At 34.6% G+C, this 144,179-nt stretch overlaps 1 protein-coding gene across 1 annotated transcript; it reads left to right on the top strand.

Annotated features, from left to right (window-relative positions):
- The first annotated feature begins 33,097 nt into the window (after positions 1-33,097).
- PCDH17 (protocadherin 17) lies at positions 33,098-131,520 on the top strand. Its single transcript, XM_006190086.3, is given in 5 exon segments — positions 33,098-35,735; positions 35,737-38,142; positions 68,142-68,200; positions 68,334-68,506; positions 126,780-131,520. Coding segments are annotated over 5 exon segments (3,492 nt in total). The 5' UTR covers positions 33,098-35,564; the 3' UTR covers positions 127,463-131,520.
- The last annotated feature ends 12,659 nt before the right edge of the window (positions 131,521-144,179 follow it).

The raw sequence follows: 144,179 nt of genomic DNA, 5'->3' as shown, positions 1-144,179 counted from the left end.
AATTAAAATTAAATGAAAAAGCAAACCAAAGAAAACTTTTACTGCTCATATAGGGTTGGGGTACCTCATGAGGAATTTATTATATTATTATGGTATATGTGAAGCTCTTTGTCTAAAGCAAGCTTAATTTTTTCCTTTTTGACAGGATCGTAGACTTCACGATTTTTAACTTGATTTTCTTAGATGCAAGAACAATGGGATATCTACATAAGACTCTCTTTACATTATAGTGAAACATAAAATACCAAACACACACACATCACTTTAGAGTCATAGTTATTAAATTTCATTTTTGGAAAAGGATCTAGTTGAGAGCTCTGTTAAAATAATATTGCAGCTATAGTTTGCAGGGAAATTCTAATTCTCGATATAAATGGTTATATGGGGTGGGGGGAGGATATAGCTCAGTGACAGAGTGCATGACCCACTGTAGCTTGTTTGTTGCTGAAATCTCAAGATGCTGTGTCACTACTGTTCTTGTAAAGCGAATGTAACAATTCACAGCAAAACTTCTCTGCTGATTTTGCATCATTATGTCTGTGGAATGGCTAGTATAAACACCATGTAAGCCTTCCAGTATTTTAGGAGACAAAGTATTAATCAACCACCGGGGGAGCTTACCCCATATCAGACCCCCTGAGGATTCTGAAAGTATTTTCAGCAGAGCAATTCCAATGCCTCTAGCAATCAAAAGGTTTTGGTATGTTAAACTCAACTGCAATTTTCATTGAATGCAGGAGAGGATTCTCTGGAATGTTTAATGTAGCAACATGTAGCTGCTAAAAGGTGTGGATTCTGTTGCTTATTCCTACATTTATTTTACCTGCCAGAATCCTACTTCTGTCCTAGGGTTTTATAGCCATGAAATGTGAAGAGCGTCTGTTTTTTGGCAGTTAAGCAGACTGCATATTTACAAAGAGAAGTGAAAACAAAAGACAACCAAAAGATGTCACAAGTTCTCAAATTATTTTGTGGTAAATCGGCCTTGAACTTGGTCTAAAGTTAAGTGACTCTGAACATTAGATTCATTTTCCTTCTATGCAACTCTTCTAATTAACAAATGCCTTAATTGAAATAATAGCAGAAAATTGTGTTTGTACAGAAGGATATGAAGTAATTTTATTATGCTTGTATTTTCTGTAAATCCTGCATTCAACTCTGCAGTTACAGCTAAGTTATTAATGTTCACAGGTCATTTTTCAATTATAAGATACATAAACAAAATTTGCAGCATTGTGTTTATATGAGATATTGCAGATCCAGGTAGTCTGACTAGTTCTAAGGAAAAGAAATGGGTTAGGGCAAGTAGCCAAACCATATTCATCTATGGAAAATGTCTCAAATTATTCTCTTTTAATTTTTATGTAATTTATTTTACCTCTTCTAGACCACACAGAATTTCCCCGTTTCTTGAATCTCCTATCCCTTTTCCATTCTAAATCCAATGCCCCTTATTTCCATGTGTCCTCAATTGTATCTCTTAATAGAAATTTTAATATTGCAGTTATCCTTAAATGCATTCAATATCGTTCCTGTTGTTTTTAAGATATTACTAAATTAAACTCTCTCTCTTCTTACCAAACAGCTTTTTTGGAGATTTGTCTCTGCCCGTTTGGCAGATTGGTTAGAATGCTGCTGCTTTTAGACTAATTTTTCTAAGGGTTACCAAACTTTACTATAATTGCTGACACAAACATAATATATGTATTTGTTAATAAACATATCAATATATTTTATAATTTTTTATGCCCTTAGAGATATTATTTTGCCCTCAGACACAGCTGCTGCTGATGCAAAATCTCATGTCATTATTTTTGTCTTATTGTAGATAACCTTGCTTTTGTCTCTGGATACTTTAAAAATTTTTTCAACCTCCTTAGTGTTCTGAAATTTGACCTGGGTATATTTAAGAGTGAGTCGTCAAAACTTTTCTACTGCTTCTATTCAGTGGAGACTTTCAAGATAAAGACCCTTATATATATATATTTTTTTCCAGTCAGAAAAATGTTTTGTATTGTTGTTCTAATTAAGTCAGTATTAGAGCTAATTGATTTCTTCTCATTTTTTTTAACTCCACATTTTTTCCTTTTGTATTTTTAAACTCTATCATTTTATCTCTAAACATTTGGATAGTCTCTTAACTTTGTCTTCAAGATTATTGAAGCCCAGTTAGTAGGTATATGGTTTTGGACCACCTGGATTCAAAATGTGGCTCCCAGTATTATGACATTACTAGCTGTGAAGTATTAGGCTAGTCAGCCTCTCTTTGTCTCAGTTTCTTCATTTGCGAACTGAAGACTATAATAGTATGAAATTAATAGAGTTGTTGTGAGAATTAGACTACTTAAGAATATAACAAGTTTACAGAACAGTATCTCGCCAATTATAACCACTATGTAAGTAAATATTAACTATTTACTTTATCAAGAAGTTGTTTTTCAGCCTTGCTAATGTATTATTCAGTTTATTCATTAATTTCTCCTATTTCAAGAATCAAGCATATTTTTCTTCGCTCTCTTTTCTCTCTTGTTACAGCTAGGTCTGGTTTTCAATGCGTATTTTAGACTAACGTCATCTTTCTGTGGAAATGTATTAGAAAATAGTAATATGATTTTTATGTTTAATGTTTTCTTTCTGAATTTGGTATCAACCTCATCTTTGTTTATGTCCTGTTATTCTATATATGTATGTTCATCTTTATGTCTTGTTTCATTTCTATAAAAAAAGACCATGTCATCTAATACAGGGTGTTAATAATGCATCTCATTTTCAGTTCTCTAGGTCTGTTTCTATAAGAGATCACTTCCTAGTAAGGAAAGCTGGGGGGAACCTTGTAGGGTCTCTGAACATAGCACAACTGCCAAAGTACTGAAGACTTTACTCTTTGACCACGATACTGCGGTAAATTTAATAAAACGAGGCAAAGATTGTCTTGCATGTTTTCAAAACTTTTCTTCTCAGAAGCTATGATTTCTTTCTCTCAGAGTCCGACATCCACATTTGTAGCTACCTGTGGCCTGTCACTTAATTTAGAGAGTGGATTTCAGTGATAAATCTGGCCATGACAGTTGCTGCCTGTGCTTTGTTTGTAGGGCAAGGGGATTGGAGAAGTCTAGCTCAAGCCAGCTCAGATATATTAATTAAAGTTCTACAATAAATTACATAGACAACTTCTTCCCCGCATCTTCTGCTCTTTGGATTTATAGACCCTGAACTTGGAGCTTGTCTGAGATTGCTTGGGGAGGAAACTTTATCTTTGGTGTTTGCAGGTACTGGTTGCTTTCCTGTTTTATCTTCCTGAATCCAAACCTTATTTATTTATTTATTTATTTATTTAATTTATTTATTTATTTCCAATGTATCCCTTCCCACCTTCTCCCCTCTTCCCTCCATTCTGGCAACCATAAGCTTATTTTCTATGTCTGTGATTCTGCTTCTGTTTTGTAAATAAATTCATTTGTCTTTTCCTTTTTTTTTTTTTTTTTAGATTTCATATATAAGTGATATCACATTGTATTTTTCTTTCTCTTTCTGACTTACTTCACTTAAAATGACAGTTAATTTTTTTCTGTATTCAGGGAACTTTCTGATCAAATTCTGTATATGTTTTTCTAGCATGTTATGGTTGCATAATTTTATTCTTTTAATATAAGAACTCGTTATCTAAGGATAATCAGTTTCAGGGGGAAAAAAAGCCACCCAAAGTAAATCCACTTAAGGCAAATACCAAAATTTTATGTGAAAAGAGGATAAAATAGGATTTGGGACATTAGCTTAAAAATAAAAAATATGTATATACATATATCTTGTCAAAATCCTTTGTAAGTTTTTCTTCATCAGTGGTTATTATTTTCATGCTGACATATTTTGTATTATTTTGCATTTGATTCTAGCCATTGTAGTCCTCCAATCTCACCTCCATCACTTTCATGAAGTTCTGCAACTTTCTTTGAAATTTCAAGTTTTATTGTGAAAAATATACACCGTATTTATATTGTATTGTGGGATGTTTGAAATATAGGATTGTGAAGGAGAAAACAGTTGAGCAATTTTGATGTGATAGACCAAAGAGCATCTGATATTAAGTGGGAAGCTATATCTGTGGTCATATTGTACCTGGTCCTTTTGTAAAGACAACTTTAATTTCCACATGCAGCCTCATGGGGACTCCATCAATGAAGATTCTGAGAAGAACACTTGTATACATATTCCATCATTTCAGTAGACTGAAAGGGCTTTTAAAAATTTTGTTGTCCATTTTATTTTAAATTTTGAATTTTTTGATGAGCTTTTACTCTTTTCTATATGATAAACTCTGTTTTCTGGATTCCATAAATCAATGATACCAAAGAGATACTAGCTAAGTGGCTAATCACATTTAAGTCTTATTGATTATTTTTCTTAACATCCATTTTCTAATACTATTTCAAATTAAACAAGTAGTAAGTATTTAATGTAAGAATTCAGAGATAAACTTTTAAGACAGTGGTTCCTAATTTTACAGCATTAATAAGCAACGTTCACTCTATATAATTTCTATCTATTACATATACACATATTCTTTATGCTTATTTAATATAAACCACCCTCACTGGCAGGAATAGACACACTAAGATGCTGTTTTATTGGAAAGAATCCTGGACATTCCCTTACCATAAACTCTTTTTAATAGAAAAATGCCTGAATGATTCTTGCTTTCCTACCCATTATGAGACTTTTAAATTTTTGTCTACTAACAATTAACAAAAGGTCCAAACTCTTACTGGTCTGTTACTTCCTGTGTGCTGGTTTCTTGGGCATTGTCAGAAGATCTGGGACAAAACTGCACACCATCTATTTGGTCAAAATATTTTTAGCTTTTCCTTGATTGAAATACATCTTGTTACTATCTATAGGTATTCTCTGTTTACATATTTGTAAGACTGCAGTAAGGATCTTGGTCTAGCTACTCTAGTTTCATAACCTACTTTCACACAGAGGGATTTGTTCTATATATTGGTCCTTCTATAGTATAAGCCCATAGTCAAGGGGTAACAAAAATTGTTCTTCCATGGTGTGAAACATAGTAAAATTTCCAAGATATTTACAATATGTGTGAAACTTGGTAAATATTCTTTGTTAGTCTTGAAACCTGCCCTTTTAATAAAATATGTGCAAATGACTTAAACTAAATACTTTGATCATGTTAACAGTTTCAGTGATTATTGCCAGACTGACTACAGCAAAAACAATTTTTATAAGTTTGGATCTTCATCAGTTTATTTAATATCATTCTGAAGTAATTCCAACCTATGAGAAGCATATATGAATATGGAGTATAAATGTTAAGTCTCCTCATTTTCCATAAACTTCCAATTTGATTATGTTCATCCTTTCAGTAGAGAAGAAACAACTGAAGTAATAGTCTTATTCATTAACTAGGATGAGAGAATGATTGATTGATTGCTTAATATTTAAACTGTTCTTCCATGTGCATTGAATTAAGTCCTCTGTTGATAGGGTAACTGTCATGCATAATGCTTAGACAGCTTAAATAACGAATAATAGCCATTTCATTAAAAGAACTGCAGTATCATCATTGTTATTTGTTATTCATACAAATTATGCTAATGATTACCATGTCATATTTTAGAAGCTTAAATGAAATCCCTTAAAATTAAGCAATAATTTTAGGACAATAAACCAGGATATCCTGCCTGCAAATAGATGTTATGTGAGCCATGATTTTAGGAAATGGCCTTTAGTGATGACTATATATCTAATTTCTTTTTGTATCCTGGAGATTATATATATGTGTCAAATATTTATAAAATAAATTTATTTATGCATCCTGAATATATTTATATTTATTTGATGCCATTTTTTATGATGATTCATAAATGATAAGGTTTGCATACTTTATTGTTTCTTAATTTACAGGCTTAATTATTAGGCACAATAAGTACTAAACATTTCGTCATCGGTCCACTGTTAACTCAGCTATACTAGGTGATGTTTAGACCTGGCATCTGGACTAACTGAAGCCAATTGAAGAAATTGCACAGCTCTTGTATTCATTGTGTACTAAGATAACTGAAGAACCATATTCCACTATTTCCAGAAGTTCACCTAATTTTCTGTCAGAGGGAACATAACACTGTTATAGGCACCCTTAGAAAGGGCAGACTAACTTATTTCATTTGTTATTGAGGAAATGCTAGTTGCAAAACATTGTGCTAGACACCATGGGTATATTCATTTATAAATTACATAAGTAACTAAAGTTATAAGTAAATTACCATAAATAAAGTTTTAAATAAATTACTATAACAGTCTAAGAAAGGAGGAATCACATTAGATTGTAAGGAATCAAGAAAGGATTCACAAGGATGTGGGCTTTTTAAGGAGGCCTTGAAGGATACTAAGGGATGAACTTATGGGATATGAATGCAAAGGATTGATGTAATTTACACAGGTACAGATGAGATGCTAAAGGTATTCTTGATAAAAAGAAAGTATTTATTGAAACGTAGGCATGCTTAAGGGATGAAAACTAGTTCAGAGTCAGAAATGCATGTAAGCACAGTATGTATTATCCAATCACTACTTTATTTCACCATCTGATTCTTTATTACTATTACCTCTAAAGAAGCAAAATTCCCCCTGAGAAGCAAAACCGAAGAAGATGGGCCTTCCTCAATTCTATGACTACAGTTCTCTATGGGGTGTGTGTGTGTGTGTGTGCACACACAGGAAAAAGCCTCTTTTATGATGCCAACCCTAAGTGTAAGCCCCACATCCTTGAAATAACTAAATGAATATGCAATATTCCAGTAAGGCTTCCAAGGTCATGGTCAATAGTAATGTGATATAGCTATTTATCAACTCCTCTCATTAATTTTCCAAAAAGAAAATAAATAAAGCATATAAATAGAGGAGGAGTAGTACCTACTTGTCAAGTACTTTCTAGAAACTTCCACAAGTATCTGCTGAATAGAGTGAGTAAGGGACATGACTGAAGGGTAGAATCCTTGCCCAAGCCATTCTGTCACGACTACACCTGGAATAGGACCTGGTCTGGCCAAGTAAGGGAGGAGCCTTGGGACCCTACTATTATTCCTATTCCTGATAAAGTAGTGACAAAGTTAAGCATTGGGTTATTCAGAGACTATTAGTATGCTTAAATTTTGAGGCTTTGTTATTTCTGTAGGGTCCCCAAATTTGGTCACATCAAAGAGATTTCAAGTGTCCTCTATATTTGCCCTTGGCATGCAGTCATATCCAGGAAGGACAATGACAAAGCATGGTGGGTGAAGGGAGAAAGCTTTACCTGCTATAATTAACCATTGGCATTTAGTCACTAATCACTTCCTGAAGATCACTGGATTTTCAAATCGGTCTTGATATGAATGGCTTGCTCTGAAAGATCTGAGACAAATATGTTTGAATCAAAATCGTGTGCTACTTTGATAAAAATTAATCCCTTGCTGAGCTGATGTTTATATTACACTAGGGAGAAGAGCTCCATTGAAGAATTTATAATCCTTTGTAAAATTAGTAAATATATTTCACCAGTAACAAAGAGAAAATATTGTTCATTCTGTATTCAAATCCTAACTTAGCCAGATGCTAGTTATTAACCAAAAATTTATCATTTTACACCAGTTATTTTTTATTTCAGCTAAACCCCATCAACTGTGTGAAATTTGGCTTCCTTCTTCATGGGTTGAGTAGCAAGAATTGCCATTTACAATAGTGTTCATTTTAATATTCAAATTTTACAGATGAAGAATCCAAGTAAATCCACAAAGAGGTTAAGTAACTTCTTCAGGATCAATATAGGTAGGAAGAGTGGACCAGATGCTGACCGAGGCAGTATCTCTGGGGTCCACACTCAGACCACTATGCTCAGAGGAGAAATCAGCAAAGGAAAGTGGGAAGGCACAACATCACTGTGGACAGTCATTTGGAATGTTTAAAATTTATGTCACCAAACTGTATTTATGGATAGAACAATAAACACCAATTAGTCTGTTATTAGCATAGTAAGTTTGTGGAAGCAATTTTGAAGGAAAAAATTAATATATGTAACATGGTTCTGTATCACTAAATACAAACATTAGACATTATCCAATCATACAACAGAAAGAAGATCATGGGGCAAATATTTGGAAGATAATGTTTCTCTCCTTATTCCTTAGTGACAACCTCCTTAGTTAGGTTGGAAGAGACTAGAAAAAGTCCTGTGGACCACGGTTCTGTATACCCCTTTTTTAGATAACTATTCTGTGACAACCATCTAAATAGTGGTTCTTCCCATTAGATGAGTCACCATCTTCTGAGCAACGTGTTTCAATGTCTGTCATTGTAAAGGCAGCCAAGAAGTTCTTAAATTATAGCTTATTGTGCACATTTTCAGATAATTAACGTTCAGAACATTATGATTTAACTAATTATTTCTGAAAATAGCACTTTTTAATGTATAACATAATCCTGTACTTTCTTGAAGTCACAGAACACTATAAAATCATATTGCTGACTCTTTTGAGTAGTTTTGAGAACCGTTTGAAAAGAAAAAGACCTGGGATTCAAAGCAAAATAATATTTTATATGGGATTTTTTGATCCACTATTATTCTTGTTCTTGGTCCTACTATTCTTAGATGTCATGACCTTTTATTTCCTATTCACCACATGCATTGTATTGAATATAATATATTATGACTTAATTTGAATTCATTAAACCATACAATTAACTGCATATATTAATATTTTGCCTGACTTTTTTCCCAAAATGATTCTCAGAGATTTACACATTAAAAGCAAATGAAATGTCCTTGAGAAAGGTTCAGAAACTGGGCCTTAGTAAATATTATAAAAACAATAATTTCTTCATCAGTATGGGGAACCACTTTCAAAAAGCCTGAAGAATATGAATTAAATGTTCTCTGGGAGAAACGGAGAAGGTTAAAATTCATCATTTTAACTGATAGGCTTTCTACAGGAAAATAAGCAATGCAAAGAATACCAAATACAGTTTTAATTTTATTGTCTTCTCAAATATGTTTTCTAAGGGGATAATACTTTTATTATTTCAATTGTAAACAAGCTTCTTATGATAACTATTGATTGTATATTTAATTGTCCTTAATGAGATATATTTCCTAGTTTAAAAAACATTAAAAGAAAAAATTTAGCATCTTTCTTCTTTCACACACAGTGCAATCCATGAATTTTAATTTTAACTCCTTCATGTTTGATGTGCTAAATCTTATGCTTCGATGAGGTTTGAGGCTGTCTTTCCTGGGTACAAGAAATAGAGTTAATTTCAGTCGTAAACTTGAAACATCAGTGTCTTCTCAGGAGTATGAAATCAGATTTTTAAAAAATTCAATTATTTTATCTTTTAGCTTTCCTTTATTTGTTGGAGAGTAAACTGAGAGAAAGTTTAAGGTCATCATCATTCTCCTGATTTGATTAGAAAAAAGCAATTTTAATAGTAAAGTATGACCAAGATAAAGATTTTTTCTTAGGTTCCAGTCTTGGTCTTAAGTGGTTTTAAGGGAGCTTCTGAGACTTGGAGGAGGAGCCAAGACAGCAGGATGGACATGAGGAGCCAAGGATATAGAATTCCTTTTGTATTGGGGTCTATATTTAACCAAACAAGGTTGTGGCATCATTTGTTAAAGGAAAAAGAAGAATTGGAGGCTTGGTTTTTCCAAAAGTACTTTTGTTTATGTGAATGAGAAAAAGAGAGATTTGAGAGAGTATATCCTTAGTTCTGATACCTGACCAAAAGCCAAAGTGGAGTCCAAGGGCCAAGGTTGGCCAGGAAGTACTGAAGTGAAGGTTAGGCAGGACAGACTATGATTAAATACACAGGGGGATACTCAGGAGAGGAATTCCCGTTTTTACTTGTGGGATTTCAGTGTAAAAACACATTTCCAACACCTATTTTAACACTACATTTCTTCTTCTTGCCTAATATTTTTCTATCTAGTCTTTCATATTTCTGTGATATCTCAACTTTTAAGAGAAATGGAATCCACTTATTAAAACACCAAATGAAGAATATAAACCTAATCTTTTCCTAATCTTGATTTTAAATCTTAAATTTGTTTTCCCAATATGACCATAATTTAAATATTAACTAAACCATTACTGTGCCATCTTGGAAAGGTTTTCAACCTCTCTGAATTTCTCATTTGTAGAATGGAGATAATCATCTACCAAAATGTTGTTGGGAGGATTAAATGACATAATACATAAAAATTGGTGCAAATCAGCAATATATAGATAATAATTATTATTAATAGTAAATTTATGTCTACTCTCTTGATTTTGCATTTCATTAATTCTGCAGCTTGCTAGGAAACCCAAGATTGAAGGTCGATTTTAGTGATATTTGGGGCATATCACAGCGGCATGGCCCATTTTCTTATTTATCTTGGAAAATGTGGCATTGTAGCTTCTGTCCCTTACTGTGGTGTCAGTTTGTTTTATCCCAGTGCTGGAGAAGAGGGGAGCAAGGTCAATAAAGTCTCTTCAGCATCCTTAAGCTATTCATCATAATGAGCAATGAGCAATGAGCAATTAATTTCCATTCTTGAATGTTTTTGTATTAAGTGTCCACCAGACATGAAAATAGCATAAAACATGAACTCAAAGTGCTAACTAATAAAATATCTAAATAAATACACATCTACAGGCAACATAGATTATCTTCTCCTATGAGTCTATATTTATAATCTTGATTTTAATGGAAATTGAACTGGCCTTGAATATTGATATTATTTAAGTAGTTTTTACTGTTGTGAGAGATTATTATCTTTAAGATACTTAAGCACAATTATATCAAACATATTTTAGTTGACTAGCTTTTATACATGGTTTAATAAAGCAAAATTAATCACAACTTGTTCCCTTCTTAGTAGTGCATATCCTTTGTTCTGTATTTTTAAGATTCTGTTTTATTGGTATTGTGTCTATTTAACTCAGTTGGTTAGCGCACGCTGCTAATGAAGCCGAGGGCATGGGTGACATCCTTGTTCAAGCCAATTAGTTTTACTCTGTCCACGAACCTAAGGCAAATTGTACTAAAGTGGAATGCACTCTGTTACAAGGCAGTCAGCACAGAGAAATATGTGATTCTTTTGTCCAACTGGAAAAATAATTTGGTTACTCTGTTTGAACATGTCAAATCACTGTGATCTTACATAAACACAGTATGTTATTATTTTTTTAATTACCTCTACATTTTTTCTCAAATTATTTTCAAACAGATGCATTCATTGATATTCAGATTCTTCTATTTTGATTAACTCTTGCATGTACTCTACACACATCTCTGTGATTCAGAGAGATGAATGGTAGTTCTTATTCTGCATATTCTATCTGGATTTAGAGTTACCATCTCAAAGATAGTTTCAACTTTTATTTTATTCTCTATGAGTTCACCAAGAAAAATATTTTTGAACATTCAGGTCAGGTTCTGTTTTAGCAGTAGGTTTGATTGATGACCTTTATTCACTGCAGAGGTGTTTTTTGAGTTAGGTGTATGATTCTCATAAGGGAGGGTCTTGAGCCTTTAGAGCTGCACATATACCTCTTACCATTAGTTAGTCCCTAAAAGTGTGGCTGAACATTTTAGAACAGCTTATAAATCATTACAATTAATAACTTTCAAACTGTCCATCCAAAGCAACTGGCTTGACATGCCATCTGTTATTTTTCCTTTAAAACCCTCTAGTCTGTTTATCTAAGGCAGCCATTTAACATTTTAAATGATGTTCCTTTTTAAGGTGTGTGATGGGCTGATGAAGACAAGCTTTTGTTTTAATTATCAACAATTTCTGTGATGCGATATAATTTTTGCAGTGCTCAGGGCCCTTTACAAATCAAAAGGAATCCAACTAAAACAGTAATTAATGTCAAATGACTAGTCACAAAAGGCCCTATTTAATTAAAAAGTTCTAATCTTTGATTAAACCTCATCACACATTCTCCTGATTGCAAACTGTTGTCTGAAAAAGGAATGTAATTGGATACATAGTCTATTGTCTCTCTCAAATGACATCTGCAAATTATATAAAATGACTATGGTTTGCTTAAAATTGGAAAGTCATTCTTAAGTTATATTTTTATATTGATTATTCTTTTTGCCACTATAATCAGAAGTCTTGTTTTTCATTAAATTATATACGAGCTAAAAAATAGAAAGAGTCAAGTAAATATACTTATAATTTATTAAAAACCTGTCTATAAATATGTTTTGGACCAACTATTTTTTTTGGATGTTGACATTAAAGAGAAGAACTTTATTCTTATAAAATCAATGGAAAAGTTGTGAGAAAAATACAATTTGGGGTCAAATTACTATGACATATTTTGTGCTTATATTCAGAAATATTTCAAAATCTAAGTGATTTGTTAAAAAAAATTCCCACATCTTTTTAATGTATTTCATATTCTAAAGCATATGATCTTTTATTGCCCATTGAAATCACCGATTGTTAATTTAGTTTTATATAGTGCTTTCCTTTGAATTTATTTATTTTGTGATCATAATCTTAGATTGAACTATAGTTTTTCAAATTTGGGCATTGAAAACTTATTATTTTAATTAGGTCATTAAAAATTAGATATAATCTTGAATAGAAACAAAGATAAAAGCTTGTTGGCATATTCTGCAAGGTACTAATGCCATGTTTTTCTCCATTTTGGTGACAAGGATCTAAACCACATGTCATACAATAACACAATACTCATTCAAGATTTAATATTATTGTTTGGCAAATCAATCTTTATAGTATTTATTGTTATAATTCAATCCACGTTATCATTGTTTTTATCCATATCCAACCAACTTTATGCAAATCTTATCTACCAGTCTAAGCTAACTTGTGTCATTTTCACCACTTCTATTACTCTAAATGAATAAAAAAGGAAAAATTAAAGAAAAGCTAGAGAAGAATGTCAAAGGCATTCACCTACACTTAATACTGCCTTTGTGTAGCATTTAATAGATACCATTTTATTTAACCTACCAACCAAATCATTCACCATCTATTCTTTAAAGAAAAAATTTATTTTTTAAATATATTAAATATATTACATGAAATGTGTATAAAAGTAGAATATGTAAATACTTTTTATCGTATTGATGAAAACCATATAAAACATAACCAAGTCTTTAAAAGTAAGCTGTTATGCTTATGACAGTTTGGTATCTCATAAATTAGTTTTAATTCTAAGATCAAGCTAATGACTCAAGAAATAGAAATGCTTTCTTGAGTCTTCACTTTAAAACAAGATCAAATTCTTGATTAATTATCATAACACATCTTAAACTATAGCATCAAGTCATTTATATGTATGACACATATGAGTGAAGCAGTTTGCTAAAATTTGTGGATCTGACACGTCAGTAAAAAATGAAATTAACTTCATGAGGATAATTGAAACAATAAAGCAAGTTAAAAGACATATCATAAAGTGATTCAAAAATTAATCCTGTCAAGTATTTAACATGCAATGTCAAAATTGATAACTATCTACTGAAAATGAAAATATAAATATAAATTCTTACGGAATTTTGATGACTTTTTTTTAAAGCTTAGCAGGCTACTATAATTCTTTTATACACAGTAATGTAATAAATTCTCGAATTCTGGAGATAATTCCTGTGATAAGAAAACTCCTACCAGACCAATTAAACAGGCAATGTGATTTTATTAAAGACTATTGAAGTAAGGAAAAAAAGACTGAACTCAACTCCACTGAAACAAAATGCAGGAGAGTCTTTAAACGCTGGGGTGAGCTAGTACAAAAGAACTAGAGGACATTAAAGGGGAGGTTTGGTCAATGTGGTTATCTGTATTTGCTAATTATCCCTGTGGAAGTTAGCTTCTAACCTGCCACAGAAACTGGAAGGTAGGGGCCAACCTTTCTAGATAATTACATTTAAAGAGATGACTCCCAAGTCTTCCAGAAAGGTATTTCATGGTTGTCAAGAGATTTACATCTCAAAGGGCAGAGAAAGAATTTACATTTGCAAGTTTTCTAAGTAAATACATTATGAAAAGAGAGGTCAGGAGCCTAGAGTCAGGGGGAAGTTTACTCAAACTGAGGGAAATGTTAAGGCCATTCCGGTTAGATGATTTATTTCAGATTTTAGTTAAACAATTTGTGAAGAGGTGTAAATGATAGTAATAATAGTTTGTCAATGTTTTACTGCTCAATTTGGACTCCACTGAGTCCCTCTTTATTAATATATCATAAATACCAGCATATTAAAAACATATATATTAGGTTTCTTCCAATTGTGATTCCGATGACACCTGCAGTGAACTGGACCATGTGTTATAATCATTTGTCGTAGTCTCATTTGATCCCTGTTAACACCACCCTAAAGTAGATATTTCTATTTTCTTAATTTTATTTTGAGGAAATAGAAGTACAGAAATGTTAAATTAACTTGCCCAAAGTCAGACATCTAGCATTTGCTGGATCTGAGATACAAATCCAGGTAGTGTCACCAGAAAACCTGGGTTCACCTCTGGGTGGGTGTCGAGTCAAAAGACACAACCAAGGCAAAAAGCTGGAGAAGGAAGGATTTATTACTTACAGCAAGGAAGAAGAACACCAGGGATCTTTCCCAAAGTCATGTCTACCCAAATAGTAAAATTGGGGAAGTTTCAAGCTAAGGGTACATGCATATTCATGAAGGAGCTTGAGCAGAGGAAAATTCAGCATAGACTGGGGCAAAGGTTGACAGAGTCCTAGCTTTAGATGACTGAAGTTATATCCCTGGGCTTCATATTCATGGATTCAACCAACCAAAAATGGAAAATAATATCAAAAAAAGAAATTCCTGAATTCCAAAAAGTAAAACTTGAATTTACTGCATGCCAGCAACTATTAACATCACATTTACATGGTATTTACAACCATTTATAGATAATTTACATTGTAGTAGTTTCTGTAATTAATCTAGAAATGATTTAAAGTATCCTGAAGAATATGCATAGGTTATATGCAAGTACTAATCCATTTTATATAAGGAACTTGATCATCCATTACTTTGGTATATGTGGAGGTCCTGGAACCAATCCCCCATGGATACTAAGAGATAACTTTCTAAGAAAACAAATATATTTCTGGGCTTAATTTTAAAAGTACCTTTCAAAGGATAAAATTAACATTAACTGTGAAAAGAATTGGGACTTAATTAGATGTGCAAGAGTTTGCAGAGCAAAGGAAACCATCAACAAAATGAAAAAACCTACTATATGGGAGAAAATGTTTTCAAATGTTAAGACTGATAAGGAGTTAATAATCAAAATACATAAACAGCTCATACAGCTCAATATCAAAAAAACAAAGAACTCAATTAAAACATAGGCAGAAGAACTGAATAGACAGTTTTCTAAAGAAGATATGCAGATGGCCAACAGACACTTGAAGAAATACTCAACATTATTAATTATCAGAGAAATACAAATCAAAACCATGATATCTCCTCATACCTGTCAAAATGGGTATCATCAAAAAGTCTACAAATAAATTTTGTCAAGGATGTGGAGAAAAAGCAACATTAGTACGCTATTGGTAAGACTGTCAATTTGTGCAACCACTATGAAAAATAGTATGGAGTTTTCTCAGAAAACTAAAAATAGAATTACCATATGATCCAGCAATTCCACTACTAGGTATATATCCAAAGAAAATGAAAACACTGATTCAAAAAGACGCATGCACCCAATGTTCATAGCAGCATTATTTACAATAGCCAAGATATGGAAGCAACACAAGTATCCATCAACAGATGAATGGGTTAAAAAGATGTGAGATCTATATCTATATCTATATCTATATCTATATCTATATCTGTATCTATAATGGAATATTACTCAGCCATAAAAAGAATAAAAGTCTACCATTTGCAACAGGGTGGATGGACCTAGAGAATATTATGCTTAGTGAAATAAAGTAGATGGAGGCAGGCAATTTGTATTATCACTTATATATGAAATCTAAAAAAGAAAAACGCATGTGCATAAAGTAACAGGATTATAGAGAACACACAAGTTGTTACTTGTAGGGAGAGGGAATTGTGGAGAAGTGAGATAAAAGGATGGTATTAGAGACACAAACTACTGGGGGAGGGTATAGCTCAAGTGGTAGAGCACTTGCTTAGCATGTGTGAGGTCCTGGGTTCAATCTCCAGTACCTCCTCAAAAAATAAATAAACCTAGTTACCTCCTCCCACCAAAATAAAATAATTAAATTACATTATAAAAAAAAGAGACACAAACTATCATGTATAAAATAAATAAGCAACAAGGATAAATTGTACAGAACAGGGAAGTACATCCATTATTTTGTAATAATTTTAAATGGAGGATAGTATATTACAAATATTAAATCACAGTGTTGTATACCTGAAACTAATATAATATTGTACATTAACTATACTTCAATTAAAAAAAAATAATTAGGGTGTTGTTTTTTGTTTTTGCCTTGGAAAACAAAGCAGAAAAGACATCTAAATAGCGCTCTTTATGTGTAAATTTTTCCCTTGGTATTGATTTGATGCACTGCATTAGTCCATGTCATGTAACTTTTCCTTACAAGATAATTATGATGTTGATGATGATAAAAACTGAATTTATCATTACAGCTCCTGGGAAGGTTATTTGCATTCAGTAACTGATTTAACCTTGAAATATCATCATGACTATTTTTTTTCCAATAGTGTTGATTTGATTTATTTCACTAGATCAATACCACTTACGTTTATTTTCTATTGTAATAATAGCAATAGTAAAAACATTAATTTGTCATTCATTACTTGTCAAGACTTATATCAAGGCTTTTACACCCAATAGCTCATTAACTACTTAAAGAACACACAGGCACAGACAGAATAAGAAAATGGCTTATAGAAACAGCAGGTAAATGGTGGAAATAGGATTTGAACTGAGGAAACCTAGCTTTGTAACCTTTACCCTGAAAGGAAGAGCTCAGCTACCTCCTCAAAGTATCCCCAGTTTTACATTATTAGTATACTGTAAAGAAAAATAAAATAGATTCAAAAGATCATGAACTCTTTGGTTATATATCTTACAGCTGTGTGACTCTGGGAGAGTTATTTGATCTCTCTTATCCTCAGTTTCCTCTTTGAAACATGAGAATGAGAATTTCTGACATACTTATTTCAGAAAAGTATTGCATAATTAAAATAAGCAAAGAAGTGTTTTATAAATCTAAAAGAAGACAGTTAGTTAATATCTAATTAATATCTAACTACTACCTAGGTAATATCATACTTGTCATTGTCTTCTCCTTCAAATGTAAGTCTATGAACAGAAATAAAAATTAGGCCACTAGACCCAGGAAGTTACAACTTAACCCCCAATTTCATATTGGGAAAGAAATGCTTCATTTTGGCCTTAAAAAGTAAATAAGTGCACTTGAACATATATTTAAGTTAACCGAGTTTTGAACCTTATAAAGTTTTTATACATTTATTTCATGTTTTTAAACACAATACATTTATTTAATTCAATCTATTTACTGTTGTATAAGCAGAGTATGTGATTTAGGCTGTGCTTTGCTGCTTTATCAAGGTATCAGTCTTATACAGATAAAATGTTTATTAAAAAAAAGGACAAGCTTCCTAAAAATCAGACAATTGATTTTTAGAAATGCATGCCTTCATATATAAAAATGCAATATTTTAATAATCAAAGTATTTTTCATTTGTTGGCTTGTCAATGAAGAAAAAATTTGATAATATCCTTTGATGGGAAAATATACAGAAGTAGTGAATACACTGTCATGAGGTTCTAATCTGGTCCCGCTTTATTTCTATAAACTGTATTTTGACAGTTTCAAATATAGAGAGTGACTGCAGAAATAGTGCAAAGAACTTCCATGTATCTTTCACCCACAAGGCCCTGCTTTCTCAGTAAAGTCCTTCATAGTAAGACAGCTGATCTGAAATCACTGTTGCTCCAAGTTATATGTCAGTGTCACTCAAATGGGAACAGTCCCTCAATTTCTCCTTGACTTCCCCAAACTGGGCATGTTGAAGTATCATAAGTCAGTCATATTTAGATTTCCTTATATCAGTTTCTTGTTGCTGATGTAACAAATTACCACAAGTTTAGTGGCTTAAAGCAATACATTTCGTATTTAACAGTTTTGGAGGTCAGAACCAAATGGGTCTCACTAGGCTAAAATCAAGGTACTAACATGACTGTACTTCCTCCTTGAGGTTCTTGAAGAGACTGTTTTTCTTGGCTTGTGGTCTTATTCCTCCACTTTTGAAGGTAGCAACATTGGGCTATCTTCTCACAATGCCACCTCTATGGTTCTCTCCCTTTTGGCTCTCTTTTTCACTCATAAGTATCCTGAAGATTACATTGGCACCATTGAAATAAACCAGTGTTTACCAGTACTTCTGATTCTGGTGCAAAACTACATCTCTCCATCTCAGAATCATCTGATTAGCAAAGTTTATTCCATTTCCAAACTTCATTCTCCTCTGTCACATAACCAAACAGACCGACAGATTCGGGGGATTAGGATATGGGCATCTTTGGGAAGGCCACTATTCTGATTACCACGGCTCTCCTTTTGGATTTTTTCCAATGTTTCCTCAAGTATTTTCAACAGGAATATCACAGATGCTGTTTCACTTTATTGCAAATCAATGGATGACACACAATATCTATTTTTCCCTTTATCAGTGGTATTAATTGATAATCAAAGATTAGCCAGATTTTGCCACTGTAAGGTTACTTATTAACATTAATAACTATTTTTGTAGTGATGCTCTCTGTAATTAGTCACTATTTTTTGAGGTGAGATTCCTGGGATTATGCAAATATCCCATGCTCATCCCCACTTGCTTTTAGGATCTGTTTGTGTCTCGTGCCTGAATTAAAGTTCATTCAGATAATTGTGAACAATGACCTTCAACATCATTATTTCTTCCATATTTATTATTTGGCTTTCTAGTCAAAGTAGCACTTTTTCTTCTTATTGTTTGTGTATTTGTATCAGTGTGTACTTGCAATTTCTATTTTATTCAGTGTGTTATAATCTACTACCATCATTATTCTGATAGTCTAATGTGTCAGTTTGGCCAGTGGGAATCTTTTCAATTTGGCTTCTAAGTCTTTTTTTTTAACTGTATCCCTATCATTTCTTAATCATCTCTTTACTTTCTTACAAAACAAGATTTCTTTTCAAGCTCACCTTACTTTTTTTTTTTTTTATTTTCTTACCCCAGCCCTAAAATCAAGCCTTTCTTCAAATATTCCTGGTTTAATTGGAGAGTGATAGAGATGAAAAACAAGTAAGGACTAGAAGAGCTCATTAGTCCTGAAATGTCACATGTGCCAGGCTCTTTTAGTGGAAAAAGCCAGAAAATATGTATGTATATATGTACATGCATAGACACATTCCTATTTATTTCCGTATTTATGCATGTATGTTGATTACCATGAGTACATACCAGTTCTTCTGATTCCAGTGCAAAACTACAGAGTTCACTCTATCTCCACCTACTTCCAAATGTGTGCCTCTCTTGGTGGAGTGGGAAATGCCATTCCCATCATTTCAATCCTTTCTTCTTCTTCTTTTTTTTTCAAATTGAAGTCTAGTCAGTTTACAATGTTGCATCAATTTCCGGTGCACAACATAACGATCCAGTCATACATATACATCCGTATATTCCTTTTCATATTCTTTTTCATGATCGGTAACTCCAACATACTGAATAGAGCCAATCCTTCACCTCTGACAAGCTGCTGCATCCAGGCAAGACCAGTCACTACATTGACGTAAGCCCAGCTAACCCAGGGCTGCTGACCTCACTTGAGTTTTCCTAATGGATTTTCCTAATGGAAGGAAACAAGAAGGGTAGAAGACGGAATGAGGAAAGTGATAAATACTATTCAAAGAAGACGCAAGAGTGAAAAAAGGAGGAAAAGCAACAGTTAGCCCTGCTTTTGTGAGAGCAGTTTGCAAATGCCTAATGATTTTTATAACTTTTCACTTGGAAACAATTGCAAACTTACAGAAAAGCTGCAGCAGTAAGAGTAGTTCAAAGAGCACCTGTAAGTTCTTTACTAGATTTACCTTCTGTAAACATTTTGCCACATTTGCTTTCTCATTCTTTCTCTCCCATACTCTTCTCTGTATGACACACGTGTATAAATGCATCATGCCTATAAGCATTGATGTATATTCTTTCAGAATTATTTGAAGGTAGGTTTCCTATACCGTGGCAATTTACTTCTAAATATTTTAACATATATTTCCTCAAAATAAGAATATTACCTTACATGACCCCAGTACAGTTATTGGTATGAAAAATGCAACATTGATACTTCCTTTGTCTAATCAACTATGTGTATTCCAATTTTGTCACATTATCCAATAATGTCCTTTATAGCATTTTTAAAATTCAGTACAAAATTCTGTCTAGAATCAGGTATTACAATTAATTGTCGTCTCTTCAGTCTCCTTCAATCTGAATTATTTCCAAAGCCCTTCTTTGTCTTTTATGACATTGACATTTATGAGGAATGTAGTTCCTCTAACTTTTTAGTACAATATATCTATTTGTTATTAAAATATGCATTTCTTTTGATATAGCTAATTAGTTTCTCATAATTTAATTTAATGTGAAAATATTTCCACATGTATATGAAAATGTCAGTAATTGTGTCCATTTCTACATTTTAAAAGTAAAAAAAAATCAAAAGCAATCTATATAACTATTAAGAGAGAATTAGTTACATGCATGATTATGTATCTACACAATGATATGCTACATACTTTTTCAAAAGCTTAACGTTTTGGTGTGGAAAGATGTGCTTGATTTATCATTACTGGGAGAGGAATAAATTATATAAAAGTGCGATGAGTACTGTAATCACGTGCATACCCTACCTATGTAGTATGATGTTGCTGGTTTTATAAATACTATTACTGAACCACATTTTAAAAAAAATTTATATTAATATTACTCTGTTCTAAATATTTCATATTAAATACATAAAGATAAGATATTTTTCAAGTTATATTTTAATACTAATCTAAATAATTAAAAGCTCTCTTATTGAACAATTTAAAACATTTTACTATTCAGCAGCTTTCTGACATTAGATATCTGTAAGAATTTTCGTAATATCTAAAATACTATTATAACCTCAAGAATTGTGTTCATTGTAGGACTTCTAATAGTGTTTCTCCTTACAAATTCAGAAAAAGTGTCCACTAGTGTTTTAGAATTAGTCAGGCTCTTATTAATTAATTTAATGGATAATTTTTGGTAATATGTCTAATATATAGCCAAATTACGTGCTGAAGCTAAATGTCTGTGTGTTAAATAACTATCCAAATAATGTGTAGGAGTTAGCTTTTGAATCAACTTGTAGACATTTAGCAGAGAAATCCCCATGTAGAAATGCTCTCTATATAATCAAGCATGTCAATTTCCCCTCCCAAATCATGCAATAGGCAGCAGAATATTGCTTCTAATTGGTATATGTTTTCCCTCTAGAAGTGAAAATTCTAACCTTTTACTTGACAGATGTTTGGGTAAAATGCCATGTAACATTTTGAGAGCTTATCTGTGCTCTTTAGAGTTGTGTTTGTGCTGCCACATATTCAGAAGCAAACAAATGAAAAATTAAACAAAGGTAAAAATGTGACCTGGTTAGCTATTTACAGAGAAACATACAAATCAAACACAAGTCAATTTCAAATATGTAAAATATTTAGTAGATTAATCAGAGAAAATATCAACCTAAAAAACACATTTCTGAACATTTGGAATATTTGAGAATGAATGGCATGTAGGTGGTCAAGGAGTTAGTAATTATAAATAAATACAATTCTGTAATTTTTTTCTGTAATTTCTAAAATACGTGTAATTCTGAAATACTCAACAGTACTTATTTTTTATCATGATTTAGCTACAAAAAGGAACAATAATATAATGTAATAATAGTGACAACTGTTGTTAGAGTTAGCAAAATCTTTTCCAAATATCATCTGGTCCCCAAAAATTTGGGAAGGAGGAACATCAGACATTTTATTAGTATTTTGGGGATGTTGAAATTTAGTCTCTGGTAAGTTAACTGATTTGCCCACTAGACCAGATGAAACCCAAGTCTTCCAGTAACATTTTCAACATCATTAATGATGCATCCAACCCTGAACAGCCACCCAGACCCCATACCATGACTGTCAGAAACATTTAGGTACAATTAAGACTGCCAATGATTCTGTCTACTTTATATTCACTATGGTTATATTTATGAATGTTTTGTTGAATAAATTCATTTATTAATGCTTTTGCCAAAAATGCTCACTAAGTCTATGTAAAGAAATTAGCTTCATTTAGTTCTTGTGTAGTAGATACCATAAACCCATGAAGATGAGTAAGTGTACTTGATTTGGCAGAAATGAAGACAATGTTGGATTTCAATGATTCAACCCACACTTTTATAAGAAAAATAGTATTTTATTAATATGACACTCATCTAATTGATTCTTTAAATAAATCTATCCTATATTGGACCTTACATATGCAACAATATTGAAACAGCAATTAACATGCCTTATCTAGAGACTTAAGGCCCATAAATAAAAGTGAAAAGTACTAATAAATCTTTTCCCTTTGAAATGTCATGTTCCAGTATACCAAATCAATGGGTTCTTATTTCATGTTCCTATAAATTAATTCCTTTCTTTAGCATTGACTGACTTCCCAATAACGCACTAAAATAAAAAAAGAATGTTAGTCATGGACCAAGACCAAGGATGCTGCTATTCTACTTGGGAGTAAATTATTTATGATGAATGTAACAATAGAAAACAAGAGAGAGTAGTTATCAGCAATCAACTGTTTCTTGTGCAACTCTAGCATTTTAGAAAGTGGAGTGATCACAGCGAAAAAAAGACTTGCCTGGTGTGAAAAGGGCCAAGCGCAAACATGGAAATGACTGTTGCTTCTATGAGAGATAGTGAAGTGATTGAAATTAAGGTATTGGTGAAGGGAAATGATACCATTAAGTGATTTATATATTTTCTTTAACATAAATTAATATGTGTTCATAACAGAAAATCTACAAAACTGAAGGTATTGAGAAGTCACCCTACCACCCGGGGAATAAATGCTCATGGTATATACTTACAAATGTGCTTATCTCCCCACTAGCTTTTTATGTACCAATGTGCATACACAAGTTTTAGGGAAATTGTAATATTGTATATACTGCTTTCACTAAATGCTGTTTATTGTAAATTTTTGTGTTGTTCCATTTTAGTAATTATTCTTATGTTAATATTTGAGTAGGATGCCAACATTCAGCTGCTCTTTAACTTATTTATCCAATCCCTTTGTATAAATCGCTATGGGAAAATGCTCCTTCCAATAATGTCCATATCCTAATCCTTGGAATCTGAAAATACATTACAGTACATGGAAGAAGGGACTTCACAGATCCAAGTAAAGTGACAGACCTTAATTTAGGGAAATTGTCTTGAGTTATTTGAGTGGACCCAATCAAATAACATGAGCCCTTAGAAGCAGAGGATTTTCTCCAGCTGGAGACAGAAGAGATGCAGCAAAAGGGAAGTCAGAGAGATTCAAAGTTTGAGAAGAAACCGACAGGACTACTTTGCAGGTGGAGAGGGCAACATGACACTGACTGCAGACATCCTTAGGAGCTGAGAGAAAACTCCTGGCTGACAACCAGCAAGGAAATGGGGACCTCATTCTTCCATTCACACAGAACTGCATTTGGCCAACAACTCTGGATCATGGACCAACGACTCTCCTTTTCTGCCTTGTTCACCTTTATTCCAGAACATAAAGTGTAGATCTCATTTACTGAATTAATGAATGAATGAATTATATTTCTGCTTTTGTAGATTGTTCTTTAATATCATTTGTACAACTTTTTGGTCTCTTTTGAGATAATTCCATTTTTCTTGATGTGAAGGAGTTAGTCGTTCTGTACTAAGTTTTTAGTCCTGTTAGGATAAGAGATTTAGAAGAGAAATCTATTTTGTTGGAGGGAAGAAATGCTCCAACATGAGTTAATAGAAATAAAAAGAGCTAACTCGGTAAAGTCAGGAAAATACTGCATTTTTCAGCTCATCCTATCAAAAGAGAAACAAAAGAGGGAGAAGAAAAGTGCAGAACTATGGAAATTGCCCATTTACTCTGGTCCAGGGAGAAGTAAGAATTTTAAGGTTTTATTCAAGACGGAAGCACCGCTCCTGGTTATAGGGAGGAGCATAGAATGAGTTTGTGTGATAAAGAAAGTCATGAGGAGAGAAATGTGTATTATTTATTCAAAAAAAAAAACCCTTAAATTGAGTCCAAATGCTCAGGAGGTTCTGCTGGGGTGCCGTAGAGCTGTGCTTTCTACTGTAGTTTAGCTATAGTGCTTGCCTACAAGTCAAGTAATTCAGCCTCCATGATGTCTTCCCATCACCTTGCTCCCTGAAAACACCACTCATCCTGGAAATGGGAGAAGCCCACCTTTATGCTGGCTGTTGGATTTGGGAATTGAACCAAGACAGCAGGTTGCTACTTACCTGCTCTCTCTGCCTACAGAGTGGAGCCCATCCAGAGCATCCCTGGGGGAACACAACTCGGAGTTAATACTTAATGATATTTTTTCCATCATCCAAGAAATTCAAAAATTAAGAGACTATTTATGTGTTGGTTTTTACATTTTGCCTGTAATCAACATATTAGTTTTTTATTTTTTAAAAATTTATACAATTTTTAAAGTTACTTTCTATTTCGTTATTACAAAATATTCCCCATGTTGTAGAATACATCCTTGAGCCTATCTTATACCCAATAGCTTGTACCTAATAAGCTATTTTAATTAACAAAACTGGGCCTTTTTCCATCCCCAAAACTTTTTTTCCCTTCATATTTTTAGTGTTAGAAATCTTCCTCATTTTCCCATTCTACCTGTTATCATTTTTGCCATTTCTGTTAATTATTATTGTGCTCTGCTAACGGATACCCTGTACCTGCCATTGTGTTTTTTTTTTTTTTCTTTCTTTTCATTGGCCTGTTCCCTCTGAATTACAGGAACATAGCTAAATTTTTTCATGTATTTCTTTAAGTTTTCTGCAATATTCTTTCTGCCTTCACCTACTGCAGCTTTACATTTCGCAAAAGTCATGACTTTTCAAATTGTGTATCATTTCCCTTTCATGGCCTCCTCTTCAAGTTTCTTGGAGTCATGGTCTCCAAAAATGTCTGAAAATGTGAACGGAAAATACATGTTTCTTCAATATGGTCCTAAACGTTCCTCTTCAGTACCTGCCTTTCAGGACAATAGATTTACCCTGCTGGTCTTCACACAGGGAGGGAGATCGCTGATGGTAAAGACAGTTTCCCCGAGAGACTGTGCAAATTTTGATAAGATCCAGGCAGAATTAAGGCTCAGTCATCTGGTGCACTTCTCAGAATTACTGATAAAATATGCAACCACCTCTCCTCACAGCCTACTCTTTCGGCTTCTTCTCCCTAATGCACATGAAATTTACATTTTCCCAAGTCTCTTCTTATTCCCAGGAAAGTGACTCTGGGAAGTTAAGACTTGAGAAGTTTCCTTCAATCTATTTCCATCTCAACTGTATCTATAAAACATTCTCTAACTACTATTCAAATGTCATCATTGCCCTCTACACATGATGCTTATTGTCTTTATTTTTTCTTCAGTTGTTTGATGATGTTTTCCATGACAATTTAGCAAGGTTTGAGGCAAGGGAGGAATAAGTGACATCTACGTATGTCACCAATTCACTTTGAAAGTAGGGCAAGTTTTGAGACATTGATTAATCAGAAATATTTCTTTCTTTTAATGTATGTACACATTTAAAACCAAGTACTTTGGTTTCCTTTTCTTAAGTGTTTTCATGCTGAACCTAAACTACTTGGAGAGATACACTATACTACAGAAAGTGCTCAAGGGTCTTCTAATCTGGAGTCCCTGGAGCACAAAGGATTCCATGAGTTGCTTCTTCATAAATGCTCCCTTAAAAACTGTGTACTATTTTAAATGTATGTTTTTATATGCAAAGGTATTGGAAATAAGTGCTAAAGAATTCAGCAAATTCTTGGCAGTGTCCATGACTCAAGAGTCTAGTTACCACTTTTGGAATATCATTAATTTATACTTGTTGAAATGGCTGAGTCATAAAGTAAACTGGAATCCTCACCATTTTTATGCCCTTCTCTGACTCCTTCTGCCTTTTCATATCAGCAGTGCCCTTTACCTTTAACTAGACAGAATTATATGTCCATCTTTCACCAGGCAGAGTGAGAACGATCTCTATATCTCAGTGGACATTTTCCTGGTAAATCTGAAAAGTAAAATGAAGAGCTGCTCCCTGGGCAATCTTTTCCTTCCCTGCTGCTTGGAGATTCGTTTGTATCACAATAGTTAGAACTGACTAAGCTTCCCACTGCCGAGGAGGCTTCTGATCAAAGTACAGGAAAATCTGTCTTTTAATAAACGGATTTTTCAGTTATTAAAATACATCGAATAGGGTGCAGTACACCACATAAATTCATCTCCCCTCCCTTAAAATTTTAATATTAGCAGAGCAAAGCTTTTTCTAAATCATTTTCCAAAACAGAGTTACTTCTGTATTTGTACACAATGAGTATGCTAACCAAGTATATACAATTCCTACAAGTATTCCTGAAAGTGTTTGTACAACTGAATTTCTAGATCATCGTCAGATTTACTGGAAAGGGGCTCTGCGGCATTCAGCAGATTCTTGAAAGGAATCTGCCTTGTCACAAGAGTTTAATTACCACTGTACCTTATTGATACACCTTCAGAGTGCTGTTCATTTTATTTGTATAAATGACCAAACAATGCAATAAATTTTAAATTCTTTTCTATGACTTTCTCTGATTCCTGTGCCCCAATCATGTCATTTAGAAGGGAAAATAGATTATTCCAACTTGTCTAATTTATTACAACCAATGCATTTCAGAATTTAATCTGTGATTTTTCTAAGAGTAGTTGACCGCTATTTAAATAAGTACTCAGGCATTTAAATGCCTTTTGTTTAATACTACAGTTATGATTGTCACATATAACACTTATACTGCAATAACGACTTTCGGTGAGAAATAAAATATCCCACCCAATTACTGCCAAAGTTGGATTTAAGTTCTTCAGTTTTTAATTAAGATATTAGAAATCATTATATTTCTATTTTAGTATTAGCAATTTGTAAGTGACCATGACCTTTTTTCTCTCACCTTTTCTAGAAACTGGTGACACTGACTCAGACAGATGTGAACACTCTGAGAATCTGACGCTAGAAATTAAGTTTCTGCAGCTCTAAAAATCAATCCAGCCATGGTAATTTTCAAGATGATTCATGTCAGTGATCCCTCTTATTTAACATTTAACATGATTTCAAAAACATCACTTGAGTAAGAACAGCAATAATTTTATTGGATGTGTACTTGTTTATGTACGTTTGGGAGGGAAAAACTAAACAAAGGTGCTCTATCTAAAACAAAAGTCTGCCATTGCCAAGGTGACAGACAATAGCTGTTTAACAGTGCTTGGTTCTCAACTGAACTGCTCTGAATTTTTAGAAGATAAGAGGAAATAATATGCCTAGCTCACTGAAAAGAGGAATTTACATAAGTAGAACATAATTATCCAAGTAAGACTTTGTCGCTGAGACTTGAGAGGGTTAATGATTATGATGATAATTAAAATGCAGAGGATTTGTACAGCATTTATTTGCTTTCTGAAGAGCTCAGTGTACTTCTTGTATATTCTTCTCATTGATCTCCATGCGATAGCTACACAACAGGATGTTTAAAATACCCCAGGATGATGGAGAGGAATGTGTGACCTGTTATAACCATCAGTGATTCTAAGCTTTGGGGTTTTGCCTCACCTGAAAGGCAGGACCTCCGGTGACATAGCTTTTTGAAACATCATTTCAGGTCATCACAGCAAAACTGACTCTGAGGAAAGAGTGCCACCTACTGAATCAGACTGCCCAGGTTCCCTCCAAGGGCTGGTCTCTCAGATTTAGAATTGTCCTAACATGCTTAACTAAGAAACAATGGGATTGCTGTACCATACATGGCATACTTATTATTTTTGTTTCCAGCTTCAGTCACTTTATTTTAATAATCCAGCAGTCACATCTATAAATTAACTATTTCATTCATAAGCTTTTCATTTGTTTTGAAAACTAGTATACAAAGATGGAACAAGCCCAATTTTGCTCTTATGAAGGGAATTTCCAAAACAAATGCCTTTTTTTTTAAATTGTCGACGTGGCCACAAGGGGGAGCCAGCAGGTAAGTTCTCATGGGGCAGGAGTGTTGAGGTTTCATAATTAATTGCACCCTTTTATTTCTGGATAAGACAGGAGAAGATATAAATATGCCATCTGAAATTTATGAAGCTCAAGATAATTTTTCTCAGAATTATATTTTGCACAATGTAATTCAACGCCTCTTTTTAATATATGCTAACTAATACATTAGATATAACGTAACATATTTTTTGGTCTGACAATCCCTGTTTCTGTACGGCCTCTCTTTCAGGTACTCTACACACACAAGTGCACTTACATAATTTATTTAAAACACACCAAATAATTTTCGGTTGTAAAACTTAAAAACAAAAATATTAATTTAACTCTTATTTAAGTGCCAAGACTTTAAAATAAACATCCTGAAGTTGTGTCCTTGTTCAAAACCTGATCATTCTCCACTAATTTATAAATATTCCTTTCTGATTTACATACTTAGATATATATGGAAAATACATAGTGCCTGCTGGAAATTTAGTTCATTTATTATGTGAATTTCAGATTTATAGAACTTCTGTGTTTTTGTAAGGTTAATCCTGTCACTTTAACTTTGACTGTTCACTGGGAATTCACTTCCTATGTGTGGGAAAAGGGTACTTGTATACATATATGTTATAGTGTAGTATAACATACATATAATATGGAGGAAAATTAAAATATATCATTTCCTAATAAATATTTTTCTACCAGTAAGATGTAATAATTTTAATAAACATGAGAAAAATTAACATTCAACTTAATATACTGTTTATTTATGGAACTATTTTACAATTTTTCTTATATAGGAGAGATTTTGTTCTCAAAAACCTTTAAATTATAAAACATTTCTTCAGAAACTTAAAGGTTATACTTAATTTGCATGACTTTATTATGATTCATATATATCATAAAGGAGAAAAATATGTTTTAGTGATTGTCCTGTTAATAGTGTGAATTTGTCCTTGGTTAAAAGGAAGACTTTGATTAAATGTCAGCATTTGGCTAATAGCCGTGTGTTAGAGGTGGGCCTCAAATACATCTAACACATAATGGAAACTCAGAGAACTAATTGTGAATGAAATACTATCATTCACTTGTGGCTTTAAATATAATATGGCAACCTCTGATACTTATTACATCTAAAACAGTTTAACTGTGAAATTTATTTTTGAAGCTTCTCTGTTAAATAAAATTATATGAAACCAGAGAGTGAAACAATGGTGAAAATGATAGAGAAGGAAATAGTGGAGAGAGAATTTTGCAGACATAGAAACAGTGGCTATGTTGAAAATATCAGCATCAAAAGTGTCTCTAAAGAATTGTATTTTATTGAACTCAGAAATACAGCAAGCAGGGCAAGTTTTGGAAGATCATAACTACTGCCATTATGGCTGTGTGCATAAACTCTCGGGATTACAGCTACAGCTGGTCAATATGAAATTTAAAGAGTCTCTCTGAGGCAAAGTTAAATAAGTTAAAAATTTTGTTTAATTAAACAAATAAGTAAATAAATTAACAAATCATAAAATAGCATTTAAGAGCATTTCTTGATAATAATAATATTCAATTAGAATTTAATTAACAGTATTAACCAGCCTTTATCAGGCTATAAAAATAGACCTCAATACTTCTCTGAAGCTATTCCAACATAATCAATTTATTTAAAAACTCACCTAGACTAGCATCATATCTTATTAAGTAATATTATGTTTATGTAAATATTTCCAAGGACTTTGTCTCAAAGAATGTGCATACATATTTTGATTAAATCACACAAGAGCTTTGGCTGTTCAATACATATGTGATAACAAAGGAAGAATATAATTTTGCTTTAAGGTTGAGACTATCATTTGTAATCACTAATGATTATCAATCTGGCTTTTCTTGAGAAATATGAGATTGTAGTTATCATGAGTTATGCTCAACTCTATGGTCTTTTGAATTTCTCAACTAGATCTCTATGTCCATTGCCTACTATAGTATAAAAACTAATAGGATCTTTGATCTATTTAATAATATTTATATCATCTCTTTTTAAAAAATTGAGCTCAATATTTTAAGATTAGTTAAAGTGAAATTCCTCAATAACTATATTGTAACCAAAAATAAAGTCTGGTGGAAAATAGAATCTATGAGATGGTTAAAAATTAGGAGAGATTATAGTTTTAAAAATTGTGTCTGGTTAAAGAGAAGCCAAACAATTGGAAGTATCAATTGATTCCATTTCTATTAAAATAAAATGGAGATGGGATAGAAAGATGAAAATTAATTATTGTGGGTACATATCAGTCTTTAACAATAGAGACTCAATACTATGAATTAATATATAAATAAGATACCTGATACGTAGCAGTTCTGTTTTGCTCCCTTTGGGGGGCACCCACCGCATGGTATTTACCATATGCATGGTAGTTCTCTTTCTGTGCACTAGGGGGAGGTGTGACACAATTACTCTGGAGGAGTGGTGGGCAAATTGGTGTCTATGAGGATGTTTCATTTTACTGGTCTCTTCTTAGACACTGTGTTTTCCCCTCATTTGCGTAACAGCACATCTAATTAAAGATAATCAATGGAGCATAATACCCTTTTCTTGGAAATTTTTCATTCTCTTGTTTTTGCATTATTGTAAACCTCAAGTAAGGATATTTTATGAATTTCCTTGAATTAGTATGGAATGCAAGAAAAATACAGATTTGTCATATTTAAAAGGTAATGATTAATAAATGAATTTGTAATCTCTACTCTTGATTTGCTAGCTACTGCCTTTAAAGCCTCAAAACCTCAGCTTCCAAGAAACATGCACTGGGACCACCCCTGAGAAATGTACAGGTGAGGTTTCATGGGGCAGTACAGTTAGGCACGTGCTCCATAAAACAACGCAGACTTCTACAAAGCTCTAACTCCCCTCTTTAGCAAAGGCAAATGCAAGACAAGCTACCTATTTAGAAAATACAACGACATTTTGGGATTTGATGGTCTGGCTCCTCTTTGAATTTTTAAACTGTTAAAGTTAGTATGTTAAGGTTAGTCTGGTGAATTTTGGATCCAGATCAGACTGCAAATTCACATTATAGGTTATCTCATTGAATCCTCTGAGAAATAAATAGCTCCTTGGCCTGAATCTTTAAGCAATTATCCCAAAAACAGTCATCAGAACTTTCTTGTAATTGATCTGGATTTGATTTTCTTTTAATCTTGAATGCTTCATGTTACAGATTCGTACGTTAGTCATTCACAATTTATAAATGGCAACTTAATTTTAGTATTTATGAATTGTGATCAATAAATACTCTAGCAATTAAAACACTCACCTTTTCTATTTCAATACTTCTATTTTCTTTTCACATTCTTAACTCTTTCCCAGAATGGCTGGAGAAGGAGCAAAGCAGTCCTTGCTTGTAGATGTTTGTGATAACTGGAGAGAAAGAATCTCTGAGATTAGGAACTGCAGTTGTAGAAGAAGTAGATGAATCATGAGTCTCTCTCTCTCTCTCTCTCTCTATCTCTGTGTGTGTGTGTGTGTGTGTGTGTGTGTGTGTTGGTAGTGGTGGTGGTGTTATTACTTAGAAAGCATGAATTTTAACAGATCTCCCACTGACCTGCGATCTCCCACTGATCTGCCTTTACATTTAGTTCGGCTTCTAGGCATAGGGGCTTTGGCAAATGTGGTCATCAAGACTTATTTAGTCTTAATGAGATAACATTCAAACTGCCATGTGTAACTTTAACAACAAGATCAAGGTAAACAATACACCAGAACTACTGTGAGTGAGTATATGGATGTTCACTTTACTTTGTATTTGGGCAGAGTTGCTAGTGTCTCACAAGGGTAAAGCCCTAAGTATTATTTAGCCGGATTTGAGTTTTAACAAGCTACAAAGCTTGAATTGACCGTAAGCCTCTCTCCTTAAGGGAGAGGCGTTTTTCCTCTGGGGAGACACGGCCTCTCTTTCACTGGGCTTCTGCTTTTCTTCTGAAACACTTTCATAATCAAGTGACTTTCCTTGCCAGGGTGCCTGGGGACAGCTGATTTTTCTCTGAGGATAGAGAAAGTTACATATTGATTGTTGTTGCTCGCAGCTGTTTGCAGCAGCGTAGGCAGAAGCCGGCACGCTAGCACCCTCGGGTCTACACACACTCACTGAAATGCACAACACACTCCCCAGAAACACCCCCCGCCTCGCGCGCGCACACACAAACACACACGCACACCGCTCTGCACCTCATTGGAGACGGGTCCACGCGCAGCCGGAAGATCTGCGCTTCCCTTGGTATGGGTGGCTGGATGGTGCCGGGGAGTGTGTGTGTGTGTCTGTGTGTGTGTGTGTGTGTATACCGAAGGAAGACTGCAGCTACCTTATTCTGCAAGCACGCTGTGATTCCAGTTTCCGTGTACATTGGATAAAAAAATAAATAAATTGCTGTCAAACTTTTTTTTTTTTAATTCTGTCTTTTCCAGAGGAAGACGGTGGAGGCGCTTCTCCTGGTAGTTAAGGACTCGGGAGACCCTGCGGCGAGGCCCTTGGCGCCGCCGCCAAGGCGGAGCGCAGGGCTCCACTAGCCCGACGGGTCTCCCATCTAACTGATCTAATCAATGGCTCGGAAGCTCTGGGGCTTCGGGCTCCGCCCCCGCCAGTCTCTCCTCCGCCTTCCATTGGGCGCGGGCCGAGGGGGCAGGGCCTTGCTCCTCACGCGGATTGGCTGGCAGGGAATCAGTATCAATGTTTAAGCGGCGGCGTGAGGTGAATAGAGTCAGTCAGTAAGAGGCGCTGGGGAGAGAGCGGGGACTGCGAGCCCGGCGGATGCGGCAGCGCGGAGGGCGGCTGGGGAGACGCTACTCCAACTGTTGAATTTTCACCTTTTCATTTCCACCGAAGCTTTGCTTGCGGAGATGGATTTATTTGCTTTGAAATCCGCACGTCTTTCGCAGGCTGTGAGCTGATCCTGACAGGCACCAGACTGAAAGAGACCACCCGTGACAGAAAAGGAGGAAAAAAAAAAAAAACCCTCCACAACGGACTGCACAATTAACTACGCACGCCGGTGCTGGACTTTGTGAATAGAGAACACTGGGGAAAACCGTGAACTGTGACGCGGGGCTAAGCTTTGAACAGTCATTGTAATCCTGATTTTTTTTCTTTTTTTCCTAAGACTCTGAAAGATTTGTGGGTTCCTCACGCCTAACCAAAAGGAAAGGTTTTAAAAAATAAATACACACACCTAGCAAAACAGACGCCTTGTTTTCCAGAGCCTCGGACTCCGGCAGAAAGAGGTAGAGTAAAAGTGCTGCTGGGTTCAGCTTCACCTTCCTCCTTCCCTCCCTTCCCTTCTCTCGCTTTTTTTTTTTTTTTCCTTTTTCACCAAAACATGAATCTGGCTTTTCTTTCTGTAGAGTGAGTCAGAGAAAGCGTTAGAAAGAAGCCACAACTAATGTCTGTGAAGGGAGGACCATGAGGCGAGAGTGAATACGATTCGTTCCGCTGCTTCTGACTCATCGGGCAGATCGGAACACCTGCATTTCTGGATGTGTCATTCCCGTATGTCGAGGCGCTTCGAGAACTCGAAATAATGTGTAGACAGACCTGTGCCTAACATCCCCCGGGCGGCAGCTCCCCGGGGTGGGCGCCCCAGGCTGGACCGCTGCGGCCGCAGCCCCTCGCCCGCTGCCCTAGCGAGTCGCCCGGACTGTATGAGCGAGACTGCAGAATGCATCACGCCAAACCTTGATGTGTTCCTTTCATCCAGCCCACTCCTCCTACTATAGAAAAAATTGAAGCAAAAAAAAAAAAATCCCGCACTTCATTCGCTTCAAATATTCACCACTTTTATTTCTCGCCAAGGTTTTCCTTTCTAGATGAAGAGGACTGGGAGGCAGGGCCATTGGAAGGAGATGCTGAATAGAAAGAAAAGAGAGGCACTTGACAGCCCAGCCCTGTGAATGCAGAGACTGTTTCCCTTCTAACGAGAGACAGGGAGAGTGTGTGTGCGAGCACTGGGAGGGTGGCTCCCCCTTCCTTTTTATTCCGCCTCCCCCTCCCCTTTCAAATCTGCACATCCAACCATGAGTTGCCTGTTGATTTCCTTTCGTCTGGGAAGAAAAGAAAACTGGAATTAAACTGCAGCTAGAGAAGTCCTGGCTCGCGGGGAGAGAATGGGATGGTAGCGGCGGCTACTGGCTTGGCGTAGAGAAATCACAGAGTGTGTTCTACGAACAGAGGCGGAGATATATCTATATATTTTTCTCCTCCCAGTAGACTCACACCACAAACGCTGATCAGACTGTGGCTTTCTTGGCTTGGGGGAAAGCCTTTTCCGAGGAAGAGAGGGAGGAGCCTGGGAGAGGGAGGAAACTACAAATCGGGACACTAGTTCTTTGCGCTGCATTTCCTCCCCTCCCTTTGGCTGCTCGGAAAGAAGAGGGAGAGAGAGAGAGAGAGGAAAAAAAAAAAAAAAATCTTGGCTGGGAGATGCAGTCCGCCGCCGCCGCTGCCTCAGCCGGCAATGCAAGATTAGATCTCTAAATGCAGCAAAACACTGCCTGAAAACAGTCCAGCCCGCGAAGCAAGCAGACATTTCACAGGGCTCCGGGGAAGCTTGAAAATATATCTGACTCTCTTCGTTGTTCCTCATCCCCATCAATTTCATCACAGGAGGCGAGAAACAAGTAAGGATTTCACTTTCCGATCTGCCTGAAGACACACCTCCCCGCTCCCTCCCCCACCCGATGTGAAGAGTATTCCGGAGGCAAAAGGCAGAAGTGGATTTGCAGCGCCCTAGCGGGAGCGAGGAAAACCTACGGATTCTTTAGCTCATTATCATCCTTCCCAGACGCTATTTCCTTCTTATCGCTGGTCTCATTGCTCAAGTTTGAGTCGCCCGAAGTCCCGGCGGGAGAGACAAAGCCCCGGGCTCGCCCCCAGCCGCAGGGAGCCTCCGCCTTGCTCAGTGCCCCTGCGGCTCCGCTGCGCTGCTGCTTCTCGCCCAGTGCGGATGCTGTAGATCAACAGGTTCGGGGAACTTGAGAGGAATAAGGAGAGACCGCCCGGTGCCGCAGCCCGGGAGCGGAAGGAAGGAAGGACCCACAGACTTGAGGTTCGCGTCGCGCGCGAACACTGCCCCAAGCTGGCGCGCACCCATCCATTCGCCCCTCCAGTCCGGCTGCTTCTGCCGACACCCCACCGGTCTGGGATGTACCTTTCCATCTGTTGCTGTTTCCTCCTATGGGCCCCTGCCCTGACGCTCAAAAACCTGAACTACTCCGTACCGGAGGAGCAAGGGGCCGGCACGGTGATCGGCAACATCGGCAAGGATGCTCGACTGCAGCCTGGGCTTCCGCCCGCAGAAGCGCGGCGGCGGCGGCGGCGGCGGCGGGCGCAGCAAGTCGGGTAGCTACCGGGTGCTGGAGAACTCGGCGCCGCACCTCCTGGACGTGGACGCCGACAGCGGGCTCCTCTACACCAAGCAGCGCATCGACCGCGAGTCCCTGTGCCGCCACAATGCCAAGTGCCAGCTGTCCCTCGAGGTGTTTGCCAACGACAAGGAGATCTGCATGATCAAGGTGGAGATCCAGGACATCAACGACAATGCTCCGTCCTTCCCCTCCGACCAGACTGAGATGGACATCTCCGAGAACGCGGCCCCCGGCACCCGCTTCCCTCTCACCAGCGCGCACGACCCGGACGCGGGTGAGAACGGGCTCCGCACCTATCTGCTTACGCGCGACGACCACGGCCTCTTCGCGCTGGACGTCAAGTCCCGCGGCGACGGCACCAAGTTCCCAGAGCTAGTTATCCAGAAGGCACTGGACCGCGAGCAGCAGAACCACCACACGCTCGTTCTGACCGCCCTGGATGGCGGCGAGCCGCCGCGCTCCGCCACCGTGCAGATCAACGTGAAGGTGATTGACTCTAACGACAACAGCCCGGTCTTCGAGGCGCCCTCCTACCTGGTAGAGCTGCCCGAGAACGCCCCGCTGGGCACCGTGGTCATTGACCTGAACGCCACCGACGCCGACGAGGGTCCCAACGGCGAAGTGATCTACTCCTTCAGCAGCTATGTGCCCGACCGCGTGCGGGAGCTCTTCTCCATTGACCCCAAGACCGGCCTGATCCGTGTCAAGGGCAACCTGGACTATGAGGAGAATGGGATGCTGGAGATCGACGTGCAGGCCCGAGACATGGGTCCCAACCCCATCCCGGCCCATTGCAAGGTCACTGTCAAGCTCATCGACCGCAACGACAACGCGCCGTCCATCGGTTTCGTCTCCGTGCGCCAGGGGGCGCTGAGCGAGGCCGCCCCGCCCGGCACCGTCATCGCCCTGGTGCGGGTCACTGACCGAGACTCTGGCAAAAACGGGCAGCTGCAGTGCAGGGTCCTGGGCGGAGGAGGGGCGGGCGGCGGCGGCGGCCTGGGCGGGCCGGGAGGTTCTGTGCCCTTCAAGCTGGAGGAGAACTACGACAACTTCTACACCGTGGTGACTGACCGCCCGCTGGACCGCGAGACACAAGACGAGTACAACGTGACAATTGTGGCGCGGGACGGGGGCTCTCCTCCACTCAACTCCACCAAGTCGTTCGCCGTCAAGATTTTGGACGAGAATGACAACCCTCCTCGTTTCACCAAGGGACTCTATGTGCTGCAGGTGCACGAGAACAACATCCCAGGAGAGTACCTGGGCTCTGTGCTCGCCCAGGACCCCGACCTGGGCCAAAACGGCACAGTGTCCTACTCCATCCTGCCCTCGCACATCGGCGACGTGTCCATCTACACCTATGTGTCTGTGAACCCCACCAACGGAGCCATCTACGCCCTGCGCTCCTTTAACTATGAGCAGACCAAAGCTTTTGAGTTCAAGGTGCTCGCTAAGGACTCCGGCGCGCCCGCGCACTTGGAGAGCAACGCCACTGTTAGGGTGACTGTGCTAGACGTGAATGATAACGCTCCGGTGATCGTGCTGCCCACGCTGCAGAACGACACGGCTGAACTGCAGGTGCCGCGGAACGCTGGGCTGGGCTACCTGGTGAGCACCGTGCGCGCCCTTGACAGCGACTTCGGCGAGAGCGGGCGCCTCACCTACGAGATCGTAGATGGTAACGACGACCACCTGTTTGAAATCGATCCGTCCAGCGGCGAGATTCGCACGCTTCACCCCTTCTGGGAGGACGTGACGCCGGTGGTGGAGCTGGTGGTGAAGGTGACTGACCACGGCAAGCCCACCCTGTCCGCAGTGGCCAAGCTCATCATTCGCTCGGTGAGCGGCTCCCTGCCCGAGGGGGTGCCCCGGGTGAACGGCGAGCAGCACCACTGGGACATGTCGCTGCCGCTCATCGTGACTCTGAGCACTATCTCCATCATCCTCCTGGCGGCCATGATCACCATCGCCGTCAAGTGCAAGCGCGAGAACAAGGAGATCCGCACTTACAACTGCCGCATCGCCGAGTACAGCCACCCGCAGCTGGGCGGGGGCAAGGGCAAGAAGAAGAAGATCAACAAAAATGATATCATGCTGGTGCAGAGCGAGGTGGAGGAGAGGAACGCCATGAACGTCATGAACGTGGTGAGCAGCCCCTCCCTGGCTACCTCCCCTATGTACTTCGACTACCAGACCCGCCTGCCCCTCAGCTCGCCCAGGTCGGAGGTGATGTATCTCAAACCGGCCTCCAACAACCTGACTGTCCCTCAGGGGCACGCGGGCTGCCACACCAGCTTCACCGGACAAGGGACTAATGCGAGCGAGACCCCGGCCACTCGGATGTCCATAATTCAGGTAGGAGACTTTTAGCCTAACTGGAACTTCACTTTCTTGCTGGTTGGGAGCTGTCCTGAAATCTTTGGAACAGGGCACTCCACACTGCCAGCAGCAGTGAGAGGGGAATTTTTTTTAAGTGAAAATGATTTTAACTTTTGCCACTGTGTGTAGAAGATATTCTATACATAACCCTTCCCATGTAGGCTAAAATCTACAAGATGTAAATGTCTTACTTTTCTTACATTTTAAAGTTTATTTTTAGAGGTTTTAAAATGTTACCAATGTTAAGTATTCATAGTTTATTTTACTTTATTTGTTGGTTTGCATTTCTTTCCCCCCAAAAAAGGATTCGTAGTGTAGAAAAAATACTGTTTTAGTTAATTTACTTTAAGTTCATTAAAACAATCTGACGCCAAAAGAAATGTTCACTCAACTATCAAGAAGTTAACCACTTGAAGTACAACATAGCAACCAGTCAGAATTCCAGAGCCTGAATCAATTGGAGCTAAGTTTTCACAACCCCTAAAAATCAGTTTTATATTTCAAAAGTGTTTTAAAGGATGTGAATCTCATTTATTCTTCACCTGAAACTGCAGCGTAATGCATTAGTGTAGCTTAAGCTTTGGAAATGTGAATTATGCTCTGAAGGTCTTAGAAAAGTTTGAGAAAATATTAGGCCCTGGAGAATGACTAGTAAGTCTCTGTGAAAAGTTTAAATCTGTTTTGTGATTTTCCTGATGTATTGTTTCCTGGAATCAATGAGGGATTAAGAGTATACTAGAACGGCAGACTCACTCTGTGCTGTTGAAAACAGGAGGCAAAGTTGCACAAAAGGCACTTGTGCCAAAAATAATTCCAGGATGCATTTAGTTTTCATACTGTGTGTAATTTCATCATATCTACATGATATATATTAGATAGTATAATTTAAAGTTATTGACATATGAAAAAAAAAAACCTCACTGACCCAGCATGGACACTAGACTCTTAACAACAGCAGGTGCCTGTATAGTGTCTGTCTAGTCACTGCCTAGTTTCTTTCATCCACTATTGAGTTGTGTCATGGAAAAACTTAATTCTTGCTTATTATGAATGTGTGTTGCTACAGATTACTCTGAATGAGCAATACTTGAAATGCACAATTGAGTTTAACTAAAAGTGACATTTTGAGAGAAAGATTAGTTTGGGGCAAATGAAAATAATTTGTTCAGAGTTTTATGCTTTGAAAGAGCAAACTCCTTTTAATGACTCTTGATTCAGTAATGTTTTTATTATTCAAACAGAATAGTAAAAGTTCATAATCTCTAAATTTCTAACATAAGTATAACAAATACTAAAACTTAGCAAAATATTTTCTATAATAGTATTATGTCCTTGTAGATCAGACTGTTGTACTTGACGGGAGACTGAATACTGAAGTATCAGTTGTAGTATTAATATCCCACTTTTTACAGTGTTTGCTATACACCAGTAATCATGGTTTTTTTGGAGTTCTATATAAAACTGAACAAGAAATTCCTCCCATAAAAAAACTGTAGTTTGTCTGAAAATCTGTGTAAAACTGGTATTTATGATAATTTCTTTAGAGGAAGATATGTTAATACACATTTCTAGATCTATGGTAGTCATTTGATAAATACACATATGTTACATATCTTTCTTACATTTTTACCATTGACAGTTACAAAGATATCACAGAGGGCTAATGTTTATTCTTCTACTTCAAGTACTATGAATTGAATTCATATTTAGAGTGCAGTAAAAACGAAGTCTGTACAGTAGAATTCTCAGCAAACCTGATTCCTGGTCAGATTAGTGAGAAACAATCTTGGATGGAAGTATTCAGGAGGTTTTAGGGGGGTGGCGGGCAGGCATCCCTATACTGTGTTTACACCATATTCTTGAAGCTGATCACTGCCCAAGGGATGGATAATGGTGATGATGATTCCTCTCATTAGCAGTAAAACTTGAGCCAAAGAAAACCACACACACACATACACACACACACACACACACACACACACACACGAAGGGAGAGAGAGAATTTGAAGAGAAAACAAAGGAGACAAACTTCCTTGCTATTCCGTTTCTTCCCGAATCTTAACTCAAGCCATAAAGACACAGAAGAAGTTTTTCTTGATTTTTTTTTTTTTTTTCTCACAGTGGTTCAGTTTCCCATACTGTTCCTGCCCTGGAAATATCCTCAGTACACAATGTTAAAACAGGCTCTTTATTTATTTAATTTTTCCTATTGAGTTTTTGCAGTCCTATAAAGGATACTTTTAAAATTCCTAATAGGTTAATTTCCTTTTAAATGTGTCAGGTTTTTCTCAATGCTTATTATGGAGAACAAAGGAAATTGATTACAGTGACCTTTCATTTTTCCTTTCTTTTTTAAACTAGTATGCTGCAAACACTTTGTGCTGAAGTGACATGCTCAAATTAAAGTGTTCAGGTATCCCACAATCTTGTTTCAAGTGCATTTATTAAAGTGTATTTAACACAGCCTGCTGAAGAAACACACTATTAATTTCATGTGTATTTCTGAAAGAATTTTAATCCACAGAGTGCAGTTGGACTTAAATCTACTAGGTCTAGGTTATTTTGATTTTCCAGCATCTGTGCTGGTTAGAATGTTCCCAGTGATTTCTACTGATGGAATGAAAATAATATCATAGCTGTTTTGAAATACACTGGTTGAGAGTGGTGATATGAAATTTAGGAACTTTAGGATTTATAAGACTCATGTTACAACTCAAATTAAAATTTCTCAAAAGATTTTGTATGAGTCACAGGGTCTAAAATGCTACGGTTAAGATCTCTAGGTTCTTGGGCATAAGAATATTTTTATTGGAAATGGATGCAGAATAATCACGTAAGCTTGTGTAGAAAGAATGGTTTGTGAGAAGAGACGTTTTCACCAAGTTTCTCAGCCCAAGTCAAGTCAGTCTATGAAGTGTTTAAACAATTGGCTAGTGATGAAAGTACCCTCAATAGTGTGAATCATAATACAACATTGTTATAATGGAATATTTTATTTATTTTAAAGCTACGAAAGTGATTTTGAAAAATAGGAACAAAGACCTTGTCATAGGTAAGGCAAATAGATCATTACAACAAATCTATATAAAAAAAAAAAAAAACACTGTTCATAGGAGCAACTTCCATGTGAATTATTTCATGTGTTAGTATGAAAATCTAAAATCAAGTAGAGATCATTAATAATTGTCACGAGTAACTGCTGATCGTGGCTTGGCAAGAATCATTTGTTAAATCTTAGGGTAACTTTTCAACAGGTGTTTTCAACGAAGGCCTAGCTGAGAAGAGGGAGGAAGCTGGGGACTTCTCATTGGTGGGAGAATTACCAGTTTTGTTTGAACATCTGTGTTTTCAGACTTTTTTTTTTGAGCATGACTACAAGTCATTTTAATATGCTATCATAGAAGAAAATATACTGAGCCAGCAGAATAAGATGTACTAAAATAAATTTTTCAAAGGAATACATTCTTACACAGTGTTTTACAGTTCAATTTTAAAAGATTCGCATTGGGGTTGACTTTAGGTTCTTTATGCTGGCAGAGGAAATCCTTTTGCTATACCTGCGTGGTCTCTTCAATAAAAGTGAATTAAACAGATGGTAAATGCTTACAGTCAATCCAAATATGTAAAAATGAGATAGAGGCATAGAGGACTAAAGTATCATAGTGTCGACAGGAAATTAAGTATTTTAGAATGAAAGGGTAAAAGGAAAAAAGTATACCTTTACTAGAGACATTAACTGTTACCTGTCTTTATTCCTGCTTCTCTAACACAAGAGATTCTTGACTTGGGACTCAGATGAGTTCTCAAGACCACAATCTTCAAAACTTCATACTCTAGTATATTAATGATTTCAGTAACAAACACAAGTATGCCGACAATTTTTTTCACTTACAATTAAAAAAATTTTTTTTGCAATATTATTATAAAACGGTACGTTTTGATTAGTTATATGCATTTGTTTCCATAAACTTGATGTATATCTGTCTCTATTCATAGGGGTTTTTGTGGACTGAGTAGGAAGGGAATATCCCTTTCTCACTGCAGGCCTTTAGGACTGTCTTGTCCATTTGCCTTTTGAAGTTTCTTATAAGATAAGATGTATTTTTACTCCAGATTAACAGGAGTACACAATCATAAAATGTATTTTTCTGTTTTACCATATATTAAAAGTAGCACAAATAAAGTAGGAATAAACTTAAAAAGATAATCAGCGATTAAGGTGTTTTGAATTTCTTTGGAGAGGAGTTTAAAATCCAAATTATTAACATCATTTTTAATATATTCTTACTTTTATTCTTAGTTTTGCGTGTACTCATGAAAATCACAGCTCCAACAGAAATGTGTGCATTTCTCTTTTATAGTAAATGAAAATACAAAAGGTATAATTTTTACTATATGAACTAGAAAGCTCAGAATCTCATTTTTAATACTATTTGATTTAACTACTCATAATATAATAACTTCTTTATCCATTAGCTTTTTAGTTTCCAGTGACATTTCTAAAATATTAGCTGGATAATACTTTATCATCCTTACACTGAGATGATAATCATCAATCTTTTAAAAATGTAGGAATACAATAATTTTTAATTTTACTTAAGTTATTTGAGTGAGTTATATAAATTTAATTGAGTTCTATGAGAATTTTATAATTTCAATAAATATTGTCATATATAAATCTGCACAGAGGACTTTGGAATTTTATTCTTGTCATCTTCATGTTATTTAAGGCTGTATGCGATTCATGAAAAATATCAGATTGTAGAAAAGTATGCCTTAAAATTCCTATCTCAAGTGCTTGAACATACTTTTTAGTCAAGAAAAAAAATTTACATGTTCTAAAACACTATCTATTGCCTGTAACTATATTGATCAAGACAGACCCCAAAATTAAAATAAAATAAAACATATTTTCCAGAAACTTTTCTCAATAAAGTTGATGTTATAATAATATTATTTACTTTTATGGTGCATAGATGCATGTTTATATATAAGGTTAAAATAAATAAATTATTCTTAAAATGATCCCAGATATCACCTCTATTAATGGACTAAGAAATATACATATTTTTAAAGAAAAAAAAACTTAAAAATCTCCAGATAAATATTTGATACTGTTTAAAAATATAATATTTATACCGTGTCATGTTTCACTACCGTTATCAGGTTTCAAATTTTTCACTGTTAGCGCTGCTTATGTGATATAATGCAGTAGACATGTATTTATAAATATAAAAGATATAAATTAAGAATATACCATTTTTTGGGATTAATAAGGGTTTACATGCATTTACTGCAGTGAAGGCTGGCTCTGCCCATATTTATGAAAATGTGAACAATAAAACTTCCTGGCAAAAGTAAAGTATGGGTATACATGTATAAATGTCTTTATATTTTCAGTATAATGTATAACTCAAGCACAAATATTAGCCCATTTTTCTACTTTTTTAGTTTAAAGGTGGTTCTCCTCTTTTTAAGAGTGAACTCAAACCTTTATTTTTCTTTGAAAGTAGGTTAAAACTTGATGACCTTACTGTCTAAAAGCTTCAAACATTTTGAAGTTCCTTAAAGTAGAGCCAGTCATTCCACAGCAGAGTAGTTAGGAAACAGCTGGCCTTCAGTAGACAGTACATTGGCGTTTATGTAGATTTAGAGGAAAAAAATCTCATCCAAATTTCGGATTCTTTCGGGAGGATGGTGGGATGGCTGGAGGCATTGTGAGAATGTACACTGGGAGCTTGATGATGAAACCCCAGGAGGAAGGTGAAGCCACTAGAACTAGATTCATGCCAGTTAGGAAGTGAAACTTAACTCCCCTCTGCTGAGAAGTCTTGTAATACATTCAATAGTGGGTAAATTCTTACAAATGCACCTGCTAATTATGATATTAGTCATTGCTCCAGAATGTATTCCCCTCAGTGATGCTTCTGTTTAATAAATCCCTCAGGGCATTATCTTAAAGCCATATTTTAGTAAAGCCATTAGGGAAACTTTTTTTTTTTTTTGTACTGAATTCCTTCAACCAATGACTGTATATTTGTTAGAGAATAGCAGGAAGATCATTTTGCCTATCAATTTGAAGTTAGTGTGACTTCTGCCACCCACGTACAAAACACTTTTAAATCTTCATTAGACCTACACTGATCTATTGTCAACCTATTTTACCTAAGGAGAAGTTGACAAGAATTCCCTTCATTGGCACACAGTATCTTACAGTTAGTCATAGCTTTCACCACTAGCTTTGACAGTGATAGATTGCTAGCCTTTGATCTTCTGAAATAAATTATCTATAATAAAGTAGTCCTTAATGACATCAACATTCCCTGCTGTGACTAAGAAGCTTGCTCTCTTCTGTCCTTGCTACTGCAGAAGTATCAATTCAATACTTTTAAGTTAAAGCAAAAAAAAAAAAAAAAAAAGCTATAGCAAAATATAGATGCAAAATTGTTGCAGTGTGGATGGCATTTTTCACTTGTGTGCACCATGTTCTTCCAGTGATTGTAAAATTGGTTTCAGACAGTGTTTGAGAGAATCTATTGATATACATGTAACATACTTTTATTTGTCTGTTCTGGTCCTAGTGACATTCTGATTACTGGTATTTGTAGGCTCTGCCCTGGATCTATTCCAGGGAGTTTTATTGTAGTGAAATGACTCTTACAGTTCATTGAGCATCTAGCATAACTGTGCTAAATATGATTGGCACGTTTGCATATATTTATTCAAAAAATAAGGCAGTTAAACAGCATAATTATGAGGAAACGAATCGTAACAATAAAAGACCGTTTAAGTTAACAAGCTTTGTGATCAAAGGATAAATACAGGTTGGATAAATGAGACTTTTAGATGTTAACTCATCTACATAAATAGACTTTGGTCTGATTAGGGGAATGGAATATATTCAAATAATTTGATGGTATTATAAATGCATTTTATTTCAGTCATTTTGAAATACTTAAAGACCTGAGTTATTTACTTTATGTTTCTATTCGATAAAATAGTCATGAACCATGTCCATGTTGGGTAAAAAATAGGCCAAGTAAAGATAAATAGAATCTTGCAAGCTTCTGTTTGGTGGAATACACCCTGTCTGAGCAGTATTTATTATTTTTTAGACTTGCAATGTTTTTGACTGATTTTTAATTAGTGGAACACATTAAAGGGACCATTTTAAGAACAATTTCTTGTTTACTTCCTTTATCAGCTAAAAGCAGCCTTTGTGGAATATGAAAGTGTGAGCATTAAAACTCTATTTCAACTTTTCAAAGCTACACATTCATAATTGTTTTGTAGATATGTACTGTTTTTAAGAAACACTGGATACATGTTTGTAAATTATATTAATACATAATGTAGATCATGACTTTACATTCTCAAAGTTTCTAATACTATTTTGATAGCATATATATTTTAAAATAACATTTAGCTTATAATGTAACTTAAGTAACTAATTTCCTTCCAACAACCTTGGTATGTTTTCTTTAGCATCTTTTGGTGATAACTTTTAAAAATCGTAATTTAAGCATAAGTCATTAATTAGTATACTTTTTATAGTATTTTTACCTGAATCTTTAATAACTATTGCTAAGCAATGATTGAGTTATATGTAGAATTTTCATGTCCTCCAATTTGATAAAAATTCAAATTGAAGTACAGACACTTACCCTAAATTTCAGTAGCTTTTTTTTTATTATTATTAAAGCAGAAAAGCAACAGTTACTTTATTGTAGGCAGAAATGTTCATGAGGTCAAAATTTCATTTTTATTTTTGTATTCCAATTTAAGACTATCAGTGTCTTAGAAAATTTCTTAAATTTGTATTTAGTTGCAGTACGAACATTTGTATCACTTTTGAAGCTTAAAATATAAGTTTTCACCCTTAAGATATACTATTCCTCTTCTCTTCACAGACCCCAATATAAATATCTTTACTCTTCATTTTATTTTACACACAGCATATTTTACCAGGATATACTGAGGTTATTTTAGGACTGCATACTTGATAGATGTGTGCTGTTTTGCTTTTCTCACAACACCAAAGCAATTGCATTTCCAGAGCTGATATTTATAAAAGCAATTCACCTATGATTACCGTGAGAAGAATTATCTAACTTGCAGTATAAAGTGGCCAAAATGTACTTTTACTGATGCCCTCACTTCAGTAGGTAAGGTAACAGTAAGAATTTAGAATGTTCAAGAAATAATATGCTTAAAATCTTAACAAAGTTTACTGAGAAAGAATGCTAGCAACAATATTTTGGAAAAACAGGAATTAGCCTCAAAATAGGATTTGTTCTGGTTCAAATTTGATAATTGCTTACTGATACATCTTTAAATGAAAATTAGTCATAAAACTTTCTGAGCAACTTGAAAAATAATTTGCTTTGATTTCAGTAGTTCTGTCAGCAAAAAAAAAGAAAACCAGAGTATTGTCTAAATATTAGTGAATTGTGTTCAGTGTCTTCTTGGGGCAAAAAAATTCTATTTTGCTTTGGCAGTTTTGATTCTATTTAAAAATTGTTTAGCCCAATCAACTTATTGCATTAAGAAGGTGAATAAGAGGAGTTATAAGTCATGCAAAATGAAAGAGAAATCAACTGTATATCATTATTAACACCCCCATTAAGACAGAATTAAAGATTACATGCAAACTTGCTTTCACAAAGTTTCAAAGCAAGACACTTGACTGCTTTATTTTTATTATTATTTTTAGCTTTGCATGACCTTGTGAAATATGAATGACTTTTTTCTTTTTGTTTTAAAACCAATGCTTCATCTCATTTTAATCTTGGTTGATTCAATTGGAAATTTCTGATTTATAAGAAAAGCTACACAAGACTGTTACTTGGCATGGTACACATGGAATGCATTTGTAATTTTAGAAACAATGAAAATATGTTGGTGGTAATGCATTAATGCAAATACAGATTAAGACACAGGATTATTGAGAGCAAGTATGATGTGAAAACTAGGAAATAATTTAATATAACACATAGACTGACAATTGTATAACCTTGCCTTTTTAGTGTTTGCAGATGCATGGATAGTAATTATTAGCTAAAATTCCAGATCCTGGAACTTCTAGGAAAGCTACTGTTTATCCCTAGATGATGCTAAAATAGGAAATAAGAGAACTGTCCCACTTAAAAAAATCCAACCTACAGGCTTTTGTGGGCGTTCTTGACAAAAGCCTATTCTGCAGTGTGGCCCTGATATCAGATATGCCAATACTAACAAATGAAGCAATATGCCTAAGTGAGGAGAAACTAAAAGACAGGGAATACATTTAAGGAGACCCTTTTTCCCCCCTGATTTTGAGCAATAGACTTTCCACAATTTTTTATAATCAAGACAATTACATAGTAATTTGGGTTAGAATGCATGCCCCATTCCCCATCTCAAAACCCAATTTGTTACCACCTGTGGCTATTTCTATAAAAAAAAAAAAAAAAAAGAAAGAGAGAAACATAATTACTATGAGTCTCAGCAGTCTTAGAGTAAATTTTTGCAATTACAATACTTCCCTTGGGCAGATGTGTGAAAATGGCAGATTAATTTCTGCCAGGATCTTTCTGTTCCTTGTGCATTTTTAGGTTTGGTGCCGCCTGCCTATTAGAGATGCTCTGTTTGCTCTGGTTAAAGGTTATGCCAGTGTTTCCATAATAAATCTCTAGAAATGAAGACCCACAAGTCAGCCATTAAATTTTGCCTTAGGTGAAACATTGACATGTAATGTCTCAGCAAAGGAGTAGGCAATATTTCCCACCACACTTCCCTGTTGCTTGGTTAAGTTTGAAGTAAATAGTAGTAGGACCATTTGTCAGTGTTCAGAAATCAGGACTTTCACTAGCAGGTAGGAAGAAAAGTGCAGTCCTTTGAAATGTAAAATAATAGCTAATCGACAGAAGTCAATGGAAGTATTTTTATTCTATGTTTGATCCTAAAGCTACTCAATGCATAAGAATTTTAAAGAGTCACCATAGAAATATGGAGACTGGATGGCTAACAGGAGATTTACCACTTGATCAATTTCCTTTCATTCCTTCTTTTGGTTGTGGTATGTAAACTCCATTCATAATAAAGGTCTAATTGATCTACATACAAAATAATTAATGTTATTAATTCTGAACAGTTTTAAAACTCTGGGTCAGTGTTGTAATTCTTTATTAGTCATTTGGCACAAAGCCATGTATATAGGAAAATGCTTGGGGATAGTGAGACAGTGACCACATCCATCTTTGTTACTGTAGTTGAGAGAACCTAGCATAGTTTCTAATACATAGTGGGCACTTAAAAATATGAATTATTTGTAATGTTCTATGATCCTGATCAGATATGAGCTGGAACTTGGATTCAAGCCTACAAGTTACTGAAGTCACAATCTAAGATATTATTCATAAGAACATACTGAAATAACAATCTGTTGGTAAATAATTTATTTGAAGGTGGCACATATAACAATTTTTATTTATAGTTTCTATCTTTTTAATAACTACGATGAAAATTCCTTTATAGTTCTAAAGATAATATTAGCAATTCATGAACAAAAAAAAAACCAGGTGATCAAGTTTCACAATTATGAGCATAATGCTTTCACAGAATTTTTAATGTATTTATAAATCTGTGTGTGTATACATATTTATACATAAATCCAAAGTTTATACATAGTATATCAAGAAAAAAATAGTACTACTAGTAGCATATCTTTCATCTTTTGTTCTGTTACTTGGTATGGTTTATGAAGTATTGAAACTATGCAGTTCAGTTATGTCTTATGTTAAGGCTTTAAAAATCATACAGCTCCAGTAAATTAAACTGATATGATCCTTTTTTCTATGTTTTAATTAATATTAAGATAATTATATTTATGGAGACTTGTCATGAAATTAAAAAATATACTTATTTTTCTATGATTTTTTAATGAAATGAAATTATAAATAAACCATAAATGGTAATTTGGGGAATACATTTATTTGTATTTGTTGATATATAATTCTTATTATGAATTTATCACTTTGACCCCAACCATTTGCCATCTGATAATGGAAAAAGAAAATTACCATGGGCAGTTATCAAATGTATGTAATAATAATAACCCGACTTACAAAACTTCTCAAAATTTCAGAGGCTATCTCATGAAGGTGATAAGAATTTTCATGCACATCTCGAGTAAACACAAGCTAAGCATTCATATAAACAGTATGTTGCCCATTTCAGTATCATTTAAAATATATCCACGACCTGCAGTTATTCAATCTATAATCATTAATTCAAGAAAAAATAATGAAATAATTTAAAGAGCTCCTAATTGAAATACTTTACTACTTTTCAGCTATTCTAGGACTTAATTACTATTTATCTGAATTTTAATTGTTGATTGCAAAATCCATATCAAAAATAAGGAGGCTTGGTAGAATAAAGGCTTCAAACAGAATGAGCTTTCAAACCATATTAAAAATTTAATTATCCTCAGTTGCCAGTGTAGCTGAGATTCAAAATGACGGACAAAAATAATAGAAAAGAGCATAGAAATACGAACCTAAGAAGTTTAGGATTCATTGTCAATTTCCATTCATAAAGAAAAGAAAGACTTTCTGAAAGATTAATAGTGCAAATATTATATAAGATTAGACTACAAATAACAAGTGCTCAATGGGGCCATTTATCTCCACAATTATCTGAACACTGTAGTTCAAGTCCATCTGTAAATTCACCCTGGAATATGTAACATTTGGGGAAGAAGTCCCATCAGCCATCAGTGCTGCTCTCTCCATGTGGGAAGCCAGACTGAGTCTTGAATTCATGTCACTACAAAAGGCCCCTGTGTCAGGGGCATATAGTTATTCCCTCAGACACAGTCAGTCGATCAGAGGCTGGGCCTGCAATATTTCATAATCTGTCTGAATTATACTCATATCTCAGAATGTGCTTTTTCTTGAACCAGCATACATGCTTTGAAAAAAAAAAGAATAAGGCTGAGAAATGTGGAAATGTGACTTCCTAATAATGTTGGTAAAAATGTGAATGTTTTGCAAAATATACCAGTTTTTATGAATTTAGTTAGCCTTCACTTAAAACCATATAATCTAAACACATGAATCATTTGTTTAAACATTTCAAAAAGTTATTTCAATATTTGAAAAGTATTATCAAAACACAATTTGAGTGAAGCAAATGGAAGGGAATTAGTATTTATGCCTTATATACTGACCTGTTCTAACTATTTTCTTATCTTTGCCCTCTGCTCTCTTTTTTTGTGATATTGAGAAAATATATTTTTACAGGGACACCTTAAAAACGTTGCACATTTACATATAACAAATGTATATTTTAAAATTTGGGTATATATACTAGTGTTTATCACCAGATTAATATTTAACTATACAGTTGTCCCTTGGTATCTGTGGGGCATATGTTCCAGGACCCCAGAGGATTACAAAATCAGAGAATGCTCAAGTCCCTTATGCACTGTATTTGCATATAACCTACACACATTCTCTCATATGCTTTAAATCACCTCTAGATACTTAAAATACCAAATGCAATGTAAACGTTCTGTAAATAGTTGTGAATACAATGTAAATGCTAAGTAAATAGTTGCCAGAGTGCAGGAAATTCAAATTTTGCTTTTTGGAAATTTATGGAATATTTTTCCCTTAATATTTTCCTTCTGAGGATGAATTGGAGGATGTGGAACCTGAGGACATGGAGAGCAGACTCTACGTGATTTTGGACATGAGATTCACATAGTTGATTTTACAGAGTGGAGCTAGATAGGGGTGGGTTAGATTTCAGATAGGTTGAATTGAATAATATTATGTTTAGCATTATTGAAATGCATGTAGTAGACAAGAACCTTAATGTGTATTTAGTTAAAACTCAAAAGCTTCTTAGATTTTCTCTCATCGAGACTTGAGAATATATTTTAAGAAGTAAAGTGTTGATTTTCTTTTTATATAAAAACAATAAAATAAACCTCTCCACATGATTCCCTCTTTTTGTTCTTCAGGCAGGACTGTGCTCTATTGAGGTATAGTAGAGATAGAATTCTCCATCTGCCACTCCCGAAAATAGAATGCTTAGTTTTTTACCTCTTGATAAATCTTCTTTATATGTTTATGCCTATGCAGGTCAGAGAAATAGACTAACATGCCAGATCGTAACATAAGGAAAGGAAATGTATGGTAAAACTTAGTCAACACATTTATTAAAATAATTTTCATTTGAAATTTAAGCCTCAGTGAATTTGAGCTTTATTTTAAATACTCATCATTTAAATAGAGAAATTAAATCTCCATGGACACATCTGTTATTTAATGACATTATAGTTTGGGTTTTGTTTGGTGGAAGTGTGGGATGCTGATGGAAAGGCACTTGAGGTAGGAGTAGGAAGGAGCTCTGATTCAATATCCCCAGGTAATATGATATGAATAATTGGAAAATGGAGATATCATTTCAGTTGGTTAATTGTAATAAACCTATTATCTTGTTAGAGCATTAAGGTAGAGTCAACATGTTGGGAAACAGATAAAAGGTGCATGAAAGCATTTAAAATTCAATCATTAGGTTTTATTACATCCATCTGCTCCCAGGAAATATGATTGGAAATTTGATTCATTGACCTTTAGCTACCATTTTGGATCACAGTTCCAAAGTCTATGTTTTCAAGTTGGACATTTGAAGTTAATTGAATAAGAGCCACATTCTGTACATTTTTAACCCAATTGCCTTCTTGAACAAAATTTCAAAAAAGAAAATCAGGCTTAATGGGCTGGCATATATTTGACAAAGAGGCAGCATAGTTATTTAATCCTGTATCTGGTTAAAGCAACAACTGTTCCACTTCATTAAGGTTTCTATTAACTAGAAGGACCAGTAAACTTTTTACTGTTGTTTCATTCACAAACTCCTGCTTCTCATTAATGATTCCTGGGTCCATATTACACTACATTTATGTTTACAACATCCAGTTACACTAAAATCATCTACCATGACATAAGAAAAAAAGCAGTATTTAGCATTTCAGGTGATTACCCTTAATTTCAGAATTTTTGGCACTCCCCAACCCTTTTCACCAACATGAGTATGATATCAAAGAACCTTCCTAAAATATGCCTTCGCTCAGAGGGGTGATGTATGATAAAATTACATGCCTAACACGAAGAGTACATTATGGAAATTGATCATGATTTCATGTCGGCTTTTGTGTGCTGCTCTGTTCACTGAAGTTCATGTAACTTGGAAAAGAATTGTGATTAGACAGGTGTTTCTTCAGCCCATGAGATCAAATTTCAGAAATATTTATATAGTTACGAGCCAGATGTACATAGCTTAACCTTATAATCCCATTTCTCAGCTTTTCCAAATACTTGGAAACTTGTTAAGTATGAAGCTGATTATTTTGGCACCATTTATCTCCATTAATAGGATTCAAATCTTTCTGATGCACAAGCTAGTGCTGTAAATATGATCTAGGATATTAAATCAGCATGGAAACTGAAAAAGTCGAATCTGTTTAAGGGCTAATTGATAGGGAAGCTCTTTTCTAAAGATTTTTAACGAGTATTTTGTTGACTTCTAAATATGAGAAGACACTTGGCGAGGGTGAAGGATGTAAATTTTGTGGATACTCTGCCTCTGCCATTTTGGTGTGAAGTCGTGACTACTCAGAGTCCTCATACTTCTTACCCTAACCTTGATCTCAGCCACCTTGGACCAAACATCTACCTTTTACAAATATTCCTTCCAGCATCCTCTCACTTGCAAGGCCTTACATGTCATTTGACATGTGAAATTATTTCAAATGCACTCATCCTTTCTTTTTTAATGAAGAGAGGCAATGCAGAGTAACGTAATAATGTGTCATGATTTTCATTATGCTTATTTATTGGTTCTGTGATAATAGATGGAGAGCTCATTGTTACGCTTTCAGTTTGAGCTATTTATGCACTAAAGCTACGAGGTGCACCATTTCATATTTGTGATGTCCTGGCCTCTCAAGAAAAAGGAGATCAGGATCCTTAAATCACACTAGACCAGGAAGAAGTTTATACTTTGTCTTTTTTATCTGAAATGAATAGCTTTTATAAACTACTTGACTCTGCTTGAATAAACTCATGCTCCTTCAGAGAGAGGAAAATCCTATTTGTCAAACTATATGTGACAACTTGACTCCCTGTTTTGAAAAGAAGGAAGAAGAAAACAGGCTAACAGTGAAGAAAACAAGTCTTCTGCTTTTTAAATCTCCTGTGGGGAAATTATCTACTTTGTGTTTTGTATTTATACAAAAATGTATCTACTGTACCAAAAAAAAGGAGATGTAATATTTTTAAAAACACAGAATTAGATGTAACCTATAAAGAAGAGTTCTTCAAGGAAAATTGAGATGTAAATATATAGATTTGGGGAAATTGAATTTTTTTTTCATGATACATTTTGAAGATGGATCTGCTTCACTAAAACTGTGCCTCTAGACCAATGTGGTTAAGATCCAGACTCTGCTGGTCCAGCGCCTTTTGGATTTCAGCAACTCTAACATCCAACTGGGATTTTGTCATCAGCCTCCAGGGATGAATTGGCTACATATGACCACAGGGCCAGTCACTCCTTTCCTCTTTGATTTTTAGCAAGCCTATAGTTTCCTTAGAAGAAGAGCTTTTCCTCTTAGGAAAACCAACAACTATTATAAAACCCTGATATGCAAAAATTCAGTCTTTTCATTAAGATAACTTCAAGTTGTTTTCAAGCTATATGACTTTGAGTTTTTATTTTTTATTAAAAAAATTAGGTGACTATATATTTTTTCCATAATTTTAAAAGAGATGCTTATTTATTGCAAAAATTCTACTAAAAAAAATACCTAAAACAGTGCCTGGTGTATAGTAAGAACTCGTTACATGCTTGTGGATTGAACATAGAGAAAGTTGCATTTAAAAAGTCATAATTGCTTATAATTTAGTTCTTAGAGTTACCTACTGCGAACTTTTTTGGTTCAGATTCACAGTCTCTTTTCTAATTATCAAATCCAAAGGATTGAGACCCGAACTGATTTAAGGCTATTTTAATATCTTTGTTTATTCCACTTAATGTTAATATTAACATTTTTTAACTGAAGAAATATTAGTGTTTAACTTAGAGGTTTGTACCAGTCCTCACTGGGATGAGTAATACATGACATACAAACATATACACATGCAACTAGATTTTTACAATAAGTGGTAGATATTGTACAATATTATAGTTGACTACAATTCAATTTTAAAAAATGATATATGCAAAACCTATTAAGCTGCTTTTTGCTTAAAATTATATAAATATAGCATAGATATCTTTCTGTGTCAATAACGTAGTTTGATATTAGCTTAACAGTGGTGGAATTCTGGGCCACTTAATGGATATATTGTAATTCATATAATCAGTTACTCTCTGATTGACAGATTCTTTACAATGAGATTCTGTTGCCAAGGACTTGATTTAAAAAAAACTTGCTTTTCAGTCCGGAGCACATTTCTTAATTTTTGTTGTTTGTTCGTTTTCTTACTGGGCTTAGTGATATTTGCTACTCATAGGACTGTTACTAGTATTGAAGATGAAATATGATTCTACTTCTAAAGAATATTGACAGTTCTAAATTCTGAATGAACATTAATACATAATCATTATTGTTAACAACAAAAGACAAAAAATTCTGAAGCAGATGTATTTTAATGTACTGGTATGCAGGCATATTCTCTATAAAAACAATATTTTAGTTGGTCTTATTATTCACAAGAGTACAATTTTATTCTCAGTTACTTGTGATTATAAAAAATTGACTTTACTGGAATGACAGTTTGTTTTACTGTAAATTTATATTTTGACCTCTTTAAACCAAGAATGGTCACCTTTGTTTGAATGTTAACTGGACATTTTAAAATGTGACCACTTTTTGGTAGACTATCTTGCAAAAATTGGTTTCTAGATATCTAAAACTTCTTAAACTACTGAAAAAAACTCTAAAGTGGAAAGATGTTATCAAGTCCTTGTCAAGAACTGTGCTTTTTAGGCAGGGAGAACTTGTAGAAAGAAAAGCCCACACCAGGTAGAAATGGAAAAAAAAAAGTTTCCACAAAAGAACTGGTGTAGGGCAGTGAATACTAGGAAGTCAGAGACATATGACAGCATCTGATTTCATTTACACTTCTTTTCATGTGAGAAAATTGAAGCACAGAAATGTTACCACAGCTTGCTAGGAATAGAGAACTAATGTCATCTGACTCAGAGTTTAGGGTTTTTCCTCCTACACCAGTTGGGGTATCATGTTTGACGTGCATTTCTGTTGAGGTATCCATCGAGTGTGAGAACATCTTATAGCATGAAAATTGCCCCTATGTAGTAATGCAGCTTAGTTCCTAGATTGCAGGTCAATTTGGAAGAGAATTCGTTAAGGCTTCCGCGCAGTAAGCATCAAAAAATCTCCAGGGACCTACGTATATCACAGTGCGACAGGGTCTTTCAAACGGGAAACCAGCAGTAGCGTCAGGAGGTTCTGTAGTTAGTTCTACACAGTGAAAATACTTCCAGATTTTTAAGAGTCCAGAAGCAGACCAAGATTCTCAGATTTGCTTTGATTGTGTGATAGTGTGATGGAACTGGCTTTGATTCTTTTATTCCAGTCAACATTGTCCAGTAGACATTAGGCCTTTCATTTGTGTTTAATTCAGAGTTGAACAGTTACAGGAACAAAGCCATTCAAGGAGGTGTGACCTGGTATTAGAACTTTGTAGGGAGTGTTGATTAACAAGCATTATTAGAATGAAAATAATCTGTATAATAGACAATGATAAATAGAATAGAATAGAAAGCAGAGTACAATACACACAAAAGCAAGAGGAATAATATAATACTTGCAGGGTTTTTTTTTTTTTTTTGAAAGAGAGCACAATTTTGAGTCAAAAGAAACTTGTTCATATTGCTTACTCATAATGGGACTTCCAGCTAATTTTCATGAATTCCACAGGCCTCAGTTTCTCCATGCATAAAATGGAAATAATTATAACGGCCCCAGCTGGTGAGGTTGAAAGGAAATAATAGATTTGGAAGGGCTGAGATACAGTGATGACATCACTTTATAAAATATGTAAAGAAGCACAGGAGACAAAGGACTAAGAACTGGACAGTTCTTTTCTCTGGGAAAGAATGGGTTACTTTTATTCTAAGTACACTCTAGAGGAACTTGAAATGTAATTTAGGAAACTTCATGCATTTAAGTGCATTTTGTTTTCAGGTTTCCCATGATGGTACTGTTTTTGCAGTTTTACATTGTTTGGAATCAAATATAAACATACTACAAATCACCTGAAACCTAAACCCACTTAACAAATATGAACGTTTTTCAATCAGCTACCTTCCAAATGCAGACTCTGTGAGGAAGTCTGTGTCTTATAGAGGATGAAAATGACTTGTGTTTTTTCCTAAATCTGATTAAGCATAGCACATATGTGAAAATGCCTCATTACTATTTTATCTACAGGAGTGAGTAGAGTAAAAATGTTAATTATATGACTTGCAACTTGTTTTATTAAGGGCCAAGTAGTAAATATTTTAGTGTTTGTGGGCCATAAGGTCTCTGTCACGACTACTCAACTTTGCCATTGGATCATGAAAACAGCCATAGACAACATATAACCCATACTGCATGGCTGAGTCCTACAAAAGTTTTATTTTCAAAAACAGATAGTGGGCCCTGTAGCCAGGGTTCACCAACCAACTTTGTAAATCATTACTATTAATGATATTTCTTAATTTTCTTTTCTATTTGAATGCTTGTTTAAAAAAAAACGCATCATGTAGACTATAAATAGTTCCTAATAAAATCAAAATGATTATCTGTTATTTCAAAATAAGATGGAGAAGATTGCTGGCCTATTGTCTCATGAAGTACTTCTCAAGGTGAAATTTCTTCCTTCACTGGAAAAGACAAATTTTTAGAATTAAAGTCTTCAAGCAAAGCAGGAACTGAGGATGTTTGAATTAGGTATTAAGTGACAGCCTGATAAAGAGTAGAGATATTTCATTTCATTTTGTGCTAATGTTTAATTAAAAATATGTTAACGTTAGTAAAGACACTTAGCTTTATTTTAATTTCAGGTATGAACATCAACCTGAAATAGACTCTTTCCATTGAATCATACATTTTAAATGTGATACTTATTCTTATATTTCAGGGGGGAGATGAAAAATATTCTAGGACTCTAATAGTCATAAATTTGATTAATAATTAATTTTTTCCTCAAATTTAAGAATGCTTTTTCCTTTGTAATACTCATTTCCGAGGACAAGTCTTTCAAATTCTATGTATGTTATCTCTTAAATTTCCATAATTATGCTTTAAAATTACTCTTTTGTTTTTAAACCAGAAATTCAATTCCAGTGAGTAAGTTTTTCTCTTGGAAATTTAAATTTTTATAGAATTTCTGATTTTTTGGAAGGAGTTAGTAAATTATCTTTGAAACTCATGCAAAAGGTTGGGGACTCAAAATTCCCCTGAAATACTATTTATTGTAAAATATATTGGCTTTTATCTGATTGGCCAAAATGTTTCTTATAATTATAAAGGGTTAAAAATCCTCTATGCCTATCAAGAGTTAGAGAAAGGAAAGAAATGAGAAAACTGCTGAATCATTCAACTTCACCTTGAATTCTTTTTATTTTTTTTCTCCTGTTAGGAATTGGAAAGCATCTAAGCATCTCAATTAATGACTTGAAAGGCTGATGCAAAATCAGACAGGAAACTGATCTGGTTGCTCATTTTTCTCTTGCACTTGCAAAATGTAATCTATTACCTAAGTAATCTTTTGAGGAGCAAGACTGGTGAATTATGTTTACCAAAATCGTTGTTTTCATATAGTTTTTAATTTTAGTGTATTGTGACAAAATAAACTGATAAAATGGATAACAGGCATACAGTTTGGTCCACGTTTTACATTAGCTATCTGTTTTTGGGGAATTTTATGCAATGATTAACTAAGTATAATACCTTCAATTTGACTTTAAAAGGTAAGTGTTCAGAAGTGCCTATTTTGAAAATTTATACATATGACTAAACTGAGGGTAAGTAATCATGCAGTTAAGCCTACTGCATGCTTTAGAGTATTTGATAATAAATGGCCATTATTACCTTTTTATGTTACTGGCCAAAGGAAAAATGTAGTTATTGGAGTTAAATATAATATTCAGCATATTAAAATAATTTAACATGAAAGTATAGAAAGAAAGGTAAAAGTGCAGACTCTTTCAAAGAGCCATCTTATTATCGGGAGGTGATTGTTGTACTGTTTTTGCTTAGTGTATATCAATAATTTTAAAAGCATTTCAAGGCAATTCACATTAATTTCTCATTAACTTACTCCTGAATATATTGGGATGGATCATTATTTTTCTCTGTTTCTCAGAGAGGCAGTACACTGAGTGACTGGTCCTGGCAGTCTCTGGCAAGTGCTTTTGTTCTGCAATGAATTGTGTGTATGTATGACAAGAAACTCTATGAAAGTCAGTTAGCTGTGGTTTCTCTGTTTAAAAAAAATATATAGACAGTAACACTATTGTGTCTCCTACGGCCCTTGAGAAGAATGAATAATAAATATCAATAATACTGTTTTGTAGATCCTAACGTAGGACAGCACACTCCAAATCTCCAGGCACAGAATGGACACAGTGACACTATTTACACGCATTTAGATTCAGTGAGGTGTAGTTTCAAAGCAAGTCCATATTCACTAGGTGAGTTAGACTAAAAACTGGTTTGAATCTAAACAATTCAATTTGTAAACATCTTTTGTTTATTAGCAAGCTCCTTAATATTAATAAAATTAGATTTTTAGGGAAATGTATTTTACAGAAGACAGCATTCAGAGTGATGATAAGTCAGATCATGTGTCATCAATGTGTCTCCTTCCCTTTTCTCTCTCTCTCTTCATATGTAGAGAATTTTAGAAGTTCAGAGTTGTAATGAATTTTTATTGGCCACATAGACTCTTTGAGTTGTTAGTCTTGGAGGGCTGGATTGCAGGGAACTGAGTTTTAGATATCCCCAGTATTCCCTCCCTCTTGAGAAAAGTCCTTCCACATTCTTTTTTTTTTTTTTTTTTTTTTAATTGAAGTATAGTCAGTTTACAATGTTGGGTCAGTTTCTGGTATAAAACATAATGTTTCAGTCATATATATATATGGGATATATATATATATATACACCTGTTCATTTTCATATTCTTTTTCATTATAGGTTACTACAAGATATTGAATATAGTTCCCTCTGCTAGTCAGTGGAAAATTCCTGTTTATTTTATATCTAGTAGTATCTGCAAAGATGGAAAAAGAACATGATAGGAGGAAAGCATTGGAGAGTTCTCTAAGACTGTCTGGCCAAGAGTCAGCAAAAAAAAAAAAAAAAAGAAAACAGAGAAAAAAGAACCCCAAACTCTCCCCACCATTACCAACACTGGCAAATAAAAGGAAGACCGGGTATTGGAAAGGGTTGAGATGGAGAAACTTGCCACATCCAAGAGAATGGATTAATTATCTAGGGATGTGGAAGTTAGTAACTGACAAGTAAGTTTGGATCTTTTCCCTAAGACATCAACTCAAGGAATAACGTGCTTCCATCGCCAATGGGAAAGCACAGCTAACATTCAGTGGTGCCTCTGTAGCCTCTGGGCTCCAGTTTCCCGCAAATATATAGAGAGAATGTGTAGCATTCTCTATTTTGTGTGTTTTTACAGATAACAAATAGCTCTTGTCTTAGCTTTTGAGTTTCTCAATTTTCTTCTTGTCAAAGATGATTTTCTTTAAGAGTCACAAATTAGCAATGTCATTTATTAAAGGGTTAACATTTGAAAGAGGTTTTCAGATACAGACACATCACTTTAAAAATTCATCTAAGTCACCCTAATTGAGCAGTAGACTTAAAATAATCGCTTTCAGGATATGGCTTCCTCTCCTCCCATTTTTAATTTAAAGTAATGCTAGTTTTTGCTAAATGTGGCAAGAATGTCTCATTTTTAGTATGCCTTTTAGTAACATAACACAAATTATTATTTTGTGTATTATTTTGTATTTTTTTGAAAATTACTAATAAATACAGTTACTGCCATACCTCATGCACTTAAAAAATTCCAAAACCATAGGTGCTGTCAGATAACTTTGTAAGTGGTGGCTTAAAACGCTCTTGCCTACTTCAGCAATGTAGAAAGAACCACACCATATATTCTGCTGAAGGCAAAGCTATCAGAAGCAATGTCGGTATGAAAAGTCTTGAAGTGAATTATTCCCCTCTTAACACTCCCTTGTGTTCAGTCTGCTGCAAAGAGAATGTTTGTTATCAATGTGAAAAGCAGTGCCTTTGAATTAAAGGAAAATCTCAACTTATTTTGTTTTGTTTTCAACCCAATGGCATCAATATATGCAATCAATCTTCTGTCCTTAATTCAAAGGAATTTTCAAAATTTCATTCCCCTATTCCCCTGGATTAGAAAACATCAATCATCTAAGTATAATTGAAGCTATAATGATACGATTTAACATATCATATCATAATGGTACCCTAACAGCATATCCAACCCAAAATTAGTTTGTGAGAAGTTCTCTCTTAATGATGACTTCAACGAGTCAAATATACAACCTTCATTTTTCTTTAATAATTCCTATTTTAGATCAATAATTCTAGAATGAAAACTTTCTTCATATTAGTATTGCAGACTTTGGGAGATCCTTTTTGTATTTGGCACATTTGTCTTTTCTCTCTAATATATCACTAAATTATAAGCAAGATGTTGACACAAGCACATAAAGCTTATACAGATAAACACAAAGTAACCATTTAATATCATATATAATTATTGAGGCAAATGTTTCTAGAACTTGGTACAAAATGCTGCACCTTTCTCCCTCATTGTCTGATCTGTTGTCAGTCCTACTGATGGTATTTTTAATGTCAAATATTGTAGCTTTCATTTCATTCTTTTGGGTTGTCTATTTCTCTCCTTCAGGCCCAAGATTAGATGATGCAAAGAAGGTACTTAGGGCTCAAAATCTGAGACATTTACTCTCAGGGTCATGCTTTTACCTTCTTGATCCTATAGAGTTCCAATAGATTTTTAAGGTCTTTATTGGATTATTCTGTCATCTTTTTCATGCCCGGGTCTGTTTTTATTGATTGATTTTCTTCTAGGTGTAGTTTATACTTTCCTGGTTTATTGCATGCCTTGTAATTCTTGATTGAATCTCAGACATTGTGAATTTTACATTGTTGACTGCTAGATTTTTTATATTGACTATAATTTGAGCTAAAAATGTGTCTGCGGAATGAATTTACCTACTGAGCCTCTGTCCCAAAGTTCTCCTCTTTGGTAAAGACACAGACTTAGAAAAGCAAAATAACATTAAGAAGGCCAGCTGTTTATAAACCACCGTCTCCTGTGTTTCCACAACAATAATTCTGGAAATGCTAGAGCTGTGTGGTTTGTCAAAATTGTTCTGTCCTTGGGAAGTTTCCTGTCTCATGACTCTTTAATGGAAAATGTGAGATAATTACTGGCAAATTAGCACCAAGCTATTGTGCATGTGTTTATCACACAGTTATTGCACTAATCTCATTGAATCCTGGCACCATTTACTTGAATAGGATCTATGATGGTGAAAAATAACCATAGAATCCAGTTTCCTAAGGGTCACGATATGATTCTTTCTTCCTTTTGCAGGGATGCATTTGGAGAATAGTATTCTGATTATTTTTCTTAGAAAATAATTAGAAATGAGACTCAAAATGATGAGGTCTTTATTTTTCTCATGCCACAGTTGTCTCATTTTCTAGAAATTCAAGTACTGCTTTACAATTACCAGACTTTCATCCAGTTATCATTATATCATGATCATTACAGTTTTGCTTATAGGATTTAAAAAATTTTAAAGTTATAACAGGAACTGAGAAATTTTTGCATATTATCTCATATAATATATAAACCCACACATTGAAGACAGCATTATCCCAATTTTACCGTGAAAGTTGTTAAGTTATTCTGAGAATATTTTGCTTTCACTTTGGTACATCTTCGATATTAATAATTTCATATTAAATGTCTTTAGAGTCTTTACAATGATATTTTATTCACTTTCAATTGTAGAATAAATTTTATGAAGTATTTTCTAAATTTAAAAACTCACCATTTCTGAGGATGGATCTCAGTTCTTCATTTTCTTTCATTGAAGCTACTTTTTTTTTTGCAATAAATGCAGTCTGAAATCTTTACTTAAAGTATCTGTTTTATACTTAAAGTGTATGGGTAAACAGGCACTGCACACAAGAAAAAACATCTTTGGAACAAAATGAAAATTGAGCTAAATAATTCATAGTTAAGATGACTGTCTTATAAAGTATTGCTTGAGTTTGTTAGTGTGGCTAAATGGAGCTTTATATCTTGAATCCATTTGTAGTCTGTACAAATGAATATGGGATTTCTACGTAGGGTTTTGAAAGTTAGCTATGTAATTTTAAAAGACACAGTTCAGAAACATTCTTTAGTGAGACTATTTAATGAAAGAGCTTGCAGTTTTACAATTCTCTGTGAGACAGAAGTATCGTCAGCATATATGAGATGAAGATGATCACCTTATATATATATTTGGAATTACCTTTTATTAGCATACAGTAAAATGAATTTTTTTTTTGGTGTTGAGTTCTCAGCATTTTTTTTTAATGTATACCTTCATAAAACCGACACCACAATCAGGTTACTAAACAGTTCTATTACCCTAAAAATCTTCCTCGTACTGTACTTCTGTAGTCAACCTTAGTCTCTGACATCTACCAATCTGTTTTTTGTCATAATAGTTTTTGCTTTTTTCAGAAGTCTTATGAATAGAATCATACAATATGTAATTATTTTGAAACTGAACTATTTCACTCAACATGATGCTTTTGAGATTCATCCAAGTTGTTGCATCAGTAGTTGAGTTTTTTTATTGCTGAATAGTTTTTTATTGCACGCATGTACCACAGTCTGTCTGTTCACCTGTTGAAAGATATTTGGGCTGACTCCAGTTTTGGCAAAGACAGCTCTTGAAATATTCATGCACAAATCTCTGTGTGAGCATAGTTTTCATTTGTTTAAGGTAAATACAAATTGCTGCATTAATTTCGGTCTTTTTTTCTTATGGATCATACTTTTGGTATCAATGTCTAAAAATTCTGCCTAACATCAGGTCACACAGATTTTCTGCAGGGTTTTCTTCTAAAATTCTGTAGTTTTACATTTTTCATTTAGATAGATGATCCATTTTTAGTAGTGTGATTCCTTCAAATTTAATCTTCATTTCCAAAATGATTTTGGTTATTATAGTTCCTTTGCTTTTTGTTATAAGTTTTATTTTATTCTTTTCTGTCCTTTCACGCATGATCCACCTATTGTTATGAGTTTTAGAATCCTCTTGTCTACAGCTACAGAAAATCATGCAATGTATATGAATGGAATTATGTTACATGGATAGATTATTTGGATGAACATTGACATCTTTTCCACCCTGAAATTTCAATCCATAAACATGATGTACCTCTCCATTTATTTAAGCTTTCTTTGATTTAGTTCATCAGTTTTTGTAATGTTCAGCATACAGATTCTATACTTATTTTTTAAAAATATTTATTTGCTTAAATATTTGATTTTTAGGGGGTTATTATTACATGTTTTGCATTTGATATTTCAGTTTTCAAACAGTTCATTGCTTGAATATAGAAATATGATTATTTTGTGTGTGATGACCTTGAATATGGCAACATTGCTTAATTTATTTATTCATTCTGAGTTCTGTTTGTATTTGTTTGTCTTGATTGCTTTTTGTTTTCTGTTTGAACAATGCTATTATCTGTGAATACAATAACACTGAAATTTTTTTCCTTCTTTTCCAATTTGTATGCCCTTTATTTATTTTTCTTGCCTTATTGAGCATATTAGGATGTTCAGTGCAATGGTGAATAGAAGTGGTGAAAGCTAAGATGAAAGCTTCAGTCTTTCAAGTCTGATGTTAGTTACACTCTTTTTTTGGTAGATGCTCTTTATACAGTTGAGGAAATTTCCTTCCATTCCTATTTTGCTGAAAACTTTTATCATTAATATCTATTTAGATGTTGAATTTTGTCATGTGCTTGACATATTTTAAACATTTCTATTTTTACTGTTTTAATAGTTTAAAAAAATCTATTTTGACTCCTTTTACTCTCCATTTTCAGCTCAACTACTTTAGGCACACACAAGTAGTCATATCAGGTTAATCTACTTCCACAAATAAGAACTTCCTGATTTCAGGCAACATGATCCAGCTTAAGTATGTGCCTTCTTTTGGTCTTTTCTCAGAGACATTTGTTTTGAAAATCATGATTTGTTTTCTAGAGTTCTAATAGATGAGCAACTAGTAGAAGATGGCATATTTTAGGAATAGTTTATTATTGGATTACTGCTGATACAATTTCTGATTTTTAATATCATTTATAAATTTACAACAATTTGCTGAGTCCTAGTAGAGAAATGTATAAAGGCAAACAAGCAAAAAAAAGTTTCATGCAGACTTTATCTACTTTGTGTGTTTGTTTACTTAATTACCTGTTTACTTTTTTATGTTTGCTGTACAAAGGAAAGTATGGAATATGTAAATTTTTATCTTTATCAAACAAAATAACAAGAAACCACAGCAAAAAGTCACACTAGGAGGGCACAGTTTTATAAATTAGCACAAATATGTTTGTTATGAGCAAATGATCACTTAAGAAAACACCAAAACTTTTGTCTTTTTATTTCTGAGTGAAGTAGATTAAAATGATCATCATACCCTGAAGTTTTCAATGTGTGTACTTCAGACCTTTTCTGTAACTACCCACCAATTCCAGGTATCATTTTTTTTTTACTTTTTTTATGATAAATTGTATGTTTTTTGGAGGGGGGAAGGTAATTAGATTTGTCTATTTATTTTTTTAATGGAGGTACTGGGGATTGAACTCAGGACCTTCTGCATTCTAAGCATGTGCTCTACCACTGAGCTATACCCTCCCCCCACATTGTATGTTTTAAAAATAAAAGTCAAAGGTTGCTGTGTTCAAGTTGAATGTGAAAGAAAAACAATCTAGTGATTAGTTTGTATGGAAAAGGATAAAGTTTTCCAGAGTTAAACATATTTATATTTAATTACTCTACTGAGACCTAAAAAGCTTGAAGTGCCTGACCTCAAACTTTACTTTCTTCCTAGATTTAAAAGTTAAGATTTTAAATGTGCAAGGTAGAGCTCAATTTTTAGAATACGCTGTTGGAAAATATCTGAAAGCCCTTCTGTTTCTAAATTCAATGATGCTGTGATACATGTTTTCTTTTTTCTTTTTTTTTGGTCTATTTTAATTTTTCCATGTAAATACTGTTATTTTATATTCAGATTATTTTAAATGAGTTTTCAGACACCCTTGGAGCCTGGATAATGAAATGTTATTTTCTATATTAAAAGCAGTGTGGTTTTTAGAGTGAGTTAGTCATATGTTTGTTAAAGGCCAAATGGCTATTTCACTATGGTAATTATAAACACGCCCAATCTCTCACATTCCTACCTATTTTAATGGATGAATGTAGACAGACATTATTAGTAAACTTTTGATACTCTGCTGCTAATTAAGTTGCAGACCTCTAAAATTGTATGTTGTCAAATTCTATAATAATAAACCAACTTTTTTTACCTTTTATTTAACCATCCTTCAACCTCATTCCTTATCCTTCATATATCTTTTTGGTTTTCTCTTCCTCCTCTTTCTCTGGTTTTCCCTTGCTTTTCTCCATCTTTATTTTTTCTCTTTCTTTTCTTTCCAAAATTCCTTCTTTTCTAACTACTTGGTTTTCCATTTTCATCAAAACAATATTTAGTAGCATTACCATTGCCCAATGTTCATCACTCTGATTCATACCTACAAATATGCATACACACATGCTTGCACACACACTCACATATGATTTAAAACAGCTCTTCACTCAAAAGGAAAATGTCTTTTATTTCTGAGTTAAAATTTCTTATTTTACTAGAATTGGTTAGAACTTTAACAATATGCAAAACTTTTTAGATACTGTCCCAGTATCCCAGTCTGTTTATATGTGTCTAACTGAGTAAGGATCCACATCCTATGAGGTTTCACCTAATTAAAGCCATTAAACTCACAGGATTACTGTAATAGCCCTTATATTTTCTAGAGTTCACATTCTCACTTTACATTTCACTCTCTCCTTAGTACCCAGGATTCTGTTTTCCTGAAGTGTTTTAGGATACTCATGCTTAACTTTTAATTAATAGCAATAAGGGGTTAGTACATGCTTTTGACCAATTCAAAAAATGAACTAAATGTCCTTAAGTAAAAGTGTGCACTTTCTAAGTAATTATTGTTTTTAAAATTGGCAAAATTCTTTTACAGACATTTTTGCCCTTGGTGTTGATTTCCACTATTACTTTTACTGGAAGATTAAGTTATCCTAAATTGTCATTTTGATCTTTCTTTTCCAAAATTGTTATTATGGAAACAAAAATTCAGGTGCTTCACAAAACCTGGAAACTAGTAAAACCTAATAATATAAAATGTCTGCCACCAACTACTAGTCAAAGTGGATTAGGAGTGAGAAATTAATCTACCTTGTTTCCTTTCACCTTAGCATTTATTTTGACAAAGGTCACTTGAAAAAACAACAAGAAAGATTACAGATGAAGAAATTTGTGAAGGTTTTTTCTGTCCCCCAACTCCTAACAGACAGTGAAACTTACATAGTACTTTAAGCTACTACACTTAACATGTCTTTTTTTTTTTTTTTATTCCAAGTAATTGTTTAAAAGGGCAAGTAAGTTAAATTATTACATGGGACCAAAAAAAAAAAAAAAAAAAAAAAAGGATCTCCGTTAGTTTAAATTAGCCTTATTTATAAGGAAAACACATATTGCTCTACATTAAGCCTTACCTTGGACCCTCTGCTTCATGAATTGCACGCTCCTGTGTCACTGAGACTTGCATGCGGGAGGGTCTGGTAGGAACCCATAGCGGCTTCAGAGCACAATGGTGTGGTATGAAGTGAGGCAGAAAACAGGAGAACCTTTGTCGCTGAGTCAGCTGCAAGAAGAAGTAATGTGTATGAATGTACAGTTAAGGGAGATCTATGAAAGATCTCCTCTCTTTCTCCCAAAAGACTCTGTTCCACGGTACAAGGAGAATTCAGTTCTTTTTGGCAGACTTCCATGTCAGTTTGGAAGCAGTAAAAACAACCACAAAAACAAGCCTGGTTTCTCAGTGTCTTTACTCTCAGTGTTCTAAGGACCATTTTATTTCTTATTTTCATTTTACCTTGTTTTTAATAACTGGAAAGTGAACACGCCTTTCCCTTGTGTTGTTTGAGTACAATTTCCATAGCAAGGATGCAGATGAGAATGTATTATAGACATGAGTCCAACCATATGTGTCATGTTGTTACTGGCAAAATTGAGGAGTGGATGACTTTAAATGATGTTACATCAAGGAGGGCATAGCATCCCAGCTGATGATGTAATTATGTCTAAAAATGAATATTATTAAATAATTCACGCTTTTAATATGGAGAAATTAGGCCATTCTTTTCCACTCCTCCCACAAATATTCAATCTTAATATCTAAGTAATGAAACAACATGGACAGTGTTATCCATCCTGGTACTAACAGAAAATGCCAGTTATGACAGGCTCATTGTTTACTTTAACAGGTAATTTGTGGACCGGAATCATTTAATTGTTCTGAGTACATAATTACATGTCAGCAATTTCCAATTTAATTAAAATGTACAAATCTGAAGATTAAGGGAATTTTTGAATTATTAATCATTTTTCCACTAGGAAATCTTGTTGCTCTGCAGGAGATTTGTCCAGTGTACAACTATACGTATTTTTTTCCTTCTCTTTCACAGACAGACAATTTTCCCGCAGAGCCCAATTACATGGGCAGCAGGCAGCAGTTTGTTCAAAGGTAAGGCCTATTAAATAACTTTCTCGGCTTCCCCATTTGCATTCGTGTCAAAATTGCTTTGCGAGAGACTACACTTGAGATTCAGACTCGTAGAGACAACACTTTCTCTTCTCTTTCTTTATATGTATTTCAGTAGCTCCACGTTTAAGGACCCAGAAAGAGCCAGCCTGAGAGACAGTGGGCACGGGGACAGTGATCAGGCTGACAGTGACCAAGACACTAACAAAGGCTCCTGCTGTGACATGTCTGTTAGGGAGGCACTCAAGATGAAAACTACGTCAACTAAAAGCCAACCACTTGAACAAGGTGAGTGAAGCCTTCCAATGCTTACGAAGCATAAAGCTTAAGCGATCGGTATAAACCTAGAGTAGTACTAGTTGTACCAGAGTTGTAGTTTATCACCTTGGAGTGGACCATTGATAAAACAGCAAAAGAAGCAGCAAAATCCGAGGTTGTCCTCAGACGAAAAGGAATTATTCAGTACCTGAGTAACCACAGAAAAAGGAAGGCCATGGATTTTCGTCTGTAATCTTCTTAAGATGAGAACTTGGCCAAAGTCACTAGATTGCACTTATCTTTGTGAGCATTTTCTAACCTTTCCAGTTTTGCATTTTATTAGCAAGGAAAACAAGGAAGTATGTTAGCTAGATATGCACATCTTAATGTGTTCATATTTGGATTAAAATGAGTAAATTCAAAACTGTTAGGTGAAATGAAAACCTAATTGAAAGTTCACAGCTCTTTGCTGTGTTGCTTTCTTTTTAGTGTAGATTTTAGCTTCAAAGTAGTTTTTCAAGAATCAAATAACATCTATGCCAGGGTTTTGGCTCCTTCTTTTGATTTACATCTAAGTCTTCCTGGTTATCAAGTAACTATGGATTTGTTTACCCTGATAGAAAAAAAAGAGAAATACTTCTTAATAAATACATAGATTTTTTTCTAAAAATTTATCTTCAGTTTATTAGTTTGATATGCCTTTTTATTAATTTTGATATTTTTATTGTTTCAAACACGATGGAATATTTACCAGTGATTCAGCTAAAGAGGATTGAGCTACTCTTATGTGTAAGACTTAGATATTGTGAATAAGCTTTTTTTTATTTCCAGTTATAAAAAATGAAAAGAACTATTGTATAAATCAAATTTCAGAATTACAAATGCATGCTATATTGGTTAATATTAGTTTTCAAAATATTAATAGTATTTAAATATGTTTAATCTTTATTACAGTGTATTTAATGATAAACTACATTTAACGTATGTGATATTTATTTATTCTTCTAAGTTTTAATGATTGATGATTTGTAGAGAGTAAATTATTGCCTCTAGTGCATTCTGTCTTATCACATATATGTCAGCAGATAGAATGCTTTCTGATTTTAAATTTCTCCAATCATGCTGAAATTTGAACTCACACACATACACATTTATATGCATTCAATACAGGAAAAAATTTATATATATATATATAAAACATTTCTGCACTGAATATAATTATGCTGGATTTAAGGATGACCTCCCCAAAAAGTCCTTTTTACTAAGTAATAAATGTCAGATATATTGTAACAATTTCCTAAATAACAATACGATATTGTTTTAAAAATTAGTTTTAACAAAAACTATCTGAATACGTATCTAATATTCACAGTTCCTGAAAATTTGAATGTTTACTTCAAGTGACTTAAATGGTCTTGATGGGTTTTGACCGTGTGATAACTTGAATATTTTAGGCACATTTTAAGTAGTAGGTTGCTGTTGCATCTTGGTATGTGAATGCCTAGCCTAACAGACTCATTTATGTCTGTGATAAAGTGACTGACAGATAATTCATTGGCTACTGTCTGTAAAGCTGCATAGAGTAAGTAAAGAGTTTGCATTTATTGTCATATCTTCATGAGAAATTTTGTTAATTTAAAAAAAAAATACTCATATTAACTCTTTAATTCCTTCCCATCCACTGACTGAACAATATATTTACTTGATGAGGATGAAGACAGGCCCCTAGAGAAAAAGGAAATGATCTTATTTATGCCTGGAAATGTAATTTATACCAAAAAGTTTTTTTTTTCCAATTTTGATATCAAAAGCGATATCTTAGAAAGGTGGCTATTGTTCTTCAAAGAACATATAGTTGGCATATATTTATTTAATCTTACACGTAAAATAATTGCTAGTCTGTGAGTGAGACTGCCAATAGAAATGTCTCCTGTAAAACAAGAAGTTTCCACACATCTTTATTAACAAATATGGGAAAATTGTTATGAATCCAAAAGCCATACTTAGGAGGTAAGCTATGAATTATACAAGAGAGAGATTGACTTCTACTTTACAACATGATTTTGATGGATTAACTAAGGGTTTCATTGACTGATTGATCAATTGATTTGATTCATTAATTCATTAATTTAACAAATATCTATTGAATGCTTTCAATATATAGGGAAAGTTAGATTCTTTGGGAACATCAAAAATAAATTTGACTTGCAGCCTACCTTCAAGAAATAGTATGTAACTATTAGACCTTTCTTGCTCTCTCTAACCTCTCTCCCATTTACTTTTAGCTGTCATCTGTCTCCCTATCTGTCTACCTCCAATCTGTCTTTCTTTCTCCATCTTCTAGATCATCTTTTTGTCTCCCTCCCTTTTTTTCTTTGTCTTTCTTCTATCCATGTATCTATGTTTACACCCATCTATTTATCCAGATTCAAAGGAGAAGACTAGAATTTATTGAGTCCTTCCTACTTATCATAAACTGTGCTAGCTTCATTTCAACATTAGCTTATTTAACCTGCAAACTCTAAAGTAGTTATCATGTTTTATCTTACATATAAGAAAACTGAGCTCATGGGAAATTTATGGACGTGCATGGCAGGTTGGAATTTTATCTGATGTCTAGATAGGACCAAAACTTGTGTCTTTTCTGTACAACTTTGTCTCCAAATGATGGAATTTGCTCCAATACACATTCTGATTCATTGTTATGACTAGATACCAAATGAACATTGATGAGTAAGTTAAAACCTGAGTTTATGTATGCAAAGCTTGGAGGGGAAAAACACCAACATGGCTTACATGCATGGAGTGAATTATTCAGTAGTTAAAACTTAATATCCTATTTAGTTTTCATTGTATTTATAGATAGGTGCGTACTGTTACTCTCACATTTAATAGATGTTAAGAACCTTTCTCAATGTTCTGCAGCTGCAAGTAGTGAAGTCAGCATTAGAAATAAAATAGCACGCCTTCAGGGCCTGCCGTCTCCCAAGGCTTTATACTATGCACACAAGGAATGGTTTACTCAGGAAAAAAACTTTAAATGTTTGAGGAAGCAATCAGCCATTGTGTTGGCCAATGTATTCTGTTAATTTATTTGGAAAGCATCATGACAGCCAATGCCAAATTAATTTGATGCACACCTATAAAGAATGATTTTCTTTACAGATGAAAGATGATGACAACCATATTCAAACAATTATCTCATGTCAGATTTCACATATTGAACCCTAATTTTTAATACCTTTTAAAACTGTTAGTAGATGGAGAGACCCCTAAATTAGAAGGCCCACCAAAGTGTGGATTCTTGTTGCTGACTGTGAAAGAATTTGCGCAGCAGAGGCAGAGGGATGAAATGAACAGCCACTTTTTTTGCTCAGAAAGGGAAATGGAAGGAAAGTGCTCGAGCAGGGAGAAGGGAAGAAAAACAGTCGCATGAGGAAGAGGTGCTCGAGTAGGGAGCCATCAGCCAAAATGGGCGGTAGGGACAATTCTGGCCCGGATCCAGCCAAATGGAATTATGGGAGGAGGCTTCTGCCATTATGTCCTTCCAGGTATGATGGAGCTAATCAGTTCTTGTCCAAGCTTTTCAGTCCTTGTCTGGGCTTCTGGTGGTTGTCATGGCAACCAGTCAACAGTCATGGCATTGGTGGGCATGTCATTTAGCATGTTAATATATTACAATGAGCATATAATGAGGCTCAAGGTCCACTGGAAGTCAAATCCTCCACCATCTTGGGCTGATTTCTAACCAGTTCTTGTTTCTTCTCTGCAGCTGTCTCCTGAGACTTAGATAAGAGTAACTGGTTTCTATTTGAGGGAGGGGCAGGGATATAATCCTGGGGTCAATAGCCTTGGTAACAAAAAGGAAAGTTTATTTTAACCAGAATGCATGCAGTCTGGTGGACTCAGCATCCCCCTCGAAAAACCATCTCCAAAGATTCTGTTTGGCCATGAAAGTTTTAAAGGGAATGAAGGAATAATCTCAGTTAATCGTTGAGATAGGTGGTCAGGGTCTTCCCCATCCCCCACTGCTTGCAGGCTTGTCCTACTCAACTGCTTGAGTCTGCTCTTCTATGACTCAGGGAGGCCTGGGAGACTTCAGCTTTCCTATAAACTAGATGCAGGGGTTGGAGGTGCGGACCCACAGGGTCCTGCTCCCTTTTAAAATCTCGTAAAAATCAAAGGTAAATTTCCTCTTAAACCAAAAGCTAAACAAAAAGAAACCAGTTTATCCGTCTTTTTCTTATTCTGAAAGTTTATAGTAGTGCTTTAATAGATTTCAATTAAAGAATCAGTAGCATATTATAGCTTGTGTTTTTTCATATTAGCTTATTTGGATTCTTTCCCTCTTTAGATTTCAAGAAAAATAATGCTCTGTTTCTAATTTAAAATATTTCTTTTAACTTAGAAATGAAAGTCAATTCCAAAAATAATCTTCATATTTTCAATGGAATTTTCTATGCTAATAAGGGTGTTCCTTTGCAAATATCTTAGGCCTTTTTAGATTTTATTTTATTAGCTCAAATATTACTTTATTTTTCTTTTGTGCTGTTAGATTTTTTTCCATTTGTCCTGTTTCTGATTTTTTTTTTCTTACTACCATCAGTTTAGTCATTCTAAAATGCAACACTGGTATGTGTTGCCCATTATATTAGAAAAAATATTTGAAAGCATTCAGTAGTTAATTGAAGGTGTGATATACTGCACTACAGCTGAAGATAGCTTTAAGGATTTTATGTTAATAAACCCTCTAATAGAGGTTATTTTAGTTTCTCACAGTGTGATTAAAAAAAATTCTCAGAGAACATACTTAGTTTCTGTTGGGCCATCTGACATCCTTCAGTGTCTATGGACCCCCATTCCTGGGCTTTCGAACGTCTGCCTGTGATCCCTTAACAGATAAAGCACACTCTTTACTGGGCATGTTTGCCCTAAAAAACTAACAGCTCTAGGTAACGTCTAATCTCACAATAGCTCAGCCTGGCTTGTTTCAGCCCACCTTATCAGAGCCATAAACCCACCACCTTTCAGGGACCCTAAAGCTCTTACCTAACTTACAACCAATCAGATCAGGCACCTTGTGACCTAACCTTATAAAAGACCCCAATCACTGGCCCTCAGTGCTCACAGGGCACCCTTCGCCTTTGTGGCCCTCTGTTGTCTATGACAGCAGACCCTAATAAACTCTTTTTTGTTCCCATACTTTATCTCTGGTAAATTCTTTTACCAACCTGCATGTCTCCATCTCACCAATGGGCTGCCCTGTTGTGTCCCACAACAGTTTCCTTCTTTTTGATTGCAGTTTTGTGCCCTGCCTCTCTATTTGTCAATTAGATTTCTCCTTATACTTCCTTCTTCAAATACTATAGATAGGTAGGTAGGTCGGTAGGTAGGTAAGTGAGTAGGTAGAATATGTAAAACTATCCAAATGTTTTGGAATTTGTATGGTATCATACTAGCACATCACTTAGAAAGGCAAATTTATGTATGTCTATCTAATAAGTCATTGTTTATCAGAAAATGACACAGAAAATTGACCAAAATAACATTTGATCTTATTTTACTGATTTTATATTTTGGAATAAGAAAAATGATTTATATCAAGAACTAATAAAATACGTAAAATATTATTTCTGTAAAGAAAAAGTTACATGCCATTTTATAAAGAATGAAACACTGTACCTTTGAATTTCTATCCATCAGCAGCCCTGTAAAGTATTTTGATTGTTCAAACTTTTTTTTTTTTTAAGACTTAATAAGCTTTCCCTAAACTTCAGGAGTCTCTACTGATTGCCAAATAATAAATGTGCAGGTTTTATGAGTGCTGACTGGCAATTTCTCTGAGCCTCTTATTGATAGCTCAGTGACTGTTCTCAATTTTCCAAGGATAATCGGGCTTCTGATTTCTTTATAATTGACTGAAACCAAGTCTTTGAATTGAAGTCTGAAGCTAGTGAGGAAGCATTGACATGGTGAATATTGACAGCCTGTGCTGGAGATTGCAATAGAAACATCACCGCCACGGACTCTAACGCCCTGTTAGGCCCAGATGACGGTTCCTTCCCCTCTGACTGGATTCCAGGACATTTCTGATCCTCAGGAGTTGCTCCATTCAAATTCTTTCTCATTTCTTATTTTATTTAATGCCTTCTTGACACAGGAAAAATGGAACACGAGAGGATGTTGGTGTCCCAGGTTTTGGGCGAGTCCCTGGGATGAGCCCTACCAAGTGTGGGTCCGTGGCTTCACGCAGAAAAGAATTCAAGAGTGAGCCATAGTACAGTGAAGATAGATTTATTCAGAGAGATACCTGCTCCATAGACAGAGTACAGGCCATCTCAGAAGGCCAGAGAGCCCATGAGGCATTGGCGGGGCGGTTAAAGTAAAAGTAGATACACACTCCACAGACAGAGAGCAGGCCTTCTCAAAAGGCAAGAGAAAGACCACTAGGTGGGGGTTGTTAGTTTTTATGAGCTCAATTATTTCATATGTTAACAAGTGAGAGGATGATTCCAACTACTTTGGGGAAGGGGCCTGGAATCCCACTTTTGGACCTTTTATGGTCAGCCTCAAAACTGTCATGGTGCCTGTGGGTATGTCATTTACCATACTAATATATTACAGTGAGTGTATAATGAAGTTTAAGGTCTTCTGGAAGTCAAATTTCCCACCGTCTTGGGCATCAAGGTCTAATAGGAATCCAGTCTTCAATTGCTATGTCCTTCCTTTAACGGCTATGCCCTGCCCTCTTCCCTCCTGTCTCATTATCATTTCTTTTACTCTATTCAGTTCTGTGCTTCCCCTGTACCCTTTCCTGCTAGAAAATCTGACTTCTTAAGTTACATTCTGGGTTCAAAACATTTCACAATGGAATTCCTGATTAAAATCTAATAAAAATATAATCAATAGAAAGTTGAGAATAATGGAAAGACCAAATAAGCTAGGTTTGCTCCAATGAACCCGGTTTTAAAACTAAATTACGTTCGTAAAGGTTGCCTTCCCTCTTCCCAGAGGACATTCTGGAAAACTACAAAAACTAAAGCTAAAGGATTTTTTGTTGTTCTTTGTTTCTCTCTCTCTTTTTTTTTTTTTTTCTTTAAGTCAGTGTTTTAAGTTTGCTTGTGGGCCCCATATTCAAAACAGGATTAGGCTAGTTTAAAGTACGGCAGTATTGATGTATGATTTCAGAGTTTGGCAAGGCCCTGAGCCTCACTTCTTCTAATCTCCCTCCCTAATTTACTGCCTTATGACTGCAGTCTCACCATATTTCTAATTATGTCTGGAAAAGATACAGTTTACGGTTTCCACAACCTATACTTTACTGTGAAGGAGCTATTTAAGAAAGTAGTAGTAAAGAAATGGGAGAGTAGAATTGCAGGCTCTTGTCCTGTGAGGGTGGAGACATACATTCAAGATTTGAGAGGAGGTTATTGAGACAGAGGTTTGGGCCACTGAACACAAACTTGACCTACTTTGCAATTTCCCCTAGAACTGACCCTGAATAGACAAGTACTCGCATTTTTATATTCTCAAGCTTCTCTTCTGTTTTCTATTCTGCATTATGGCTGCTGCAGTCTGAACCTTCCAATCAAACAGTGTCTTTTCCCAGACCTGCCCTTAACAGGCAACAGCAAATCCACTTCTACAAAGGCAAGAGTGAGTAGCTGATGATGGTGTCCATCCTCTCAGGTGCCATCTGGCAATCTCTGAAAAATCATTTTTTAAAGAAATGTTGTTATAAACTTATTATTAGTAAATTCACCTTAGGAAAGAAATGAAAAGTGACTGCCACATATTCGGGGCAGGAAGGAACTATTGAATATTTAATACCAGAGAGAAATCATTTACGGGTTTTTAAAGGCAGATTTACGATTCACATATGTGGCATTTAAGAAATTGTATTATTTGCCAAGAATTCATATTTTTTCAAGCCCCTAAGTTTTCACTAGACTGCATCTATCTAAGAGCACCTTAAAATCAATTTTCCCACCTTCTTGTGTTGTCTTTTAGGACTTGCCAAATTCATCCAGCTTTACATTTTATTAGAAAAAACTTTTCCCAAACTGTGATCAGCTTCACTTTATTTTTGCTTACCAGGCTTTGCAACTGTCCCATAGTTCACCTAACTTTAAAAGTTTCAATGACATCTCTTTTTCTCCTGCGCGCACATCTGCTTCTAAAACCCAGCATCTGGTATCATGAAAATAGAGAGATTTTATCACCCTCACATTTGTTGCTCATCATAAAGCCTTTCTAACAAGTGTTGCATGATTTACTGTAGACTCAATGTGATTTTGAGATTCTTTGGATTTTAGTAGGCACAGCAGTGACTTTTGCTGAAACATTCCAATTAGGAAATATTGGGATGGTATTTTCCAAACTTTTGAAACTCATATTTGCTTTCTACTTGGGGCAGGAGAACTCCTCCCACGATTAGAATCATTCTCTCTTCCAAATACTCCCAAACAACCAGAGGATTTTACTTTTTGTAAATTTTTTTGTACGATGACAATATTTTTTTCATTTTTATAAATGAGATTCTATACTAATATTATATGCATTTTAATGAAAGTAGGATGTGCCCATAAATTATAAATATCTAAAATGATTATCAACTCATCTGTTAATTAAGAACTGTAAGAAAATAATGTTATTAGGTTTAAAACTTCTCTCAGCGATTTCTTGTTATTTCACTTTAATAGCGTCCTTTCGTATTGCAGGTTCTCTGTTCTTTTGAAAGCCATATTACAAGACATTAGGGTAAGAATCTCCTATTGTGTAGGTAAGAAAACAGACAGATTAAGTGCTAGGTTAGTGGCAGATGTGGTACCAGTTCCAGTTTATAATTATCTGTCTCGAGCCCTTTCCATCCTTCTATTCCATTCCTGTAACACATTAATAGAGATCTCAAAGTCTCTGAACAGCTACTTCAGATTTGTCATCACACTTCATTTCCTTATTAATCTGAAGATGTCAACTGCCATCCTTCAGAGCTTGATTCTGACACTTGTCATATGTAATTGAATACATACATTGCATAAAAGCTCCAAAAGATCAATGGAATGTATCATTCCAGAAGTTAAACATTGACGCTACTGGCTTATTTGTCACCAAGCACTAGGATGTAAATATTTCTTCGAACTGGACATAATACCTGAAACTCTCCTGACTCAGGATCCTTGATACTTTCTTAGCATGCTGAGGAAGGATGGTGCCAGGAGAGATTTTCATTCATTTATTCGATCACTTCATTTTTCTTTTACTAAATGGCTGTGCCAAGGGTACAAGGGTTAGCTAAAGCACAGGCTGGATCCTCAGGAAGCTCACCTTGTAGGAAGAGAATTTGACATACAAACTGTGAGGTTGGTGCCGTGAGGGATGTATCCTCAGTATTAACGGAGTCAGGAGGATGGAAACCCAGCGCAGATTTGGGAGATCAAAAAACATAACTGAAGAAGAAGGCATGTGAGCTGACTCTTCAGAAAATGCTGAGCTCACTTGGCAGAATGAACTTGGGGGAAGGAGGATGATGGGGCAGTGTCAGAAACACAGGTGACACGAAGCGTGTGTGACGAGCTGCTGTTAGACACACGTGAGTAGTGGTGTATGAGAGTAGCGCTGGCGGGTAGAGGCTGGGGTGGTAAGGAGAAACCCAAGGATGGGACGACTGAGAAGCACCCCATGGAGGTCCAGGAGTAGCGGTTCAAATGTTCACTTTAAAGGGATGATGCTTATGGCAATGCCTCAGGAGATGGGATCCAGTTAGGGAGCCGGGCAAGTAATTCAGGGCAAGACAAAATGGGCTTAGAGTAGTGGAGAGGTAGCAGGAATGGAACAAAGTGGAAGATAAAAAAAATTTTTAGTATATGCCACTACTTTTATGGTGATAATGAATTGCTTACTTTTCATTTGAAATTGATTTTGATATAAGGATTTCTAAAGGAAAAAAAAATCATTTGCTGTCCAAGTAAATGGAATATCACTTGAATTATTTAATGCATTTTAATGCATTTAAGTAAGTTTTTATGTAATATATACTGCATATATTAAATTAACACATAAATATTTCAAGCTTTTAGCATTTTCTTCAAATGACCAGTGCTTATTTGTATATTGGAATCAATTTAATAAAGAAACTTTACCATTCAAGGATGCTAGGAAAAAAAAAAAAAACAAGCAAAAAACTTGATATGATAATGAGTGTTAGGAATGTGATTTGGGTAACTGAGTCCAGTTTACTAAAGTAGTAAAAACAGGGTGAGGTCCTCATGGGGAAAACATTTGGGAAGTTTTACTTTCCAAAAGAGTTTCAGATGAGTATCAGAAGAGGCAACAGGAAATGGCAGTTTGGTCCTAGGAGAAGAGGTCAGGAGATATAAATGTGAAAGTCATTGACATAGGATCATACTTAAATCAAAATAAACTGATGACAAAGACTTTTAGGAGAGAAGAGAATAGAGTCCGGGATAGAATTCTGCAGAATCCACAGCAGTAGGGAATTGAAAAGGGGAAAACTCAATAGTTGTCCATTCTGCAAAGAAACATAATCAGTATGTTCTGTGACAATCCAAAATCTGGAGACCCTCTACATGAATGATTTGACTGCAGCCTAGGGCTTTTAGATCTCATTTCCAGCCAAAACATAATTGAGAGACAAATGAAATCAATTTATTAAGTTAATCTGGATAGCTGCTTTTATTTAAAACCAAATGATCCTGCTGAGCTGGTTCTGTTTTACAGTTCACAAACTAGTTCTGAGGACAGTCCCAAATATGTGACCTGGCATCACTGGCATAAATGTACAACTTCCAGAGCTCACTGTTTTTGGAAAAGGAGCATTTATTTGGAATCATATGTTTTGAATTTTTAACGTAACTCAGTAACTTTTTGCATAATAACTATTAAGTCTATGGCATTATCTGAAGTGCTACGCTGAATATTTATTCAGCAAATACTTGTTGGGTTTCTGGTAGGTTCCAGGCACTTCTCCAAGATGAAGTAATAAGCTGAATAAATATTCCTGTTCACATGGAGCTTACATTCGAATGAGGATGTAATTCTCAAGTGAAACCTCTTGAGGCTCACGAACCTCATTTTCACAGAACTCATAGTCTGAAAATATTGTAAAATGTAAACAGGAATGTGTTATTGACCAGGTATAAATAAAAGGGCCCGAGAGTTTCAAAGGAGGGATAGAACACTAATACTTATTCAAGGAAGACGTCATACATGAGATGAGATTTGAGCTAGGAATTAAGTAAGGCACAGTGTTTTTACTCTGTGAGATAGAAGCTACAAAACAAATCCGTAAACACAGCCAAGCGATGTGGAAGTAATATTTGGCGCTATCTGAAGGCTGATGCATAGTACAATGTGTCCAGAGGAGAATGGACAGAAGGAAGAAGGGATGCCAGTGGAAACAAGAAAGAGATGGTCAGTAAGGAAGGGAGGAAGTAGGCAGCCGCAGTGCCACAGTAGTAGAAGATCGGCAAGAAGAAACATGTGAACTCTTTTGATAAATCCAAGAAAGTAAGTCTCAAGGGATGCCTTTGCAATCTGATAACTGACAGGTCACTCCTGACTACCCCGAGGGGAGTTATGACGGAGTAATGAAGAAAGAGAAGAGACATTAAAAGGATATACCATGGAAGCATGGTCAGGAATTGGAGACAGCAATTTTTCTTATTTTAAGAAGACTACCAAATAATGGAATAAAAGAAAGAAAGGGGAAGAGTAGCTAAGGAACATGGTATTATAGATGGAAATTGTTTTCATTATTCAGGGTAACTGAGTATCAGTATATTGAGGTTAATGATCCATTAGGAAGGAATTATTGAAGGATTCGACTAGATAGAAGTTATTCAAGCATAATGGGGATGCTTTAAAGTGAAGATAAACTCTTTTTCTGTAAAGGAAAGAAAGGAGAAATAAATTTGAAAAGATGAACAGCAATGTGGAGGCAAAGAGAAGATAATTATAGGGAACTCGTAATAGGTGGTTCCAGGCTTCTCTATAAAGTGGAAAGCAAAGTTCATCAATCGCATTATATCACATAAACACTTGTATTATATAAATGACACTCAGATTGGTGAAAAGCCAGAGGAGCTCAGAAAATTACCAATATATTCTACTGCAAAATGAACATCTGTCAAAAATAGATATGGCCATCATTTCATGTTTATAATTGTTAGAGAATGAGAAATAAGAACATGTAATATATCAAACCAAATACATTAACATATTTAAATCAACTCCTTTTATAATCTTCAATTTTATAGCACACATGGATTTTTGAAAGCTGGTGTTTTGATGTGTAGGCCTACAATCTAGATGTTTTCTAGAGTTAAGAATTTTTCAGATTTTAGAAAGACGATATAATTCACATGACATATATTACTTAACATCCCCGCTGGGATCTGTGCCAGCCCTCGAAATTAAGCACAATAACAATTTTGTAGTGAAAATTCTAAATAGTCACACTAAGTGGAATAAGTGAATAATCTAGATAACCCATGTGAGTTTAAGTCAGTTTTCACTACCAAATGAGTAACAAAATAACTTCCATACCTAAAATTTTTTGGATTTCAAAATGGACCAGAAATTGTAGATGTGTGCTTAACTTTCATATTGGGACTTTTCCTTCCTTAAATTCTTGACAACTAATTATATTAATGATGATTCCGGTAGTAACATAATGAAAAAAATATCATCTGCCACAAGAGAAATTATTTAATATAAGTTCCTATTGAGTCATAATAGAAATCTGAAGTTGGGGGAGTCTTACTCAGACCAAATATAGATAAAAATATTCTATCACCCTGTAATCATTTTAATGTCATAAATATTTGCTTTGGGAAGAACACTTAAATGTTTAATCCTAGAACACTTAAATGTTTAATCACGTCATAAGAACATTTTCAGTAGTACTTTAAGGGTTTGCAGACAGATAACAAATGCACTCCCACCTCTGATACAGGGTATATTTTTGAAGCAAAATACATATTTCATGGAGATTGATTTGTCTGCCCTGGATTTTACTTTCTTAGAGGTTTTGAAAATTCATATTGATGGATGAAATTTTGAGGGTTTTTTTTTTTTCTGTCCCAAGTCATTTCCTTCCTAATTCTAATTAGTGTTTATTACATAATATCCTTGATATAGACATCTGACCTTTTACCCTGACAAGCTAATATTTTTAAAGATATTTAAAAGAAGGATGGCAAGAAAACTATAGAAAATTTTAATACATGCAGAATGACTTCATGCTGTGCCTAAAGCATTACTCTACACTCTTGGAAAACAACAGACAGTGGATTGAATCTTAACTAAATAGATCTAATATATATATTTTTTTCTTTTTTTCTCTTTTTTTTTTTCTTACTCATGGAGTTGTATTAAGTACCTTGCTTAGGAGTAGATCTCATTAACATCAATATATGAATAAATTAATTAATAAAATTATATCACTAACCATGTATATGACTGCCTTCAACATGTTTAATTTTTGAGGCTGTCATTCCTCTGTCCATCTAGGTGTAATTCCATTCGTTAAATACTGTGATTATGTATAAATAAAATTAATTCTCTTTGACGAATGAATAGGGAATTACACCATAAATTAGATGTGCTTTTAATATAGTCTTGAAAGTAGACTAGGACACAAGATACAGGTGAGCTGAGCTTTTGATGCTGGGATAATGGCATAGTCCAAGATCATGCTGGAGATGTGGCAAGTCATAGCATAATCCAAGAATGGCAAGTAAGTAGAGGTATTTTTATTGGATTTTGGTGTGTAGAGTCATAACAGAGAGAAATTGGACCAAATGAATGGATTAGGGTCAAATTATGAAAGTCCTTAAATGCCATACTAAGAAGTTTGAATCTGATTTTAGAGGCCATTAAAAACTTTATTTAGAATAGAATTACCTGAGCAGAAATTTATGTTAGAAGCTTCAATTCATAATATACCAGAGGAGGGTTGGAAATCAAAGGAGCCCAATGACCAAAACTGATCATTCATCAGGTTTCAAAAGGACATGTTTAATATTTTCCAATTTTTGCATATTATAATGTCATATAATTTAATTGCTGAGCCCAAGAGTTTCTATTGAAATCATTCTGAGTAATAAATGTAACTCAAGAGAAAGATTTTTCAGTTCAAAGTACCGTCTATTTGTATTTTTCAATTATGATTGAAGTTGATTTTTCTCTTTCACTTTTTTTCCAGCAAAGCTGACACCCTTACCTTAAATGTAAATCCTCATGAAACACTTTAAAGATTATAAACATATGACAAGCTGTGTGGACCTATTCAATCAGATAACAAAAGATTAGTTAATACTTACAAGGAATTAAAAAAAAATTATTGAACATCTACTCTATGTTAAGCACTGCACCAAGCACTTTTAAGCAAATTTGTCCCCTTGGCAAGCTGCTGAGATGGCTGTTCTCTTTAATAGATGAAAAATATGAGCATAAAAAACCGAAGTAACTTGCCCACGGTTGATGCCCTTGACAGTGTAGCAGTTGTCCATCTGGTGCCATGTCTGCACTCTCTCCACTCTAGTTTCTTTTGCTTGTTTCGGTCTTAATGAAAATGTGTAAAAGAGTTCACAAGGCAGCTATACTAGTATTTCTAAATTGAAAATAGGTATCCTACTTTTGAAAGTAGAGCTGAATCTGATTGTTCGTACCTAAGTACACAGAATTTTGAAGGGTTCTTTAGTACCACATACAGTCATCTGATTATTTGCCATTATTTTATTTTTACTATTATTTTGACTTACTTTGCAGCAGCATCTAATACTGAGACTATTGCTTTTTGCTCCTTAAATGGACTGTTTGCCTTTAGTCAGGATAATCTTTTTTCATTGCTAAAAATTTTGCAGTCAACACTAGTCATTGGACAGAAGGCACAAACTTTCCATGTTGCCATGTTGATACCATTTGGAAAATACTTTGATTTCCATATACTTCTAAAAGTCACCTTCATATGTGAGGGTTGTTTTATTAATATATAATCATTCGGAAAAACAGAATATAACAAGGTGGTACTAGATATATATCTTAGCTCTCCATTCAGTGTCTCTTAAGTTTGATAAAATGGTACTTCTATTTTTGAGTAATAAAATAAATTTGTTTTTTAAATACTGTATGTATTAAGCTTTAGCATTGGTTTGCTTTTAAAGCTATTACAGACTACTCAGAGACAATATTATATACATAAATTTAATTCTACTTTATTCATAATCTACAATTTGTAATACACTGTAGTCTGTATGTATTCTTAAGACATTTCACAGTTCTCCAAGTATGTGATCAAAGTTTTTATATAATTAAAGTGGAGCCAAAGACTTGAGTAAATTATTTTTATCTCATTTTTTTCCATCACCAAACTGCCAACACTTTTTTCTTACTTTCCCAAGCCCTCCCAACCAGCTCCTTTCTAACCCCAGTAATACCACCATCCATGTAGTCATTCCAGTCAGAAACAAAGAAACTCCTCTTATTTCCCGTTTCTTCCTCTTTCCTTAAGAATGTGTCCTTAAGTTCTATTGTTACCACCAGCCAATTCTATTTCTTTAATTCACTTATCTGTGAAGTACTTACTCATCACAACACAATACCTTCCCAGGTAGTGGTCACCTGCTGCCTTTGCTGTCTTGTTTGAGGTGCAGATTCAAATAAAACTCTTTGATGACTTCCACTGAGTACTTAAAATAAAATTTAAAAAAATGAACTTTTAACCTTGGCCTGTAAACTTTCCCCTTTTGTCATGCTCCTGCTAGCTCGCTGTACACCGGCCATGGAGGTCTTTCAGTTTATTCTTTTGTTACTTGAGGAAAAGGCTTTCAAGTACTGAAATCTTCTTCTTTTCTTTTCTTTTTTTTTTTTTTTTGCATTAACCTGTCTCCATCAGGAGTCTGCATGCTCCATGTGTAAAGGAGATACTTTTATTCTACAATGTATTCCCAATGTTTAGTTTTTTTAAAAAGGGTTATTGAGACTTAAAGCTACAGATTTAAGAAGACTTTAAGTAACTCAAAGTCATTGGATGAATGTTAAAGGTTCTTGATCCAGTAAATGACATGAAATTGAATTAATCATTAGAGAAGCCAGTTCTATTATAGTTAGAAACAGATCCAACAAACATTTAATGACATCAAGTAACTGGATTATGCACATTTAATTGAATTATCTCATTTAACATACACAATTTTCAATAATTTTATAAGATAGGCATTGATGTTTCCATTTTGAATAGAGGAAACAACCAGTCTAAGGTCATTGATCTTCTATGCGGCTAAGCCAGAATTTTAGCCTAGGGATCGGATTCTAATTTCATGGGTCTTTTCATTATTTCACAGTGGCAATGGCCCACATGAGAAGTACTGAAGAAATTATAACCAGTCTAAATGATGTTGAAAAGAGAGGGAGTCATTGGAATGACAATATTTGGAGAATAAAGACCTTAACATCCTGGTAGGGAGTAAGAAAGTGCCATCACATTTTTCTATATTAAAAACTTCCATTGGGTCTTTACAATATGGTTGAGCTATTGAATATTATTAGCTAAACAGTCAATCAGGAGCATTGTACAATCAGGAAAATAGTAAAGTAAATCGCTACTACAAAATACAGGCTAAAGCAATGCGCAGCGAAAGTACATGGTGCAATAGGAATGGACAAAAAGAGAAATGGACGATGCAAAAAGTGAGTACAGTCTCTCTGAAATATGACTGCTGTACTTGAAATACATGACTGCAGCCACTCAAAATATACTGTAATATTGAGGAAAAGATGGATAAGTCTGGGTTAGCTTTTAAGTGTCTGTTAATATTGGACTCTACAGTATATATATATATATATAAATTAGAGCAGTTTGATAAACTGACATGTTCAGGAAAATAGTAAAGCAAATTGCTGCTTTGAAACATAGGAGACAAATCCATAAAATGAAAGCTTATCTCATGAGTAATGCGACGTAGGACCTTAGGTGAGGCAGATAAAGTTTCCACAAGGCTCAGAAGTAGTCCTTTATATTACTGGGCCCAGAAGCTACATATGCAATAAAATAATTATATTTCAATCCCAGAAAGTAGTGTCCATTTATTTGTGAAATACTGATACTAGTAACCATATACATGTACTGATTTTTTAAATTGTCTGTTTATACAAGTCCATCTAAAGTGGTAGAGGTGTGGTGACAAGACTAGTGAAAAAGAAAGCTTTGCCAAAGGGATGATAGGCAATACTAAGAAAAGGAATATCTGAAAGTACTCATACACTGAACAATTACTAAAAGAAGGAAGAGTGTACCTCTTCACTGCACGATGTGAGATAACCTTCAGTTTATACTTTAAGAAGAACATATATTTAAAATTATGAAGATTAAAAAAATCAGCACTTCAGAAGTCAGCATTTTCCAGGACAGCAGTGCTATGTTTTTGCTACCCTTCTTCTTCTATAAAATATTGAGATTTTAAAAACTAGGCTACATAAAACTCCAGAGGTTAGGAAACACATCTCCTTCTAGATTTGTTTTTATGAGATATGACTTTGACTTTCTATATTTTGATCACTAAATTTATTCTCTTTTATACCTATACAGGTATGTATGAAAACATACACGAGTTTATGTAAACACCTGTATTTATCTTCAAAATATGAATGACAAAAGCTTTGAAAACAATGTTAATTACACTTAGCCTACATCCACCAGAATATCATTAACTTCTCAAATGTATTGTAATTGTGCCTGGAAATTATACCAGGTTGCTAGAGACTTGTCCTTGAAATTACAAAATGCATGAACAATATATAATAATGCATTTTCATGTAGATTTATTAGCACAAGAGTAGTTCAAAACCCATTAACAACCTAATTATTTCTGTGTTCGCATGACAGTAGTTTATTAACCATTATTTTAAAATATTTGAATGTTGAAAAGAATGAAAGAAACAATTTTTTTTTAAAAAGCCATAATGCAAGTTATATGTTTTTAGGTTATTAATAATATGTTTTTTGAATGGAGGTTACATATTTTGCTTGATTTGCTTTTGGAATTGTGTTATGAATATAAATATGTACATTCATTTTAGTATATTTATTGCTCTCATATCATTAGTTCATTTGAACACTCTGGATACATTTGTTAATACCATCCATGTTTGAGTGTTACGCTATCATTTTCTTCAGATGTAACCAATTTTTCTCTGATATTAGTTCAATAATGATAAACTATTCAATTCACTTTGATCATACAGCACAGTCATTAATTCTATCTAGGGGGAAGTTATCTGCATCATAGTTTACTTTAGAAAGAAGTCAGATTTCTTTTTAGCTTTGTTTCAAAGACATACTGAAATTTAGATGAGTCAATAATATAAACCCTTATTAACATTTTCAAAGAGAAATCGATATGATATATAGTAATTAGTATGTTATCTATAATTTCTTCTAATTTATTTAAAGGAGACTAAAAGTAGTTTGTTCCCTTAGAACTATCAGTATTCCTTTATAATTATATTATGCTTTTTTTTTTTAGGTGGGGGGAGGTAACTAGGTTTATTTATTTAATTGGTTTTAATGGAGGTACTAGAGATTGAACCTAGGACCTAGTGCATGCTAAGCACACGCTCTACCACTTGAACTATACCCTCCCCCACCATCATGTTTATGCTCCTTAAAGTGCAACATCTGTTAAAATATTAGACAAGGTAAAATCTACGAAATAATAATTATGCTGATGTATAAAGCATTACTGATGCTTCAAAGTGATACATATATTTCCATCTTCTCAATATGGTTTACACTAATGATTCAATATTTATTTGTGCCAGATACTGTACATGGCTCTAAGAAATGAAATTATGCACAAAACAAGCCTTAGTTCTGATCTTTTGTCATTTACCTCAGTAGATGTTTCTGTTATTCACATCTCTTGGAACAACATCTAATTTGACTTTTTGTTAGCTCACCATACCAGTCTGAAAAACACACCTTAGACCTACCAGGTGAAAATTAATGAATATGTGAAAGTTAACTTTAAAAATTAGGTGAGGTAAAAATGTATCTTATCTTCAGCTGTGGAACTTGTAGGGTGGACTTTTTATCCTCTTCATACAGATAAAAATATTGAAGAATGATATTCTGCATGGAATCCTTGAACAGAAAAAAGACATAAAGTAAAAACTAAAGAAATCCTAAAATCTAAGAAAATAAATAATGGAATTCAGTAATAATGCATCAATATAGGTTCATTCATTGTGACAAGTGTACTGTATGAATGTAAGATTAGTTAAAAATAGACCAATTGTGTGTGAGATACGTGGAACTCTCTGTAGTGTCTTCTCAGTGTTTCTGTAAATCTAAAACTATTCTAAAATTTTAAAGTTTATTTCAAAAGGTATTAACTGTGGTAGAAAAAAATTGAGGATGCCAAATTTTGCAGAACTTTAGATGTTAAGTAGTTGAGCATTTTTAATGATCAGTAGGAAGCCATTGAAAATATGTGGGCAGAGCATAACATAATCATTGAAGCCATTTGGGGACACTTTTGCTATAACTACACGGACAAATTGTAGAAAGGGAGTGGTGCGTTCCAGGAGACCAGTCTGCTTTGTAACTTCAGTAAAAAGTGATAAAGATAGAATTCACGTGGTGTTCAGCATAAATGGAAAGATAACTATTTGACACAATACAAATAAATAATTAACAATATTTGGCAATTTGTTGGATATGAAACCTATCAGAGAAACGAAGTCTGGATGATTTAGAAAAGAAATCTATAGCACAGTAGACTGGATATAGAATAGGAAAGTCATACAATTTTAGACTTAGAAGCTACAGTTGCTGATGGTGTTATATTAGATGGGGTAAAAGAAGATATATTTGAGTTCCCAAGGTTCAGTGAAAGTTTAATTATTTCCTCCAGCAATGTCCTGTGGTTAAATAGTTTGAAATCTCCTGAGCAATAAACAAGCAATGTTGGAATTTTTGAGCCCAGAATGTCACGGTGGTCTGTTTCACAACCTTTTTATGATGATTGTGTTACTATTTGAAATATTACCGTTGTTTCATAAGCACATAGTGAACCATAACCTCTTAATGCATAAACTAAGAATTAGGAGTAAAACTGGAAAAGTTTCAGCTACCAGATAACACTTAATCAGTAATCTCTAATATGTATTCAGAATATTAATTAATAGTTATAATAGACATCTAAGAATGGCATATTGCTACAATAGCAAATTTGATAAAATGAAATTTTAGGTAGTTAACTTTTATTTTATTCTCACTTATGTTTCTACTTTTGATTATTGAAGATAATTTTATGTTCTGTATCTTACAAGTGGAAAATAAACTACTTCGAAAACTTTTAAAGAAGGATAAATGGTTGGAATTAAAGAAATTGAAAGTGACCCACAAAATGCCAATAATGACTTGAGAGAGGGCTCTGAAACTTACATCCCCACTGTGTGAAACAGTCCCCTTGATGTCAGTGGAAGTTTCTAGAATGTTTTTGTAGGCCATTTGAAGTGTTCACATTAGAAATAGCTATTCAATGAAACACAATGTCAATTGGATTTAAAATTTCATTTTATAGACTTCATTGGCTTTTTAGGGTTATTCTTATTTAAGAAGCCAGCGCTTCATTAAAAAAATTTCTAAAATTGCATCATCAAAAAATAGCTATGAAGTAGTTCTCTGGGTGGGGAAGAGGGGCTCACATTCATTGTTGATCTGTATAGTGTTTTTCATTTGAATTCAGTAAACTGTGATATTTTATGATTAAAATGGATAAAAGATGTATACATTTGACCACTAATCTCACCATGAATACCTGAAAAGAATAATGAGAGTTTTGGCCACACAAGAGAATGGCCAGCACAGACTCCTGTAATGCCCTGTTTTCTCATTCCCACTAACATTGCATCTAAGGCCAAGGCTGTGGAGGGAGCTCCCCCGGGGGTGGGACATTGTGGGGCATGATAGATCATTTTCCCCCCATCAGGGACACATGTCATCCGGATGGCTGAAATCCTGTGAGAGTATTTGGTCAGAATAAACTGTGTAAAGAGAGACCGATCGTTTAGATCACTTATAATGCAATGTGGTACAGACATCTTTGGAAATTTTTCCTCTACTGGAAAAAAAACAATCCAATCATTCCCTTAACCCCACCTCACCCCCACCCAATTTTCTCTGAAATCTTTAGAAGTCATGGACCTCTTCTTTTGGATAGTGCATTTATAAATTCTTTGGAAAAAGTTGTGTTTATATACAGCAAGTTTAATAAAATTCCCATTTTTATACTAATCAACACATACTAACACAATTTTTATTTATTAATGTTTTGGTCAGGAAAAAGCAAAGTTAGCGACATTATGTGAGGCTGTTTTTTCTCTTTAAATCTTTTTTTTTTTTTTTTTTTTTACAAATACTGGCACTTAAGTATCAGCTGCAGATGCATTGGTATTTGCAGAAATCCTATATATTATATAAAGTTGCCTTAATATATTATCAAATACACAGAAGACTTGAAGTTTTCTATAACATTGTAATAAATGTTAGATCCAGAATTAGTAGACTCAGTTCTATATTGGCTCAGGAGTAATTTATCAGTTGCATATCTGTGTCTGACTATGACCTTAACTTACTAGGTCTTAAATGCCTTATCTATAAATGCAAGAACCAAACCAGATTATCTCTAATGTGCCTTACCACCTTCTAATGCTGTGTTATATAAAGATATACAGAAACTGAGAAGTTTTTGCCATTGTGAGTGATTTTGCAGCCACTACTTGAATTCTGCCAATTATTTTCTCAATATAGAGATATGATTAATTTTTCATAGGTAATATCAGTAAGCATTCATTAGAGAAGGAATTCACTTCCGCTGTTCCAAATTTTCAGCAATCCTGTTGCTGCTAATGATAAGGTAGATGATATTTAATAAATACTTCTGAGCAATAAGATTCATGCACATAACATGTTTTTACTGAGTATCTACAATAAGCCAGATACATTGCACAAAGAATCCTCATGGAGAATATGGCTTTCTAGTCAACATATGAAGGAAATGGAACAGTAGAGCCATGGGGGAAATGAGGGATTTCAGCCAGGTAGCTCTCTGGGGAAGTGTTCCAACCACAGAGAATGACCAGTGAGTTCCTGCTTGTCTGGCTTATTGAATAAAAAACACAAAGTCCAGCATGACTTGGGCAGAGGACGTGAATTTGAGGTAGGAGTTGTCAGATAAAGAAGAGAGAAGGTGGTAGATGGACAGTATTAGGACCTCATAGTCATAGAAGATGTGAAGGACACGATTGCTGTTTAAAAATCTTACTGATGATGCTTGTAATCTGTTTTTTGAAATAATCATCTAAATAGGGTTCTCTTACAGTAAAATAGCAAATTTTTGTGGGATGTATAGATTAGAATCAAACTTGCCCGGAGATAACCTCTGTAAACATATTTGCATTGCTTCTCGATAGGCTATTTGAATGTATCTGTATACTTTATATCTATCTGCCTGTTTATGTATGTATATATCACAATTGCATTCATCCCAAATATATAATTCATGCATTTTCCTTAACACTGAGCATCTTTTGAACAAACCTTTGACCCCTTCATCTCTTCAAAAGCAGTAGTCTGATTCAATCCAGTATTCAAACTCAAAATTCAAAACTGTGGTTGAACGATTCTTTATTGAAGCATATATCTATTTTGGGAAAACTGTGTCATACACACATACACATATTTTATAATTATTTTGATAAATAATGTGCTATTCTAATTAGTCTTACAGACAATATACTGTTGAAGATATCTTTTATAATAATATATTTGATTATTTTCCTAAGAAGTGATCCTAGGAGCAAAATTACTGTTTCAAAGAATATAAATTTTTTTAAGGTTCTTGATTAAAATGAAAACTTTGTAAGATTTAAAATAAAATGAATAGGCTATAGATTCCTCAAAATTTTCACACACAAACCCAGCCCATTGTCCCTAATATTCATATGCAAATATAATTAGTTTTTCATATTTCATATTTAATTAGGTTTCAGAAATCATGTATGAAAAAATAATTATTTTAATTCTTAGTCTGGCACCTTAACCATATTCATGCTGGGTTTTTATTATATTGTTGGCATTATTTGGGCAAAAATGTTTTCACAAATTAGTTTTAAGAATTACTAAAGTGTCAGCTTAGTGTGATAGAGTTTAGGGGATAGTGTTTAACTTTTTTTATCCAATTAGAATGTAAAGGGATCATTTAACTGAAATAAAGGAGTTTAGATTTTTAGATACAGCAGTTTAGAAAACCTAAAATGATTACCATAATATTCATGAAGGAAGGAATATACTTTGTTTTATCAAATTATGCAACTGAAACTGAATGGAAAAGATGAAGATGAGTAAAATCATGAATTTTTAGTAGGTGAGATAATATATTTAGTATGTAGCTATGATCAAAGAATGTGACTTCTGAATAAAACAAAATTCTCATGGGTAGACAAAAAATGATTCAATGTATGAGCCATAACACAAATCCTTATAGCCCATATCCAGGCAGTATCACTTATGCGTGATGTGTAAATCTTGTAGTATTTGCCTTGTGCCAAGCACAATTTTCAAAATAACCTAACCACAGCATGTGCACTAATTGCATTACTCTAACTAGCTATATTGTATGTCCTTCATTTGACAGTATAACTATATAACCTTTGAAAACAGTATCCCTTGTGATTTTTTTAAATGCAGCATCAACATTTTGGCAGAATCATTCTGTAAGCATTTAAGTTCAATGCATTTGAGTCAAAACTTACAGCTTCTGAAAAAATGTCTGCATTTTACTTTTTATTTCCATCTCCTCTTTCTTATTGGAATTATAATAAATTAATAATTCTTTGGTTAATGTTTGCCAAATCAACAATCGAACACATTTCCCGAAATTAAATACGAAGAAATTATGGGCAAACATTTCATTATTTCAGCAAAATTCTATTAATTGAAAAAAACTGAAAATGAAACAAACATTTTTGTTCATTTGAAATGAACTTCTTTCACTCATTAGTTTATAACCATTTTAGTAGCACTTGGTGACAGAATTTAGTGGGATGACCATATGATTTATTATCCAAAATGGCTCATTTTTTTAGGATGAAAGGGGCAGTCTTAATATTTTCACTGGGACAAATTTTTCAGCGCAAATCTGGATTAATCATCAGCCTAATAAATAAGGATTTTTTTTTAAAATAATGGGATAAAAGGTGATCGTGCAGGAAAACCAAAATATAAGTTCAATGGAGAGATAAAAAGTGAGAGATAAAACTTAATATTGTTCTGTCTGGCTCCTCTGTGATTTTTTTTTAATGTTAAAATTTTCAACATTTGCATTTTAATTTTTAAAAAGAATGTAATCTGTTTTCATTACTCATAGATGTAGTATGTGTACACATCAATGAAAAGCTTAATAGCTTTACAAAAAAATTTATGAATTTCCCTTGTGTATTTATTTAGACGTGAAGATGGGTAGGTTAAAAGGGAATCCATGAGAAATAATCATTTAAAATTTAATTCATAAATTAAACGGTAAGTCTTGAATAATTTTAGTTGCTACCAAAGTGAAAGTAGATTTTCTTATGTATTTTGCCTTTGCCTAAATCAATAAACATATTAACAGTATGCCAACTAATAAAGGGAATTTATTTTGAATTAAAGGCCAACTTTATTTGAATGCATATCAGACTATGTCTTTCTATTTTGAATATATACTAGAGCTTATTAAGTTTTTATACAAATAAACCAATTTAAGGTGACTTATGGTTTAATAAATGCCAATGAGAACAGGAACTTAAAAGGGTTATAAAATTCAGGAAGATAATTTCAACTTGATAATGTGTCATGATGAAAACTGATAAAATTTTCTCTTCTCATTTTGCTTCATCCTCTATTTTCGGGTATTCAGCCATTGATATTTAGCATTTTCATGCTTTGAATAACAGTTCTATGCTTATTGCTAAATGGTCTGCAATTTTATGGATAAATAAATGAGAGCGCCGGCATTTCTCAGCCATGCCCAGGAAGCATGCTGGCGTTTCTCGCTTCCATACATCAACTGAATGGTGCTTTAAGTAGTTTCTCTCTTCGTTTATCAGCAGTTAAGTTTAACTGTATTAGTTTACTTTTACTTTTTAATATTGTAATATCTTTTGAGGTTCACTAAGCTGATATTTGGCAATCTTATTTACATTGAAATAAGACTTTCAAAGCCTTTTATTAAAATAAGTTGAAATAAACCATAAACCAGTTCAACTACTTCTGTAGTAATTTAAATATTTTATTTAATATAAAAGAGTTACATTTCGGGATTCTAAAGTGCTGTATGTATTTCATATCTTTTTGGAACATCTCTAAAAATAGCAGTATGAGATGAACTCACATAATCTAGAATGGAAGGGGAAGAACACAGGTTAACTTACATTTTAACATCCGCTTATTCTAGATTATTAGTTTTCTTTCTTTTTTTTTAAACCCTTTTTCAAAGAGGGGGAAAACTTTAATCTTCCAGCTCAAGTTATAAAAGTAAATCTCATTTTCAAATTAAAAAAATGTGTATATATAAACATGTATATTCAGCAGTAAGATGATCTATATGATGCAGTCTTTGAATTTATATGAATTTATTGGATGATCAAATTACTTGATGCCCATTTCTCTCGTGAATAAACAGCTATACTTTTAAGAGGTTCAGGATTTCTTCAATTGAAGAATGGTGACATCGGAATTGATCAGCTTTCCCATAGCCAAAAAAGAGATATCCACGATGCAGCTTGGATTGGAGGCTGCAGTTCCTGACGCCTCATCTCCAGGGATGTGCCTGTCGTTAGCGTTTCCACTTTAAGATTTTTCCACAATTTTCAAATTCCTAGGAAGCCGGTGCTCTTGAAATAGTAAAAGTGAACACTGGAATGCAGATCAACATTTATTTTTCTCTTTCAGTATGACAACTCATTGTGGATTGCAATATTATGTGAAGTACAATTTTAAAAAAGGAAACTGATATGTTCACTTACTTTCATAGAAATGTCAAGGAATTGGGACATAAAATATATTTTCTCAAGTAACACATGTCAAGATTCAGATCTACTAAAAATTTTTACATTGTTCTTTCATATTTTATTTTTTAAAGTTGTAGCATATTGTCAGGGGAATTACAGGTAGATCAGAGTGGAGGTGGAATCCTATGCATTTTATTCGGCAATAGTGAATGAAATCAAATTGCTTAAAATCACTTGGATTTATTACTTTAAATATTATGGCGGGGGATACAATAATTTAACATTAGTAATTTCTTTATCTTTTAATTTTCGTTTATACAGAAATAATATTTTAAGAATAGTTAAATTACTACACAGCTCTTTACTACAGTCAAGTAGTAGTGTTCTTAATATAAGGTTTTTATGTTACTTTTCTCACATTTTATGATCCCGTATTGTCTTTGGAGGGTGTACATATTGTCAGAAACAAACAAACAAACAAATACAGTGTTACAAATCCCTGATTTAAGAAGAAAATCTAAAAAGCTATTAAGTTTTTGCAGTTTTGTATCCTGTATTCTTTTATAACAATTCAAACCATGTCTTCAGGGACCAATTAAAGTCAAAGTAGTTTGTAAAAATACTTCCAATTTATGAACTGTAGATACATAAATCTTAGAGATCATTTTGCAGCATTCAGTGAAGTTTTTTTTTTAGACAATCCACGTGAAGAATGGCTTATCAGGGAAGTCCAGATAATTGATAATAACAAGTCTTGGGTATTTCAGAGCCAAGTTTTATATATGTATATAAAATATATATATATATATTTCAAATCAAGTTAGATGCAAAATGAAAACAATCCTACCTTGATGTGACTAAAGTTGACTCAGTTATTAAGATGGGAATGCTGGAAGTAGGTAAATCAGTCCCAGTGTGTGAGTCTTATGCTACAATTTCTCAGCAAAAGGTGTTTGTTGTTAAAACTGCCTGATGGAGTGGGGTTATCTCTGCAGTAGTTATTAGGGCACATTCTAATTGCTAATTATAATAGCCTCCTTTTTATCTGTAGAATTGTGTCAGCAATGCCTTGCATACTGACCATAGAGAGTAATTCTTAGAATCCAATAAGTAATGAATATGAAAGGTTTTGATGAGCATGAAGGACTTTCCTCGTGGTTCAGTCTCCCTCTCTCATGCAGGGATTTATCCTATGAAAAGTGCACTTCCATCATTAGGAAAAATGTTATGAAGTGTTAGCTAATTCAGAAGTTAGAAGCAAATTTTTAACCTTCCAAAATGAAATCCGTGTGAATTCATTTATTGTTGTATAAAACACACTTAATACTAGTTTCAGTCTCTAAAATAAGCTATATAATGGTAAATTTTATCTTTTTTTAAATACTATCCTGAAGTGAAATCTCACCTCTTGAGGTCAGCTTCTGATAATTTTAAAATACTTAAACTTTTTTTTGTTTGTTTATTTTGCTGCAAACTGAAAAACAGTCACAGTATATGGTAGTAAAATTGTTCCATTTTAATAGTCTATTTTCCTCTGGTCCTCAGAGAGATTGTATGTAGGCCATTGCCAGATGTATCATTCCAGAGTATATTAATCAAGGATCTGAATCAGGATGGCAACTCCTGTGTGTCCAAAGAGCTGGGTCAGGATGTTTCTATAATTCCCTGATGATATTGGCCTTTTGTGCTATACTTTAGTGCTTTGTATTTTATTAACCACTTGATTGCAGCTCAGTGCACCTGCTAAGTAGGACAACACACTTTTGTTCCAGTGAGTGGAAGTCTCATTGTCCAGTTGAATATAATTTTTAGGAACGCTTCCCACTGGCTGCAAGAAGTGAAATCAACTATGTTTTTCCTTTCCAATAAATTACAATCAAGTGTATGGAGAAGAAGGGAAAGTTGAGTTACCTTCTGTTTATTGTAAAATAGTTGATATAAAATAAGAGCTTCAAGTATGCTGGTAATTTACATCTTAAAAAATTAAGTAATTATTTTAAAAGAGAGACATGACCAAGTTTAGTTTGTTTGTAAATCATTACCTCTTATTTCGCTTTTCTATCTTAACTCCTTGGTTATGACATGCTGGCTTTTATGTAAAAACAGACAAGATAAAATTGAGGTTACAAAAGAAAAAAGAAAGGAAGGGAAGTAGGCAGGAAGGAAGGAAGAAATGAAAGAAGGAAGGAAGGAGGAAGAGAAAGGAAGGGAAAAGATTGATTTCTGAAAGTGAATTGCATCTTCAGAGGAAATAATATTTACTGCAATTATTTTGATGAAAATCAACCCATTTTTAAATTATAATCCACTGATTATCGTTTTTCCCCTCAAACTAATCTTCTTCTGAAGTAAGGTTATTTTTAGATAGGAAAATGAGGCCAAATTTAAGAATTATGGACCAGTGCAGTGGAATACGTCCCTGCCGTTTACCACCTTCACTACTTTGTATCCAACCCTTTAAATATATCATCCTCCTCCTCTCAGAGCAACCTAGGTTCTGGTTTATTATTGCCGTTTGTCCCTTTAACCCTGGATTTCAGGATCCTCTTGTCAAATTCAAAACTAATAACAACTGCCCCATCTTCTTTAAAGACGAAATTTAAGTATATTGATATATGTAAACACAGTGTAAACTGTATGATTAATTCCATACATATATGATATTATTGTAACAGTTGTTCTTAGCAAGAAATAGGTATAGATGGTTGATCTTTGTATTTTGTTTGTAATTATTACCATAGTTTTCCAAACCAGTTAGGATTTTATGAAAATAGTATCTTGGTTCTAGAATGCAAAAAGAAAATCACAGATTGTATAAAATTATTTTAATCTTCAGTTTTAGACAGCCAAATTCTTTTTATTTTGTACATTTTCAAGTAAGCAGATTCCCAATTTTATATAAACTAATTGTATTTAGCTTTAAACTGAATAGAGAAACATATTAAAATAGAATATCAATAGAAAATGTCAGTGTTACTTCAAATACATTATTTTAACAAAGGAAAATACAGATATATACTTTTTGTGCACAAACTAACAAAGAGAAGAATTGGACTGTTTTTAAGTGCCTTAGAAGTAATTATTTGCACTCTAACTTAAACTGTAACCAGCAAAATCTACTACATATTTATAATAGTGACATTATAGTGACTATTACATTTATTAATAGTGACATTTACATTTATTTTTATCATTTACACTGGATAAAGGAAGTTAGTGGGTCTTTTCTACAAGCAAAGTATAAGATTTTACACATTTTGAGTATTAACAATAAGATTAGATAGGAATTAGAAATTGAAATTCACAATGAGAAAGAAAAACATTTTTCCTTCTAAATGGCGATAAAACTGCTGAAGTTTTTATCTGCGTTAGAAGAAAGGAGTCAAATATGAAGGTTGGCAGTGTTTTCATCGACTGCAATTCCTCCCACATTCACAGCTGATTGACACTCTCAACAAACTGATAATTGCCCACTTGATTTGTTCAAATAATTCTTGAATTTTTTGGTTTTTAAGTAGACATGAAGAAATCATTAGGAAATACTTGTATCAAGTGGAATCATTTACATGTGATTTATTTTTGGCCTTTTATCATTTATTTATTTATATATTTATTTATTATTGAAACTTTATTTTTTCAGAGCATTGATTTGCTGCCTTTTTTATGGTGGGGTGAGAGGTTCCATCTTTTGAAAGGAGGCAATCTTCTATTTATTTAGGCATTTCCTTACATTTTCAGCTGGCTTTCTCTCCTCTGAGCTGCACATGCTTATTTTTATTAAGTAAAAGCCCTATGAATTTGGGCTGGTTTTCCACTCTTTCTAGAATGTAGTGGGTATATAGAGTAGTTCTTTTTCATTCATGAAATAAAGTAGTCTTTAAGTATACTAGCCATGTTGCAGAATAGTAATTTAGCAAATTTTTGCATAGGTGTTTTGTGCTAGAAATCTGAGATACTTTATCCTTGAAGAGATATTAGTTTTTCAGTCTGTCTTTTTAGATTTATTAGTTATATGTTTAACATCTACTATACACAACTCACCTAGAAAAAAAATGCAAATATCTAGCCAAATAGCAAAATAGGGAAAATTATGTTAAAAAGTCAAAATTATGTTAAAATGTCTTTTTTTTTTTTTTTGGTGTTGGGGGTGAGGTAGTTAGTCTTTTTATTTAAATTAATCAATTTATTTTTCAATGGAGGTACTGGGGATTGAACCCAGGACCTCAAGCTTGCTAAGCACGCACTCTACCACTGAGTTATATACCTTCCTCTTACCAGTTGTCTCTTATATTCAATATGAATAGCTCTATTATCTTTTTATTTGCTATTTATTTAGGTTTATTATAATACATTCCCACCAAAAGTGAACTATGAACCACCTGTTACCAAATCATACTGCTTAAATAATAATGGTTGTCTTTATATCTCTGTATGTTGAGTCAAAGTTCAAATATTCTAGAATGCTGTTTTTTTAAGGTTCATAGAATACTAATAATGAAATGAAACACATAGTCTATATGTTTGACATCCTCATCCTATAACTCAAAACAAAAGTGATTTCTTTTTTAAGTCTACAAAGTTGGAAAAAGAGTCAGAAACAAAGTGGAATCAAGACTCCAAGTCTGGGATACTTCACAGTAAATGAATTTAAATTATCCTTTGTTATATAAAATCAAATATATCATAACTCTACCTTGGGTTTACATCATTCTTTTAAATATGTTAGAATATACATTAGTATCCCAAATATTCTCCAGTTCCTTCTGTGGACAACCTAGTCATAGCAATGGAGTAGCTGAATTCAATGACAGTGAACATTCATAACTCTGATAGTGCAGTAAAATGGTTATTTTCGGGGAAACCGTGTACACAGGGATTTCATTAAATGGATTATTAACTTGACCTGGTGTATTCTATAGCCTCACAAGCCTATAAAATGTTCTGAACTAATTGCACTTCTGTATATAAATATGGAAAGAATATGTAGAGGGATACATACAGAAAGAGGAGAGGACCTTTTTGTTTGTTCATGTTTTTAATGACAGAAGTTTCTTTGTTCATACGCCTACTTTAAGTACCATTGACGGGAGAGATACTTCATGGGAACACACTTTTCTTGTCGGCCTGATCCAGAAACTGAGACAACAGAGCATATACATGTATAAAGTCACAGTTTTGAAGTAAAATCAAGGTTCAAACCTTGGTCTTCAGTGGTTTATAAGATCATGCTGCTTTCTCTTAATCTTCCAGAGAAACCAAGGCTGATTATAGGGTTCTGATACTTATTCCTGCTCATGTTATTGGAAATACCAACAGCATATTGTATTTTCCATCATTCCAAGCACTGTGTAGTGAAATAAATTTACCTATTTTATGAAAATCATTGAATAACATGACCCTCTCAAAAAATATTAGTGTATTGTCTCTTATTCTGAAGCTGATTCTTTCAGGTCAGACAAAATAATCAGAGATATTGCCTTGTAGAATGGCCTTGAACATTGCCAAAGCTGGCTTTCAGAGCTAAAGAACTCAAATAAGCAGTCATCCTTCACATTATGTAGTATGTATTTCTGAGGGAAAAAAAAAAAAGTGATCTTGACTCCGTGTAGAAAATCAGATTAAAATATACTGGCTAACCATTTCATGCCAACAATTGTAAGGAAAAAAAAAAAAAATAGAACTGCCTTGACATCTTTTTTCCCCCACTCTGATTCATTTCTGTGTAAACAGAGCTCCATTTTGACAACTGTTTAGCTCAAGGCACAGATTTGAAGTATTAGAGATAATGGCAGATTTATTAGATTAACTTTTGCCGGGATCTTTTGGTGTCCTAGATAATTACTGGCCATGGTACATTTGAATGGTTTTGGCTTGTATTATTGTGATGTTTGCATTCCCTCGTAGGCATTGATGTTATGTCAAAAGAGATATTAGATTTCTATATTTAGTTATGTTTCATTGATTTGTGTTTTTAAGGTTTGTGTGTGTGTGTGAAATAATTCATATCTCTGTTTGTTTCTTCTCCAAATTAAAAAAAAGGTGAAAGTATTATTTTCTAAATTTTTAAGAAACTATTCTCTTAGCTATGTTCTAAGTTTAATGATTGGTCTGTCATTCTTTTATTACTCATTTGAGTCCCACCAGAATTCCTTCATCAAATTTGCACATTCTGTTTTGCCTTTTGTTTTGTATAATTAATTGACGCTGTCTCTTTGCATACTTGAATTTTTTCATTCTGGATCTAATGCCTTTTTAACCTCCTTTTAGTTTTATACATTGTTCTTTACTAGCTGCTTTGTCTATTAGATTTTTTTTACAAGATGTGTTTTATTACTACTTTTTGTAACTTTTCTTTTAAAGGTTTTTGATTAGCTTAATATTTTAAATGGATTTCCATAACATTTCCCTATTTTTGTTCACAGTGATGTCAACAGTTTCTCATAAAAACAGTAAAAATTTTTCTACTGTGTTTTTCTATGTATGTGGACAAAACATCTTTTAACCCAGTCAATAACATACATTTGTTTTCTAGTTGGAAAGAATAGTCATATTATTTTCTAGAAAAAAAAAATGATCCCAAAGGCAAGTTTTATTGTATTTTTTAAAGGACCTTTTCTTAACCAATCAAAGGGTGTTAAACTGGTTCTTTCTTTGCAATCTGCGTGAGTTTTCATTTATCCTGGTTTTTTCAGAAACATCTCTGTCTACACCTGTTGTCCAGGCATAATTAGTAATAGTGGCCCCTGTCACTTTCAGAAATAGCCTTGTTTTTGGACACTGCATTATGTGGTGACCCTGTTATAGGTGACTATAACAAAACTACAAAAAGAAAAGTACTTAATTACATGTCATGGGGGTAAAGAACTGTACTTTGGATCAGGAGAATAATTTTTGTTTTGCCACTAGAAGTTCTGGACCCCAGTATTCTTGTGTGGAAAAAAACACGTTTCATTGCATGATCTCTAGACTTTCTCTCATCCCTAAAATAAAAATTATCGTAGGTAATTACATCTCCTTTGAGATTCAAGCTGCACAGATTGTGTATACATCTCAAGAGTGGTTGCAAGGAAAGAAGCTTAGATAGAAATGTATAATTTAAGAGATGGCCTGATGGTGGGAGTAGACATTTGCTTTCTTTTGTTTAGAGTTATGTTGATATTATCCAAATACCTTTGGAAATTTTTCAACAGATTTATTAATATAACTATCATTCTGTACATGACCAGTCAATTATACACATGGAAACCTGAACTAGACTCAAGGTAAAGTTCAGTTCTGAAAACAGAGTTCTTCCCACAGCATTCAATTAAGAGTTAAATAAGATGTACTGTTCTTGTGTCACCGTTTCTTTGAATTATTTTAAGTAAATAATGAATAGAAGGCCAAACTAAAAATAAACTGCCCTCATTATTTTCTTCCAGCATTAAAGATCTGGTGGAAAAGAATTGTTAAAATGGAATTTAGTTTATTTTAAAAAATCAAAGACAAAAGCTAGTATCACTTTTCATAATTAATCAAATTACCCTGTCCCAAGGGGGAGGCCATAGCTCAAGTGATAGAGCGCATGCTTAGCATGCATGAGGTCCTGGGTTCAATCCCTAGTGTCTCCTCTAAAAAGAAATCTAATTATCTCCTCCCCAAAGATAAAATAACTAAATAATACAATAACAAATAAAATATTTTTTAAAATTACCTTGTCATAGTATTGCTTTATCTCTTTCAACTGCTTCATTTTTTTATGTGTTTTTCTGGGGGGGAGAGGTGGTTAGGTTTACTTATTTATTTTTTTAATGGAGGTAATGAGGATCAAACCCAGGACTGCATGCATGCTACTAAGCCCTACCACTGACCTCTACCACTGACCTCTACCACTGACCTCTACCCTCCCCTCTTGATTGCCTGATTTTTGTTACATAAGTTGTAAAAGTGGAGGTTGGAAAAAAAGGCCTGTATTGTAGACATGGGGCATTCATTCTAACCTCTAGTCTGCTTCTAACTGGCATGTGGCCCATGTCAAATCCTTTACCTTTCTGATATTTCTCAGATGTTTCTACTAAAGGATCCCTAAAGAAAGAGGACAGGAAATGTATATAATTACGAGTCATTGAATGACTGCTAGAGGTGCTCAATTCTCATGTTCTAACTTTAAAATACCCATAATTCTGCATTCTGTTCTATGATATTTGTTTTACGGAGAACTAATACTTTAAATCATTTTCCATCTATTAATATCTTTCTTCACGAACACGTATCCTGCCTACTTTTGGTGTTGTGTAACTTGAACACACTTTTCTGTTAGAGAAATATAGAGAAACGTGATCAACAGCTCTGGAATTCTGATTCCATTATTAGAAAAGTCACCCAGAGGGACAGGAGAGTGTGCATTTATGACCTTTTCACTGCAACTGTAAATTAATATCACTCTCAGAAGATTATGGGTGTTACTCATGATATGCTTATGTATGAGGTGATAAGTATTATATTGAGCAGATTAAAAACAAAAGCAGCAACTGTATGTTTTGCTTTGTGATGCTAAAAGAGTTCCAAAATGACAGAGGTTCTGCATTTAAACTGAGGTTGGTTCCAGACTGTATTGTACTCTCCCTGACCTGCCAATCCTGCTGTAGCATTATAACTCACTAGTAAACCTAGTTTTCAAAGTGAACTAAGGGCTTGCATGCATCTGCTGTGCATCTGTTGATTTAATCCCCACAACACCTCTATGAGGACATTCCCATTTTACAGATGAGGCAGTGGAAGAATATGGAAGTTAAGACATAAGACCCAGAACACATGTAGTGAGTCTTCAGATCCAGCTTTGAAGTTTGCCAGATTCAAGTTCTGCCCTTCCTTAATAGTCCAGCTGCCAAATATTACTTACACTTGTAAGACTCCAGCTCTAGAGAATGAAATTTTCAAGTCCCCAGAAGATGGTGGGATTGTTCTCTCATTGGCTCCGTTGGGCTCTCTGCGTGGTGCCAGGCTCAGCCATATGTCTGCAGCTGCCTGTGGCAGGACAGGCCATCTCTGACTTTATAAATGACCCACGTAAGGGGGAGAGCCCTTCCTCATTGTCTTTGCCACACTATAAGCCCTGCTGCTGACTGCATTAAAAAAGCGGGAAAAGGAAACAGCCATTAGAAGCAGGCACAGCTAGAGATACTGGCAGGCTCTCATGTGACCCTGACTTTTCTTTGTCTCTGCAAAAGTAGGTGTGCACGTATGTGTGCAGGTGCACATGTGCACTGGGGTGGTGTTCTGCCTTGATTTTGTTTTTATATCACCAACTTACTTTTATTAAAATTTCACAATTGAGACATTCAACTAGCTTTTAAGTATTCTCATTTTTTGGAAAGACAAGATCTTTTTGACTAGGGAGCTCATTAAACAGTTCACTGAAGGTGCTTTATTATTTTTTTTCCAGATTTTGAGAGAATTATGGATTTGTTAAGTCATATGAAATTGGATTTTTACAGTGAACTTTTATTTCCAAAATAAAAGCGAATTTGAATTATGGCAGTGCCGTATAATACAAGGCATTTGTTGGCATATGTTATCTTTAAACAGTATTCTACAGTCCATAGTTCTTTTGTAACAGACAATAGAGTAACAAACTCCATTTTTCTTTTTTTAAAACAAGGGGCAAGTTTCCAAAGATCAGTGTAAAGCATTACAGAAATAAAAGAAGGAAATAATAATCGCAGAAATTATAATGCTTGTTTGGGGCTCCAGAATAATAATTTTTTTTAAAAAAAAAATCACTGGTATCATGCTTATGAGGTACACATGTGGATGTGTCCTGTGAACCCCAATTTTTATTTGTGATACCAAACAATCTTCAGTGCTTCACCTGGGGCTGCGTATTTAATCAGATTGCTTTTAGGTATAACATATACCCAGTATGGACAGATTGGCATGAAAGAAAGTTGTCTTGAGGCAGAAAAAGTCTACAGGTAATTTGGGGATATAGGGGACTTATGGTGGGACTAAATTGGTCAAAGTGATAGTTCATAATTGGGAAAATAAAGGAAATCTAATAAATTTAAGGATGAGAGAAAGTTGTAAGTGGAGGGATGATAAGGGAGAGCAAAGGAGATTGGAGTAAAACCAAGCCCTATTTCATATATCTTCGTGGAATCACTTCTGTGTCTGCAAAGGAGGGAGATAGCTGTCCTTCATCCTCTTCCTATTTGTTTTATTGTTCCCTATTGCTAAACTAAAAATCTGTTTTACTATGACTTTTTAACAGAATACAGTGCATTTTGAACTCCCAAAATGAGACTAATGAATCAGCTTTTCAGAACACAGCTCATTTGTAATTGTGGAATATATATATATATATAAACTCAGTATTTTCGATTGCATGGATTTACACTCATGAGATTTGCTTTCTGTCTTAAGAGTGCTGACTTATCTTTTTCTTTTTACTGTCATTGTTATGGTTTTTGAGTTAGGGAACTTCACAGAGGAATTTTCAGACAAGATTTACTCTGTTTTCGTTGGATAGGTTAATCTTAGATACCTGTCCTCTGATTTCAAGACTGGAGGGGAATTCAGCTGTGTAGCTTTGTAATCCCTGAGATTTAATCCCAACCTGGCTAGTACCTGCCAGTGTGCCATTTTGTTTTGTCATCAAAGTAATATGAATTAAATGATTTCCCTTTTCACTATAGCCATCATCAAGGATAATGATGATTACATGGCTACTATGCCTTCCAGACTTTTTGGTAGGCATTACAGATTACAAAATCTACTCACTAAAGCAGTTCAAGAATCAGCAGAAATTTTGTAGAAAACCTGAAGTGTATTGAGCATTTTTTCCCTTTGATTATAGTTCTGATAATATAAATCTGCTTTTAAAAACTAATTTTGCATTATATTTCCATGTCAGCGTAATGACTGAGAGCCAAATATCAGGAAAAAAATATAATAGCTGTTTCCTATTGTAGAGACTGGCTCAGTGACTCAGATTCCTACCAAGAACCCACTGAAACCTAAGATGTAGGCATGGTACTTAGAAGACATTATTTGAAACAAAGTGACAGGGGGTAATTTGCTATGCTACAGAAAAGCATGCATTGATTTTTCATTTAAAGGAACTGAAATAACAAGGCAGAAAGATTCTACTGTGAACAATATCACAAACAATAAGAGATATTTTCTTGCATTGTGTTTGAAATACTGATGTCACTAACACATCCTTAGAGTCAGTGACTGTGAGAGATATTATATAACTTGGACGGATCGATTCTTAGGCTTTGCACTTGAAAAGGGCACATAAATACTAACATATACATGTTTATGTACATCTATATGTATTTATGTAATATATGTATATTTATATATATACACATATACATAAAATGTAATGTATCAGGGTTTTTTTTTTTCATTCTTTGTTAGTTCCACAGCAGACCAATAAAAAAAATTTACTCAATTTCTTTTTAGAAATATGATGTTTAGTCTTCTCCCCTTTCACATTTATTGTATTTCATGAAGTAGAATGCTGCTGTGGACTGAATGTTAGTAGCAACACCCCCCCATTCGTATGTTGAAACCTAACCCCCCCAGTGTGATGGTATTTGGAGGTGGGGCCTTTGGGAGGTGCTAGGTCATGAGGGTGGGGCCCTCGTGAATGGGATTAGCACTATTATAAGAGGCCAGGTTCTACCATGTGAGGAGACAGGATGAAAAACAGCTTTCCATGAACCAGAAGCCAAGTCCTCTCCAGACTCTGAATCTGCAGGTTCCCTTAATCTTGGACTTTTTCTAAGTTTCTAGAAATGTGATAAATACATCACTGTTGTTTGTAAGCACTCAGTCTGTGGCAGTTTGTTGTAGCAGCCCAAATGAACTAAGACCAGTGCCTTACTAAAAAAAAAAAAAAAAAAATTTATTATTAATATATTGGGACATAGAGCCCCAAAGAAACACACTGTGCCCGTGTGTGCTAAATTAACTTAAAAACAAATACCTTCGCTAATAATGCATATAACTGTTGTTCATATACAGTGTATTTGGGTGAAATTCAGAATCATATTTTTTAAAGGAAATATATTTTGGCCTTATTTTTTCTATGTAAGTGAAAAAGTTAGTCAAATGCCTTTTAATAAATATATAAAAGTTGAATATTTTAATGTTTATATATTCATTTTCCAAAGAAGTAGAAAATTTTATTTATAGGTGGCTTGAGATAATGTTGAGTATTTGTGGATTTGAATCATCTATTCATACTATCCAGAGTAAATTTCTCACTAAAATATGCATGCGTTTGAAGCCATGTTTATAAATATGGAGACATCTCCTCTTCTTACAAGAGATGATTTCTTTTTTCATTGTTAATTCAAATACTCATGCACATATGTACACATACTTACAGTCACATGTTTCAATAGCCCTCTAATATGCACGGAAATTTTAAGCAAAGTTTCCATGCAGATGGTATCGAAATGTGATTAGTATACATAAAAGCTAAAAGTAATACACATGGAAAAAAGAAGTCCCAGCAATCTTGGGAAATAAGCACAAAGAGCTACTAATTTGCAAACATTTTAAGAAAATATTCTATTTTAAAGTTTTTGATAAGATTTGAGACAACATTACACACACACACACATACATTTTTCCTGGGTGATGTCAGTTCAGTCTCATACACAGGGACATCAATTTTACTGACTTAGGCACTTCTCTCTTATGACAAGTTTAGTCTATTTACAAACCATAATATAGAAGACAACATTTTAATTCACTCATATCAATCCTGTTTTACTTTTCTAGGGTCCATGTTTTAATTTGCCCCATGGTCGTTCTCAGCAGCTCTCTGGGTACTTTATATTTTCAAGTTTGGTTTTTTTGATAGTATGCATTAATTTCCTAGGGTTACTGTAACAAAATACTACTAACTGAGTGGCTTAAAACAGCAGAAATTAATTCCCTCGGTTCTGGGGACCAGAGTCCAAAATCAAGTTGTCAGCAGGGCCATGTCTTTCACAGCTCTAGGAAAGGACCCTTTCTTGCCTCTTCCTAGCTCTGACGGTTGCCAGCAATGACTCCGTCTCTGCCTCTAGGGTCACGTGGTGTTCTCCCTGTAAGACTGTCCCCATGCCTCTTTTTTCTCTTCCTATAGGGATGCCAGTCTCTGGATTAGGACCCCCCTCTAATAGTAACTTAACTGACCTCACCTTAAGTAATTATGTCTGCAAAGATCCTGTTTCCAAATAAAATCACATTCTGATTTTCTAGGTGGACATGAATTTTGGGGAGATGCCAATTCAACTCAGCCTACCCTCTGGCCCCCCAAATTCACATCCATCCCATTTACAAAATCCATGTGTCCCCTTTCAACATCATCCAAATGTCTTCATCCTTTCTAGCATGAACTCTAAGTCCCAAGTCTCTTCTAAGTATCAACTCAAAAAGTCCCAACTTTCAGCATGTAAATAGGGTACGGTATGGTATATCCTGGGGCAACATTCCTCTCTTTCCACAGACCTATCAGACTAAAAAACACATTACCTGCTTCTAGTACAGTGGTGGAACAGGCATAGGATAGATGTTCTCATTCTAAAAAAAAAAAGAGGAACGAATAAGGGTTACTAATCTGGGCAAATTCCATTAAGTTTCAAGGCCTGCATGTAATCCTCTGTGTTTTAATGTGCCTTAATGTGCTATCCTTTAAGCCTTCTTGACCTTCTGGGCAGTATCCCACCCTTCCTGGTCCCTGCATCTATGACTATTCTTGGAGTCATTGTCCCTTTATTTCATTCCATCTCTGATCCTTCCTATTCAAGATGGCAGTGTTTCTATTAATATGAAATTCTCAAAAACTTTGTCTTCTGTGGATGTTGAGGGAATCCATGCCATTAGACAAGCATGGTGCCCACAGATTCTTCCTTGATAACCCCATCTCTAATCTGAACTTCTCTTGAGATGGTTAATTAGGTTTGTAAATCATCCACCAAATCTCTATAGCAGATGACTGTCCAGCTACACTCATGTCCTTATTTCCAGAGCATGCTATCTGGATAGGCAGAGAATTTTCTAAATCAAGTGTTGGTTTTTTCTTGCTTAAAAGTTTATTCCTCAGTGAATCTCTTTCCTCTCCCATTTTACTATAACCAGCAAGGAGAAACCAGGCCAAACCCAGGACATTTTCCTTGGAAATCTCTTCAGTTAAATATCCAAGTTCATTACTTACAAAGTCTACTTTGCACTCAAAAATTTGGCCAGGTACCCTGCCCCTAACAAAGATTGTGTTCTAGTGTCCAATAGCATTTTTTGTCTGAACCCCTCACAAGAAGCACCTTTACTGTTTATATTTCTGTCTACATTCTGTATGTGATAACCATGTATGTCTCCTCTAAGAGATAGAAGCTCTCTCTACAACTTTCCTCACTACTTTCTGAGCTCTCCTCAGAATCACCTTTAATGTCCATATTTCTTTCAATAGTTTTCTTAAGGCAATCTAGGCTTTTTAAAACAGGTACCTCACAACTCTTCCATCTTCTACCCATCACCCAATTCTAAAGTCAATTTCCCATTTTTAGGTATTTGTTACAGCAGCATCTCACTTCCTGGAACCAAAATCAGCATTGGTTTCCTAAATTGCCATAACCAAATACCATAAACAAAGTGGCTTAAAATAATAGAAATCTATTCTCCCCCATTTCTGGAGGTTAAATGACCAAAATCAAAGTATCAGCAGGGCCACATTCTCTGATGGCTCCAGGGGAGGACTCATCCTTGTCTCTAGCTAGCTTTTGTGGTTGCCAGCACTCTTAGACACAACACTCCACTCTTTTCTTCTGTTTTCATATGGTGTTCTCCCAGTGTCACTGTCTTGGTGTCTCTTTCTTCTCTTGTAAGGACAACAGATTTTGGATTGGGGCCCACTCCAATCCAGTATGACCTCATCTTCAGTAATTAAATCTGCAAGGACCCTATTTCCATATAAGGTCACATTCTGATGTTCTGAGTGGATATGAATATTTGGGGAATAATATTCAACCCAGTGTGCAGTCTATAGCTGGTTTTTCTCCAGTTTAGGTGAAATGCATTTTTCTGAATAAAGGTGTCCTATACTTTACGCAACTTTGGCTCTGTTATTTTAAATATATGACATATTTTGAATATATCTAAAAATGTTAGATCTTGATTGCTGAGTTTGGATTATTATCAAGTAAATGTAAAGTGCCTTTTACATAGTAAAATTGGTCAGTGAATAGAAAAAAGTCCAGCTTCTCGGAGGACTGAAAATTTAAGAGAATCATGTCAAATACAAAAAAGACAAATGAGTCTGGTAAGAAAATAAGAATAAATGAAGGTTGCAGACTGTAACTTTGCCTCATATGTCTTTGGTAAGAACTGTATTGTCTCTTCAGAATTCTAAATTGAATACAGTAGCAAGGTGACTTACAGATTAATTATTTCCCTCCCCTTAAACAAATATTCTGTGTATTCTATATTCTCTTTACTGTGTTAAATATCACAATAGGCATTATTTAAACATGCACAAGAGGCAGGCTTATTTTCAGGTGTTTCCATCTGTTGTGGGAATATACTTTAAGAATAGGAGAGAAACATACACAAATTAAACACGAAGCCGGGGAAAAAAAGAAAAAAAAATGAAAGAAACATCTGCAGGGCAACAGTGCAGAAAAAATGTTTGAGCTGCCTGTTATTAACTACTCAACCTGTTTTACATTGGAATCCTGCATAATTACATTCCAGGGGCGGGAAAATGACAGACGTTGAGTAAAGGTTGAAAATAAGAAAATGAGACTGTTTAGAAAATAAAGCTACTTTTGCTCACCAACAGGTATTTTTTTGGCAGGACTTTTAGACAGCAATTGATTTCATATATTCACTGCACATTTCAATAACATTAATGCAAGCAAAATGTTTGTTTAAGAAATTGATCAATTATACACTTTCATAATATACCTAAGTTAAATGTTCATAAAAAGCAAAACAAAATGAAAAATGCTGCATTTCCTTAATTTCATATTACATAAACTTTTATATTGTGTGTAAAAAGGGTAGACATTGTTACAGTACATATATATATATATATATATATATATATATATATATATATATATATTTCTCATTACTAGAGTCAAAACATTTTGAACAATTGAAATAGTCTGTTGTTTCAAGTTCCAGACAATATATATTGTGTAAATAGCACTAAGATGCAGTAAAAAAAATTATTAAAGCCTTGCTGTCTAGAGATATTAGACCTTTTACAAGTTTAATTTTGGTCCTGCTTGTTTATATCTTCTACTCACAATTACAAAAAAGTTTTTATTTTATTTAGGTTAAATGAATCCATCGTGATGAGAGTAGTTTCACCTTTGACCTAGGCATTCATATAGTTAATGTGCATTGTTTCTTTCTCATCTAAACTGAAATATTCCAAAAAGGTAATTTTCTTCCAATAAAACGAAGTCTTATGTAGCTGGGGAAATTGCTGATAAACACATCTTTAGGGATTGAGCAATCTAAAGAATTTTAGTACAGAATTTGAAATCAATAAAGAAGGACTCATGATTCAATTGGCCCTCTTTTCCCACTTGGTTTTTCTATTTGTTAACCAAAAATATTTTATTTTTCAAGCATTCCCGACTTTGCTTTCCTTTGCTATCCTCACCCTACACACCATCACAAGTAGACTTCAGTCTGTTGATCTGCTTCCTCCAGGTGAGCAATTTCTTCATCTGCTAGCTTTCTTCTCTGTGATCCGAATTTTACTTGTTAGATGATGGCACTCATAGGACTATACACACTTACATTTGACAGACAGATGGATACAGATGTAGATACCTATATGTGATACAGTAAATAGATCTATATATGATAGATAGACATTGATATCTATATATGTAATAGATATAGATATCTATATATGATAGGTCTATATATGTGATAAATATAGATATCTATGTGTATGGTAGATATAGATATCTATATATATGCAGAACTTGTAGACTTTATTTTTAAAAGGGAAATGGTACAATTAATAAGTAATTTATTCTGTTATATCTGCATTGGTACTGTTAGTATATCAGGAAAAGCTGTATAATGTTAAGGGTTGAAAAGAGAATTTAAATATTTATTTATATTGGGTTTTTCCATATTTGTTATTAAGTGAGTTTTTGTGGCTCAATGTTTAATTATTTCATATAAAAAATCTACCACTTGTATACTAATTTCACTTTGGAGATCCTGTAAGAAATGCTAAGGAAGAAATTGCTGGAATGAAAAGTGGGCTGGGACAGGAAAGGGGGGATGGATTATTTTCCTGGGATGTTACTTGTGGGTGGAGAGCAAACTCCTTCACTGCTATAGTCTGAAGAACTGTTTCACCTGAGAAACTGGGTCCTCACAGTCCTCTTTCCTTTTGGACAGGCAATTACACTTCACATTAGATAAGTGCTATTTTGTAGAAATATATTAAAGGCTACTTTACACATTACTTTGTAAAATCTTTACACATTACCCTAATATAGGTGTGTGTATATATATATATATATATATATATATATATATATATATGCTTGAAAAATATAACATGTTACAGCAATCTAGCAATCACTGTTATATTTATTTACGCAGCTTTACTCATGCCAGAAAAAAGAGGTTGCATTATTTTCTGTATGGAAATGAATGGAGATTGGAGAGAAAATACAAGCAAAGGGCTTAAATATGTAACATTAGAGTCAAAAAATAGTTCTATGTGTTCCTGATTTTGGAGGGTGAGCTGGGAAGTTTGACCACATGTATGTGTACACATACACACATACTCAGATATAAACTCTCTTGTTACCCTGAAGTAGTTGTGATTCACATTCATTAAATTACAATCAGTTGGGGAAAAAAAAGAGTTTTGCTTTTCAGTTCTATAAAAACTAAATTCAAGGATAACATTTATACCCATAAGGCATTTTAGCTTTCAGAATGTGATTTTCCGTTCGTGTAAACGTTCTTAAAAATCTTTCTCTTTGACTCTGGTAACCGTTTTCTGTTCCTGTGCACGTGTATGCGCCCTGTGCATCCTGTGCGTGTGCACGGGTGTGCACACACCTGCGCTTTACCATGGCTGTCTTCCCACTGGAAACACAGGGCCATCTGGGAGCTGTGACGGAACACCAGGAAAACCAGAAGGCCTTGTTAGGAGGATGAGGCCTTTTTTTAAAATATCCACTAAATGGTTCTTGAAGATTTTTGCCCTTTAGGAGAGGCTCCCTCCATTCATTTCCATCTGGTGTAGGAATGTGTTTTCTCACCCTGTGTACAAAGGGTGCATGCGTAGGATATGCGTGCTTGCTTTTGAGTTGCAATTCTTTGTTGATAGTTAGCTGACATATTGGAGTTATCTTACTATTTTAAACATATATATATTTTTAAGTATCAAGATACTGAAGCTTATGAATATTTTCCATTAACATATATGCTGTAAAAAATTCTTCAATTTAGAACTCAATTATTGGAGTTTACGGAATGTGATCTTTTTCTATTTATAGATGTATATTTCCTTGATTATTATTATACTAGAATTATTATATACGATATACTCATTTTATATGGATATGATAAAATAATCAAAATAACTATATTTCTGTTTAAATCACTGTCTCCCAAAAACACGGTTTCTATAGATACAGCTCTTATGTTTATGGATAATAAGTGATTTAATGAGTTACATGTTAGACTGTGTAATTTTTAAATAAATGCTTAATCTTAGAACACATCATTTATATTTAGAATTTTATGCAAAATTATGTACAGATATATATATTTTTAATAATAAAACAACCATACCCAATAGATAGGAAAGCTCTATTCACCAAGTACTTCTAACTTAGTCATTTTTCCATTTTAAAATAATACTTACCACTATGACCATATTTATAATAATAATTAGCTAGAAAATATTTTTTTTTGTTTTTTTTGTCTTTTTTTAACATTTTTTATTGATTTATAATCATTTTACAATGTTGTGTCAAATTCCAGTGTTCAGCACAATTTTTCAGTTATTCATGGACATATACACACTCATTGTCACATTTTTTTCTCTGTGAGTTATCATAACATTTTGTGTATATTTCCCTGTGCTATACAGTGTAGTCTATTCTACAATTTTGAAATCCCAGTCTATCCCTTCCCACCCTCCACCCCCCTGGTAACCACAAGTCTGTATTCCCTGTCTGTGAGTCTATTTCTGTCCTTTATTTACGCTTTGTTTTTGTTTGTTTGTTTGTTTTTGTTTTTGTTTTTTAGATTCCACATATGAGCGATCTCATATGGTATTTTGTGATCATGTATATGTTTATCAATTTAATGAATAAACATTAAAATAAATATTTTATTAGAAATTTGCCAAGTCAAATAGTTACATTTCATTTTAATTCAGCATGGACCCTGGATTTTAATACTAAATAATTTGAGATCAAGGAACACACTCATCTGAACCTAAAATATTAAAATGTCATCTAAAAATTTAAGGTTAGAGTGATACTTTCTCAAATTCAAGTTTTCTCTCTTTTGGGGAGACACTTTGTAATCCCAGTGAGGTGTCTGGTAAGAGGGTCTACATTCTGCAACTGATTTAAGTCCTACAATGCTTTCAAGGAATTTTCAAATTCAATTATAAGACTGCTATCATTTTCATAAAGATTACAAAAGAGATTTGCTTGAAAGAATATGTACAAATTTGAGTTGTTAGAATTTTTTTTTTTCTTTAGTGATAGAATTGTCTAACAGATTTATTTGGGCCAGATTACGGAGGGCTTTGAACAACAAATGGAGTAGTTCAGATAATGACCTTTTTTATTATGAGCAGGGAAGTTGTTAAGCAGCCGGTCAAAAATGGCTTTGACAGCACAAAGGATCACTTCTATCTAAGACTGAGCATTTATATTTTTAAAGGGAAAAACTCAAATATAGCACCCCTGAATCAGAAGGCTCAATGAATTCTCAATGAATTCTCCCTGTGATAAAATATGAATTTCCTTTTAGATTAGTTTCAGATTACAAGTCTGAAAATAAAATAAGTTCTCATATATTTTTATTTATTTCCCGGCTATTCTTACTCATGGGGAATGCCCTTTACTGTTTTTCATCTGTTCTTTGCTCTGGGTATGCTGATTATCAATTAAATCTGAGAAAGTGCTCTCCAAGATAAGAAAGTATTTAAAACACCGCTGTAGACACTGTTTGATGTTTATACTGTATTATGTATGGGTCGGATTTCATATCCTGTTAAAACACGTTTTTCTCTTTGCTCTGATTCAGAGATACCCTTCTCCAATAGCTTTTTGACCCTCTGTTTAATTACATAGCAGGGTGATCAGAAGGCCTCATCTCCTCTCTATATGTGAATTTCCTGACCTTTTCCCCCAATTTCTTCTTTGCTTCAGACTGTTTTAATGATTACAAAATATTAAAGCTGTTACTAGAAAAATGGTTTGTCATTGCCAGTAAAACCCATTACAAGATACACTTCTGTAGATTTACTCTAGGACGTGGATATTGAGTATATTGATTTCGCTTAAATTTTCATTCTTAGGATGACCCACTCACACAGGATAGAAAACACCAGCTTCCAATAAACTTGCAGCACAGTAAAGGTAATAAGAACTGAATGGTTTTAGGGAAGTAATTCCAAGGAAAGACTTTATTTAAAATGTCAATGATCTCTCATTTCCTACTCTTTATATATCTTTAAACTATAACAACGGTTGCAGTAATAGTGGTAGTGTTAGCAACTTGTGGTAGAAGTTGTTTTAGTAAGATCAAGGCCCAAATGTTTAGATTCAAATAGCCTGTATTTTATCCTAAAGTGACCTTGGGGACATTATCAATTTTAATAATTCTCTCAGAAGGACTTCATTTCACAAGAGGCATTTTTGGTGAAATACGTATTTATTATCATTTGCGTATGTGCATGCATGCACTCTGAGGATATTTTGCTTCAGTTTATTTTAAAATTATTGTAATGTAAGTAATTTTTGTAGGAATTACTTTTGGAGAAATATAGTTTCATATGTATTTCCCACTGCTTTAAATCTTGAAAAAAAGTCTTTTGTACTACTTGTTTCTTTAAAAACTCATATTTTTTAAACATACTGATCTGTACAAGGTACCCACCTGTTCTTTTGGAACCATGTCCATCTAATTTAAGGTAACTTAATTGAAACTTTAGATCTATCTCTAGAGTAGAGTTCTGTGAATTTAATAATTACCTTTTGGAGACTAGAATGTCATAAAAAATATAATAAAATTAAAATCTTAAAAACAAATCCATCTTCTGGGACTCCCAGATCCTATTGACAAGCATTGATTATCAAATAATAAGTAAGAAAAGATTAGTTGCACCTGAATTAGCTCCGTTTTCTGGTAATGCTAAAAATTGCACAGATTCCATTAACTTGTCTCTAGCAATTGAAAACAAACAAGTATTAGAAACAAGGTGAACAATGAGATTTAAACTGGTACATAGATACACATCCCAAAAGAAATCAGATAGCAGGCATGAGATAAAAACACTATTAGACAATCTCTCTTGCTTCTTACAAAGAGTTTGGCTTAATAGGCATGTTTTCATTGACCTTCCTTATAGAATTACCACTTTGCGAGGAGAATGACTAGAATTTTGGATGTATTCATCCATGTCATTCAAAATGGTGTCATTATCAGAGATGAGGTTAACTTACACATGCAATAAAAGCAGGAGGAAAACATCTTCTCCATAGTAGTGTGTTTAAATAATCTTGGGTCTGAAATTCACAGTATTATTTAAGTTGCTAGAATCTTAAATTCGCCCTTATAAACCAAACAGCTTTTACTAACTACTGCATGCCAGGGCATAAGTTTCTCACTGCATATAAATCAGGCTTTTTTGGAAGCTGCATTAACCCTTTGAAGACTCTAAAATTAGAAGGATTTATTAATTTATTCATATGTTGATGGTAACTGTCAGATAAAGTATGAAATACTGAGGGAGATACTTTAAAACAGAAGAATGAAACTGGCACATTTGACACAACCGTGCAGTAGACAAAAAAAAAAAAAAAAAAAAAAAAGACAAAAAGGGAAACCTAAGAGAGAAGAAGGAAACGTACAGATGTTGTAGTGTATCCAAGATACTCACTGTTTTACAGAATTTAAAATTATACATATAGATTTTATAGAAACAGGTTATTTAAGTATAGATATTAATTTCAGTGATGGTGTCACTAGTTTAAAAATTTCCCTAAGAGGAAAATTTTCTGACCTACACGCTTCAGTGGATATATATGTCAGGTAGAATTCATTTATCTTATTTAAAATGGTGCCCTCAGTATTAAACAGAGAACTTTGGATTTTTATATAAGTATGGTATTTAACAGACAGACCTCATGTTACTTTATATACTGAATAACCTATACAAAAAGAGAGCTATTGTGTGTAACTTTGTTTAGGTCCTGGGATCATTCTGAAAACTGACATCACACCCTCATTAAAGAATGGTTTTGAAATGAGTCATTTGTAAGGAGGAGTCATGCCTGTTATAGATTGCCAATAGTATTTGATACCTTTTAAATGTAACTTTTCTTTACATCAGTGATAGCATTCTGTTCAAATCCAGAAGTGTGACCACGGTGTGTTTTAAAGGATTGAAGCCTGAAAGAATACACCGTGGTATCAGAATCTTAATCCTCCAGGCATATAAGGAACTCAGTGATGCAAACAGATTAAAACATAATAAGAGGGAGCAATGCTAGAATATATAAGTCAATAGGAAAGTGATGGCATTATCTTTGTCCAGAATAAAAATGATCACTTTGGAGAACATTTTCAGTAATTTTCTTTAATTATTTTTACTTCCTGGTATCTAGAAAAGCTTTAACTTTGGAAAGATTTCTGAGAGTCAACAATTGCCTTCTTTGTGGCCATTTTCTTTACCTTCTAGGAGTATTTATTCCTTCTCTCCTAGATACCTCAGAGGATGATCTTTCTTCCAGACTTTCTGTCTTTTGGCCTTCTAAAAGAATCATTTAATCTTTCTGATATGTGATCATATGCAGTCTTATGGTTGGTTAATAATAATAGCAAATTAGGGAAAGTAGGGAGAGAGAGAGAAAATGAATGTGGGGAGAAAAAAAAATCTTTCTAATGCAGAATTAAAAATGCAGGACTGATATTATTACTATACAATACCAGTTGAATCAATATAGATGAAGACTTTCCTTTGTTTAGGAGAAGTGGGAAGAGATGTGAGCATAGTGGGGTCACCCTGGAGTTGGAATAACTATGCCAGTGAGTCACACCAGGTCCTATTATGCTCTGTTGGAGATATCCCAGTTGGGGCCAAAACTCTAGATATCTGCTTCCAGAGATAATGCTGATTTGCATACTACTTGCCCTGCGGCCATTCTAGTTTTTTATGTTCGTAAATGTCATTCATCACCATTCCAACCGAGCACCTAAGTATTTCAAGAATCCTCTGAGATGTAAAATAAACTGCTTAAATACGTGTATTAGTGTTCTATTGCCTGTCACGCTAAATTTGGTCTTATATTCAGAGCTTTTCCAATCTCCTTTATTTAAAAACTTTTTGTGTGTGTTTTGTTTTTTTCCTCACCTTTTTTTTAATTGGAGGATATTTGATTTACAATGTTGTATTAGTTTCTGGTATACAGAATAATGATTCAGTTTATATATATATATATACAGACACACACACACACACACATATTCTTTTTCATTACAGGTTACTGTAAGTCATTGAATATAGTTCCCTGTGCAATATAGTAGTACCTTGTTGTTTATCTGTTCTGTACATAATAGTTTGTATCTGCCAATACCAAACTCTCAATTTATCCCTCCCTCCTCCTCTTCCCTCCCCCAGTGACCATACGTTTATTTTCTATGTCTGTGAATCTCTTTCTGTTTTGTAAATAAGTTCATTTGTGTCACTTTTTTAGATTCCACATATAAGTGGTATCATATGATATTCTCTGATGGACTTACTTCACTTAGTATAATAATCTCTAGGTCCATCCATGTTACTGCCAATGACATTACTGAATTCCTTTTTATGGCTGAGTAGTATTCCATTGTATGTATATGTATATACAACATTTTCTTTATCTATCCATTGATGGACATTTAGGTTGCTTCCATTAGCCAGCAATCTCTTTTAAATCCTAGCCAATGTGTCTTGTTATTTTAGTTTTGGGCTTTGCAGTATATGTCCTTTGACCTACAAAGTTGGTCTCTTATTTCCCTGTGAAATGCACACTTCTGTGTGGTAATCATTTCACTTTCTCATCTCTTTACCTGGATCACCCTCTCCCTGCTCTCTACTGCCTGTTGAAACCCTGATCATCTTTTGGATTGCAGATCAAGCACCATCTCTTCTACAAAGCCTTTCACAATATTACAGTCTATACTTTTCTATTTATGTTGTTTGACTTTCATATAACATTGTTCAAAATGTAATTGATCATTAATGCTTTCCCCATACTCGTTTCAAATCAAGTTTCTAGTTTCCCAGGTAAAGAGATACAGTCTTCCAGACTACAGAATTTTAGAAGTGGGTGGACATAGGTTCATTTACCACAAATCTTTACCTGACATGGCACCTGTTCCACAGTATTCTATTGAAGATGCCTTTGCTTGAAAAATTCCAATGCACAAAGCTGGAGTTTTGTTCATTCTTACCTTGTGAAGGATTGAGTATGTCTTCCGAAAACTCAGTGCTGAATTACACATATCTAAATACTCCCACTGAATATGAGTTGTCTTTACTCTGGTGGGACATTTGAGTTGTATTGTTTTCACTTGAGAAGCTATGTCAGAGTCCTTTTCACAAACAAACAAACAAATGCTCCTTCCATTTAGTATAGAATTGTGTTTCTGTACCAGGTCTCCTCAGGGTACCTGTTAAGAAAGAGATGTTCCCGTTTATCTGTGTGCCTTCACTTCCAAACATCTGTTGCTGCCCCAGGTAATGTCTACAGTACAGAATGGGGGGAGGGGAGCAGCTCCATTTTGAACATTAATTTCAGAACATGGTGCCACGGGGCACAATTCTGTCTGTTCCGTTGGTTCCCAGTGTGTGGTTTAGAGTCTCATTTTTCTAATCTATTTTTGGTGCTTCCATATCAGATTTCCTGATACCCTTTTGCTTTCATTCCTTAACATGTGTTTCCACTTAATTTCACCTTTCTTCATCTCAGAGCATTATCTCTGTGTTGTCAATATGTATGCCAGAAAAATTCATTCTGGTAGACCTATTATTATGTCCAAAGGGGTACGGACACTTGAAACCATCCCTGAAGGTGTGCAGGTGCACGGAATAGCAAGTGCAAATGCTCCAAGCACTCCAAATACCCAGCTACAATTGGATTCCGTTGAATATGATCTAGGCTAGTGGTTTCTGGTGTCTGAATGCAGCCGTGGCGAGACATCCAGAAACATTGTGCGATGCAGGTGCACGCCAGAGGATTGGTACTGCGAAGCTGCCATGCTTTGACTATTTGATAGCATTGTAATAACTTTCTCTTTGAAATGTGCTCTCTGCCTATCAAAAGCAGATAGAACAGCATTTCACCGCTGAGGTGAAATCGGGAAGCCAGATTGGCAGTGCCACCACCTCAAAATACGTTTCTCTCATAGTGTTTTAATTATATGAGACATGTTTCTAAATTCTGATTTCTCAAGGCCAATTGTTAGGAAATAATTTAAGTCCCTGGTATCCTGTACCCAACGTTTTATCATCATATCACTGCCAACACAGGAACCAGCATCCTTGTGAAATAAGCAAATGAGCATATTGTAACAAGATCTTCCTTAAACTAAAAATATACATATATATATATATATATATATATATATATATATATATATAAAGGGTGGTGGGGAAGGGTGTAGCTCAGTGGTAGACTGAATGCCTGGCATGCACGAGGTCCTGGGTTCAATCCTCAGTACCTCCATTAATAAATAAATAAAAGTAATTACCTGCCCTCCAAAAAAAATTTAAAAAGAAGCAAAAACAAATCCCACATCTGTGTATTTGTATGTCAGTTACTTGATTAGTAAAACAGCCTAGATCACTGTGCAGAAGAGAGAAACATGGGAAATACAAGGTGACGATGAAAGATCACTTTAGCTAAAATAAATCGATTGATTCTCTGATGTCACATTTTCCCTTACCCTTCCCTTTTCTTCCCTGCATGAGGAGTACACCAAGCTTGTTAAAAATTGTGCTACAGTTAAGCCTGGCAGTCCTATGAAGACTAGCAGAACAAAAAGCTTGTTGGTAAAATTATAATATTAAGATACTCCTTTGTTTTCTTTTCTTTTCTGACACAGGGAAAAAATTTTTGAGACAATTTTCTAACACTGTCTCTAGAAATAATATTGAAAGTGAAATTTTTACCCTTTTCATCATCAGGTTGAAATCCGAAGGTTTATTTTTAACTATGCTCGTAAATGGGACAGAGAAATCATAAATGGAAATAATTTAAATGAATATAGACTGTTAAGGTGTCATTTATAGGGAATGACTCACCCCATCATCATAACAAGTGTAAGGGGTTTATGGGATGGTAAAGGGAGGTAAGAGAATAATAATCAACATTGCGAAAAAAGAGAGAACTCTTTATGGCAGAAAAATGTCAGTTCACAGGATGTCGCGAATTATGTCTATTTACTGAAAGAAACATTTTATTAGAGGTTTGTGGGGCTGAATTCTGACGAGATTTCTATTTTAGCCTTGATGTTTATAATATACCTGAATTAACTATGATTTGTTGTACTCCTAGAGAAGTGTGTAATGCATGTGTGAATTTGTGTGTGTGTGTGTGTGTGTATTTATGTGTGTGCTGAAGAAAGAAAAAGGCAGTAAGAGCAAGTTGTTGTTACATCATTAAAATCTTTCAATAGGAAACTGGTACTGGTACAAATAAACTGTCAGTCTAAGGTCCTGGTCTGTCTGTGGCTGTTTAGTGGTAGATCATCCATGATGGGAGTCTTCTATAGATTCTGTAGAGTAAATCTCTACAACACGTGTGGACAGCCATAAACAGAGACTGGGTCATGGCTCTTGCTTTCCCAGACAGCTAACTAGGCGTTATGAAAGCTTACATTGGTGAAAGAAGGTAAATTTGAAATTTAAAAAAAGAAAAATGAGAACAAATAAAAAATGAACTTCCATTTAGAGGACTGTCTACTTAGAAACAGCTCTAATTTTAAGATGCTGTTAGAAATAATAGCAACCACTCCACTGAGAGATGAGTACCCCTCCTAGTTAAAGCTACTTACAAAGCAGAAATAAAGCCAGTTTGTTGACAGTCATCAGGCACAGAAGATTCTCAAATATCCTCAAATATCCTTCCCCCATGGCTACAGCACTTTAGAACTTCCTTACTGATGTTCTGATTTCTGGATTTTGGTTTTCAGATTTCTAAGACAGGGACATTTATTTCTTGATTATAGAAATTAAATCAGATGCACATCTGAAACTCTTATTCTGGAAACTATATGCATGTTTTCTGATGTACAAATATGTGGGCTCTGGAGGCAGCAGGCGAGTTTGAAACTAAGGGGAAGAAATCCTTTTATGTTTTCTAATATTTCCCTAAGTGTTAACAAATTAGTTGCTAGTCTCTCTCTTTGGGTGGTGTGGTAAAGTGCTTTGAAGACAGGGAAAATAAGCTTATCTTCTGATTTGTGATAAATTCCTCCCTGAGAGTGAGACAGATTAGAATAAAGAAGTAGATTTACTCTGAAGGAAGAAATTTTATGGACTGGTTTCTCGACACGTTTCCTTTGTGGTGAACACCATCAGGTCATAACAGGCAAGGATATTTCCCCTGACTTCTCCCAAAATAACTGTGTTTGACAGAAGCCCCTTAATCTTTGTTAATCCTTGCTGGTTTAAAGAGTGTTTAAATCTGATACTTAGTAATTGTTGGACCCTGTTAACTATCTTGAAATGGCTATGCACGCTTCATGATATAGTGACGTTACAAGGTTAAAATCACACTGTGAACTTTAAATTTTGGTAACGTTTGTGAAAGAGTGCTAAAATCCAATGATTTTAAGGCAGATAATTTGATGTTTTACCTAAACATTTTTTCCTCACGTAGATATAACTTTCACAGTCGCAGTTCCTTTGAAGGTATATTTTGGCAGAAAACGATTGCTTGCCTAACATTTTAAAGATTAAGTTAATTGAATGCCTTAGTCTAGGTTAAAGAGAGAGAGCTTTCAGATTTGTCAGCCAATATGAATATGCAGATTTCAAACATCTTTATGTCAAAATCAATTTGAATTATATAAAATTCTAAAAACAGAAGTGATCAAGTTGTTGATTCAATCAGATTTCACATTGACAGTTGTAGGGCAACGGGAAAGATGAAAATGTCGTTTATTGGGGATTTTAAATAAAAAGATTTATACATATATGTAAATTATATACAGAAGGTTTTATATTTATAAGTATGTTTATATATGTTATATACATATATTTATGTTATTCTTTATGTTATAAATGTGGGACTTTTCCTGTGTGTTTTTTCTATTCACTTGTATTTCTCTTATGGTAGTTACTGATTTTTAATTTTCAGGAATGCATTGGATATGCATTTGAGGTTTCAAATTTTGTCTCGACTATTTCCTGGAGAAAGCTCAATTTTAATATACATATGCAAATGAAGATCTATACACATGGGTGTGTGTGTGTATGTGTGTGTGTGTATGTGTGTGTGGTTTATGGTGCAGCTGAATTGCAAGTACTTGTAGTCGTTTGAGTAACTATAGCTTCTGAAAAAAAATTGTATAAATTAAGATGCAAAATTGAGCTAATTAAGAGGATGGTGTTTAGATCCCTCCCCTTGGGACCTTGTATAATAGTCAGATGTGACTATTGTAGTATAGAAAGTGATTCTTAATACTAAACAAGTATTTAAATTGATCTGATTGTCACATGATTCTTCAGGGAATTATGCATTTAAAAGATTAGATGCTGTAAACTTCCTGTATAGACAGAACTGCCCAGAGTTCCAGCTGCTGGACTTCAGAATTGTTTTCACTTTGCCATGTAAACATCCTTATCTCTCAGTTTCTCTCATCCGTGTACCATTTGGATTATTCCATCTTTCTTGGCAAAGGGTGCATTCTATGAAAGGGATAATCACGTTATATTGAGGAAGGGATAAAAATGAGGGTAACTGATTTCTTTGTAACCCCAGATTAGTCCAGAAGAAAAAGTGAATCTTGGATCAGTTATTTTTGCTTTGATTTCTTCTTTCCAGGCCCTCTAAATTTGCTTTTTTGATAACAGCTATCTAATCTGTGCAAATAGTGGCTGTAAATATAACTTGGTTGTTTTCCGTTTTCAGAGTCTGTAATTCAGCATATCTATTCTGAGATTCATTTTCCTTAAGGTACAGGAAGAAGTTTTATTATCTACCTTTAAAGTCCTAGTGCTTGAGAAAATCTTCTACGCTATTATTCATTATTATACACAGTTTATTGAGGCGATTTTTAAAAATATAGTAGAGGGTGTGTGTGGCAGAAGTCCTCCCAGTCGACCCCCCTTCCCTTAAGCCCCTGGCCCCCGTCTCCTCCCCCCGCCTCGCTCCTTCTGCCTCTTCCTTTACTTAGTGTTCCTTCTTTTTTTCCACGTGTATCATTATGTCTTTTTTTTTTTTTTTGGTCTAGCTAGTCATTCATTATTTACTACCTATGTGTCTTTTTTTTATCCTATCTAGTCATCTATTTATTTACGTTACTTCAGACATAATTCCCCTCTCTCATAAACTCTTACTTGACCCTTGGCAGCTTAGTTCCCTTTATGCTCAGTTTCTGCTGCTTGTACAAAAGTGTCCCTTTGATTTTTCTCCACTGACTGTGCCCTGCTGCTGTCAAAATTACAGTCTAATCGCAAGGTGAACAGCTTATAATATGTCATAATCAATACTCCAGATTTGCTCCCTAGGATGTGACACAAAGGAGTCGCGTAAAAAGCCGCAGAGTTTCAGTGGTGAAATGCAAACAACCGTTTTCTGTTGATGGTGTCAAAGTCAAGGTCGATTTACACTTTCGTACATCTGCATTATTCTATCTCATTCACTCTCTTCTTAAACTCATATTGGATTCATTCAGTGCTAGGCTCTCCAGATGGCTGAAATTGAGTCCAGTCAATATTGGAATATAAACCTATGTTACCGTATTTCAAAGAGGGTGTATGGGTTGTAAATGAATTTTTTTTTTTAAATCACAGCTTTAAAAGATACAAAAGTATGACCAAGTGAAATAGATAGTAAAGTTTTCTGGTGTATTTTTGAAGGATAAAATTGGTCGAATGAAATGATATGTATTTTTTTTTCTAACACTGACTGACACAGATATAGAGCCATAATATTTATGATTCCCTTGCAGAATAGGTAATATAAAAGATACCTGATATTTCATTTTCCTTTTTTTTATAGCCTTATCTTTTTTGATATTAAACTCTTCTGATATCCTGTTGTTTGTTTAATTTCTGCTGTACTTTAAATCCACACAGGAAGACTTTCTAGACAATTTTATATGCCTAGATTCTTCTGTCCGTCTGTCTAACAACCTTTCAAATCATAGACAGGGTTTGAGATCTGTGGGTAGACAGTTCGGTTTGAGACTACATTTCAGGATTCTTGCCTGCATTACATAGCAAACAACATATTTTATTCACTCATAGGTAAATATATTTTTAAAAGCATGACAAAATTAAAATAGAAACAAGCCACCAAGTTACTTTTTTTAAAAACATTTCACATGTGAATGATACATGCTATGAAATACCACAGTATTTTTGTTCTGTCAAAACACCATTTTGACTCCTTTCTAAAAGAATTTAGTCTCGTAGAAAATTATTTTATCCTAAAACCTTTTGAGATACATTGTGTTTTTTTTTCTTTTTGGATAAGGAATTATTTATCTGTTTTTAATATGTACTCAGATTTTGTTTAAACTATACATTTATCAATGCTGTTAAATTTGCTGCTTTCCATTTTAAATATCTTTATGTAGACTGTTTTCCTTGCAGAGGGCATTATACATTTGTAGGGATCCTCTTGCATCAATTAAATGGCAATCCCAAGGGTTCCCAAACGTGTAGGGAATTCTGTTCCCATCACATAGAGGTACATTGTAAATATCCTCTCTTGAAAAAAAAAAAAAAGGTTCTGATGTAGAAAAGATGGTTAAACATAAGGAGAACAACCATTTGCAGATGAAAGCAACAACCAGAAAGATGTAGTAAAAGTTATAGTTTAAAATATTGAGGTCATGGACATATGTGTCTGTAGTCATAATGAAGGAATTTTCTTTGAGATTTTCTTATTCAGCATCTTTGAAATAGTGATTATTAAATAATGCTGTATTTAGATTATCTGCCTGCTTATTGACAAAAGAGAAGCAAAAATTCTCACAGACAGCATTAACCTTTAGAACAGGAAATCATGATTTGTCATTCATTCTGAACTATGTTGACTAAATCCATTTTCACCTACTTACACCCAAAACAAAAAACTGCAGTGAAGAAAACTGATTACACGTTCCATACGCAAATCTAATACAATAGGAGTGTGCACTTTTTGACAAGCTTATTCATAACACATTCTGATGGAAAATTCCATTTGCTTCTCTCAGTAGGAAAAGCAGGCTTTTAAAGGAAACCTTTTATTTCATAACTGTCACCAAAATAACAATTACAAGCAAAATAGGGATAAAACATGAAAAAAAAAAAAAAAAAGCAGCTTAGGACTTGCTATGGAAGTTTGCTATCCAGTTTTTGCCCTGTTATTTGATTTGAAAAATTAATCCTGGTAATCCTTTTTGAAGTTCCTGTTTCCAGGATGGGTTACAGAACAAAGCCCTAACTGATATCCCCAGGAGATTAGTTTACAGAGATGTTCTATTCTGCTGAGAATGATTCTCCAATGGCCACTTTTTACTTCTTCCCAGGCTATGGGAATTCGTTAATACCTAGAGAATAGGCTTGAAATAAAACCATTGTCTCAACCAGCAGGTTTATGCAACCATCCTGAAATGTTTTAATTACTGTTTTCTTTTCCTTTTTAATTAAGAGACCAGAGGTCAAGCAGGCCCAGTGAGAGTTGATCGCAGCCTCGGTAGAACTGTAAAGGCAACCCTAATGATTGGATTTGCTGTTTTCTCTTTTGTGTTACAGAACCGGAAGAGTGCGTTAATTGCACAGATGAATGCCGAGTGCTTGGTCATTCTGACAGGTGTTGGATGCCACAGTTCCCTGCAACCAATCAGGCTGAAAACGCAGATTACCGCACAAATCTCTTTGTACCCACAGTGGAAGCTAATGTGGAGACTGAGACTTACGAAACTGTGAATCCCACTGGGAAAAAGACTTTTTGTACATTTGGAAAAGACAAGAGAGAGCACACGATTCTCATTGCCAATGTGAAACCTTATTTAAAAGCCAAACGTGCCCTGAGCCCTCTCCTCCAAGAGGTCCCCTCCGCATCCAGCAGCCCAACCAAGGCAGGCATCGAGCCTTGCACCGCCACCAAAGGCTCTCTGGATGGCTGCGAAGCGAAACCGGGAGCTCTGGCCGAAGCGAGCGGCCAGTACTTGCCCACTGACAGTCAGTATCTGTCCCCCAGCAAGCAACCGAGAGACCCTCCCTTCCTGGCTTCTGAGCAGATGGCGAGGGTCTTCGCAGATGTGCATTCGAGAGCCAGCCGGGATTCCAGCGAGATGGGCGCTGTCCTGGAGCATCTCGACCACCCCAACAGGGATCTGGGCAGAGAGTCCGTGGATGCTGAGGAAGTCGTGCGAGAAATCGACAAGCTTCTGCAAGACTGCCGGGGAAATGACCCTGTGGCTGTGAGAAAGTGAAAGGAAAAAAAAAAAAAAAAAGCATTGGCATTTTCGTCTCTTCTGTCGATTTAAAAATGATCCCTCCTGGTGACAACTCGTTTTTACAGGGATGAAGAAAGACCGATGCTGCTTTAAGGCTTTTAGTGAACATCTGAAGTGCCCACAAGTACTTTCTTTACACTGCTGTTTCTTTTTCAGAGATAACAATGGTTTTGTTTTGATCAAACTTATATTAGGACAGAATTAATGATGCTCAAAGAGAAGAGGAAAAAAAAAGAAGAAAAGAGAAAAGAAAAAGGAGGATGAAAAGGCGAGTTACCTTTTGACAATCTGTGAGGAAGGTATGCAGTGGGAGAATGGACGTTTTTTCTGATCACTCTAAGACTGTCCTCCGTGATTTATGCTGACTTAACTGTTTACCTATAAACCCCATACAAAGCAGGGTCAGAATTTGTGATCTGTGGTAGATTTCTAGCAGTCACCACAGGCTTCTACTGAAAGTCCTGAAAAGACCTTGCAGTAGTCCTGAGCTACACCAAACATGAACACATCTTTGTGGTGAACATTTCTGTATAAAGTTACCTACCACACATATAAACACAAAGAACATTCCATATCATTAGTCGAAAAAAATTTTTTTTAAAACTTGGTCATTTGTAAAAAACACCTCATGTCGTATAAAAGTTAAATGTAAAATGGTATGGTCCATTTTGTCCTGCACACACATAGACTAATTCACTTCATTAAAGGAGAAGAAAATTTAAAGGTTTAAAATGCCTCATTAGCATTTTAGTGTCCAGCAAACAGACTAAATAGTGATAGATGTGTTTTCAATTTGACCTAGAAAAGTTCTGAAAAAGAGTGACCATCGAGGGATGATATTCAGAGACAATTAACGCAATTGGTATGTTTCATTCATTTGTGGACACTAAAATAGCTCAGGAAAGTGAACATGTCTTAGACATAACACAAATCACCTGACCATTTAAATGTGCAAAATGTAAGAAGATTCAATGTGTTTACATCAAATGACATATTTTTATTGATTTATTGCAGATTCAGTGCATATGAGCCAAATTGTTGAGTGTATAAGAGCTATATTGTGTATTTTATTAAATTAATATATAGTTGTGTTGCAAAAATATTTGGGCTTATATTGTAAATGGCAAGTGTTGCCTCGGTAGCTGTCGAACTCTATGAGTTTTGTTTTTTTCCCTGCTTCCTTTTCCCCATGGAGTGTTGGAAGCAGTGCCTCAGAGCGAAGTCTCTCGTTTAATGTATAGTCTACCAAGTACTGCAGTACATAATCTGTTCAAAATGTGTTTGAGTGAGCTGATGGAGCTAACTGAAAGGTCAAAAAATCCATCCGTCAGTCATGGTTATGTGCAAGTTCTTGTAGAAGCTTTTATTAAAGTCATGCTGAATCACAAGAATTACATTTGTAACAAGACTTGAACCTTCTTCATGTTTGTTCAATAACATTCAGCTTCTGCCTGTGTAGATATCATCCTGTTGATTGGTTCTCAAAAAGTATCTTAAGTGGTTCAAGATGTGTGTTTCCCATTATATTTCAAAACCATAAAAAATGCTTTAATGCATGTGTGGTACCAGCACTGGTTACTTGCATTGTGTAGTGTTTTTCAAGAGGTCTGGGTCTTAACAAAAGGTTTGCCTTTTTTTTTTTCCTCCAATGCTCTTCTGCCTCTTTTTATTGGTGTCCTTTGAGAACAATACACCTTCTACTCCTGCATTTGGTTGCACCTTTTCTTGTGACATTTAGCAAGTTTCAAACTTCCTTCCATACTAGGCTAGGAAACCTCAAATTTCAGGAATTGGGAAAAAATCAAATTAGCACTTGCAGAAGCAGCAGCAGATGGGAAAATGCCTTGATTGACATTTTCCTTCAGCGTTGAAAATTTTTGGCATTTTATAGCTTCATGACAAACAGTTTCCAGCCCATACCTTCGAAAATGTGGTGCTGAGTTTAAATAAAGGCTGTTTGTGCATTGGGGCAGAAAAATGCATTATTTGCAAACTGGTGGAGAATTCTGTGCCTTCATTCCTGGCCACTGAGCCAGTGTAGAAACAGCATAAATGTCATAAAACCCTTCTATTAAAAACAAAAACAAAAGCAAAAACAAATATTGAGGTGAATTCAGTTTTGTAATTTTAAACCTCAAAACATCCCACTGAAAATAATTTCCCTCAAATGCCGTCAAGATTTTAGACTGTACCTCGTTTGCAAAACTGCTTTGAAAGGGAAGAGTGGACAACTCCCATCAGCCTTATTCTCTTGAGAACTGTATTTGGTTCCTAGTAACAGCCTTTCCAAAGCTTGAATCGGTTTTTATTATTCGTAGATGTTTAAATCAGAAAAGAAGGGATCTTGTACATGAGAAACCTAATTGACTCTCTATATTTTGGACAATTTATGTATCTGAAATGTGTTGTCTTTGTTATATGATGTTATTATTATTATTTTTGCCAGGAGACTACAGGTTGATTTAGTGTGATAGCTGAAATTTGATGGAAAACTGATTGACATTTAGTCTTACCAAGTGTTGCCTCTCTCTTACTAGACAGATAGACCAGTAGTAAAATCTAAGGCAGTATGTAAATGAAATCAACAAAGAGAGTAGGGTTTATTTTTCAAACGTTCTTAACGCCGAGTAACCAGTTGTTCAATTTATTATATGTGTCTGAAGACATTAAAACACTATCAGATTTTAAGGATTGGTTGTGCCAATGTTTGAGGAATTACCTTTAGGCTCTGTCACCAGTGATTTACTAGTGATAGCTGTTTAACACATTATCTGTATTTAGTAGTGATTTTTTATTTACAAGTTGGTGGTAATTTAGCAGTCAGGACTCTAAGCTTTTATAGTTGAGTTGAAGGAACCTCGCTTTGATTCATCTGGCTGGCAACTGCCTTGATCACAGACCTCTGGTGCTTGGCTTCCAAGGAAGTCCATGAGATGCCAAAATTACCCTTTTGGGGAGCAATATGCTCTCAGGGGTGATGCATGATCAAACAGTGATATTTCAAGGGGTTTTAGCATCATTCAGAATGTGAAAAAATTATTTAATTCACATCCTCCAGTGACTAACCCCTCAAAAAAAAAAATCCCACACATTCAAAATGAAAAATAATACTTTGTCTTTTAGGTCCTTAAAAGCACAGAAAAATAATTTATAGAAATCTTCATAAGAAAGTCAGAACTCTAAACATTGTTTATTGATGAATGAAAAAAAAAATCAGTAACAAAACTATTTTTCCATTAGATGTTAATGATGAAAGATCTTTACATCAAAGTTAAAAGTAGTGAGAATCAGTGTTAGTTATACCTATACCAAAGTAAACATTAAAGAGACATATCATGCAATTTCAAACAATGCTTTCATATTGTGTCTTAACCTGACAGACTTATCTTTACTGCAGGCAATATGCAAAGACTGGCTCACTACTCCGTAAATGAATTGAATCCCTGGTTGGGAAATTGACTGGTTTTGTTTGCCTAAATTAGCTGAGATCTTGTAAAACACATGATTTCCCTTTAAAGGATCTAGGTACTGCTCAATTTAAAAAAATGACACCATAAAAAAAAAAAGTCATGTAGCAATAGAGCAGTGTGCTTTATTAGAACAGAGTTAAAAGCTGTTTATTGCCTAATGGAGTAGAAGTTGCTGAGGTCAACAAGTAGACTGAGGTCTGGCATACTATATGCCTACTCATTATTGTCTAATTACATTCTTTTGACAACAGACAGCATTTATCAGAGAGTTCATTCAAATGAGAGTTTTGGCTATCAAGATGTGTTGATTGGAAATGTAACTGAATGAGATGAATAAAGTCTGACTCTCCGTGGCCCCAGTGTTTTGCAGGTTGGCTATTCTCATTTATCAGCCCCATCACTCCATAAGGTTCTTAGCTGCACCAAGTAATTGGTGAACAAAGACAACAACAACAAAAAGCAGCATACATTGTATGGATTTATCTCAATGCTATTGTTTAATGGCTGTGTTTAATGTGACCTATATGGAAAATGAGGACTCCGAATAAAAAGCTATTACTAATAGTGGCGTTGCCGTCCCTTGAATTCATTAATACACAAGCGATGTGTTCTACACGGCGTACCACAGGGACCCTGATCATAATTATTTTGGAAAGCAACCACAGCATCACAACTGTTTTTGCTAGTTATTTATTTGCCAGTAAAATCAGCTTTGGGAAAAATGTATTGAACAATAATGTCACTAGGTTCTCCATGGGAATGGGTTACCCATCTTTCAGATAGCTTAGATAATTTGGATAGTCAAAAAATTACCATGGAGTCATAGCCTAACAATACCTGTGGTTTTTAATATTTATAATTGATGATAATTTGGTACAAGAGCCTAAAGGGCTTTAGAAAAATCATTTTTATAAGACCTCTCGTAATCTTATATGACTGATGAAACCACATATTTATAAATGGCATTTGCAAGTATATACATGTTTAGTGTCGCATCTTAAAAATATAAGCCACTCTTTCTACTCATTCAACAAACATTTATTGAATTCCTACTGTGTGTGTTCCCTAGAATATTATGTCCCAGGATTAAACAGTAAATAAGGGCTGGTGCCTGGGTCACAGTGTGGTGGGAAAAACAAATAGGTAAGTTCTAATACACATTACTCTTAATAAATTGGATTTCCTGCTTGCATTTTTCTCTCAGTTACTCCATTCATCCCGTATTTCTGCCATCTCACCCTCAATGGGTGGCATCTTCTAAATTGCAAACCAAAATAGTATTTTGCCCCTGTAGATGTTTTCTTTTAATTTTCCTTTTCTTCTCACAGGTTAAATTATATCAAGAAGAGTAACTGCTTTTCCATATTTAAGAAGATCTTTCTGATTTAGACTTATCAGGATAGACTAACTGGCCCATCTATTCATTATTTTGCTTGTTTACTTGTTAACTTGTTTCTCTTTCACTGAGCATCACTTAGATGACAGGTGCCGTACAAGGACTGTAAGGTCCAAAGAACTAAACCGATTACATTTCACCCTCAGAGTACTTGTAGTTTGTGCCTAGGTGATAGGCACTAACACAGTGATTAACCTGGTATTACTATTACCTTTTTATAATAAAAATAATTTCACTTTAAGAAGAGCAAAACTATATGCCTGGCATGCCATTCATTGCTTTCAAGTGTGAGAGTTGAACAAGCTGTTAATTGACTCACCTGAACCAGCTGACCAACTTGAGGGAGCTTGGAATCATTCAAATGAAAAACCCTACCTGACCAGGCTCCAATGAGGAATTTGTGAGTAGAACTTATAGCACAGACTTACTCCATGTCAATGAAATAGTAAAGCCCCTCAAATTATGTTTTTTTTAAGTAGATATGCTCAAAAGATACAATTTGAGAAACACAGAGAACAATTCTTTGTAGGATTGGAAGAGAACCTATTCTTAAGCATCACCATAGCATCAATACAGCACACAGAAATAGATCATCAGGTTAATGGACCATCCTTAACCTCTTTATTACATGCTTTCAGAGACGGCTGCACATGGTTCACCAAGGAAATATATTGTTTTCTGTTCATGTTAGACATCAATAATACTGAACAACCTATTGTACATTAGGGATGTTCAGTATTTATAAAAGAGGGTTCATGTTCTTTTATTGTTCCCCCTTTTTAATATTTCAGAAAGAGTTATCAAAAAATAACAGTTTTTTCAAACTGTTTTAAGTGATAATGAGTATCTTACATTAATTAAGGGAGGGAAGATTTCAATGTGCTTTTATAAATTTTGTATCACACAGGCTAATATTACTCATAAGGTCAAATAGGCCTTCCGTTTTTTGGCTTACAAATGAAACATTTCACTTTGAAAGGAGCAACTTATAAATGATCTATAGCATCCTAATAGACTAAATTTTGATTGTGATATATATTTAAAAATTTAGTTTCCTAAAGTTACAATCTGAGTCAAATTATTTCATAATATTTTTAAAAGATTGTCAGAAAACAAACATAAACAAGTTTGGAACCCTCTTTTTCCTCACCGTATACAGATTATCACTATATTTTGTTTAAAATATTGGTGTTCAGCACAACTTCTGTGAAAATTATGCTTATTTCTCTAAGGGCTTATATCATCAGGCAGGCCAACTAAAAGAATGCTTACACGAACCTAAATTAATATTGATAAATTCTGTTTGGAGAGAATTTTCCAGTTCACAGAGGAGTTTAACAAATTTACAGGACATTACAGAATTAAGGATTCTGAAGCTCGAGGTAGATGAACTTATGAAAGGGCAATTAGCTTGGAAACCTTAAGCCCACACTTGAACTCAATATCCACTTTCTCTGTTCCACATTTTGTGAATTCTGAAATCTTGCCCTATTTAATATCTGCCTCTCTAGTATCTTAAATCATCCTAAAACATTAAATTATCCTGGTAACATGCCTTCCTCTTTAAAATGACAGTCACATCATATAACTTAGATTGTCTCTACATTAATAGTTCATAACAACATTAAATAATTTGAAATGCAGAGAATAGGGATTGTAGTCTCCAAGAAAAAGAAACATCGCAAGAATTGAGCCTCTTTTAAGATTGTCCTCAAATTTTCACTGTCGTCTCTAAAAATGTTTCATAATATTGATGGCGTGTTTTCCAAAATATTATAAAAGAATATGATAGATTCATTTTTCTCTGAATTTGGTATATTCTCACCTGGAAGAAATCACATAGCTTTACTTAATTCCTTTATATCATGAAATTTTACACATATTAAATTAATAGGGTTACTAATCGGCTTCTTAGAAATAATTACATAAGCTCTGGTAATAGTGAAAGAATGTTTAAATATTACATCCATTCATATGGCTTTATATACACAGATAAAGGAGATGAGAGTAAAATCATCTCAAAAGCCTGTATCACAAAATAAAGGAGACAGAGGTTTTGAGTAGCAGCAATATGGCTAAGGGATGAAGAACACATATTTTTCATTTATGACTTGCCTCATCCACATTGGATAAAATGTGATATCATTTCCTTCTTCAATGATCCGATAAAAAAGAGAGATTGCAATTGCTATCAAAGTCATTTTCAGGACGGTTAATCAAAAGTGAAGTGTTCTGATTTTACCCGAATTTAGCTTACTAATACATTTTTAAATACCTCTCTTTCCAATTTACAGAAAACCAACTGTATTCTCAAGAGGTCCAGAAATAAATGTTAATGTCCCTTTAACACTAATTAGCCGTTTGATATTTTGGAAATTTAAATTCAAATAAATGGGATATGATATTCATGTGTTTTATTGACTGGTTGCATATCTCAGCACTACCTCTTTAGCAACATTAAACCATATTTTGATACTATTCTTCCTTACTTTTGCAGTTGAAAGCCTGCCTTCAATATAATAATTTACTTTGACATAAGAGATTTGAACTTTTATTTTATTCTTTCCATTTACAAGTCAGATTTTTCTATATATCTTTATAGTGCTAAACATTTTATGATATTTATCTATTGTTGTGCATGTGACTAGTCTTTTATTCTCATCTTAATTTTATAATTTGTAGCCTTTCTCATCAATTTATTTTTCCATTAAATATATTCATGTATATATATTTCCATATGACTTCATCTTTATGGATCAATTATGAAGGTAGTGATGTCTCATCCAATGATTATATCAGGTGGAAAATTCTCAAACTGCTTCTGCTAAATTATAGGAAAACTATTTTTTAGATGCAACCTACACTGAGTGGTAAAATTGACAAAATGCATAAAAAATATAACAGAGGTCTACAAAGTGGTAAATAGGTTAGGATGCAGGGTCTTAGTTACAATCTTTATGCAAGAGCTACTTCTCTGAAAGTTTGAAAATGGTAGAAACTGAATCATCTTACTCTATTATTACTAATTCCTATATATTAAGAAATTCCCATTTTAATAGCTCATCATGTGAAATGTTTGGCTTGGATTGAAGATAAGAAAAGATCCCAGCTTCTGAGATGATGTGCTTATGATTTCTCAATCTGCATTTCTTCCCCAAACACCTCTAAAATTCAACTCTTACACATATTTCATCATTTCTTTCATTTTGGATAATTATGAAAATTTACTCTCTGTTCATAATCTGAAGGAGAAAAGGAAATAAATGAATGGGTCAAAAGTGGCTTCTCTGGTGATTTTCCTTCCTGAGAATGTGACATTTCAATTCAATTCAATGTTAATTTATGGAGCATGTATTGTGTTTTTGACTACAGTGGAGCATACAGGTATTAACAAAATGCAGTCTCTGTATAGAATTTAAGATATACTGGGAAATGAAGTTATTTACACAAATACAGGTTGGGACAATGAAAGAAGTGCAAATTGCAGTGAGCCAAAAAAAAAAAAAAAAAGAGCGAGAGAAAGCAAGTGCCTTCAGCTGAGGAATGAGATGTGGGGAGGAAATTGGTAACAGCCTCTTGGAGAAGGCAGCGGTTGAATCGAACATTTAAGGTGGGACAGGATTTTGGCAGCAGAGATGTACAGGAAATGCATTCTGGAAGGAAAGAGAGGCAGTGTGTGCAAAAACATTTAAATAAAGTCGGGAGATTTTCTGATTAGAAAGTTAGAAAGGGTTGGAAAGGTGGGTTAGGTCAAGGTGGGGATTGTACTGAACCTGAACTTATGAGAACATCACACGAATATCTATTCCAAGGAAGAAGAAACTCGAGGACACCTGGATTAGACTCAGTAGCTGGGAGAGCTCTGGGAAAGGCTTGCCGAGCTGAATGTGAATTCAGGCAAATAACATGAGGACAGCTTGCTGCTGCCTGGTGATCCATTCTTTATAAGACGCTGCCTAATAGCACCTTGTTCTTGGGTTGGGTCCAACCATCTAGCAGCAATGCCAACTTTGCTGAATCTTGCGATTCTCAGCTTCGAGCCCTCAGCAGAGTATTTATGTGTATGTTTCCAACTTCCCAGAAATAATTCTTCCTTTGAAATCTGCAATCGCGTTTGAAGCTTTAGGAGGCAAAGAAAGAGAGACCAAAGGAAAAGGTGAAGACCAAGTGCATGGAAGATTTTCATCCTTGGAAACGTGGCTTATTAACATTCCCAGATTTTCCAAGCATCTCCTGGTAGCTGTGTGAATTCTCTTAAGCAGAATAATTCTATTTCTAAAATGTTTTGTCTGTGCCCACTGTCCCAGGGCCCTCCAGGCTGATATCAGTGTACTATCTTAGTGCTTCCATAATGTTCCATGCTCATTGGAGAGCCACTTATAATTATTGATTATCTGGGCACTGAAATAGGGCATAATGGCCTTAGATTAGTGGTTCCCAACTGGGGCCAATTTTGCTCCCCTCCAGGGATATTTGGCAGGAGATAAGGGCAATTTTGGTTGACAAGAGGTGGGGCAGGTGGCTTGCTGCTGGTATCTAGTAGCTACTAAACACCCTGCAATGCACAATACAGCACTCCCCCCACCCAGCAAAGATTGTGTCAAAAATATTGATAATGTTCAGGTTGAAAAACCCTGCCATAGCAAGGATGTAGTTAGGAAAAGAGGAGTGAGCAACACTGGGCTTTGGGTGATGGGCATTTAATACTAAATGTATTGACTTGTTTTTCGCCTGAGTTTTGAGAGGAGTCCTGGAAATTCTCCTAAATCACTTAACATAACGACTTACTTCCAAATTCCTGTTGGTATATTCTGCCCTGGAGTTTGGCAGGTCCAGTGTCTTCTTGCAGCTAGAAGTATTTTCTCAGACTCTAATCAGTACCGGTAACACATATATTGGAAGAATCTCCATGGAATGAAAAAGAAAGGTATTGCTTGGGATGGCTGTTTCTTCTCCTGAAGCAGTCAGAAGCTGATTCCCTGAAAGGGCAGGTAAAACAAAATTTGCCAGCTGTTAGGGGAAGAGCCTGCCTCTGGTGCCATCTCAAGGGTCTGGTCTACTGTTGCCCTAGAAGTCAGTTAATACGATCAACTTATCCTCCCACCTCAAGTCACTTTGTCCTTAATGTGTGTGTGGAATCTGTCACTTCCATGACGTTGGCAACATTCAAACAGAAACTCGGTGGCCATAAATAACATCTGGATGCTGTAGAATGAATGGCTCTACTGATCTCCTAGGCATCTTTTTACCTGATTTTAATTCTTTCAGACTAATACAAGGAATGGCAAAAAATGTCAGACTGACTTTTGAAATGAGGTGAGGGGAAGGTGAGTGCAAATGGGTTCTTAAAAGTTTTATTTCTCTTGACACATACTCTGTTTTACCCATTTGTGATGCCAGGTGGGCGGTTCCAATGCACATTTTATGAATTTGAACTTGAAATGACTCTGATTTAAAAATAATAATGGTAATGTGTTAAAAGGGTGACAGGAACTCCAGTGGCAAAGTTGAAAAGTCTGCACATTGACAGGCTAATTGATATAAATAGTAGTTACCATCGCCAATCCACAGTTGAGATTTTATTTGGTAGAACTTGGCTAAATATGCACTGAGTGCATTAAACTTAAAGTTATCAGACACTGTAGTGAATACTGGTGTTACCACCAGGCCAGGAACATGCTGAAAAGCACTCCAGAGGGGGAAGAGACAATCACAACCCCAGCCTGGGAGGGGGTCTTTCCAGTGAGACTCAGTCACCTGCCAGCACCTGTGCAAACTTGCTGGGTTTTATTTATGCTGGAATCTTTCTATATTAAAGAGCAATATAATTACTGAAATACCACGACTGTTCAAGCTAATTTACTTCCTAATGGTCTATTTGCATGGTAGAATTTGCATTTTGTTTCACAGCAAATGTTATGAACTCCACCTGCCCTGTTTTAGAAGAAACACCCAAACTAAGAGAGAAATAGTAACAGTTAAAGAAAAGAGTGATTTTAAGAAACTTGTCAGCCACACGTCCCCACATGGCAACGCTGAACCAAGCAGCCTGGGCAGAGCTTGAAAGACCCAAACGCTTTCCCTCCTCATGACAAAGTGCACTGGCGTTCTGTTTCAATCTTCTCTCCTTTTCTTTGCCTTTACAGTGCTTGCAGTTCAATAAAGGTAATTTCCACAGGTGACGTTGAGCCATACAAAGTTCACCGTGAGGGTATATTCATTTTGGGAAATTTAAAAGACAAGTTAGACATAGCACGTCTTAACCAAACTTCAACATCACTCCTGCCTGCCTGACTGTTATTGGCCTCAGACAGATGAGGGTGCTAACTGTAGATCACAGCCTAATGGAACAAAGCCTTGCTTTCTGACCTCCTGAGATCAAGAGCATGAAACTTGGGCATGTATTTTCCCTTTTCACTGAAGCACGTGCCTCATTATATATATGCATGCATTTTCTTTGGGGGTTAAAGGTTCAAATCCTAGGGTGACAGCTGCCATCTTAAAAGTGACTCATTACAGTCATTTAGAGTCCCCTAACAGATGGATGGGACTTTGTTTCCCAGCGAACACTGACAGGTTACAGTTCTCACCAGCTTTTCATCATTGCAACAAACTTATACACATCTGTCAATTACCCTATTTGGTAAAGTTAATAATGCAGCAATTGGAGGGTGACAAAGTGATGGAGTTTTAGAAAATTTTATCCCATACCATTTTTCTCTAGAGAAAAGAAAATGTAGGTCACAATAATCATTGCACAACAAAGATTCTTAAGTGAATGAAATTGGAAGTATTTCCATTTACTAAGCTGCAGAGGAGAAGTAGATAATAGTGAGAAGTCATAAACTGCAGCTAAAGCACCTCAGTTAACGTCGTAACTCTCACCTACCACTCTCTTACTTATACCACGAATGGGTAAACTATGGCCTTTGGGTGAAATCCAACCCCCAGATTATTTTGTAAACAAATACTTACTAGAAACCAGCCACACCAATTTATATAATGTCTATGGCTGTTTAATAGTACAAGAGCAGAGTTGAATAGTTAGGACAAAATTCTATGGCCCACAAAGTAAAAAAAAAAAAAAGAAAAAAAAACTTACTACCTGGCCCTCTACAGAGGACATTTGCCAGACCCTGCATTGTGGAACTGCCATGTGCTTCTGTTTCTCCACCTGTAAAATGTATGTAAGCTTAACTAACTCCTGGGGTAACTGTAAGTAATAGATGAGATAATACATAAAAAGCTTAGAAGCATTTTGGACACCTAGTAAACTCTCAATGAAGGGTATCCATTATCACAAGTGGGCTCTTCTGAGTCAGGTAAATCTATCCACACATAACCACAGTACAGGACTTCAAAGTCAAAGACCTCTTGTTGAAGGTCTTTGTCAGACCGAGTATTCAAAAACAAAGTACAACAAAATGACAATAATAACAAAACAGTTCAGGGCATAGAATACAGACTTGTGGTTGTCAGTGGGGAGAGGAGGGTGGGAAAGGATAAACTGGGAGTTGGAGATTTGCAGATACTGACTGGTATATATAAAATAGATTAACAAGTTTACACTGTATAGCACAGAGAATATTATATATTCAATATATTCAATATCTTGTAGTAGCTCATGGTGAAAAAGAATATGAAAATGAACATATGTATATTTATGTATGACTGAAGAATTGTGCTGTACACCAGAAAATGACACAACATTATAAACTGACTATACCTCAATAAAAAAAATAATAAATAATAAACAGATAAAAACAGTTCAAGGGTTTACTCAGTTAATTGTAGTTTCCCAGTCATCACCAGCATCTATTCCTTGCACATCAATAGCTAATAAGTCATTTAAGCACTTACCCCGATTTTATGGGAACCCCAGATGCCTTCACCTTGCTTGCCACTAGCTTGTAGAAGTATGTAGTCCATGGTCAAATGCTTCTCAGTAAAGTTAAACAAGTGGCAGCTGGCACCATACAGCTCTGTTATAATGAAAACATGAGGTGGCGGCCATTACACAGTCCTGCACTAATGAGAACAGCAGGAGGCTGGCATCACAATGGTCTAATGAAAACAGGAAATGGCTGGCATTAAATTGGTATAATAAAAACAGGAGGTGGCTAGCATTACGCTGGTAGAATACCTAAATTAAGAAATGTCGGGCCTCCTCAATCTCATCTCCATTATATATAACCAGGGTACCCACCATGTAGACCGGATCCATTCAGAATCAAACCAGTGCTGGAAGAAAACAAGATTTTTTTTTCCTACTGTGCTTCAAAAGTTTCTTCAAATTCAATTTGTGTTTCCCTTACGCCAATGCAAGCATGCTGTAACATAACCATATCATTTACACTAAACTCTTTTTTTTTTTTCCCCCTGCTTAATTCCAAAAAAAGGCAACATTATTTCCAACTCCAGAAGAGGATTGGCTGGAATAAGAGCCAACAATTCAAAAAGAGTTTCTAATTCGGTCCTTGCCTTTTTCTCTCCTTTCTCTGTTAAGTAGCCAATGGTGACTAAATACTCAGAGTGTCATAAAACAAACTGAAAAGGAACACAGAAAGGAAATAAAATGCTGCAGAGAAAAAAAATTAAGCACAAAATCAATTCATTGAACTAATGGACTTTTTTCTCTGAACAGGAGGTCAGGATTTCTCACACATTGGTTGATTTTTAAACAATTATTAGTAGAGATAGAACACTCCTGTTTATAGCTCTCAGATGACAGTTTTACAAGAATATTATGTTTTATTGGAACTCACAGAGCCAGCTGTATCTGACTCATCCTCGTCTTTTCAGTCTGGCTGAAAACAGAGCAAGTTGCACAGATCAAGGTCAGTACAGGAAGGCAGTGCATCAATCCTCTCCACTGAGTAACGGGATCCACATTTAAAAAAAAATCTATTTAAGTAACTTAATTTTTTTACTTTTAAAAGGTATTTATTTTTCTATTTATTTATTTACTCATTCATTCATTCATTTACAAATGACTTCAAACAAGAACAATGCCAAAAGGACTCCCATGGAAAAGGTCATGTTTCTAAAGGCTCACAAACACTGAAAGCATTAGCTTTCCGATGTAGGAAATAGGCCGTTTTGGTGAGGCGCCCAGGTGATGAAACAGCAGTGTGGCTCCAATCAGGTGAAAATCGTGACAATCAAATAAAGCTTTTCAATCTGGCTTACACACTGACGTTTCATTTTCTTTGCTCCTTATTTTTTGTTTTTTTTATTAGTCTTCTTGAAGACTTCTGAATTAGCTTAATGACCAAATCCAAACTCATGAATACATTCAGTCTAATGTATCCTAAAGAAGTAAGTAAGTGGAGAGAGAAAATAATCTTATGCTGTTCCTATCATATTTTCACATTTTATGTAAGGTGAGTTCTTTCTTCTTGAATATGACTGTCTTGAGAAATGACCAGATTGATATTATTAAATTTTAAATAAGAAATGATGGACAAAACAGATCAATTAAAATTCCTCATTCATTGTTTTTCCAAAGAAGTGGAATTTATTAATGTAAAATAAGTGATTTCTGCTACGTGTTTACAGCCAAGATTAAATCTATGATGCACTGAACACTAATACATGTGCTGCATAAAATCTGCTGCTGGGCTTGCATGGGCTTCACCGACATGGCTTAATCGAGACACAAAGTGAAGTGTGCCATGCATTCAAAATTAGCATCTGGCCCTGGGCCACTCAATTTGGCATCCCAAGAACTGACTCTATCCTCTGCCAAGTTTCTGCAGGGACTAGACTCACTGAATTCTGAATCACAGCCTCTAATTTCTCCTTCAACAGACTTTTTGAACTGCAGGACAGGAGAAACTTGCAAGTGAACATAAAAATTAAATGTGAAATATAGAACTCTCCAAAAAAGAATATTCTAGAGAAAAGATGGATACAGAACATGAGATATTTCTAATGAGTCATTTGGAATGCAGCTCATCCTGCATTCGATTTGTTTGTTTCTTGCACAGAGAGCCCACGATAGGCTGCCCCAAACTCCAAAAAAATACTTCAGAGCTTATGAATTTTGCATACCATAAATTTACTTGACAGATCTCATCATATTGCAGGCAATATTTTTCATTAGCCAAGTTTGTGGAAGAAATGGCATTTTGCCCTAATATCGAACTAACCAATTCTGTCATGGTTGGCATCTTTATTACATTATTAAATTCATCAGTCAATAGCAGATGGTATAATTGAGTCTTGTTGAACAACTCAGATAGTTGTTCAAACTATGGATTTTTTCTTCCAAAGTCAAATCAACAGGCAAAAAAGAATATTGTTGTAATGGAATTTTAGAAATATATGTACCACCATTGGAAATATTTCTGATTTAAAAAATGAATTGACCTTTCCTCAGATTATGCTCAAAATCATCTGTAATTGTGTTCCATTGAAAGTACTGTATTAAGCATATGATTATAGTGATTTTAGCTTTGTGTACCATATGCAACCCATGAAACTGAGCACCTGGATATTACAAGGGGATCACAAATGACTGAGGTGACAACTGTGAGCAGAACTTGAAAAGACGTGCTTAGAATTGAAAAGGGGGAAGCTGAAAGCAATTAGGGGAAAGACAATTTAAAAGAAGAAAAATAAATCGTTTTTTAAAATTTTTGAATTCTTAAAAAAAAAGAATAGCTCCAAGGACAAATCTTAGTGGGTTTTCTTGGAAGTCGATAAAATTATTTTTAAATATGGAGAAAAGATACTAAAGGAGAGAATTCAAGGGAAAAAATTGCAAGCGTTTAGTTTTCTTTTCTCACAAAGCTAATTAAAACAGCTTTTAATGCCTATATGAAATAATGGCATAGGATTAAGTTAAATTTCCAAAAGCAAAGTCAGCATTATTTTTTTAAATCAATATCTAATCTAGATAAAGCAACTTAATTTCTGATTTTCCCCAAATCCTCAAACCTAACAGGTGTTCCATTGTGTTTTTCATAGGAAAATAAAACATTTGTATAATTATTCTTATAATCTTATCCAGAAAGAACAAAATTCCCATCATAAATTTCTTGTATTTTTAGCACGTCTGAACTTCTAGGGTTCCACAGGAAGAAATCTTGGAAATAGCCCATATTGGAGCAATTTATATGTGACTCACTTTAAATAAAAATGAAATGTTAAATAAAAGATTCTTTAACCCAAATATAAAATGTAATATAGCAATGCACTTTCAATAGTATTTTACAAAAGTATATCAGGTATAAAAATATCTTTTTGAAAATGTAAAATATAAGTCAGGTTTAAGAGAGGCACATATTTTAGTAATATTTCTACTCAATGAAAGTAGTCCGTTTAATTTCTTTTAAGGTCAAATTGTCCTTTAAAAAAATTAATGACTCAATGTACATGTGCCTACAAGGCCAGCCTCAAGATTTGGAAAAAAAAAAAAAAAAGACTGCTTAAGAAAACCAATATTCAAAGAAGTATTTAATTCTTACAATGCTTTCAGTTCCATCAATTGGAAAACATTTAGGCGTTACTGAACATTGGGAGAGGGGCGGAGAGGATGTGTCAAAAGTAAAATCAGAACTTCACACCTTACCTGACAAAAACAGACCTGCATGTTATTACACTTGTAAATATCCACAATAGACTCACCTGAATAATTTGACAACCTAAGGGTCATATATAAAAATCGTATACTATTTCTTATTAAGCATTAGATTTTTGGCTGTTTTTTTTTTTAATTTATTTAATTTCAATATCTTGGCTTAGTTTTTTCTCAGTAAACTATGCCTGATCAATTCTCATTCCTGTTTTATTTCAAAGATCTCAGGAAATAATAGATAAATTT

This window comes from Camelus ferus, chromosome 14 (genome assembly GCF_009834535.1).
Source record: "Camelus ferus isolate YT-003-E chromosome 14, BCGSAC_Cfer_1.0, whole genome shotgun sequence".
Classification (NCBI taxonomy): Eukaryota; Metazoa; Chordata; class Mammalia; order Artiodactyla; family Camelidae; genus Camelus; species Camelus ferus.
The sequence above is the reverse complement of the archived record's forward strand: the minus strand, read 5'-3'. Positions and strand labels throughout refer to the sequence as shown.